Below are 137,997 nucleotides of genomic sequence, written 5' to 3'. Positions count from 1 at the left end.
ATAAAATAAATATTTTTTATGCGTCCCAATGTTCTTGTCAACTCTGTTGACTCTGTTATAAAACCGTATAAAATCCACAAAGACTTTTAATAATATGCATGACACCTGCACCGAGTGATGTCACTTCCTCTGGCGGGAAACTACAGAAAGGCAGTGAGGTATGTTCTGTTTCTTCTCTCATTAATTTGAACAAAATATTGAGGATCCACCAACAGCAGATTAATTATTCGTCAAATCTGTTATTGCGATATTGGAGTGAATCTCTTACTCATTTTTAAAAAAAACAATAATATGATTAAAATCCATAAAATTATGTTTTTATACATGCTGTGTGGTCGCTAGTTTGAGGTTAGCATGTGGAGTTAAGACACAAAATGGTGGGAAATGTCAACTCTGTTATCATCGATTCTGTTCATGGATTGCCCAGTTTAACGATAACGGAGCTGACGACAGAGTCAACACTTGAAATGTAGCTGCAATTATAGAATGGGCCATATGTTGACGTTTATAGCTTTTATTTCACCTTAAGGGCTGTATTTTCATGATGTTCGATATTACTGTATTTATAACCATTAACGCAGGCGATAACCTGGTCAAGAATGGTGTAATTGGAAAAGAGGGGCGGAGTTAGAGTATATTTTAAGATGTCGCATTGTTTAGTGATAGAATAACTGGCTGGCTCGCTGACATCCACGCCATAAGGGTTCTGTCTATTCGTGACCATCAGTACAGTGGGTCGTCTAGTCAAGAGTGGCATAATTGAAAGTGTTGGAGTTAGAATAAATCTATTAAATGGTCTGGTTCAGGGATACGCAATCAAATCAACTCCTCTCCTCTAATTCAGTGACATTTAGATTTAACATAGAGTTTGTAAAACTGGCTGGCTCGCCAAATTTCAATATCAAGCCCCTACTTTCCTGCCGATCAGTGCAGTTGAGAATCTGATTAAGAATCTGGTAATTTGTCTCATTCTCATCTCATTATCTGTAGCCGCTTTATCCTTCTACAGGGTCGCAGGCAAGCTGGAGCCTATCCCAGCTGACTACGGGCGAAAGGCGGGGTACACCCTGGACAAGTCGCCAGGTCATCACAGGGCTGACACATAGACAGACAACCATTCACACTCCCATTCACACCTACAGTCAATTTAGAGTCACCAGTTAACCTAACCTGCATGTCTTTGGACTGTGGGGGAAACCGGAGCACCCGGAGGAAACCCACGCGGACACGGGGAGAACATGCAAACTCCGCACAGAAAGGCCCTCGCCGGCCCCGGGGCTCGAACCCGGACCTTCTTGCTGTGAGGCGACAGCGCTAACCACTACACCACCGTGCCGCCCTGGTAATTTGTTATAAATAAATAAATAAAAAGTGTGCACTGAGAAGCACAAAATATAACCATGCTACACTGATGGTTTTAGTGGTAGAAATAACTGTCTGGCTCGCCAAATTAACACAGTTGGCCTTATTTTAGTGCAGACAGTAGCCTGATCAGGAACAATGTATTTGAAGGGTTGATTTCCAAATCTTGCAAAGTCCATCTGAGTACAATCTGAGAAAAATCTAAATTTAATTTAATCATACACTACCGTTCAAAAGTTTGGGGTCACTTTGAAATGTCCTTATTTTTGAAAGAAAAGCACTGTTCTTTTCAATGAAGATCACTTTAAACTAATCAGAAATCCACTCTATACATTGCTAATGTGGTAAATGACTATTCTAGCTGCAAATGTCTGGTTTTTGGTGCAATATCTCCATAGGTGTATAGAGGCCCATTTCCAGCAACTCTCACTCCAGTGTTCTAATGGTACAATGTGTTTGCTCATTGCCTCAGAAGGCTAATGGATGATTAGAAAACCCTTGTACAATCATGTTAGCACAGCTGAAAACAGTTTAGCTCTTTAGAGAAGCTATAAAACTGACCTTCCTTTGAGCAGATTGAGTTTCTGGAGCATCACATTTGTGGGGTCGATTAAATGCTCAAAATGGCCAGAAAAATGTCTCGACTATATTTTCTATTCATTTTACAACTTATGGTGGGAAATAAAAGTGTGACTTTTCATGGAAAACACAAAATTGTCTGGGTGACCCCAAACTTTTGAACGGTAGTGTAGGTCAATATTTGTTCTAAGGTGGACCTGATTAACATTCATAACACTAAAATGAGATATTTCAGAGACATTTTCAGAATGATGAGTGAGAAAATGTTATATAGTGTTCAAATATGTTTACTCAAAGTAAAGCCTGTGCATAATTTCCTTCAAATTCACCTGAATAATGGGAACGGGCAACACTGCAATGACTTTCAGTATCACTGAAGAGGCTGATATCAGTGTCCCAGGCACCAGGCTCTCTCAATCTAAGATGACTTGTGGTCTGTTAGTCAGCACTGCTTTAACATTGATGATACACCTGACTTTCAACCCCGATTCTAAAAAAGTTGGGACAAAGTACAAATTGTAAATAAAAACGGAATGCAATGATGTGGAAGTTTCAAAATTCCATATTTTATTCAGAATAGAACATAGATGACATATCAAATGTTTAAACTGAGAAAATGTATCATTCAAAAAGAAAAATTAGGAGAGTTTAAATTTCATGACAGCAACGCATCTCAAAAAAGTTGGGGCAAGGCCATGTTTCCCACTGTGAGACATCCCCTTTTCTCTTTACAACAGTCTGTAAACGTCTGGGGACTGAGGAGACAAGTTGCTCAAGTTTAGGGATAGGAATGTTAACCCATTCTTGTCTAATGTAGGATTCTAGTTGCTCAACTGTCTTAGGTCTTTTTTGTCGTATCTTCCGTTTTATGATGCGCCAAATGTTTTCTATGGGTGAAAGATCTGGACTGCAGGCTGGCCAGTTCAGTACCCGGACCCTTCTTCTACACAGCCATGATGCTGTAATTGATGCAGTATGTGGTTTGGCATTGTCATGTTGGAAAATGCAAGGTCTTCCCTGAAAGAGACGTCGTCTGGATGGGAGCATATGTTGCTCTAGAACCTGGATATACCTTTCAGCATTTGGTGTCTTTCCAGATGTGTAAGCTGCCCATGCCACACGCACTAATGCAACCCCATACCATCAGAGATGCAGGCTTCTGAACTGAGCGCTGATAACAACTCGGGTCGTCCTTCTCCTCTTTAGTCCGAATGACACGGCGTCCCTGATTTCCATAAAGAACTTCAAATTTTGATTCGTCTGACCACAGAACAGTTTTCCACTTTGCCACAGTCCATTTTAAATGAGCCTTGGCCCAGAGAAGACGTCTGCGCTTCTGGATCATGTTTAGATACGGCTTCTTCTTTGAACTGTAGAGTTTTAGCTGGCAACGGCGGATGGCACGGTGAATTGTGTTCACAGATAATGTTCTCTGGAAATATTCCTGAGCCCATTTTGTGATTTCCAATACAGAAGCATGCCTGTATGTGATGCAGTGCCGTCTAAGGGCCCGAAGATCACGGGCACCCAGTATGGTTTTCCGGCCTTGACCCTTACGCACAGAGATTCTTCCAGATTCTCTGAATCTTTTGATGATATTATGCACTGTAGATGATGATATGTTCAAACTCTTTGCAATTTTACACTGTCGAACTCCTTTCTGATATTGCTCCACTATTTGTCGGCGCAGAATTAGGGGGATTGGTGATCCTCTTCCCATCTTTACTTCTGAGAGCCGCTGCCACTCCAAGATGCTCTTTTTATACCCAGTCATGTTAATGACCTATTGCCAATTGACCTAATGAGTTGCAATTTGGTCCTCCAGCTGTTCCTTTTTTGTACCTTTAACTTTTCCAGCCTCTTATTGCCCCTGTCCCAACTTTTTTGAGATGTGTTGCTGTCATGAAATTTCAAATGAGCCAATATTTGGCATGAAATTTCAAAATGTCTCACTTTTGACGTTTGATATGTCTATGTTCTATTGTGAATACAATATCAGTTTTTGAGATTTGTAAATTATTGCATTCCGTGTTTATTTACAATTTGTACTTTGTCCCAACTTTTTTTGGAATCGGGGTTGTATTTAATATTAAAAATTGTAAAGACACATTAATTCAGTTCAATTCAATTAAATTCAAATGTCTTTATTTCAATGGATAAAAGTACATATCAGATGTTACAAATTAAGATAGATTTAAAAAGATAATACACAATAATTACAATATTTACAATTATGAAAAATACTACAAAATCTTTAAAAAAATTATGTCGCTAAATTATATTTAAATATTAACCTATGAAAAAAGTCAAGTCAAGTTTATTTCTATAGCGCTTTTAACAATAGACATTGTCGCAAAGCAGCTTTACAGAATTTGAATAACTTTAAACATGAGCTAATTTTATTCCGAATCTAACTATCCTTAAAACATTCAGTATTTATCTTGGGTCTTATACAGGCTCTATTTCTAAGGTGCTCAGATGATTCTTTATAAATAACGAGGACGCTATGTACAGGATGGTCTATATGTACAGGATGGTCTATATGTACAGGATGGTCTCTAATGATATGCTCAGTCAGTATTTTAATCTCATACCCAATATTACATAAAGAATCATTGAAAATGCATATGATCCTATGTGAAAGCAGTCCTTGTACAGTTCATTTCATTTTATAGGCCTATGTTTTAACAATTTTTAAATTAAAACATTTCAGAATCATCGTCATACATTGTGATATAGTTTTGATGTTGTTCTGCCATTTTCTGGGAATCATATATGTTTTCGAGGCTTATTTGATGGCTGAAGTACCTCGGAATAATCTTTGAACGAGCATGTAGCATGTTTTTTTACGAAACAAACCACGCAGTGGCATGTGCACGATGGCATATTAGGGCCATTGTAGGTTTAAAAAAAAAAAAGGAGATGGGGAGGGGCTAATTTTCCGAGGAAAAAAATTAGATTAGAGTCGACAATTTATGAGAAAAAAATTCAGTAATTCTCTGACATTATAAAATCATAAATTTACAAGAAAAAAATCACAAATTTATTCAGAAAAAAACCTCTCATGCTTCCCAGCTTCCTGGCTGCAGTGCATTCTGGGAAATGGAGTTGAAACTCTCTTAGCACTTTATTGTTTTATATTCATGAGATTAAGGAGGAAGGTTGCATTTCTTATAATCTGTATAATTTGTGATCTGTTTCTTTGACCAAAAAACACTATTTTCCAAGCGTTTTTCCCATTAATTTCTGGCTTTGATTTTAGAAGTTTTGAGGGGTTTTTCTTGGAATATTACCCCCTCCTTCAGCGCCGTGGATTTTTTGGTTGTTTTTTTTTTTTACCTACAATGGCCTTCAAGGAACAGTCCACCGTATTTCCATAATGAAATATGCTCTTATCTGAATTGAGACGAGCTGCTCCGTACCTCTCCGAGCTTTGCGCGACCTCCCAGTCAGTCAGACGCAGTCAGATGCGCTGTCACTCCTGTTAGCAATGTAGCTAGGCTCAGCATGGCCAGTGGTATTTTTTGGGGCTGTAGTTAGATGCGACCAAACTCTTCCGCGTTTTTCCTCTTTACATAGGTTTATATGACCAGTGATATGAAACAAGTTCAGTTACACAAATTGAAACGTAGCGATTTTCTATGCTATGGAAAGTGCGCACTATAATGACAGGCGTACTAACACCTTCTGCACGCTTCGGCAGCACATTGATACGGAGCTCAGATATCAATGCGCTGCCGAAGCGCGCAGAAGGTGTTAGTATGCCTGTCATTATAGTGCGGACTTTCCATAGCATAGAAAATCGCTACGTTTCAATTTGTGTAACTGAACTTGTTTCATATCACTGGTCATATAAACCTATGTAAACAGGAAAAACGCGGAAGAGTTTGGTCGCATCTAACTACAGCCCCAAAAAATACCATTGGCCATGCTGAGCCTAGCTACATTGCTAACAGGAGTGACAGCGCGTCTGACTGCGTCTGACTGACTGGGAGGTCGCGCAAAGCTCGGATAGGTACGGAGCAGCTCGTCTCAATTCAGATAAGAGCATATTTCATTATGGAAGTACGGTGGACTGTTCCTTTAAAGGGCTGATGACACGAACATGACTCTATGCAATTTCTTAAATAAACTATACAACATGGCAAACATGTTAGATTTCTGTTATAATTACGTGAAAAGAAGCTGTTCTTACGCGAATATCCAACTTTTAATTGCACAGCGCAAGAAAACTGGGTCTGTGGCTCGCGGCCATGCTGTGACGTCAGCGGAAGAACACGCTGCAGTTCACTGGCTGTTCTACTCAATGGAAATGGCGCATGAAAACGCCGGTGAACTTTCTAGTGCTAGCTCTTCAACAACCAAATACTGGTACTCTAAGCAGTGATCATGATGGCATGATTTTATCTGATTTTAAATAAATGAGATTGATAATAATGTGAATGTTCACAACTAGTACATACAAACTCTGCAGCTTCTGATTCAGCAGCTGCGTCATACTCCGCAAAAACATCAGCAAGAACCTACAATATAAGTGGAAATGCAATACACTAAGCTCAAATGACTTTTGGAAAGTATAATTTCAAAATTCTTTCTACATATTCTTGAAGTCGGTCATCGGGGTACTTGCTACCGTTCCCTAACAACGCATGGCAAAGGGTAAAGTGTAGTGTTGCTACGAGTACTTGCTAAAGCCTCCAGTGGAAGATCCTCGATGTGCTGATAAGACATACAGTTCTATACATACCTGTCAACTTTGAGGTTTGAAAAAAAGGGATATTTCCCAGATTTTTAACTCAAAATAAGGGAAAATTTTGGAAAGTCATACCCTTCACCAAAAGTGGGTGTGTAGTTGAATGGGGGGCAATTTTCTATCTAGTATTTGTGATTTCCTGTACTCTGGTGCATGTTGGTGATAGCCAAGACCCAAACTCAATATGCTTATGGTTTATAGAGTGCATTTGTGAGTAAACTATACATTTATTTTTATTTGCTTTCCGTGGTACCAGTTATTTCCCAAATTAAGGGCTAAAATACGTATCTTATGTTAAAATAAGAAAGGTCATTATATAACCAGTCAATAAATTCAATTCCATTGCAATTTATTATGGTTTTACCATAGTCATGGCCTCGGAACACTAGATAGATAGATAGATAGATAGATAGATAGATAGATAGATAGATAGATAGATAGATAGATAGATAGATAGATAGATAGATAGATAGATAGATAGATAGATAGATAGATAGATAGATAGATAGATAGATAGATAGATAGATAGATAGATAGAGTAATAAAGAGTAATATAAGATATTAAACTAAGAGTGATTTAAAATGGGTAAGTTTCAGATAGAAAATAAAATAGACAATGAGTGGATAAAGCAGTTAATACACCAATTAGTTGACACTAGGCTATTTATGAGGTCTTAGCCAGGACATACTTAATGTAAACATGTGTAGCTTACCTTTGATTACTTGGGAGGCTTTCGTTTTCCCCATAGAAAATTTCTTTGCGATGGAAGAGTCTGGGAACATTCCAGCCACGCACTTGTTGAAATCATCAAAGAAAGAGAGGCTAATGTTTTTCTTAGCTATTAGCATCGCCATCTTCACCTCAGACCTAATCAGTGTTGCCAGATACTGCTGACGTTTTCCAGCCCAAAATATGTTCAAAACCTGCCAAAATGCACTTGAAACCGCCCAACTTGGGTGGGAAAACGCTCAATCTGGCAACACTGGACCTAATCACTTGTTCAGCCTCGCCTCCGGACGTAGTTATGTAATTACTGATGCCTGAGAGGGCGGGGACGTGAATTGATGGCCCGACTTCCTGCTGTAAACTCCTGTCAGAGGCGCGTCATGAATTCTGGACCTACCGACTTTTTTATATTGTGAAAATACGGGACTTTTATATCATGTGAAAATACGGGATATTTTCGGGAAAATAAAAAAACGGGAAGACAGCGGGAAATAAGTCAAAATAAGGGATTTCCCGGGAAAAACGGGAGGGTTGACAGGTATGGTTCTATATAACACACAAGTGTCACGATAATCACAAAACAGATGCAAATTGTTAAAATACCTAATTTATAAGCAATCATGTGTTGATCTCTTCCGAATAGAATCTATGATAGTCTCCCCTCTTTACCCTTTGCCTCTCGTTGCTAGGCGGCAGTTACATGAAAGCCGCAAGCTTTCACAAGCAAATACATGACTGATATCACGCCGACTTTATGATTACATTTATGATTATCATGAATGTGTACTCTATGATGTGTACTCTATGAGCGCTCTGGAGCGAGTCACTTCCAAGATGGCCGCGCAGACCGCATGGTTACTATTTTTAGCATCATGTCGGAGCACTCTATAGCTCTACGTACCTTTATCTTATGTCGTTTCTCAACACATGTTCTGACAGGAGGACTGTCTTTGGAGGAGTCGGCTTGTCCCAGGCGACTGCTGGATCCAGCATAGCTACTAGTAGACCCCCTCCGGAATAGCTGATGGTAGTAACACACGTTTGTGCTGAACTGAACACCCAAGAGATTCTTTTAAGCTGGGAAGGGTGTCAAAACAATCCAAATCGAAGTGTTCAGAGCACAGGACGGATGTTGGTGAGGGCTCCCACTTGTCACGAGTGCGCCTGACTTGCTTCACCCACTTCGCATGCAGCTCGGGATCTCTGGGAAACTTGAATAAACTTACCCCATCCTTTTGGGTTTTGAAGCAAAAGTCGGCAACACAACGCGAAGGCATAACTATATATATATATATATATATATATATATATATATATATATATATATATATATATATATATATAATAATGTATAATAAAAATACTAATAATGATAAACTGAACACCTGCCGCATCAACAACAAACTGGTAAGTTAGGAGGAAGGTTCTTTCGCTGACATCATATAGCTCCTCCTCCTCTTTCGTCTCCTGGGTGCTGCAGCCCCGTCAAATTTGCCCAAATAGCCGCGTTTTTTATCATAACTTGTAAAATAGACGCCTTCGTGAATTAATATATGGATCATCGGGAATTACTTTTTATGTTATAAAACATCGCCAAAGATGTCAAAAACGTGTCATTAGCACTTTAATATGCCATCATACATGTGCATGTGACTCACTAGAACAGAATCTATGGGCTGAAGGACTTAAGACGATGGAGTTACAGGGACTTAGTATAAATTTTACATTGTTTTGATCTTAAGCGGTTTTGATCGTCACACTTTAGGATGGACAATAAGGGGTTTTTTTCATGCTTTAGCACTTTTTCAAAAATAGGCTTAGCAGTTTTTGGAAATTATTCCTTCAACTCGAAAAAGGGGTGGAGTTAGATTAAATATAAAGAATGTCCTGTGGTGGAAATAACTGGCTGGCTCACCTGATTTACATTACACGGGCCGTTTTTCTATTAGTCCTGACTTTAACCTGGTCTAGATGGGTGTAATCATAATAATGGGTGGGGTTTGAATAAAAATGTTATCAAGAGCTGATTGATATCCAATGAGATCAGTGATCTGATCCGAGTGACAACTGGATTTGATGTAGATTTTACATAAGTGCCTGGATCTCCAAATGTATATTAGAAGGGCTCAGTTTTCATGGCCATCAGTGCAAATGGCAACCTGGTCAAGAACAAAGTAACTGTGAAAAGGGATGGAGTGAGACAAAATACACTCACTGGCCACTTTAATAGGAACTTGTTGTTGATTCTAAGATTCCTGTTCTTGGCTGCAGGAGTGGAACCAAATGTGTTCTTCTGCTGTTGCATGCTGAGATGCTTTTCTGCTCGCCACGGTTGTAAAGAGTGATTATATGAGTTACTATATCCTTCCTGGCAAAAAAGCTCGAACCACCTCGAATCTGTCCATTTTCTGATCTCTGACCCTCTCTTATCAACAAGCCGTTTGTTTCCACTCACATAACTCTCACTCACTCACTCACTCACTCAATGTTTTTTGTTTTCCGCGCCATTCTGTGTAAACTCTACAGACTGTTGTGTGTGAAAAGCCCAGGAGGAGATCAGCAGCTTCTGAAACACTCAAATCAAAAATACTCATCTGGCTCAAACCAACACCCATTCCGGAGTGAAAGAAAGAAAGTCACACTTCACTTTGAGATCACAATTTTTCCCCTAGTGAACTTTAACCGAAGCTCTTGATTTGTATCTGTATGATTTGATGCATCGTGCTGCTGTCGAGGGATCGGCTGATTAGACAGCAGCATCAGACAGCAGGTGGAGGTTAGGGTGTTCCTAATAAAGTGGACGGTGAGTGTATTAAGATGTTATATTGACTGTAAAAACACTGTGGTAAAAATAAATCAATAACTGGCTGGCTGGCTTATTTTTGTCATCATCAGCACAGGCGAAGTGTGGTGTAATAAAAGGGGCAAAGTTTGAATAAATGTATTTTCAGCTCTTGGAATTCTCTTTAAAACCTACAGATTTAGTCCAATGACACTTTGATTTTACATGTTGCTGATTGGTTGAAATAACTGGCTGGCTCTCCTGATTCTTATTTCTTAGCAGTAAGTTTTAAAAAAAAAAAAAAAAAGATAAAATATCAAATAATCAAGCCAGTTTTATTTAGTTAGTGCTTGAAGAAGTGAAATAGTTTATTCATGCTGAAGTGGGTTTTAGTTTCCGAGTAGATCCCTGTACGTTGTTCTTCTGCTTTCGATTATTCCCAGTCATCCGTGTGCCTTGATTTTGGTTTCTGGTCCTGTCTCAGCCCTGCCTTGTCATTGGTTGGTTTCCTGATTGTGCCCTTCTATTCTGTGTTACTGTTTTATTCATTTAAAAAATAAAAAATCATAATGGATCCTCCTTCTTTACTGATGCCCCAAATTCTACAGAACAGCGACAGATGAAAATCTGAAACCAGGAGTATAATAAAACATGACTGGATTTGAATGGAATGTAAAAGAAAGTACAAAAATTTGCTAGATTGTACATAGATAAGCTGACTTTCCACCACTGCTACACACACACACACACACACACACACGCAACCACAGGGCATGTGCTATGATTCAGGGTGGGAAAAGGTTTCATTACCGCGCCGTCATCTACTTCATCACTGCTCTCTGAACTAGATGATGGGAATTCTGGGAAATCTCCGTATCCGTCTCAATCCTGCCCGGCTCGGGTCGATGATGTGCATTGCGTGCATGCATGTGTATGTGTGTGTATGTGTGTGTGAGTGGACGTTGGTGTGCGTTCGTGTTTGTACAGCTTGTGCATTTGTTGTTCGGTGTTTCGAACGACGCTGTGTTGGTGGAAGTGCTGTGCTGTTGCTTTGCTTTGAATTGAAGAGGAAATGGGAGTTTTCTATATTCTGGGAATGAGTGTAAAATCCGCTAAAATGTGGGTTTATGTGTGTGTGTGTTTTTTTTTTTTAATGTTTGTACACGTGCTTTAAGTCCTATAAGCCATTTCTTTCTGTTATTATCTCATTACTATATCCAGAGATTTTGCTTCTAACTCGCCGAGAACTCCAGCTCGCCACAGGGGATGTCATCTGTGGACTCTTCAGCCACAATTTGTCCAAAGTTAATGACCCTTGTATACTATGAGCTGTAATTAGGATCCCAGTTGATGACTAATCGTGCTCTGACAGAGATACATCCTTCACTCCTGTTGTCCTCATCAACCAGCATCTCCTTGTCGTTCGTGTTGCCCGTAGCTCCTATGCACAGGCTCATGTGTAATTTCCTCAATTCCTTCCATTCTCACGTATCATGTCAAAGGTTCTGATTGAGAAGAGAAAACAAATTGTTCATTCTGTTACCAAAAAAAAAACAATCATTGTCATTTCGAAATGATAAATGATATCAGTGCTGCACTTTAATTCAGACTGGGTTATGTTAGCAACACGTGCTTCTTGCTAATGTAATAGTCTGAAATCAAGCATCATTTTTTTCAATGTGTATTTTAAAAAAACTCATTCTGCTTCAGTTCAAATCAAATCACCAATTTCAACAAGTGAGTATATGCTGAGCTGAAAGCTGTGTAATACATACACACTCACTGAAACAAGGTAAACGCTCAATGCATCCTTCTTCATCCCGTGATAAACATGAATAAGTATGCGAACCATTTTCTACGCCATGCAGTCGAGTATTTTCATGCTTATGACATGTTTATCTCCTGTAATAAACACATTTATGAACTGTAGCTTTGAGATTTAAGATTGCAGTGTTGTTGATATTTACCAGCCCCTTTAACTCAGTTGTTTCCTCCCTTACTGCCAAAATCCAGACTTCACTGAAAAGGACCGAACTTGACGACACGATCACTAAACTTGTTTTATATATTAAATGAACTCCGGGTTGGGCTTCACCTGTGTAGGTAAGGATAGAGGACAAGGCCAAAAAAACAATGTTTGTATTAAAACATGTACATCACACACACACACACACACACACACACACACACACACACACACACACACACACACACACACACACACTCTCTTTCTCTCTCTCTCTGTTTTTACCAATATAGCTAATAAGGTTTACATTGATCTAATTTTTGTTGATTGACCCAGAAATGATTGTCCATGTCTAATCTATTTATGACAGATTTGTAACCCTTTCAAGGGACATGATTAGGCTTGTGCGATATCAGGATTTAATCGTCTCTGCGCAACATTGCACTGCCATGATACCCAGTGACATTTACTCTGATTATATTCGACCTGCAAATCATTACACACTTTACTTAAGAGCTTGGGCTATGGAGTAAAATGTCGGCCATATTGACTTGAGGCAACTGATTTGTAAAAGGATTATATTGAAAATGTCCTGTTATGTTTTTTTTTCTAACAATCCACCATTCAGCTGAGTTTTCCACAATTGCCACTGCCAACAAGCAGTTCCCGACTGCACAGCTGTTATTATATTATTATCTGACTTCCCCTCCGCTCCTTAAGCCTGAAGTGGTGGAAATGCTTGCTTTCTTGCCAATCATGAGCAGGGAAAAAATATATCTCACAAGCCTAGACATGATATAAAAAGTTAAAATATTACCAAGAAGAAACCCTCAAACTTTCAAGCAGTAAAAACACACAGCATCTGTCTGGTCCAAATATTAAATATGAATCTTACAAAGTTTAGTTGTAATAGTTTCCAATTTCTGTTATTCAATTTGCTCCTAAATGTTTCTCAGCATTATATATATATATATATATATATGAGCTGTATCATGGTGTGATATTGTTATGGAAAATGTTCCCCAAAGGAAATTTGGAAAGCTGCTCTAAGTGCCATTAATCTGACAGACCATGGCATTGAAACAGTACTCTCTCAATTACAGTGGTGTCCATAGGTCTGAGTCCACTACCAAGAAACCAGACTCTTTCAGAAATCCAAATATGAAATCTCATACCCTGTTTGTACATAATTTCCTTACTGTTTTTTTTAATATAGCAACACGAAATATTTCATTGAAATAGCAATGAATATTTAAGCATCATGCTCTCAATCAAAACACATTCGTACATTCATAGATCAAGTCAACTAGCAGAGGTAAAAATGAAGAGCTAGGAAATGAACCAAGAAAATGAAACTAGGAACACGACGAGAATTTGAAACACAGGTAACACAAAGAAAATGGTTTAAAACTGATGTTAGAAGTAAGACATAGACGTATAATGTGACTACTCACAAGAAACCATTGATAAGAATGACCAGGAGAAGCGGTTAGACCTGAGATGGATCAGGAGGAAACCAGACTCTTATCTAGCAACACAACAACAGTACTGTACATAAGCTACCCATATGACCAAACTCAACTCTAACTTTATTACTTATCAATTAACAAGCCAACATCACAAAATTGGCAAACATTCAACTGTAAATGTGCCAGAATTTACTCCAAAATTCCCATCTGCAACTCTTAAAATACAAATTGACCAAAGACAGGTCAAGACCTAACCTTACCTAAGTAGAGTTCTAAAATCTTTTATTGCAGCATGAAATATTCTCACTCCTGGCTGGCTCGCCAATCTACATAATCAGATTCAGCCACCCAGGAGGACCAAAGTAGCATCACTTTTCTTTTCTTTTTTTAGTTTAAATATATTTTAGTAATATTTATGGAGGCACTGTTACAACTCTTAAAGTGACAAGTGAAAAACAAAATCAAACAAAAGAGATGTTTAAACAGCAGACTGGAAGCGGTATCTTACACTTATGCTCTTCCATACTGCAGATTCCACACTCTTCCATCTGCAAACTTAGCATAATAAAACCAGTGTATAACATTAGCCGGACACTGGGAAAGCCATGGCCTAGCAGTTAGAGAAACAACTTTGGGACCAAAAGGTTGCTGGTTTGATTCCCTGAATCAGTTGGAATGGCTGAAGTGCCCTTGAGCAAGGCATCTAACCCCCACCTGCTCCCCAGGCTGCTGTACCCAGAGCGGTTGTACTCTGGATAAGAGCGTCTGCTAAATGCCATTAACATAACGTGACGTAACACTGTAACGTCAACTCAGACTTCACTGTTATAAAGATAACAGTCAAACTACAGTGGGGCAAAAAAGTATTTAGTCAGTCACAAATTGTGCAAGTTCTCCCATTTAAAAAGATGAGAGAGGCCTGTAATTTTCATCATAGGTACACTTCAACTATGAGAGACAAAATGAGAAAAAAAAATCCAGAAAATCACATTGTCTGATTTTTAAAGAATTTATTTGCAAATTATGGTGGAAAATAAGTATTTGGTCAATAACAAAAGTTCATCTCAATACTTTGTTATATACCCTTTGTTGGCAATGACAGAGGTCAAACGTTTTCTGTAAGTCTTCACAAGGTTTTCACACACTGTTGCTGGTATTTTGGCCCATTCCTCCATGCAGATCTCCTCTAGAGCAGTGATGTTTTGGGGCTGTCGCTGGGCAACACGGACTTTCAACTCCCTCCAAAGATTTTCTATGGGGTTGAGATCTGGAGACTGGCTAGGCCACTCCAGGACCTTGAAATGCTTCTTATGAAGCCACTCCTTCGTTGCCCGGGCGGTGTGTTTGGGATCATTGTCATGCTGAAAGACCCCGCCACGTTTCATCTTCAATGCCCTTGCTGATGGAAGGAGGTTTTCACTCAAAATCTCATGATACATGGCCCCATTCATTCTTTCCTTTACACGGATCAGTCGTCCTGGTCCCTTTGCAGAAAAACAGCCCCAAAGCATGATGTTTCCACCCCCATGCTTCACAGTAGGTATGGTGTTCTTTGGATGCAACTCAGCATTCTTTCTCCTCCAAACACGACAAGTTGAGTTTTTACCAAAAAGTTCTATTTTGGTTTCATCTGACCATATGACATTCTCCCAATCCTCTTCTGGATCATCCAAATGCTCTCTAGCAAACTTCAGATGGACCTGGACATGTACTGGCTTAAGCAGGGGGACACGTCTGGCACTGCAGGATCTGAGTCCCTGGCGGCGTAGTGTGTTACTGATGGTAGCCTTTGTTACTTTGGTCCCAGCTCTCTGCAGGTCATTCACTAGGTCCCCCCATGTGGTTCTGGGATTTTTGCTCACCGTTCTTGTGATTATTTTGACCCCACGGGGTGAGATCTTGCGTGGAGCCCCAGATCGAGGGAGATTATCAGTGGTCTTGTATGTCTTCCATTTTCTAATAATTGCTCCCACAGTTGATTTCTTCACACCAAGCTGCTTACCTATTGCAGATTCAGTCTTCCCAGCCTGGTGCAGGTCTACAATTTTGTTTCTGGTGTCCTTTGACAGCTCTTTGGTCTTGGCCATAGTGGAGTTTGGAGTGTGACTGTTTGAGGTTGTGGACAGGTGTCTTTTATACTGATAATGAGTTCAAACAGGTGCCATTAATACAGGTAACGAGTGGAGGACAGAGGAGCCTCTTAAAGAAGAAGTTACAGGTCTGTGAGAGCCAGAAATCTTGCTTGTTTGTAGGTGACCAAATACTTATTTTACCGAGGAATTTACCAATTAATTCATTAAAAATCCTACAATGTGATTTCCTGGATTCTTTCCCCCCGTTCTGTCTCTCATAGTTGAAGTGTACCTATGATGAAAATTACAGGCCTCTCTCATCTTTTGAAGTGCGAGAACTTGCACAATTGGTGGCTGACTAAATACTTTTTTGCCCCACTGTAAATGGCAAACCTTTACCAGTTGCATGACAGTGCCAAAATCTACCACTGAAATCCACTATCGCTGCTTTGCATAGTTGATTTACTCCAAAATATCCATCTGTAACACAAAACTTTATCAAAGTACAGGTTCCAAAATCACTCCAAGGCCACACTGATGCAAATGAGGTCAAGCTGTAATGTAACCTAATGTATTGTATAAACTAGGCTCTAACCTTTGAGTTATTTTGGTTCAAGATGATGTATTCTCTCTCCTGTCTGGCTCACCAAACTATATAATCAGATTTAGCCATCCAAGAGAGGTTAATCACTTAAATATCACATGGGTGAGTTACGAGGTAGTTGAAGGATGCATCATTGCAACTCTTGAGGTGGGCGGGCAAAATAGAAAGCAGGGCAACAAAGTGGTTCATTACACCTAACCCTGGATCACCCATCTGCAGTGTCTTCTGACAAAAACATCTTTACTACACTAGCTGTACGCTATTGCCAACCAAATGACCAGGGTATACATGAACTTAAAGTTAGATACAAAGTTAAATATAAATTTACCAGTCCAATATCCTTTTTGACAAATTACAAAGCGAATTGCTTGTTTATGTCAATTTGCAACATTTAAAACATTATCAAAATACAGGCTGGAAGGTTACTCTCTGATGCAAATTAAGTCAAGTTGTAATATAATTTAAACATGGTGGAATTTAAGATCTAACCTTTTGAGGTCAAAATAGGACATACACTACGTTCAGACTGCAACCTGAAACGACCCATATCCGGTTTGTTGTGAAATCTGATTTTTTTGTTAGGCCGTTCACATTACCAATTATATGAGACTTGTATGCAATCTCCAATATGAATGGAAAACGACCCAAAAGTGTCCCGCATCCGCAAATTGACACGTAATTAGCACATCTACGTAATATGTAAACACAAAAAAGCGCACTCTTCATGTTTAATGATTTCTTTTTTGTTTGTTTGTTTGTTTAATTATCTGGTTAGTGTTAAAGTGTGAGGTCTCGTGTGTGTTTTTGTTTCTGAACTGAAATGAAAACGTGTAGCCTGGTAACGAGGGTTGACTCCTAAATGTCTCTCTAATTTCTGTATAAGTGCACTACATGTTACTGGGAAGTAATGGATCTTTAAACTCTATATAGTGCACTCGAGCTTCAGTAGGCAGTCATTTGGGATACAGCCGCTGTATTACCAAACTCTTAATTCAGGCTTAATAATTTGCACATATTTATTTCGTCATATTAATAAACTTTTTCTACATTTTTATAAATATTTATTTAGATTGTTTATAGCCAGCTGAATTCTGCAACTTCTCTCAGCGCTGGCTCAAGGTGCAGAAACACCAGTGCAGTTTGCGATGGAGATGAGGCGAGACCTGGCGATGTGGTTTTTGTGGCGGTGGCGGAACTCGCACAATAATCTGATTAATGTGGGCAGCAGACTAATGAGACCGAAGGTGTCAAATTACTGGAAATTTCCAGAACAATCTTATAATCTTGTAATACAGGATGGTTTAAGTTATAAATCAGTTATAGAAACTGTTTTATTTAATCAGGCTAACAGATCAACATCCAGGTCCCTACCAAATCCACCATTAGCTTGATCAATTCTATAAAAGTCTATTTAAATTCTGAAAACTGTACAAATGTTGTTGTTTTCCACCAAAGAGGCGGGATTAGCCAACGCAGAATAGTGACGTTTGTCTCTTGTTGATGACGTGTAGGTCGCATGAATGCGACCTGTCTGGTCAGAATGCAGTCGCATGTGAAAATAACGGATATGCATCGGAATTAGGACCACATATCCAAGCGGCCTGGGTCGCATGTGAAAAAATCGGATCTGTGTCGTTCAGATTGTCAATAACAAATCGGATACAGGTCTCATATGGGCAAAAAAATCGGATATGGGTCGTTTCAGGGTGCAGTCTGAACGTAGTCAAAATCACTCCTGGCTGGCTCGCCAATCCATTTTAGAGGTGGTATGTAACATTATTGTGGCCAATATTGGTCTAAAACACAGGATTAGATCTAATTTGATGGGGTTTTTTTTAAATCTGTATTTCATGCCAGGAATGTGTCCCCGTATCAGCTTCAACCAAAATCTGAGATCAGTGCATCACTAATTGTATTCATTTTCCATAGTGATGGAATAAGACCAGTTCTTGTTCGTGGACTCAAAATTTTGGACCCAACTGTATATTATGCTTGAATGAATGGACTTACTTATATTTTATAGGATATAAAAACAAATATAAGATGTTAGCACATCTTTATTTTATCTAACGATTCAGTACATTGCCATTTTTTCTGTCTTTCACTAATGTTTTCTGCCACTAAAGTTCCTGCACAGCAAAATCATCAGCATTTGGGTTTTTTTGTTTTGTTTTTTTGTTTCTTGGAATTCAAACCCCATTTTCCAAAATATAGAGTTTACGATATAATATTTAGAGTTTCTCTGTGAAGCAGTGGTTTTAATTTTTTGACGTTCATCTTAGTGTAATATTTATCGCTCCACATGACGTTCCTGTCTCGTCTGCACAGTGCAGCATCGGGAGAGGAGGGGAGTGGAATCGCTCGACTGACCTTGTATATCAACCCCAGATTTTTAATCCCTCCCTCATCCCTCTCTCTCTTTCTCTTTCTCTCTCACTCTCTCTTTCTATGTGCCTTTTCATTTCTCCTTTCTGGAGCATTTTTATGGATGTTTCCCATACCTCGGCCGTGTAACTCATTCTCCTCTTTTTTCCCTTCCCACTACTTCTCCCATCCCTTGTGACCTTATCTGTCCATCCCTCCTTTTCTCCCTCTGTTTTTTTTTTATTCTGATCCGTTGTACCATCGTATCCTTACCCCCATTCCCTGTGTTATGTTTTCATTCTTCCTCCTATCCGCCTTCTGTCCTTCAAATGCTCCTTGTGTCCTTTCTTTCCTCTATTTTCTCTCCCTCCCCCCCTTCTTTCTCTTTGTCTTGCTAGGAAGAGCAGCTTCCCTCCCTGGGTTCTCCAGACCCCGGTGTGAGTGTTGGCGGAGGAGAAATGAGCGCCGCTCCTGCCTTTGGAGTCTCTCCCTCGGACATCTCCTCCGACAACCCGCCCCAGAACGGAGGCCCGCCCCCCAAAGTAGCTTCTCCCACCCACTCCCCACTTCATACGCACCTCAGCCGGAATGGAGAGATGTGCGCCAACCAAAAAGCCTCTATGGCAAATGGGACCACAACAACATCAAACATGGGAAGCGGATTAGAAGGAGGGGGAGCAGGTCTCTAACGGCGCTTCACCGATCTGAATGAAGAACGATAACAGCCCTTACTTCTGCCCTTTTTCATCGTTTATTTTTTTTCTGCATGAGGCACATCGTTATTGGGAGGCGCTCATCCTTACGCCATCCACACCAAACTACCAAAGGGCTCTCCAGTGGATGGATCTCGTGTTTCCTTTTGACAAATGTACAAATTAAAAAAAACCCCATGACTTTTCCATCGTATATTCCTCTGCAGTGACATCGTATGGTGGTGTCCAGTGAACCAAATGTGGGTAATTCTTGTGAATGATCTGAATTCCTGAATTTAGGGTTTTTGTTTGTTTGTTTGTTTGTTTGTTTGTTTTTTAAACAATCAGCTGGGTAACTGACCTCTTGAGTGCTGTGTGAAACAAAAAGACATATAAGTCTCTAAAAAAAAAAAAAAAGTGGGTCAAAGGTCTAAACCTGTTCAGAAAACGCCAGCTTTCAAGGCCTTCTGAAGCAGAAACGCTCGTATTGTCAAGTCGTCTGGCTTCCTTAGTGCCTTCTCTGCATCCTTCAACAGGGTTTTCAATCAAGCAACAGAATAACAATCTCAACAACACGTTTCCATTTCGCATCTCACATCTCGCTCATTCATGCTAATGTGACTTGGACGACATTGTGATCTGGAACAGGGAAATGTTCTCAGTCGTTTTTGTTTTTTTTTTCAAAAGCAGAAGAAGTGGCTTCTTTTTCTTTTTTTTTTAGACTTTAACATCACGCTTAACGAGAAGTGCTCTTGGTCATCGAAATTTGAAATGAAGGAAGCTGCCTCAGTAGACTTGTGGACTTGTACAATGTTTTTCTCTTCTCAATCTCAGAACCTGTGTGTGATCAACTGGTGCTATAGATGAAAGGGGAAATAAGTGATATTTCAGAATATTTCAGAAATCTGTCTCATAGCACTGCCTTCCATTAACAACCCGCCCCCCTTCCCTCCCATCTTCCCTCCCAGCCTGATTCCTTGTTGTCCATTTGTCTTGCCATGCTGTTCGTTGCTCCTCTGAACGGTCAGTGTTTCATGACTGTAACGTGAGGTGGTCTCTGTCAGGTTGTCTTCATATCCAAATACGACAATCGGCCAATAACAGAGGAACTGATCATATTGTAAACATTTCCTGTTTGCATTATTTTGCTTGCATTGCATTTTACAGTATATTTTTGACTAATACTAACTATTTCCACTGGTGTAGATGTGACACAGTGAACTAATAAGTGACATGTAGACCATAGAAACTCAATAGCAGCTCAATCTATAAGCAGTTCAGCTATAATTATACAGAGGTGCCAATACTGACTGTCCTCGCTTAATCATAGCAAGTGTATGGAATAAAACAGAACGTATGTCAATAGATGGGACGGTGGCGAGGGTTTTTTTTTCCAGATGTGTGCCAAGCAAAACAAAAGTAAGACAAAAAGTCAAACGTGTATTGAAACCACTATTTTATAAGAAGCCATGGCCAAATGATTCAAGAAACAGCTTCGGGACCAAAAGGTTGCTGGTTTGATTCCCTGAACCAGCAGGACTGGCTCAAATGCCCTTGAGCAAGGTGCCTAACCCCCAACTGCTCTGGCAAGAGTGGTGGCGTACCTTGTGTCTGATTAGCCAGAGAAAAACTGATGATGTGATTATCAGTTCAGGCAAGAACCTGGCCATAAATAACTAATTTAATAATAATAATAAGCAGCAGCTACATATTTTTGAACTGACGAGAAAGCCCAAAGCCCCGTCTTCTTGGTTTCTTGGTCAAATTTCACCAAGTTAAAGTCAGTGATGTGAAAGTAACCCCTTACAGAAGCCTATCACATCCTCCGTCCTTTCCCCTTCTGTGAATCGGCTTCATTTGCATTGCTTCTGAATGCCGATTTCGCTAAAAACCTTGTAGAAGGTCAGCAAGGATTCGGTGAGCAACCGTAAATGTTGGCACCTCTGATTATTTGTTTTTACCTTAAAAAATCTACACATACAATATGTACAATAACTCTACGTTATATTCTTCTATCCTGTCTCGAATCACGTCACGTGTCTGCTGATTTGTTTTATATTTCATGTCCGTTTTATTCATGTTTTCATGATAAACCTGTTATATTGTCGTACTCATGACAACACGTGCCAGCAGGCTTTGAAATGTCTTTTATAACCAATTTGCGAATTTGTTGTAAGCCTTACAGGACTCATGCGTGTGCTGCGAAGCATTCGAATTGAGTTGGAACTGAGTGTTGATTGTAAAAAAAAAAAGAAAAGAAAAAAGAAAAGTCGATGCACTAATATAACAGACTGAAAGGAGAATATGGGTTCAAAGATGAACTGCACAATAAGAGAAGTGTTAATGAATATCTTTAACTGTAACTCTCAAGATGAGCTTTGAGTCTAGAGAAGAGAATGGACTGATTACCTTTTGTTTCCCCGAGAGCCTTTATTTTACGGCTCTGTCCCAAGCAAGTTTTTAAAAATTTCAGTAATAATAAAAAAGGCATCCTTAAAGACAAAGTTGAAGGAACATGGTCTACAGGGTCTCTGGTCGGTGATATACCTCATCCACAGGAATAAGAGACTCAGGTAAACATTTTGCTTCATGGCTTAGCGCAGGGTAGTCGGTCCATCTCTTCTCTACGAAGTAGCAGTGATTTCTTCGCACTTCTGCATCCCTTTTCTCCACTATTTGTCTTTGTATCCCGTCTCTCTCCCACCAGCCAATCGCACAGCTTTGTGGAGGACAATCTGGAATCTAATTGGACGAATCTAGGACCGTCCTCAGGATGGCGCGGCTTTAACGCGAGGGCGCTGTCTCGCGACTCGCTCGCTTGACACAGAGGAAACTGAGGCTCTGAAAAGTAGAGCCCCAGGTGACCCAAAGAGAACATAGGTACCCTCCCTCCGTCCATGTCCTGCTCATTCAGCTTTCAGGATGTGCACGCGGGAAAGTTGTCGAGGACAAAACCTCGTCTCGTCTCTTGTTCAAACGAACGTTGGAGCAATGCTTTATAAAATTTCTCTAAAGAACTATGTGAACATCTCATCCAGAGGGTTTCCATGGGTGTTCCTAAAGGTGCTGTTCATCCACAGATTCGTTCCGATCATTACGGCTCTCTAAGTTTTTCGACGTTTTTAAATATGCATATAAACACGGATCAGTGAAACGAACCGATTGTGAGGTGCGCACGGAGAATGGAAATGCCCGATTTTTTCTTTTCAGTTTAATCATGCGACATTATCACATGCTTCAGTTAGACGTTGATGACAAGATAACTATTTGAGAAGCAGGTTTCTTTGGATTTTGTCTTTTTTTTTCCATTGTTAACCTGCTCCCCCGACTTCGACTCTTCCCACGTTGCAGTGATCCGCTTCTGAAACCAAGCAGATGGATTCGGATTTTTTTTTTTTTTATTACAAACTGTCCGATCCTGAGATCCCGGATGAGGGAATGTTGTCTCTTGTTCATCTGCACAGCAGTCGATGGTTCACTGGATTTGGAAATATCTTTAACTTTAACTTCTGGACTCTGTGGCCGAGTAGCCTGGACATTTGAAATTTTTTTCTTCCTTTTCTTTTTTTAAACAATTGCAGGTATGTATTGCAGTTGAAATAATGTTGTGTAGTGAGTGAAGGTGTGTATATACAGTGTGTGTACAGTGTTTGTGTATATACTGATGTATGGGTATATATTATATGGACATGTACATACGATTTGTTTATATATGCATTGTACAGAATGTATTTTGTCCGAGAAGAGGAATCTTTTCTTTCTTTTTTCTTTTCTTTTTTTTGGAAACGAAGTGGCAATTTCGAGGCAGGTGTCTTTGGAAGCACTTTTTTGCACAGACTTAACATACGGAGTCTGAGACGTATGATGCATCACCATTACGCTGCCACACATCTTGAGCTTGCACCCATTTTCTCATTGACTGGGGCATTTTGTAATAGTTTCTAGGTGACAAAGCAATGTTTGTATATATCTATATATTATCTATATACGGAATATAACAATATTTGAGTAATTTTCATCTTCATGGCTGTTGATTCTTACAGCTGGGTGTTTTCAGTGCTCCAGTGTATGCGTGTGTGTGTGTGTGTGCGTGTGTAGGCTCGCCTTGAGCTGCAGATGAATCCGTTTATAAGGTCAAACCCTCGAGATATTTACCATCCCATTTTATTCTGCTGACCTTTTATACGCCAAACACTCCCCCACCCCACCCTCCTTGCTTTTCTTGTTTTCTTTTGAAAATAATTTATTTACTTTATCTTTAATCCCTGGAAATGGATGGAGTTCCCATGATGTGCCTCCTTCTGCTAAATCTTCATTTGACCTTTGTCAGCCATAAGAAAATCATATCCATTCTCCTTGACAAGCCATAAGCCCCACCCCAAAAAATTATCTTCTATGAAAAGGGCAGACATTTGGGGATTTAATTCTCTTCTTCTTTTTTGTATATATAGTATATACATATAAATATATATTAATGGAAGAGTGATCAATTTGGAGTGTTGCGAACGTTTATGGATTTGTTATGAATGTTAATATTCTGGTTATTGAATTGTAATTATTATTATTATTATTATTATTATTAATGTAATAATGATTGGGATTGCTATTCTCATCCTTTAATTTATTCAATGCTGTTGAAAATAATGCGTTCATTTCCATTATTATTATTATTATTATTATTATTATTAATTTTTTTTCTTTTTTGGAATAAGCAGGTATTTATATTTTGGGGTGGGTGAATCATAGAGATGAAATTAATAAGATGAATAAAAATTAATTCTTATCATAATATGATATGGAAGTGTCTATATTTCCTTCTATCTATCACATGAGCGTGAAAATGTTCAGACAAAGTACATCTCGGCACAGTTGATCTCCAACATCCAGCAGGAGACGAAGTTTCAAATCAGTGCAACAGTATTTTAACAGATATGATGAAGAAATCATTGTAAAAATGTTGACAGTAATAGTGTTGATTCTATGGAAAATAGCATCCCTCGCATCTGCCACAAAATCCGCATCACTCAGTATTGTTGGTATACAACTTTGATATTGTCATAATATTAGAAATAATTTGTTGAATAATACTGTTTGATTATTCTGGACACCCCCCCCCCGATTGGCTACCAGCTCCAGCCTGTCACCAGAACTTCTTCTGAGCCTAAGGTTGAGGTGTGATGACTTTTGACGTATCCGAGGTGCTCTATGACCAAAATGTCCACATTTCACACCAAATTCAATTACAGGATTGACGGAGTGATGAGAAACGGCTCAGGAATATCAGATGATAGATGATTTTCTCCCTGAGTCAGTATTCTTGTTTAAAAAGATCATGCACTATGTAACTTAAATTAAGAAGAAACTTTTATTTGTCACATGCACACTTCAAGCGCAGTGAAATTCATCCTCTGCATTTAACCCATCTGAAGCAGTGAACACATGCGCACACACACACCCAGAGAGCAGTGTGTGTGTGCGCCCAAAAAAAGTGTGAAGTGCCCAAGGCCACCCCACGTTAACCTAACTGCATGTCTTTGGACTGTAGGGGAAACCCACACAGACACAACATGCAAACTCCACACAGAAAGACCCTCGCTGGCTGCTGGGTTCGAACCCAGAACCTTCTTGCCGTGAGGCGACCGTGCTAACCCCTACACCACCGTGCCGCCCTAAGATTAAGTACGATTTTAGCACAGGATTCTTTCTGTATTTTTTTATTCTCCTGTTTCTCTGACAGTCAGTTGTCTCCATAGTCACACAGTTTGGTGGGGGTAAAAATGAAAATTCACTCCTGTTCCTACATTATTTAAATCCTTCCTAGACCTCTACCCTCTTTACATTCCCTCTCTGAGCATTTTGTATCAAATTCGTTGCAATATTTCGTCAAAAAGCGATAAAAGAATGCAAACTTTTGGACTGAAATAAATGTCAATCCCAACAATGGCCATGGCTGTGAGGCGACCGTGCTAACCCCTACACCACCGTGCCGCCCTAAAATTAAGTACGATTTTAGCACAGGATTCTTTCTGTATTTTTTTATTCTCCTATTTCTCTGACAGTCAGTTGTCTCCATAGTCACACAGTTTGGTGGGGATAAAAATGAAAATTCACTCCTGTTCCTACATTATTTAAATCCTTCCTAGACCTCTACCCTCTTTACATTCCATCTCTGAGCATTTTGTATCAAATTCGTTGCAATATTTCATCAAAAAGCGATAAAAGAATGCAAACTTTTGGACTGAAATAAATGTCAATCCCAACAATGGCCATGAACATCCAGCAAATCTCGCGAGATCGAGAGAGTGGTCACTGTGTTGGAAAGAAACCATCTCAAGTCTCGCGGTAATTTAAGTGACCATTGTACTGTTTGAGGAGAAAATACGACGCAAATCTCGCGAGATTGGAGCGGCCGCTGTGGGGGGGGAAAAAATGGCCGCTCACGGAACAATTCTTCAAACGGTGAACAACATCAAATACAGTCCGGGGCGTGACAGCTGACCTACGGCGTACCCGGTTTTGTCCGTCCTTTACCCGACTCTTGAACGGATGGGTAAAGAGGCCTGCGACAAGCGGCATAAGGAACCACAGCGAGTCCGTCTAAGTCGTCGGAGGAAGCGGGGAGCTAGCTAGAAAGCTAACGTTGTTTAACGTTAGCTAGCTAGCTTGCTAGCTAACCTAAGACAAGGCGCGCGAGCCTGAATCAGCAGCGCCTTGGGTTTCGGTGTGTGCTAATCTAAAGCTAACCGAAAACGGCCGCAGGTATGAGCGGACCGGGACAGGACAGCGAGCCGGAGGCCAAAATCCTTCACATCAAGCGGCTGTACAGGTGAGCAACGGCACCGCGTTCAGGCACACGAGCTTAAATACTAAACTACTGAATCACCTTAACACTCCAGTAGCGCTAGCACTAGCTCGCTAACTACAGCCCGAGCTAACAGTAGACGCGTATTTTCTTTGACCTTAATTACTTTTATTTATCAAATTAATCAGACGTTTTGCATGTCGGCTCATAACTCAGCAGAACATGAGCTAATCTGGCTAGCAGGCAACTCCAGTGTAGACCTAGCTCCCACATAGAAGGACCTGAATATCACTCAAATGATCAAATAAATAAATATTCGAGGACGCAATATGCAAATTTCCAACTAATCAGTATTTATTTCAGACAGTAATCAACCCAAGAGTCACTTATTATCTTAGATTACACGGCAGAGATATTTTCCTGATGACAGCTGTCAAGAAATTCACCTGTATTGACTGTTTCACCTTCTATCTGACTTTAATATCTTTATAAACTTTAATTGTAGGCTGTCTGACTGGGTAATTAATTGTGCGCGCACATCCACGCGAGGATTTCGTCGTGGTGTGAATGAGTCGACTCTGAGTCGGCTCTTTAAACTGGAGAATCGACTCGCAGACCCGAGACACTTTTTTTTTTTCCCTTTAAAAAAAAAAAAGGTTTGACATTTCATGAATGTCTAAACTTGTGTGTGTGTGTGTCAGAATGACAGGGTGAAGAGTTCTCAGGATAACTTAAAGTCAGTCGTCTTAATGAAGCGCAGGCATGATAGGTGTTTAAAGCAGATACACAGAACCTTTGTTTTTCTATAAATGTCTGAGTGGATAGTATCTCCGTCCTTGACTTTTTTGTATAGGAATAAAATTTTTTTATATTTTTGAGAGTTAAAATCGACCGCAAAGTTGGCATTCGAGCTGCCCCAATGAGCCAGCCAGCCCTGAGTGCATGACTTCACAGCGGGAACCGGTTTTAAAAGGATAGTTCGGGATTTTTGACATGAATCTGTATGGCATCCCTATCAACAGTGTTGTGCAAACACACTGACTTACCCCTGACAGCATCCTGTGAGTCCAGTTCTTGTCCAGTTTTGGTCCAGACGAAAGTAGTCCGGCAAGTTTGTTGGGGTCTCATCTCATTATCTCTAGCCGCTTTATCCTGTTCTACAGGGTCGCAGGCGAGCTGGATCCTATCCCAGCTGACTACGGGCGAAAGGCGGGGTACACCCTGGACAAGTCGCCAGGTCATCACAGGGCTGACACATAGACACAGACAACCATTCACACTCACATTCACACCTACGGTCAATTTAGAGTCACCAGTTAACCTAACCTGCATGTCTTTGGACTGTGGGGAAAACCGGAGCACCCGGAGGAAACCCACGCGGACACGGGGAGAACATGCAAACTCCGCACAGAAAGGCCCTCGCCAGCCCCGGGGCTCGAACCCGGACCTTCTTGCTGTGAGGCGACAGCGCTAACCACTACACCACCGTGCCACCTTTGTTGGGGTCACGAAAGTAAAACATTTTTCGTCTCAAAACAGTATGTGTTCAAAAGAGTGATATATTTGCATCACAAGACCGTTGCCAAATAAAAAGTCAGACCTCGAAATCGCTTGGCACCATTTTCTCTCCCTTCTTATCACTGCGCGCTGCTGCCAGGTGACAGCCACGGCTGTTTCGTTCATTGTTTTAGTGATGGGAATTTCGGCTCTTTTTCGGGAGCCGGCTCTTTTGGCTCTTCTTACTATAAGGAGCCGGCTCTTTCGGCTCCCAGACGGCTCCTGAGATTTTATTTTTGATTTAATTGCTGCAATTAACTCATCTCATCTCATTATCTCTAGCCGCTTTATCCTTCTACAGGGTCGCAGGCAAGCTGGAGCCTATCCCAGCTGACTACGGGCGAAAGGCGGGGTACACCCTGGACAAGTCGCCAGGTCATCACAGGGCTGACACATAGACACAGACAACCATTCACACTCACATTCACACCTACGCTCAATTTAGAGTCACCAGTTAACCTAACCCGCATGTCTTTGGACTGTGGGGGAAACCGGAGCACCCGGAGGAAACCCACGCGGACACGGGGAGAACATGCAAACTCCACACAGAAAGGCCCTCGCCGGCCCCGGGGCTCGAACCCAGGACCTTCTTGCTGTGAGGCGACAGCGCCAACCACTACACCACCGTGCCGCCCCTGCTGCAATTAACTAGTTAATTAATTACATTATTATTTATATTTTATCAATAGGATGTTTTCCATTTTATTTTTTAGTTTTTGTAGCCATTGTAAAGCTTTGTAAAGTATAGCAGTGTAACAATGTTCTAGCTATAGAAATAAAACTTGCTTACCAATTAATAAATTATTTTCTCACAAACATAATGCAAAACTGTGTTATATTACCAATATAAAATACACAGAAGACATCAACTGTTTATCCTTTATGGCTTTATTTCACACTCGACCTTGAACAAAATGCCACAAAATAAATTATGAAGTATAAATCAGGCCTAAGAAACTATTAAGCAAAGTTGGAAATTATTTTAACAAACACAGAACAATGTGCAACAAAATATGTGGCACCTTGAGCGCATGTAAAAAGAGAAAAAAGTGCCGCACTCTGCTCCACCAGTAATGAGAAGCCACTGGAACAGCAAATATGCTCCTGTTATAATGACTGCTGTCTTGTTGTATACCGCAGATTAATCTGGCCATGCCAAGGCGGTTGCCGACCGAACCTGTCAATTTATGAGCGACAATTTATATCATGAGCTTTAGGAATTCATGGCAACAAAATAATGATCATGGTTGTCAAATAGACAATCATCCTTCAGCTGAGCTGAACTCTGTGTCTCTCTCTCTCTCTCTCTCTCTCTCTCTGAGGCACCTAAGGACAAAAAACTAATTCGGCTCCCCAACTCGGCTCCCACCGAAGAGCCGGCTCCCGTCGTTCACTTCAAAGAGAAAGCTCTTTGAACCGGATCATTCGCGACCGACACATCACTACATTGTTTACTGCTAGCAAAGTTAGCGACAACATGTCTGACTACGACGGTGAAATGTGTGCGGAGATTCAGCCACATCTTTGTTGCTACAGCCTGGATAGTCGCAAGTGCGCACCATTTTCACAAATATATTATTGTATAGGTTATAGAAGGTGATAAATTTGTCGCTGTTCTTGCTCTCAAATTAGCTTGTTAGCGCCGCTGATCTGAACTCCTAATCACTGCCAAACAATGGGAAAGGTGTCGATTCCTGCGCAGATGTCAACATGACAGCGCGCAGTGATACCGAGGGAGAGAAAATGGTGCCAAGCGATTTCGAGGTCTGACTTTTTATTTGGCAACGGTCTTGTGATGCAAATATATCACTCTTTTGAACACATACTGTTTTGAGACGAAAAACGTTTTACTTTTGAGACCCCAACAAACTTGCCGGACTACTTTCGTCTGGACCAAAACTGGACAAGAACTGGACTCACAGGATGCTGTCAGGGGTAAGTCAGTGTGTTTGCACGACACTATTGATGGGGATGCCATACAGATTCATGTCAAAAATCCCGAACTATCCCTTTAAAGTGCATATTCTGGACCAACTTCGTGGGTTTTTTTTTTTTTTTTAATATGAAAGTCTGTCCCTTTACACACTCATCCAGAAGGGTAATTTTGCACAAGGCCATCTGTCTACAGCAGAAAAAAATAAAATAAAATAAAACGCGTCTGGAAAAATCCCAACGGAGTCTGGAGCCAGATTCGTGACGTCACCTGCGGAAGCGCCAGCAGGCTGCGTGAGCTTTGCACGGTTTCAGTGCACAGCCTGTGTAGACCAAGCGCTCCCGTTTCTCTCTCATTGTCCGGTCTTTTGGAAAACGATGAGTACTAATCCCATCATGATTGGTGTTGCTACCCCCTCCTATGATACATCTGTTAACCATTTTAATAATTACGCGATAACGTTGAAGAAATTTGCAGAAAACCACCAGGTCGTTTTCTTATAAACAAACCAACGCTGATGTAGGATTCAGAGGGAGGCGTCCCGCACGCGACGTCACGAAAATCAATGTTTGCCGGGAAATCCAAATGCCAAGTTTTTTCAGAGGCGGAACAATTCGCCTCAAATGGCTCGATTTCAACTGAATTGTTCTGGTATTGCGCAAGATAAATAAAATTGCGCAAAATGTGACACATATTTGACCAAAGTTTAATATAAAATAGGAGAATTACATGGGGCGGCACGGTGGTGTAGTGGTTAGCGCTGTTGCCTCACAGCAAGAAGGTCCGGGTTCGAGCCCCGTGTCCGGCGAGGGCCTTTCTGTGCGGAGTTTGCATGTTCTCCCCGTGTCCGCGTGGGTTTCCTCCGGGTGCTCCGGTTTCCCCCACAGTCCAAAGACATGCAGGTTAGGTTAACTGGTGACTCTAAATTGAGCGTAGGTGTGAATGTGAATGGTTGTCTGTGTCTATGTGTCAGCCCTGTGATGACCTGGCGACTTGTCCAGGGTGTACCCTGCCTTTCGCCCGTAGTCCTGCGACTCTGTAGAACAGGATAAAGCGGCTAGCGATGATGAGATGAGAATGAGGAGAATTACATTGATCTTGCTCCTGAATTTACCCGTGATATGCACTTTAAGGCCGAGGCCTTTTACAGCTATAGACCAAAGTCGTATAAATAAAAATTTATGGTGAAAGTAAGAAATATCATTACCGACTTGCTCGACTAAGACTGATTGTGGGTTGACTCATTAAAACAGGATAGGTGTTATAACTTTTATGCAACATGCATGCATTTTCACTGATAAAACGTAAAAGGCTAATTAAATAATCAGATGAACTGAGACGGTCACATTCTGAAGCAAATTAAATAATCTTATATCGGTAACTTAAACACACAATACAAGTTACAGGTATTAATCTAAATGCAGGTAAACAACGTGTTGTTTTTGTTGTGGTTTTTTTTATCCAAATGAGAGTCGGAGCTTACCCGTCTGTGTTCTCGCTTTTTGAAGGCTGATATCGTGGCTGATTGTTTCAAAACAATCTGACTTTCAGTTGCTCGTTCAGTTCTCCGTTCATTCGCTTCTTACACGTAAGGGCGAGATGGCAGCAACATCCAGTGGAGAAAATCAGATGGCTGCTCCACTCATTCTCCATACTGGCTACTCCGCCATTACTGCTCAGCTCGGGCAATTACTAAAACCCGGGACTGAACAGGATGTCAACGGTTTTAGCAACAACTGCAGGGAGGTCACTGCCCGAGCGATATGTCCCGTCCCGTTCCATCCCGGGTTTTACCAACAACCCTCGGCTCACACTCCGGGAGGACTGGCGCAACTAAACTTAATTTCCTTTAAAAAATAAATAAATAAATACTTTCCTTTTCTTGCAGTTTTCTTTAATTGTTGGTACTGCACCCTCTTTCAATCCGGGCTTATAGCCATTGCTCCTCAACAGATCAGAGGTCTCGCACGAGTCTTCAGTAAAATATACAGAGCAGAGGAGAGACCACTTCGTACGCGCCCAATGTGCCCGTGAACTTCTCGCAAAACGCGTCCAAATCTTTGCAGTTTGAACATTCTTGGGCCATGAGTGCAATGTAAATCCACCTTCTGCCATGTTGCTGGCACATCTACGTGGCATGGCGATAAATTAGCTCAAAATAGAGGATTGGAGTTGCAGTCAGCTCTGTGTTTTAGTATAGCAGAAATGGCGATGAAACCGATAGACTTCCTGTTGTTGTGATGTTGCGTACGTCAAGGTCATTCACTCAGACCGCTACCTATATGAATCACTTTAATCGTAAAAATTACTATATTAGATTTATTGTTAACATTAAAACTATTCCTGTGCCATGAGGTCTCAAGGCATTTATAAACAAAAGTGAGGCCATGGCTCTGTGTATGTGCTTTAAACATTTGGAGATCATAATGATCTAAATAGATTTTTATAAAGTGCAATGCAATGAATATAATGTACCTGTTAAGATCAGTGGTTTTCAAGAGCATAATATAACACGTTCACATGTTATTGATGGTCACAGCAACACAAAATCGACCAGACACGGCTGAAATCAAAATTCTGGCAGTGTGAGAAGTTCACGATTAAGTCCTTGGGGTGTGAGCGCTGCCACGATGCTTGTGTTAAATCCACCAAAAGGATGACGCCATCACTAGTCACAGTAATGCAGGAAAAAAATTAATGGCATAGATTAATTTGGGAGCCCAGAGAATCAACTAGTATTGGTAAATTGAGCCAAATGATTGATTCACTGAATAGTAACAGAATTCCCCTCACTGGGATTTTGGGTCTGCAGTCTTTTAATAGAATTAATAAAAATACACTATATGACCAAAAGACCTCCACTCTTCTCTTCTGCGAAGGCTTTCCATTAGGTTTTGGGGCGTGGCTGTGGACATTTGTGTTCATTCCACTCAGCTAGAGGAGCATTAGTGAGATCAGGTGCTGATGTTTGGATGTTGAAGAGGCTCCAGTTCATCCCCGAAGTGTTCAGTGAGGTTGAGTTCAGTCAGGGCTCTGTGCAGGACATCACTCCAACCTGAACACACCATGTCTTCACGGAGCTTGCTTTGTGAACAGGAGCATCGTTGTCGTCGTCATGCTGGAACAGGTTTGAGGAAGAACCACATACGACTGTGATGGTCAGGGGTGCACATACTTTTGGTCTTCTCAGGGATTATCGATAACATGGTTCTAAAGTGATCTCATCATGAGCAGAACTGATCTGGCATCATGTTAACTTTAACTCTGTGATTTAACTTTTTTTTTTTTCTGAGATATTGTGAATTTTTTTTTTTTTTTTTTTTTTTAATCTAAAAATCAGACTGGAAGCAGGTGGGTGATTTGATCTTTAAACTTTCGACATAAGACATAAAAATGTAAAAAATAAAAAAAAAAACTTCTACTTTTCTGTGTTAAATTTTTTTAAGTTTATTTTATATATATATAATTTAGTAGTGCTGTCAAAAATGTCGCATTATTAACGTGTTAACTTGACTCAATTTTAACGGCGATAATTTTTTTTATCGTGAGATTAACGCTCTGTGACATGATGCCACGCCCCGCACAGCCAGAGTCCTCTGCCCTCCCCCGAAGAGCCACGGTGCTCGGCTTAGGTTTCGTTTTCCCATCGGCGGTTCCAGCCCCACTTTGCAGTGGCTGTGACAAGACGTGTTATGCTCTGCAATAAAAAAAAACATTGGTACAACCAGTGTTCGAACTATGCCGATATTTTCGGGGGTCCCTTTATTCCCTTGGGGGGGGGGGGGGTGCTTGCGCTTGTCTCAGAGCGCGGCTCTCCATCGCCCGCTCACTTCGGATATGCAAATGCTTCCCGCTACACACGATTGCTATGTCAATAAACATCATTTTGACAATATTTTAGAGACCCCCCAACATTTCCCAAGTCATATTTTCAAGGGATCTCATGTCTGTTTCAGGGGATCTCGGATCCCCCGAGTACCCCCGTAGTTCGAACGGTGAGCAAGCCCATTCACTTTTTTATGCTGATAAGAGAATTACAATGGTTTTTCATGTGACAAAAATGTGCGATTAAATTGCGATTAATCGCGAGTTAACTATGACAGTCGCGACATTAATCGCGATTAAATATTTTAATCGCTTGACAGCACTAATTTTTAGTATGATTTAAATTTGTAATGTAACACTGCTGTTTTGCTTTCAGGTTCTTCGAAAATGTAAATATCATGATTCGTTTCAGAGAAATGTCTCTGAGATTAAATAAAATGTGTTTACTTTGCGTGTCTCCGTTTAGGGCGGTGGTGGAATCCGTACACAAGCTGGATGTGATCATCAGCAGCAAGTCGTCCTACAGGGAGGTCTTCAAACCAGAGAACATCAGCCTGAGGAACAAGTAAACACTCTCGGCTCACTTCAGCAGGTTCTATATTTGTTCTGAGCTTTTCTTTTTTTTTTTTAATGAACTTCCTTCCTGCCAGGCTGCGTGAGCTGTGTGTGAAGCTGATGTTCTTGCACCCGGTGGATTACGGCCGCAAGGCAGAGGAGCTGCTCTGGAGGAAGGTCTACTATGAGGTCATTCAAGTCATCAAGACCAACAAGAAGGTATTGATGTTTACAGAAGCAGTGAGGGTGTTGATTCGTTTTCCACCACAGCAGCTCTGACAGTATAAACAGATATAAATTAAAACCTCGCTGTTGAATAAACCCACCGCAACATGAAAACTCTTCATATTGCTCAGTTGTGTACAATAACACACACTGCTTTATAGTTTACAGTAATTTCCATATTACTGAATAAATGTAAATAATTTGTTGTAGAGCCACAGTGCCGCAAGTCCCGATGACTTCTCAGATTTGCGGTGGGGAAAAAACGCTTTTTGTTACTTTCGCCTGATAGAATCAAGCATTTTTCCTTCCCATTTTGGTTTTGCTTTTAATGGTCATCTATCACACCTAACACTCCCACAGTCGCACTTAAAAAGGGGCAAAATTAGGTCTCTGAGCTACAAAAAGAGAGACTCTGTAACAGGGTTGCGAGTTTGCTGTGGTGTAAGAGGAATAAAGCACTTCAGAGACGTGCGGTTCAAGGGAAATAATCAACTCTGTACCGTGGTCGGAGTAACTCCGCTTCATCACAATCAGCACCACGTTGATTATTTTCCTGGACCAGCACCGCGTTCAGGGTTTCATTTCGAGACTGCATTGATCTGATATCCATATCGGGCCACTTGAGGTTTTTCACCCACGTGACCAAGTCATGTGATGCTGCCATTTTGGACGTCACGGCTCGAATCAGTTTGAATGCGAGGAAGGCGACAAACGAAAAACATAAAAGAAAAAGGAGCGAGATGCAGAAAACACCTTCACTATCCAGCGACGTAGGGCATTTACAGGGCGAGCAGAGAGAGAGGCATTTGCAAAAATTGAGGTTAGCAGGCTTAGAGAACGACGTTTACCTGCTTCCACCAGGATTGTTCACTGACATACGGAAGTACACCAAGCCCTCGTCTTTACCTGACTTCAGCCCACATGATCTGTATACCTATGTCGTTAAAAACCCATCGCCATACACAGGTATTGATCTGAAAGCGTATAAGAGTTTGGATGCCTACAAATATTTTGTGTCAGGCTGGGTAACATGCCTACATCAGCGGGTCGTCCCTGGAGCCGGTGGTCGCCATCTTATTACAGCTAAGGTTTGTTCACATTTTCATTTACTTTCGGTCCTCAGGATAAACAAAATGTTATTAAATGTCATTGAAATAACTTGTTAGTCTGTTGAGACATGGCCTGTTATAAATTTGCTGTTACCAGGCAATGACCAAGAACTGTATTATTAGGGTCGGTGTCTGTGTTGTAGCAGTGTACTAGCAGCTAGATGTTAGCACTAGCTAATGTCAACAACATCATAGCTAGTATGTTACTGTAGCAATGTTTACGTTCAGTCATTTGGATGACTGTTAAAACCTTTCAGTCTCAAGTTTTTCCTTTACTGTATTTACTAGTTTACTGTAATTATGATCCGGCAGCTATTTACACCGGATCCAGTGTAAATAGCTGCCGGAGCGTGCTGCTTAATTTGAGGGGGAGCAAGCTGGAGCACGCTCCGGAACCTCGGCTGGAGCACTCCGGGAGCAAGCTGGAGCGCGCTGCTTAATTTGAGGGGGAGCAAGCCGGAGCGCGCTCCGGCAGCTATTTACACTGGATCCGGTGTAAATAGCTGCCGGATCATAATTACAGTAAACTAGGAAATACAGTAAAGGAAAAACTTGAGACTGAAAGGTTTTAACAGTCATCCAAATGACTGAACGTAAACATTGCTACAGTAACATACTAGCTACTATGTTGTTGACATTAGCTAGCTTGACCTTCAAAATGGCGGACACCGGGGCGTCACGTGACCCTGTGACGTCAGGTGAAAAACCTCAATACCAGAACAAAATGGTGGATCAGATATTGAATATCAGATTCTGTAACGAAGATTGGAACTGGAGATTTATTGATATTGGATCTGAAAGTGTTTTATTTTTCTTCGTTAGAAAAATATGCTTGATTTTATTATATCATTACTTAGGTTTTTGTTAATAATATTTACTTTTTTTAATTATTTGATTTTATTATATTTATATTCACAATGCAAGTGTTTTTTTTTTTTTTTTTTTTTTTTTTTTTTTAAATTTCTGACATGGGGCACAGATATAAACCAGAAATCACCATTATATAAAAAAAGGCATATTTGCTTTGTAGGTAAATTACAAAGTGTAATGTAATTAAAAAAAATTTAAATAAATATTAAGGGTGTATTTGTCATGATTTGTGATTTTATTAAAAAAAAAATTCACCCTTTTCTTAGCGAGCTAACTTAAGTTAGTAACCGTAATCTTAAAGTGCATATTCTGGACCAATTTCGTGTGTGTGTTTTTTTTTTTTTTTTTTTTTTTTAATATATATGAAAGTTTGTCCCTTTACACGCTCATCCAGAAGGGTAATTTTGCACAAGGCCGTCTGTCTACAGCAGAAAAAATAAAATAAAACGCGTCTGGAAAAATCCCAAGGGAGTCTGGAGCCAGATTCGTGACGTCACCTGCGGAAGCGCCAGCAGGCTGCGCGAGCTTTGCACGGTTTCAGTGCACAGCCTGTGTAGACCAAGCGCTCCCGTTTCTCTCTCATTGTCCGGTCTTTTGGGAAACGATGAGTACTAATCCCATCAAGATTGGTGTTGCTACTGTACACCCTCCTACGATACATCTGTTAACCATTTTAATAATTACGTGATAACGTTGAAGAAATTTGCAGAAAACCACCAGGTCGTTTTCTCATAAACAAACCAGCGCTGACGTAGGATTCAGAAGGAGGCGTCCCGCACGCGACGTCACGAAAATCAATGTTTGCCAGGAAACCTAAATGCCAAGTTTTTTCAGAGGCGGACCAATTCACCTCAAATGGCTCGATTTCAACTGAATTGTTCTGGTATTGCGCAAGGTAAAAAAAAAATTGCAGAGAATGCAGAATGTGACAGATATTTGACCAAAGTTTAATATAAAATAGGAGAATTACATTGATCTTGCTCCTGAATTTACCCGTGATATGCACTTTAACATGAGCTACTAAATCATTTTGTGATGTTTGGAATGAGGATGTGTTTATATATGTTACAGGTCAAAAAATTCAAAAATTTTTTTTTTTTTTAAATAAACCTGGGTTAAAATTTCCAACCTAGATAAAATTTTGGATTCTCTCAGATACTTACTACTTTTGTCTCTCTTTCTTCCATCCACTTCCTCTCTGTCCACACCTGCCTAGTATTTCCTCTTGCCTGTCTACCTATTCCAATCAACCTAATTAGCATTTTTTTAAATATCTTTTTTTTCATACTTAACCAGGATTCGAACTCGGAACCTTCTGATTCTTAACCACTAGACCAGTGATGATTGTGATTAAATATTTTGAATTTATTAATGAGTCCAGTCTTATGTCCTCAAGGAGTGTAAAATACACAGTTTTCCCAAATCCTAAACCGAACCCGAGATGATGCAAGTAGCAAATGATGAACTGGGTTAAAAATTCTAACTTGGGTTGAAAAATTCCACCTGACCTGTAACACGTATATTTATAGATATTTGCATTATGAGGTAAAAGGTGTTCGTAGGCTGTTTGTGGTTTCTTCGTAACCTTCGTCCTCGTTTTCCTCGTGCAGCATATCCACAGCCGCAGCGCTCTGGAGTGCGCCTACAGGACTCACCTGATCGCTGGCGTCGGGTTCTACCAGCACCTCCTGCTCTACATCCAGTCCCACTACCAGCTCGAGCTGCAGGACTGCATCGACTGGACACACGTCACCGACCCACTCATCGGTGAGAACCTCGCCAACATGGCAGTGAACCGAAAGCGTAGGGCTGGGCGATATATCAGTGAGATACTGGGATAAATTATCTGACACCACACGGAGATCGCGGGTATATTTTAATCAGATAATTAAAAACAAAATCGAGTTTATACGATGTCATAACATGTAGTTACAGTTATTTTTTTTTTTTTTAAATCACCATGGCAACAATTATACATGCGTTTTAATCCATTTACATTGAGCCTCTGCTCCTGTGACCATCTCCTGACCAATCAGATTGGAGAATTTCACTGTGTGTTTTTTTTTATTTTTGGTGAAGTCATGTATCTTTCTTGCCTGTAGGTCGTAAGAAACCTGTATCTGCCACACCTAAGGAGATGGAATGGGCACAGATGGCATGCCATCGATGTCTCGTATACTTGGGTGACCTCGGTAAACCTGAACGACCTTTGTATTTTCTCTTTAGACTCAGCTTTCAAAGAGTGTGTGGATATCGGCGAGTGTGTAGGTCGATAGATTAGACTGTGCTGACTCAGACCTGAACCAGTTTGAGGAAATGAAAGTGAAATCTGTCGTCTTGTGTGCAGCACGGTACCAGAACGAGCTGGCAGGCGTGGAGGCCGAGCAGCTGGCTGAGCGATTTTACCACCAGGCCCTGTCTGTCTCGCCAACCATCGGTGAGAAGCACCCCACACACTCACTCTTTCACACCGCTGACTGTGTCAGGAGGCGTTTGATCACTTTATTTTAGTGCTGCGAGTTTGGTTTTGTGATCAGTTCAGTGCACGTTTTAGTAAATTTTATTCAGTAGATTTTTATTCCATCACTCTGTGGTTAAGAAAAATTAAATATGGACACACAGCTGAGTGATGTGATAAAATTAGAACACAGTGATAAATTGCCTCACGATACACTTTTCTGAGATATCGCTGGTATCGTGATCCATTTTCCAAACTTTTTCATATATATGATTTTTTTTTTTTTAATCAAAAATTGAATGTAATTTGGAAACAGCTGATATGTTGAAATTAAATATTTTTATATACAGTGGTGGGCAAAAGTTTACATACCCCAACGGAATGTTTCATTTCTTGCCTATTTCTAAGAGAAATTGAATGATAATACACAAAAACCTTTATTTCACTTGTGGTTAATGGTTGGCTGAAGCTACTTATTGCATTCATTACTGCGTTTACTCTTTTTGAAAACCATGAAAACAACAAAAACTACCTAAACGACCCTGATCAAAAGTTTACATACCCCTGTGAATTGGCCTGAAAACCTGTCCACAATTTGACATAAACAGGGCTGAATGGCAATTAAAGGCAACTACCTTCACCTGTGATCTGTTTTCTTCTAATTAGTGGGTGAAAATAAAAGTCAGTAAATTGCTGGACTTTTGAGAGAACCTTTTATCCCTCATCCAGTGCTGCGCGTCATCTTTGAGATTGAGTCATGGGAAAATCAAAGGAATTGTCAAAGGACCTGCGTGAAAAGGTAGTTGAACTTTATAAATCAGGGAAGGGATATAAGAAAATATCAAAGCAATTAAAAATGTCAGTCAGCACTGTTCAAACAATGATCAAGAAGTGGAAAGTCAGGGGCTTTGTAGACACCAAAGCCCGTTCAGGTAGACCAAGAAAAATTTCACCCACCACTGCTAGAAGAATTGTGCGTGATGTAAAGAAGAAGCCCCAAATAACATCTGGTGAACTTTGAGATTCTCTGAAACAAGTTGATGTGGATGTTTCAAAGAGTACAATTAGGAGACTCTTGAGAAGAAATGGGCTGCATGGGAGAGTTGCCAGAAGAAAGCCCCTTCTACGCAAATGCCACAAAGAAGCCCGTCTACGATATGCCAGACTGCACAGAGACACACCTCAAACCTTCTGGCAAAAAGTTGTGTGGGGTGATGAGACCAAAATTGAACTTTTTGGGCACAACACGAAACGCTACATCTGGCGAGGAATCAACAAGGCCTATGATGAAAAGTGCTCCATTCCCACAGTGAAACATGGTGGTGGATCTCTGATGTTTTGGGGATGTGTGAACTACAAAGGCACTGGAAATTTGGTAAGAGTTGATGGCAGGATGAATGCAGTCACTTATCAAAAAATACTGGAGGAAAATCTACACGCCTCAGCCCGGAAGCTGCGCATAGGACGAACTTGGACATTCCAGCACGACAATGATCCAAAACACAAGGCCAAATCAACTTGTCAGTGGCTACAACAGCATAAAGTGAAGGTCTTAGAGTGGCCATCTCAGTCTCCTGACCTCAACATTATTGCGCCACTCTGGGGAGACCTCAAACGTGCAGTCCATGTAAGACAGCCCCAGACTAGAGGTCTGCGCGGGTCGGATTTTTCAGTCCCGCTCCCGCCCGCGCCCGCATTGTGCAGTCCCACTCCCGCCCGCGCCTGCAAAGAATTATGATTTTCAGTCCCGCTCCTGCCTGTGCCTGCCATATTTTGTCCCGCTCCCGCCCGCAAATCCCGCATGATGCAGACGTTCGCGTTATTTCTCAGGAAAGTTCTTGTCTTGACACAGCGTGATGGTGCCCCGCCCCCTACTTTGAGTGGATTTGAGTATAAATATCTACAGCTCACGTTTGTTATTATTTACCTTGTTTCTGAATTCAGCATGTAGTGTCTCTAATAATAATAACTAGTGCTGTCAAACGATTAAAATATTTAATTGCAAATCGCACATTTTTATCACATGAGAAACCATTGTAATTCTCTGATCAGCATAAAAAAGTGAATGGGCTTGCTTTGTACCAATGGTGTTTTGTTTTTGTTTTTTTAATTGCAAAGCAGAACTAGTAAAAGAAGTGAATTAATTTCCTGCTTGCGTTAGTCTACAACTTTAATCAGAGAGACAGGTTACACAGTGACGGTAGGCTTGACTCAATGCTATCCCAGAAATCCTTCCTGTAATATGCAAATTTGGCCGCCTCTGATTGGACAGCCAAATTTACATATTACAGGAAGGATTTCTGGGATAGCATTGAGTCAAGCCTACCGTCACTGTGTAACCTGCCTCTCTGATTAAAGTTGTAGACTAACGCAACAAGTAAATCGATTCACTCATGGTTCTCTTGCTAGCTGGGTGTGAACTGCGAGTCATTAGAGTGATCAATGGCAAGTTTAAAATGCCATTTCTCACTCAATCTGACTTTCTCTGCAAATTTAGGCATCTTAAAATGTTTTTATTAATGCCAAATAAAATATCCAGCACAAATTATATATGATAGACATAAATTAATAATTTATAAAATTTATTTCAAGCACGTTTTTAGTTAGCGGGACTGCAGCTCATCACCGCTCCCACCCGCGCCGCATATGTGCGCTCCCGCCCGCGCGCGCATATGTGCACTTCCGGTCCCGCCCGCGCCCGCAATGAGCTTTCAAAATTTGTCCCACGCCGCACTGCTTTGCGGCGGGTCCCACGGGACTCCCGCGGGAGTGCAGGGCTCTACCCCAGACTTTACAGGAACTGGAGGCTTTTTGCCAAGAAGAATGGGCAGCTTTACCATCTGAAAAGATAAAGAGACTCATTGACAACTATCACAAAAGACTTCAAGCTGTTATTGATGTTAAAGGGGGAAATACACAGTATTAAGAATTGGGGTATGTAAACTTTTGATCAGGGTCATTTATGTAGGTTTTTTTGTTGTCATAATGGTTTAAAAAGAGTTAACATTTTCTTGACAATAAATGGCTTCAGCCAACCATTAACCACAAGTGAAATAAAGGTTTTTGTGTATTATCATTCAATTTCTCTTAGAAATAGGCAAGAAACGAAACATTCTGTTGGGGTATGTAAACTTTTGCCCACCACTGTATATTTTTACTTTTAAAAACGGATGTGTTGAATTTAAATATGCATATATATTTAAAGTATTTAATAACTGATGTTGAATTAAAATTTATTAAAATATATAAAAATGTGTGTATATGTGTGTGTGTGTGTGTGTGTGTGTGTGTGTGTGTGTGTGAGATATATAATATAAATTTTATAATAACTGATGTTGAATTTACATTTTTAATATATCCTCAGTTGAAAATTGAATGTAATTTGGAAACAGCTGATTATGCTGAATTAAAATTTTTTTTTTTCAACTTTTCAGTGCTAATATCATTTGTAGACAGGGAATATAAAAAAAAAAAAAATCATCCATAGCATGTATTTGTAAAATGTCTTTACATAAAGGCTGGACGATGTGATCAGTATCGTGATAAATTACGTTGTGATACATTTTTCGAAGATATCCTGATGTATTTTATTGCGTTTTTGTAAATATTTATAGGTATATTTTAATGACTACAAACTGGGAACGGCTAACGGGGTTTTATTTATTTATTCCCCCCCCCCCCCCCCCCCCAGTGTTTTTAATTTATTTTTCAATACTAAAGTTATCTTTTAAATTATTATATATTAAAAAAAAGCAGACATTAAGTATCATTACTTAGCTTTATTTATTTATTTATGACTATTAATATTTATTTTTCCGCTTCACTCACCTGCAGTATGTTATAAAGCAATAAATAAAGGCTCATGAATTGTTACAAAACTTTAATCTTGACTCTTTTGTCCTTATTTGCCTGACAGGAATGCCTTTTAATCAGCTAGGTACTCTGGCTGGAAGTAAATTTTATAACGTAGAAGCTACGTACTACTACCTACGCTGGTAAGTGACGTATTTTTGCATTGATTTTTTTTTTTTATCTTAGTGTGATTTTTTTTTTTTTTTTCCTTCCAGCCTCTGGAGGGCAGTGTATCCACTTTATACAGCTCTAGAAACACATACACACACCACATTCTCTGGAATAGTTCTTTATGGAAGCTAAAGTTGTGCGTTATGAATGTTGGCTTCATGTTTGCACGCCGTATACTGTGAGCTGTGTGAGAACAAAATCACGACCAACCTGCTTTTCCTGTCCACCAGCATTCAGTCTGAGACACCCTTCGAGGGAGCCTACGGAAACCTGAAGCGTCTGTTCGACAAAGCGGCCAAGATGTACCATCAGGTGAAGAAACAAGAGATGAAGAAACTCTCACCGTCACGCCAGAGGTCAGCCTTCACACCTCAGTAACGAGATTTAAAAAAAAAAAAAGTCTGAGAAAGTAAATATAATCTCTCTCAGCAGAAATCAGATCTTATGAAAAGTCGAAAAGGACAATAATATCGGACTGGTTGCTCTAACAGCTAAAGATTGAATTTTATCAAGGTTATGAAAGTTTTATTTAATTGCTGTACTGATGAACAATTTCCTGATAATTTGAGAGAGGGAGAAAAAAAGAATTTCGGTTCCCACTTCAGATCAAAGGACATCAAGCGACTCCTCGTAAGCTTCATGTACCTCCAGAGTTTACTGCAGCCCAAGAACAGGTAAGATAAACCTCTGGGGAGAAAGGGTGGGGCGATATGATGCAAATATCACATCATGATACCGTACTGTTCGATATGTTTTTCTTGAAGTGTCATGATATTTCAGTTTGCTGCTTTTAAAAGAAAAAAAGCGAGTAAAACATTGTCGAAAAACCCTGTGCTCAGTGATGTTGAGAGAAATTAATTATTAAGTTTTCGCACTGAAGATGTGGGGAAAACTATTTTAACGTAATTTGTTAAGAGTTTTAGATTTTTTTTTTTTTTTAATGCAACACTTACTGTATTATTGGCAGTTTGTGAGCAAACCTGTATAGACCCCTTCGCATGTTTGTAAACAAACCGACCGTTGCCAGGATGCGCGCGCAGCCTGGACTCAGAAACAATGGCGCTGCCCATAGACCGGCATTATGAGCTGTCAGATTATGCAAAACAATTGTCGTTACAAGATCGAGAATGCTACATAAATAAGTTAACTCTAACAAGTGGACATCGCCTACCGGATCCGCATTTAATTAAAGAGTGGACGGACGATGTTAGTAAGTTCCCTCGTCATTTTCCTCTGATACCTGAAGGCAGTCATACTATTTACAAAAAATGTCAAACTCAAAAAAAAAAACTATTTACAAAAGTAGCCTGCCATCAACATTCTGGTTACAGCGAGACTACAACTTGATTAACAATGGGACATTCATATTCATTTTGTTTTAATCAAATTATGCCAGTGATGTGATGGCAATGTGGCTTTAGCTCCAACAGCAAATACCAACACTAAACAGCAATTTGCAGGAGGTGATGGCATGAAAGGAATGATAGTGTAAAGAGTGCAGCTAAGAGAAATCAGAGCTGCGTAAAAAGCGAGAGGCAGAGAGCAGAAATGAAACTGAACGGGGCGGGAGCTAGGTTAGAGCAGTCAACGTAAGTTGGCGTTTAGAGTGAGGGCACACAATTTTACCTTTCCATCCCTGCTTTAAAATTGTGATTTTCGGCAAACACAAATAATGACGGCACAAAATCTGGACTGCTTGAGTCAAGCGAGACCTCTCCTACAAACACAATTGCATGCAAAGCTAAGTTAACATGCTAACAATATTCATTACATTGTGTAACTATGACCCAGCTAATCAGACAAACGTTACCAAAGTATTTTGCTACATCAGTAAACGAAGACTAGAAAGAATAAAAAAGAAAGATTTAATAAATAGCCTGATCTTACAGGGTTAGGTCTTAAGGTTTTTCTGCACTAGCCAGCCGGGCTAGTGGCTTGCAAATTGCACTAGCCCGCTATTTTAAGCCCAATTCCTGTGACAATTGAATTTTAAAAGAATTTTAAATACTAAACAATGAACAAGTTGAAACAACAGAAGCTCCCAATTCAGTGTAACAAAACCAGTACTTTATTCAATCCATTATGGTTCTCATATGTGACTTTGTGTTTCAAACCATAATTGTCACTTTGAAGTATAAAAGAGGTAGTCATTGCTTACAGTTAAGTAGACTAGTACATGTAGTAATCTCGCAAAATGGACTAGAACTGAAATCATTCAGTTGCCTTAGACTGGAAAAAAACATAGCAAATTCTTATAGAAATGGACTAGAACTGAAATCATAAACTTATCTTGGACTAGAAAAGAACATGACTAATTCTTGTACAAAAAATACAAAAAATATTCATTAATTGTGCACATACATGTAGCAATACTGTCAGGGTAACAAACATAAATGAGATCTAATGGCAACATAGGAAGATACAAGTACATGATGGCAGTCAACTGAGCCTCACCCTAACCCTAGTAATGTTCAGCAACAATGCATTACACCGTGTACAATAAATAGAATGAGCTAAAAGATTTTGTATCAGATTTTGCGTGATTCAAGATGGCCACACCCATGTCAAGTTATTGCACTAGCCAACACGGGCTAGTAGCAGAGATTTTGCACTAGCCCGTGGCTATCTGCACTAGCCATGGGCTAGCGGGCTAGTGTTAAGATCTAACCCTGTCTGACCTGTGATGAAGTGGGCGCTGCAAACCCGCGCATTTTTGATGGTGCTTTCATCCCAGTCTACACGTTTGATGGCTTGTAGCCATAGACGTCGGCGATTTTTTTTTTTTTTTTTTTTTTTTTTTTAAATGGGTGAGATCCCGCTGGAATTCTGTACATTTTAACCCCATCACTGCTACGATTCTGACACCAGACAACACAACTAGGCATTTCTTCCAAATATTTCTTCTCGTCTCTACCGTCGCTGAGTCTTTTTTGGGTCCAGGCTGCGCGCGCAATTTCCTCTTGCGTATGAATGACGTTTACTGCGAAGGGGTCTATATCATGACCTATCGTGTATTGTAGAACTGCATTCAAGAACCACATTATATTTTAGTCATTTATTTTTTCCCCCCTTTGTTTTTTTTTTAAACAAAAATTAAATATGTATATTACAGGCCATGAAAAAATGTAACACATCACCTGCACCCAGTTATCACCCAGATAGTTAGTGGTTTTTATCATTTATTTATTATTATTAACAATTGTTTGCAGAAGGTGAAGTGAATAATCTCCAAGACAAAGTCGAGGCGGATAATGGTTTTAGTATAAATACACAAGGGATTATTGTTGTTATTATTTATTATTTTTGTATATTTTTAAAAAATCCTTTGTTTAAATCTTCAAAAGCGGTATGTAAACGTAATAATTTTGCGGCGCAGACTTGTCACTAATCTGCATCGAGTCGCATAAAATACTTTGGCCGAATCCCATTTCACCCCTTGGACCTACCCCTTGGCCCTTCCCCTCCATTTTGCGCGTTCACGTGAAGGGGTAGGGGTATCCCAATCCCAGTTAACGCGGAGGGGTAGGGGAAGGGGTAGGGCTTCTGTACCCCTCCAAACGGAGATTTTCCTGGAGCTGACTCCGAACGAAGGGGTTTGAGTGATTTCCCACAATGCCATGCGGATTTCAGCGAGATTTCATGCGGATTTCAGAAAGATGGCGGTTCCCGCGGCGAAAGATTGTCATAAATGTATTTTCTCCATTATTTACGTGTTTTAAGTTGTTATCCAGAGGAAACACGCCGCTTGATTCGCTTTCGAGCTGAGAATGAGCAGCGATTTCTGAAATCCAAGCTGCTGCTAAAAAGCTTTGGGAGTGAGTATTGTTTTCGGTTGCTTGACTGCGTACGTTTTGTTCTGTTATTCTCGCTTTTATTGTTTACATGAGTGTTCTGACACCTCATTCTGTCGGATGTGGTGCACGAAGCGCCAAAGATATCCCATTCAGTGGTGTTAGTTAACAAATCACACCCTGCCAGCAGAGAATTCTGGTTCTGCCTCTGGCTCTGACTGTAGCGGCTGGTCGCAGCCAATGACGCATTTGGTCGCGTTTTGCTAACGTAAATGCTGACGGAGGTACGCGATGACGTATGCGATCGTTGAAGGGCTATCCCAATACGTAGGGGTTGAATTTCAAGCCCTATCCCTTGTAGCTCAGTTTCAAGGGGAAGGGCCAAGGGGGAGGGGAAGGGGGAGGGGAAGGGGTAGAAATTAGAATTGGGATTGGGCCTTTGTTTTGAAAAAATAAACTAAATCCCAGTTCCACCTTCCCTTTGAATTAGCCTGGGAAATCCCATGCTGCTTTGCACAATCGTTCCGATCTGAAAAGACAGCATGGAAACTATGGTCTAAAGGCTCGCCTGAGTTAGGGAGCCAATCAGAGAGTGGGGAGGGGTGGAAAGACGGTGACGCGTACTACTCGACAAACGGAAGCTCATAGTTTATTTGGGACTGTTTTTACGGATCACATTTAACATGGCGGCGAGCGATACGAACCAAACTTTTGATCAAGCTTTGTCTTGCACAAACGGCAGTAATCGTTCGGTGCCATTGTTTTCTTATTTTTGTTTTGCCTTCTCTTTCTCTTTTCTTCTCTTCTTCGCCGCTCTAACTACGTCACCGGGTACGACTGCCATGATTGGCCATGGGCTACGTATACGCCAAATGATAGACATTCGCAATGTCCAATAAACGGCCGTTGACAATCGTAAACCACACCTCCCCTACGAGAAATTCAATAGGCGGATTCCAGACCATATTTCACTTGTGATATGGTCTGGTGTTAACCAGACTACCTTTGAATAGTTTTAGACCAAACTTCGTAGCATCTTTAGTGCTTTTATTTTTGGAACAGTATTTTCTGCCATCATTTGTAATCCTTCCTCACTTACGGTGAGGAGGCGATCAGCCACCATTTTGCCAAGTTGCTCGAGGTGATTATCAAGGAAATAGTCCAAATCTCTCGACCAATCAGAGTGCACGATTTTCTATAATCACCTCTGACGTCAGAACTCAGAATTACGCCATTTTTGACCTTAGATTCAAGATACTGAATGGTGGAGGAAAAGAAAGCATGGACACCTCCATGTGTATCTGCTGTGCACGAAAGTCTGTCCAGCTAACAGTGATGAAGTGAAAAATATACATCGCTCATCAAAGCAGTTGCACGTTTAACAAGTGAATGCCTACATGTTGATTTGTTCTAAAGCAAATCCTCATCTATATACAGTATAACTGACTTTGTTCACTGTTGATGTGATGATCAGCCATGTTGATTTGGCATCACTTGCTGAATTTGGGATCTTCCTGACTTTCCGAGTCCACGGGGGAGTTTTCTTTTAGTCAGAAGAAAAGAGTTATGAGTTTTAGATGAATGCTGTATTGGTAGCCTACAGATGTCGTCCTGTAGTGCTTTTATGTCTCGTGTGTGTAGTGTGTTGGACACAGAGCTGACGTCACTGTGCCAGTCGGTCCTGGAGGACTTTAACCTGGTGCTGTTCTACCAGCCCACGCCGGGTCATGGCAGCCAGTCCATCAGCGAGGAGGAAGACGAGCATGATCAGGCCTGCAGCGTGCTGTCTGACAGCGTGGTCTTCAAAATGGTGGTGATCTGCCTTATGGTGGTGCACAGCTTAAAGAGAGGAGGTGAGGGATGAGGAGTGAGGGCTGGTGGTTAAATGTTGAGCCCCTTTTTTTTCTTGTTCTTAAACTGATGGTTTGGTTTCAGGTTCTAAACAGTATAGCACCTCCATCGCCTTCACGTTAGCACTTTTCTCTCATCTGGTGAACCACGTGAACATCCGGCTACAAGCCGAGCTCGAACAAGGAGAGAGCGACGTCCCGCCATTACGCACCGACGCTACGGGTAAGAGAGGGAAAAAAACAACACAAAAAAACAATGATCCCACTGAGAGCCTTATTTTCATTTTGGTTGATTTTCATCGTCTCAGTTTTGTTTTGTTTGCAGTATTTTCTAATTTTGTTTTGTGCATTTTGAATGTTAGTATATTTAATTTATTCCACGAAATCGAGTCGCGGGCCCGTCTCAGAAACCGCTCTCTCATTTGGGATGTTATGGTCAAAAAATAAATTTTCTAATTTTACTATTTTTTTTTTGCATTTCCCTAACACTCAGTTTCTTTTGTCATGTTTAATAAGAATAAAGATAGTATCTTGCTTTATCTGGCCTCCACTGTGGAAAATTTTTTTGATTACAATTCAAATGCTTTTGTAAAATTGATTTCCGTATAAAATAACTCCATCGTGAAGAATTAAAGCCCCTCCTTCACAGATGAGTGAAAATATTGAATAAATTTCCTCTTTTTGATTGCTTGGGTTAAAAATGTCAAGTTATGATGACTGAATTGATTATTCACTTAAATATGAATATTATGATATATTTTGTGTATTTGATACGGCGAAATGGGACACAGTGGAAAAATCAAGAACACGCCGGAAAGATGAGAATAACGGCGGTGGTAAAAGAACAGCGACTGTGCCGGCTGAGGGTCGCGCGGGTCTCTGCTGCAGCGCGCAAGCAACGGGACATCACTACCGCACCGGACGGAGCGGGGGTGGGGCAAAATGACTGGCCGAAGAGTCTATCAAAAGTTCGATCTAAATTGACCGTGGTTGCAAAATATTGGCCAAAAATACGCAAACACTACGAAATATGAAAGTAAGATGAAAAAGAAACATTCTGTTGCCTTATACTGCAAGACTAAAACAAAATAAAACTGTCAAAGCTCACCTTTTCAGCGATAACGTCCGAACAGATCACCCGCGTAACAGAAAGACCGCAAATGGAAGCACGATCAACTTCTAATTGCTGGAGTGGAAAATTCCATTCTACACATGCAAATTGTTAATGTGTGTCCTTCCCCGCACACAAATTACACGCTACGGTAAAAAACAGACCGCAAATCATTTTATAGCTCAGAAATTCATACAAGACCAGCTACCATCGTAACATATATTCTGTAAGAAACATATTCTATACAGGGTTCGTACGGTCATGAAAAACCTGGAAAAGTTTTGGAATTTTAAAATTAAATTTCCAGGCCCTGGAAAAGTTATGGAGAAAAAGTATTTTGTTCAGAAGTTTTGGAAAAGTCATGGAAATCTATCTAGTGTTTCATCGATTATCTTTATAAAATTGATGCGCCGTAATAAAATGTAAATCGCCACGAGTTGTCTTGGAAATGTTGTCTAGAGCAGTCTGCGTAGCCTACTGGCTATGCCTGTTGACTGCCACACCCAGTGTTGCCAGATTGGGCGGTTTTCAAATTAGGCAGGTTTTAGTGCCTCCAGGCGGTTTGTGAGCATTTTTTGGGCTGGAAATCATCAGTCACATCTGGCAACCCTGGCCACACCCTCCTCGTAAGGTGCGATGTGCTAGTAGTTGTAGCGTGCTAGGCGTGGTGCGTCAAGTTTGGGGATGCTGGGACCTCCCCTGCTCGAGCTACGAGCGTCCAAAGTCGGGCTGGAGCCCGGGATAGAAACGAAACCTAAGCGGAGCGCTGCGGCGAATTACGATGCTGGAGCCCTGGAGCTCTCGTTTGATTTTTGTTTTTTTTGCGTGTACAGATGGTAAATAAGATATTGGATTTGAATAATATCCTCAGTTTTATGACACTTGAGAGTTTTGCGTTTTAAAGGATAAAAAGACTTAATTTGTAATAGGTGAAGCCATATTAGCCTAGCCATTTCTTAATCTTGTGTATTCTCTGAATTTGGATGTCACAATTGATTTTATTTTGCTTAAATTTATAGGAAAGGGATGGAAAGACATTCCACTTTTTCAGATTTTCACCCTCTGTTTTCATTTTTTTATGATGCCATTTAGGCGATGCTTAATATTCAGTGTAGGGCCCTGAGGACCTTGCTGGATTTGGATGTAAATGTTGTTGATTAAACTGATTGAACACAGAAATAAATAGACATTCAATGTTGTCTTCAAATTGTAACTCTCCATTTTAAATTACAATATAGGCCTATTGTGAAAGCACCTGTAAATTTCAGTAGTCTGCCTGTGTGCATGTGTGTGTGTGTGTGGGGGGGGGGTCATAGTGCCAAAGTACCAAAATGCTTGTAGTGCACAAATTACAAAGTTATGGGCTTGGGCCTGGGCAGGGGGTGGGTTGCTGAGAGCATGGGCTATGGGTTTGGGACAGATGGACTGGATATTTGGGGAAACATGGACTGTGGGTGTGTACTTGCATATGTGATGTGAAGGGGCATGAGGTACAGTACTGTAGTTGTCTCTGTGTGTGTGTGAGAAGAAAGGGGGCAACAGTGTTGTGAATGGTGACGTGAAATAGGTATGTGTATGATGCGATTGTGCATGAGGGGGGCTGCTATGTAAACTAGTGTTGGGGGCTGTGCTATAAATGCGATGAGCAGTGATGAACCAGCGATGGTCATGGAAATTCAGTAAAAGGTTTAGGAAAAGTCATGGAAAAAAACTGATGAAAGTGTAAGAACCCTGTCTATACCTAACTTTCAGCTTTCGTTTTGAAAAACAAAATCGCAGATTTATAACTAAATGTTTATATGGCGTAGTGATTTTAAGTTACTACTTTTGGTGAGGTCGTGACCTCGACCCTGAGGCTTTCCGTTTAGATCAAAACACACGATCGTATTGGTTTGCGGAAAACGGAGTTACAACGGTGATCATATATTTTGCATGATGTTTTATTACGGTTATGATTATTCTGTGAGCGCACCAATCCTTAGGTGGATAAAGTTACAACTCAAAATACAATCAGTGATAACTGTAGACTTTTCAGTGGACTACAACCTTTTTAAGGGAATGCGATGTAGTCGACCGTTTATCATGTCCCAGATCAAGCCGCCATTTTTCCACAAATTTGCAGAATTTTTGCCAAATTCTGAATAGAGTATTCACATCAAAGATTTAGTTTTATCTGTATTATTTCTTTCATCATTTTATTTCAAATTAAAACCAACATCACCATTCAAAACCGTATAGTTTATTGACTGTGAGTATATTTAGTGGGGGACCCCCACAGTACCCAGTTTCTGAGACAGACCCTCGTACATGAGCCGATAGCGCTATAATCCCATGCGCGACCAGATTGAGTGGAATAACGGTTTTATTCTCTCCGCAGTCACTGGATTTTAAGAAACTGAGCATTTTTATTTTTTGTAAATTCGATAAATAAAAACTTTATACAAAACGTCAGACAAAACCATTTCCATTTAGAATGTAAACAAACCGGCGAAATAACAGGAGCAATTTGTGAAAAATTCAATAATTTTTGAAAAATAAAAAGATGCGTTCTTACCCTCAAATACTTTTATTCCATGTTTTGTTGCATTTCTTTTGAGGGGTTTTGTTTTCGAGTAGTTTTTATTTCGTCCTCGATTGGTTCAGCAACGCGCATTTTGTTTTTCTCTACTCATGGTATATGAGCTGATATCCTAGTAGTAGAGTAGCCAATCAGAGCGCGCGATTGCTCATATCCAGTGAATGTGGATAGAATAATATTTTCAGTGTCCACTCTATTACATGTTTATTTAACTGTGTAGAAACAAACTATTTGAAAATGCCTAATATAGACAGTTTGATTCAAAATATAATTTTATATGAAGTCGTGTCCATCGCAGGTGCACTTTGGACAGGGTTTGTTTCCTCCCGTCTCTGTGGTTTGAACATGTTTCACAGAAACGGACTGTAAAATAGTCGTGCTGATCTTTAATCATGTTCCAGAAAAGGTAAATCTCATAAATTTCCCCTCTCTTTCTCTGCGACTCCTGTTTTTAGACGATGCTGATCCTAAAGAGCAAACGAACACGCTTCCTTCAGAGGACAGACCGCTGCAGAACGGCTCGATAGAAGATGATGACGAGAACGACGAAGACGGGACGTCGGTTTCTAAGAAAGGCTCGGCGAAGAAGAGCGGCGAGGAGAAGCTGAAACAGAAGAGGAAATACTCGCGCCTGTCCATGCTGCGGCGACGGCGCTGCGCTCGCAACGAGGACGAGAGCGACCTGAGCGAAGGCTTTGAGAGCGACGAAGAGGAGGACGAAGAGCCTCAGAGAGCAGACAGTTCAGGAGTCCCGGCGAACTCTTCTCTGGGTAAAGAGGGACGGAGGGACATGGCAGGAGAGCAGGGTGTCTGGGAAAGTGAATCAGAGGAAGAGGAGGAGGAGGAGGAAGAGGGCGGCACTGCATTCGACGTCGAGACGGACTCTGATATGAACAGCCAGGAGTCACGCTCCGATCTGGAGGATATGGAGGACGCGGCGAGTCCGGCGCAGGAGCAGCGACACGAGGAGGAAGAGGAGGAGGAGGAGGAGAAGGCGCGTCCGTCCCGTGACGAAGGCTCCACCCCTCCCACCACCAACGGTCCGCTGCTGTCCAGCGACCCCAGCATCAGCAGCAACCTGCAGGCCATGTCTTCGCAACTCTTCCAAGCCAAACGCTGCTTCCGTCTGGCTCCAACCTTCAGCAATGTTCTACTGAGACCCTCACACACCTCCAGCACCGCCTCCGATTCCGTCCCCTCGCATGAAGCCACGCCCTCTTCCAGAGACACACCGAGTAACACGGCTCCAGAGATTGCGAATGGAACCAATGATGATGGTCCTTGTCTTTCTGGATGTTGTTGTTGTTGTTGTTGTTGTTGTTGTTGTTTATCTCTTACTGTCTTTTTATTCTGTCTGCACTGACTTTTTTTTTTTTTTCTTCCCCCCCCCTCCAGATGTTGACACAGATGACAGCGAGCACAGCAACCAATCATATCACAGTGAGAAATCGCTTTCAGATAGACTCGAGATTCTGACCAACCAGGGACTCATTCAGGTGGTGAAGGTCTTCGTGGATTGGCTGAGGACAAATACTGACATCATTCTCATGTGTGCGCAGGTAGAACAACCTTACAGTACAGCGCTGACATTCTGCTTTCTGATTGGTCAGAAGGTACGAGTCGAAACCGCAGCTCTGACAGCAGTGCAGCTGCGAGTCATAGGTTTATATTAATGCCCTCGTTCTTATACGTTATCGTTTCCGTAGTAACAGCTGGTGTGGGAGAGGAATTAAACACTTCGAGGTGTGCGTTTTAGGAAAATAATTAGCTTTGGGGCTTTTTGTGGTTGTTTTTTTTATTCCTTATATATGATTTCAAAATAAATAAGTTAAATAAACTTTCAGTAAAAAATTGTTGCTTTATTCATTAAATTCTTTGATGAGAAATCTTATGATTATTAAAGTTATTTTTTTTTTTTAATCACGCGTTTCCCAGATATGTGATTTTCTTACAGGAGAAAATCTGAGCTCAATCCAAAATAGCCTCATTGTACAGTATTATTTTTTTTGAATACATAGATAATTAAAAAAAAAAAAGTGAAAAGTGTGCTGTAAAGGCTTGCAGTTTTTTTTTTTTTTTTTTTCAAGCTCCTTTTCCTTTTTATTGAAAAACATGAAGCTCAGTTCAGCTGAAATATTTCAGGAGATGTACCATAGCTTGGTTAGTCAGTAAGTCGTTTTTTCTGCTTCCTGTCCTTTTCCCAGAGTTCTCAGAGTTTGTGGAACCGCCTCTCAGTGCTGCTAAACTTGCTGCCTGATGGGAGCAAGGTGCTGGAAGCAGGTGGGTGGGACACGCAGTATCAATCCCCTTCGTTAAAGGATATGGGACATGGATTTTTTTCTGGGTATAATTATGTATAAAGGACATAAGAAATGCCATCTAAATCACTGCAGAGCGTCAAAAATGTGAAAATCATCACATTATTCAACTTTTTTATACATCAGCGTAAAACAACGATTTGTTAATGAGCTAGGTGGTCACGTGACCCGTGACGTCACAAAAACTTTCCAAGGAGCCAGCGCTTGGGTATCTAATGTAAACAGGTTACCGAAATGGACACCATCGACAGTGACATTCCCGATGTTTCACAGAGATGTGAAGTTAGACCCTGTCAATTCGAACCGATAGCTGGAAATTCACATGAACATGGATTTTGTCTTTACTCTGACGGGTCAGATGATTCTGAGAGTGAGAGTTCATTCAATCCCCATGAAACTGAAAGCGGTCGGCTCCATAACACTTCCTGGTAAGTTAAAAACAATTCTGCTCAAAGGCTAAGGCCAAATTAAAAAAATAGTGTGCTTCCGGTAACCCGACCGATCGAGAATTTCCGCGTCGAAATTGCCGACCGTAAAGTTTTTATTACAAATTTCCCTCGATCTTTTAGTGTAAGCGGCGTTAGTTTGTCATAATTTTTTGTTTCAACGCATTCAAGTTGTGAAAGAAACGATAAAAAGTAAAATGTTTCGCCACTTCTATCAGCCCTCCTGCATAAACATGGAAGCGCACTTGTATACTGAAGGAGGAAGGGAAAACTGAGCCGAGGCGCCATTTTGAATCCTCATTCAAGGCTGTAATGCAAATTGCTTCCTGTTCAGTATACAAGTGCACTTCCATGGCAGGGAAAAACACTACGTTTTGCTGCCTATGTAGTCCCCTATTTATACAAATAGGAGTCATTCAGGATTCAGCCATGTTTGTGCTCGGTGTTTTTGCTCGACCCAAGTTCTACAGTAGGCGAGGCCGTCTGCTTTTAATGGAAGTAGCCTAGCCTAAGACGTTATTTTCACGTTATTTCTTGATAAGGTGTTTTCACATTATTACATGAAAATATCATGGAATATCGCTTCCGTAGATCATAACTCGAACTCTCGTGATATTTTTTTTTTTAATTCGTTTAAAGATTTAAAACACTTTTATTTTGTTATGATGTGTGGTATAAAGGATTCTGTGACAAAATACTATTTTGTAAGATGTTTACTTGTGTTAATTTTTTCGAACAAAATAAAAAAAAAAAAATTAAGAAAAAAAAACTTTTTTTCCTACCTACCGACCTTATTTTAGTATTTCATGTTACCGGAAACACGCTTTTTTTTTTTTGGCCTAATGATGTTGAAAGAAGTATTATTTTTGTATCATACACTGAAAGTTCATCATAGATCTAGCTAAAGTCCGTTGCAAGCTAGTTTTTTTTGCTGATATTTTTCGAGATCGAGATACAATGCTTCCAGAGTCCAAGATGAAAATATTCAAAATGGCGAAACGCCATCACACAGCCAACAACACTACGCCATTTGGTGAAAGAGATGAAAATTAAGAAAAGTTAAACAAACTTGCCAACATAACTTAACATTTATTTAAATGTCCATTAATGTTACAGGATTTCTTGACTGTCTCTACAGTTGTAGGAATGTTAGGCCCTGTATATTATGGCGCTATCACTGCCTCCATGAACCCGGCTATACGGCCTCTTAAATTTGGTTTGGCAATTAATATCGCTCAGTACCTGAGTATTAATGTTGAAAGAATCCTCTGTGAAATGGTCCGAACACAGTTTGTGGGAAACAGTAGGTGCAGAGTTTTTTCTACAGCAGTAGTGAGCCCACACTTTCCTCAGCTTCGGGTCCTTGGGGAATGCAAAAAAACTTACTCCAGGGCATTTCCCATTGGAATTATTGCAACCATAAGCAGCACAATACACCATGATGTCCAATGTGCGTTAAAGACTATAAAAACAATTTTCTTGTCATTCACTTCTCCATTCATCTACCCGCTTGTGCTGTGCCCGAAAGTTTTTGTGACGTATGATCACGTGACAGCGGCTCTTCCAGTTGTAAAATATGCATATCGGAGCTCGAGCAGAAATGCCATATAATCATCACGAATATAACGATTTTGCTGAATTTAATAGATGATTTTGTATTTGTTGATGCAATTAATTCATATTTTTAATGGAAAGAAACTGATATAGCGTGCTTTTATGTTTCATGTCCCATGTCCTTTAAATAAAAGATGAACCTGTAACTGTGGCAGAGGCGTGAGTGGTGGCTGAGCGTGATTATTGCTGTTTCAGATCTGGGTCTGAAGAGCGAGGTGAGGGATCTGCTGGCTGTTAGCGAGCAGCCGGACCTGGTGCAGACGGTGCTGCTGCCGGAGGATCAGGCGCTACGCCACCTCCCCGCCCTGAACCTGGCACACCGCCGCCTCGACTTCACTCACCCCCGAGCGAGCCTGAGCACACTGCAGGAGGTACGCCGTCACGTCCAGGGCACGCCGTTTCCACAGACCGTTAAAATACACACAGCTCATGAGTGTGTGTCGATTCTGATTTTGACGTTAAACAGCGCTGTTAAAAACGGAGGTGTTATCGTGTGATTAACAGGAACTTGCAGCTTTTAGTTATTACTGAGGAAATACACCACATTACATCACTGCCCTGCAGAGTAAAACTTCACACCACACACGTTTTGCTGCTTTTTTTTCTTTCATTTAATATATTTTTAATATATGTTTTTAATTATTGTAGTTTTTAAAATTTTTATCTCAACCTTTACCCTTTTTTTTTAAAACATTTTTAATTTTATTTATTTCAAGAAAAATGTGCTTTTTTTTTTTTTCCCCTTTTTCTTTGTCATTTTTCCAAACTGTTAAATCTCCACAGAGAGACAGCAAGCGAGAGCCAGACAGGGACAGACAGAGAGAGGGGAAACAGAGAGCCAGAGACAGCAAGCGAGGGACAGGGAGACAGGGACAGACAGACAGAGAGAGGGAGACGGAGCAAGAGAGAGCCAGAGACAGCAAACGTGAGCCGGACAGGGACAAAGGGAGACGGACACAGATGGGGCGGAGGAGAGAGGGAGACAGAGTGACCGAGAGCCAGAGACAGCAAGCAAGAGCCGGACAGGGGCACAGACGGGGCGGAAGAAGGAGGGACAGAGAGACAGACAGACGGCAAGAGGGAGGGACTGACTGGGAGAGAGAGGGGGACAGCGAGAAGGAGAGAGAGGGAGAGAGATGGAATTTTGTAAAGGGAGAGGAAATCGAAAGAAACGGTCAGAGAGGGAAATATTTTTTGAAAAAAACAAGCAGAAAACACTACTTTAAAAAAAAAAGTACAGAATTTATTTGTTGATTTGATCGTTAAGGACATCAGTCGCTACTGTTATGAAGTACATATTGTTTTTATTTCTCCTTTTCCACCAGTGTGTGGTACGTTTGTGCTGCATCCGCAGCTTCGGCCACTTCCTCACTGGTCTCCAAGGCAACGTCCTGCACTACAACCCGGAGGCGGGAATTTTCACCAGCATCAGCCAATCAGAGCAGGAGAACATGGTTCAACAGGCGAAGGCACAGTTTCGCATGGTGAGAGCCCGGAACGATCAGAGTTCATGAGTCTTCAAATCGGAGTGTCAGTGTGTCTGTCTGTTGCTCTGCACAAAGTATTAGCGCCCCTCCGCGTCATCCGTTAGCTAGACCATGAGATTCTCTTACACGCACACACAGGTTTATATTAATGTGCATGTTCTAATGTTATTGTTTCTGTAGTAACAGTGCTTTCAGCTTTTCTGTGATATGAGCTAGAACTGTTTTCCGACATCTTGGGGACAGACGTGTTCTCTACATTCATTCATCCCCCCCCCCCGCAGTTAAATCATTTAGTGCCACATCATACGCTCTGGAAAATCTGCTTTAAAATCATTGATGCCTGCAGACACCCTACTTGTATAATTAAATAGTAAATTATAGAATATTTCTGACCGTTTTAAGTTTTTTTTTATTCTAATTAAGTTATAATCTACGTACATGTATACACGTTTGTTTAAAGTCTTAGAGTCTTATTAACATCTTAATGTTAATAATGGATCAGAAAATCAAAAAAGGAGGCTTTTCAGCCAATTCAGGGTTCCCGCGGGGTTTTAAAAGGTAGTAAAAGGTAGTTAATTAAAATAGGCTAAATTATGGCCAGTAAAAAGTAGTAAAAGGTAGTAAATGTAATCTGAGTGGTAGTACATTTTTTTTGACCCCCATCCAACTGGGCCTATGTGTTTTCTAATTCGTTTAATTAACCTGCATGCCATAATATCCATAAATTACTACATTTGGGCGAATTTATTTTTATGTATCGAGGAGGACTGCAGTGAGGAGTTGGTGGCGCATGCGCATTGAATTCCAATAACGGTCGACTCCAGTATAAATTTATACCAGAGATTGTTTAGTACGAGACTGACTGACTGTTTATACGGCTCTAGTCGACTCTATCTGTTGACCCGACTGGCGACATCTGCACGAGAATTAAACAATGGGGAAATGCACATTTTCAGACCTCTGGCTGGAGGAACCTGATTTTAAAGACTGGCTAAAGGCGGTAGATGGCAATCGGCGAGAGGCGTTCATTGAAAAGTTGATCGAAGAAAAGGTCAAACAACTGAGGCACATGTAATGCGTTGTGTGCGCGCCTGGTGCGCTTTGTGTGTGTGTGGGTTCGTGTTTGCCATTTGACCTGATCTAAATGTAATGAGTTGATGTACCTAAGCACATCAGATTTTTTGTGCAAATCTGTTCACCTGTTCAAAAGATTATTCCACAAACAAAAGGTTGGCCATCTTGAAAGTGTTGGCCGACAAAATGTAATCAGATCTTGTACCTAATGTGAAGTGTTGACACACAAGGTTTAGTGCAAATCTGTGTACCCGTTAAGAGGTTATGGGCCACAGTTTCACAGTTCAATAAAATTATAAATTATATGTGGAAGTTTGCTTTCTTTTATGCAAATATGCATTACTCCATGTGTAGCCCTAGCAATGGGAGGTTCTATTATGCGTCCAAAGGGAAAGACTTACACTACCGGTACGTTCAGATTTTCTTTCTATCTTGTCTCATCAGTCCAACTCTTTGGGTAGAGTTGTCACTAACTTGTATGTAGCACATTCACTTGGACTAACGCATACACTCAAAGATTACCTTGTCAAATTGTGAGAAAATGTCCAAATCCAAATTGTCGCTGTGGTAGTAAAAAAAATTGTGAAGGTAGTAAAAAGGTAGTATATTCAACATAAAATATCTGTAGGAACCCTGCAATTTATGCCACTAGTTCTGCCAGACATTTTAATTTGCAGCTCAACTTTGTCTCCAGCATGTATAGACCAGTTATATAAATGTAAAAAAATAAAAATGTAAAAGTACCAGCCATAAAAAAAGACCCCTTCAGTGTAGCAGTGCCACTCACTCAAGGTAGGAATAAATGATAGGGTACGCAGGCCTGTGGAGAGCAGAGCACATTCCCTTTTGCACCGCGTTGTCATATTAGCGAGGCGTTCTTGAGAGTCTGATGTTGCTAGGCAACCACACTGCCCTCACAGCGTAGAACAAACACTGATTAAAGTGCCACCGTGCTGTTCTGGAGCACTGTCAAGCTGACAAGGCTTTAGAAACTCAAGATGTGGCGTTCTGAGAAAATTGGGGGGAGGCTTTAGCAAAGTACAAAAAAAAAAAATCTGAAGAAAGAAAAAGTTTAAAAAGCCGAACTTCTGTGATCGGGTCAGGTTTTGAAGTTCGTCATCGCTGTGATGTTTAACTGTGGTGTGTTTCCTGCAGGCTGAAGAGGAAGCACGCAGGAACAGGCTCATGAGGGACATGGCCCAACTCCGCCTCCAGGTTTGAGTCCTCACATCACCTTTTACACTTTGTTTTAGAAACCCTGTCTGATATTGGAGTTGGATTCTGATTGGTCAGAACATGTTGTTGATTAATTTCCTGGAGCAGCTGCAAATTACAGGTTTGTATAAATGCATGCATTAATATATTATTGTTTCTATAGTAACAGTGCTGTTAAAGTGCCATTCCACCATTGGATGTATTCTTTGGCCTAAAATACAATATATTTTATGACAACATGACTAGACAGAGAAATCTTTTAGCTTCAAAATGATATATCAAACATAATTTTTTGACAACGACAAGTATATTAATTTTGCGACCAAAGTCACCTACCCTTTTAATTTCCGCGCGGTAGTGAAACGTGATGTCATCGGCAGGTTCCCCTTCTTGTGTACCACGTGTCGGTCTATTTTTAGACCAGGAAACCCCCAAAGTGAGAGAGTCATTTCTCCTCGTATATGGGGGCCAAAAAAATTGTGAAAAATTGAGTTAATCTTTCAGTTAGCTAGATTTATTGGTATTAGCTAGATTTATTGGTATTAGCTAGATTTATTGGTATTATTTTTATCGCGTTCTATCCGCCATTGCTGATAATATGTGTCACGTCACACGTCACGTGGTACACAAGAAGGGGAACCTGCCGATGACATCACGCGCGGAAATTAAAAGGGTAGGTGACTTTGGTCGCAAAATTAATATACTTGTCGTTGTCAAAAAATTATGTTTGATATATCATTTTGAAGCTAAAAGATTTCTCTATCTAGTGATACCATTTATATATGTTGTCAAAATATATTGTATTTTATGCCAAAGAATACATCCAATGGTGGAATGGCACTTTAAGGTCACTGTCAGTATTTGACATGTATGGAAGGAGTCTCCAGTGTCGGCAGTAAAGCTGGGAATGTTGATTTATAATGTAAAAATGGTGTTCTTAATTAGTAAATTGCTCTGGTGTCAGAGGAATAGAACACTTGAGGACATGCTGTTGGAGGAAAATAATCACTGGTAGCAATGACGCCACATTTCACGTTGATTATTTTACTATAACAGCATAACTTTTGTTTATTTATTTAGGTTCATTGTGCACATTTTAAAGTTTTTTTTACTAAATTGTAATTAGCCATTTCCAGCTTGTCTTTATTTTTCAAAACGTGATTGTTTTTATTAATTTAAAAGTGATGGGTCAGAAAACTGTATCATGAAATAATTTATTACAATATCAAGATGATATTGTCATATCACCAAGCTCTGGAATTATGAGGAAGTTTTGCAGGTAAAGTGTTTTGTCGTATTACAAGCTGGAATTAAAATGGATTTTTGGGGGGGGGTTAGCACCTTTTGATTTACACACTACCGCTTTAAAGGTGCACATTGTTGTTTTATTGTGACACAAACAATAGTTAAGATGAAAAAACAGAAATCTCGAGTGTGCATAGGTATTCACACCCCCGTGTCGATACTTTGTAGATCTACCTTTTGCTGCCATTACAGCTTGGCACATCTAGCCACTGGGATTGTTGCCCATTCCTCAAGGCAAAACTGCTCCAACTCCTTCAAGTTAGATGGGTTGCGTTGGTGGACAGCAATCTTCAAGTTATGCCACAGATTCTCAATTGGATTGAGGTCTGGGCTTTGATTAGGCCATTCCAAGACATTTAAATGTTTCCCTTTAAACCACTCCAGTGTAGCTTTAGCAGTATGTTCAGGGTCATTGTCCTGCTGGAACATGAACTTTCGTCCCAGTCTCAAACCTCTGGCCGATTCAAACAGGTTTTCCTCCAGAATTGCCCTGTATTTAGTGCCATCCATCTTTCCTTCAGTCCTGACCAGCTTTCCTGTCCCTGCAGATGAAAAACATCCCCACAGCATGATGCTGCCACCACCATGCTTCACTGTAGGAATGGTGTTCTCAGGGTGTTGGGTTTGTGCCACACGTGGTGTTTCCCATGATGGCCAAAAAGATCAATTTTAGTCTCATTTGACCAGAGAATTTTCTTCCATGTGTTTGGGGAGTCTGCCACATGCTGTTGGGCAAACTCCAAACGTGTTTTTTAATCATTGACTTTTTCTGGCCACTCTTCCATAAAGCCCCGCTCTGTGGAATGTACGGCTTAAAGTGGTCCGATAGACAGATACTCTCATCTCCACTGTGGATCTTTGCAGCTCCTTCAGTGTTATCTTTGGTGTCTTTGTTGCATCTCTGATTAATGCCCTCTTTGCCCGGTCTGAGAGTTTTGGTGGGCGGGGCCTTCTCTTGTCAGGTTTGTAGTGGTGCCATGTTTTCCATTTTGCTATAATGGATTTAATAGTGCTCCGTGGGATATTTTTTTATAACCCAACCCTGATCTATACTTCTCCACGACTTTGTGTCTGACCTGACCTTGGTTTTCATGTTGCTTGCTTAGTCGTGTTGCAGAGTCAGGGTCCTTCAGAACAGGTTGATTTTAGACAGACATCATCTGACAGATCACGTGACACTTTGATTGCACACAGGTGGATCTTAATCAACTAATTATGTGACTTATAAAGTGAATTGGTTGGAGCAGCTCTTATTTAGGGGTTTCATACGAAAGGGGGTGAATACTTATGCACAGTCCAGTCCGGATTTGTTTGTTTTTTTCATCTTATTGTTTGTGCCACAATAAAACAATGTGCACCTTTAAAGTGGTCGGCATGTTGTGTAAATCAAATGGTGCTAACCCTCCAAAAATCCATTTCAACTCCAGCTTGTAATGCGACAAAACAGGACAAACACCAAGGGGGGGTGAATACTTTTGCAAGACACTGTACATAAAATGTAAATGTGCTCAGGTGTTATTTGCTTATTTCACTCAGTTTACTCCAGTGCCTTTAGAGAGGCTCATTTTCGTGTGTGTGTGTGTGTGTGTGCAGTTAGAGGTGTCCCAGCTGGAGGGCAGTCTTCAGCAGCCCAAGGCCCAGTCGTCCATGTCGCCGTACCTGGTACCCGACACAGCAGCTCTGTGCCAACACCTGAACCTGCTGCGACAGCTGGCAGCAAGCGGCTGCTTCATCATCATCATTCCACGCACAGGTCAGAGCACACGCCCTTCAGCGTTTACGAGCAGGACCACAGGCTGCTTGAGGAACGCTGTGCAGTCAGGTGGTGTGAATCAGAGTTCAGCTCATGACCCGCCAGAGTTCTAGTGCTTCTGTGAATCAGCGAAGCGGAGACGAGTCATTTTATAAATGCATTTTAATGCAGCATGGTGCATCATGAGCACTACTCCCACTTCCACCAGCCAATCAGATTCCAGAAAAAGATTGTTGTGGATTTTTATTTATTTTAAATAATATTGTGGTTTTTATACAACAGAAGTAATCTTTCTTTTTGGTAAAAGTATGAGCTTATCATCTGGAATGACACTCCTGGAAGCCCCGCCCCCTCCCTCTATCGTCTTAACTCGTCCCTTTTGTTGAGAGGACTAGAGAATCAGAAATATGTGTCAGAAAACAGAATCCAGGGACACATGTCGGCCCGGGGGCATTTTGAGTTATTGACAGATTCAGAAAGTCCAGTTTCTAAGCTTTCCAATGATGCCTTCCATGTGGAGATCTGACAATATTTGAAGAATGTGTGGCCTTTTGAAAGTGTATACTTCTTAAAACAGAAAAGGGAGAAAATCGCCCTCAAAGTTTTCCATCTCAGTTACTCTGGGTGTAGGGCGGGCACATAATGGTGCTCATCTGCATGACATTAAGGAAAGCCCTACCCCCTACGAGCTAGCACAATACTACTTTCATGTAAACAAAGATCACCACGTCAATTTTCCTTCCATGCAAAGTATGCCCAACACAATTATGAAGTACAAAAATAAGTCCTAAAGTATACTTTAACGTTTTGTGGTTGAAAAATTACACTGTAAGAAAGAAAGATAGCACGATGATGACACAACTAACACAACGCTAGTTTCATGTAAAGCCTCGGTCACAACCGGCCGTACAGTACGCGCTCCTACGGCCGGTCTACACGCAAAAAACGCACGAGAGCGTGCGTGTGATGTGCTGATTTTCGAGCCGCAGACCGGCCACAGAGGTTCTTTGTCATGTCAAACAAACTCTACGGTCGCTTACGTTTTTTTCAGGTTGCAAGACAAACTTATGGCCAACGTGCGTCTTTCTCCATGAACAAAAAAAAAAAAAACGCAGCGATTTGGGAAACGCCAAAAATCGCACGACCAAAAAATCATACGTCCGGTTGTGACCTAGGCTTAACCAAACCACAACACTCTCCGTTACATGCAAAAATAACCACACAGCCTTAGATTAATAAACTCACCCCATCAGAAAGAGAAACGTCACCTTGCACACACCAATGCCTCCGATGGAATGTAATCCTAGAACGGTCCGTGTATCATCCGATCATTCAAGTATTCCATTCAATCTGGAAAACGAGGTTGCGTTTGTTTTGCTAGAAATGGTTATCTCCGATGTAAATACCGTGTGTCTGTTTGCTTCGCGGTGTTTGCTCCTCTGCGCTCTGTTTAACTTCCTCATTCCATAGTGGAATCACACGCCTGTATGCAGGTTAAGTAGCCACGAGCTCAGCCCACATCATACAGCTGATTCGCGAAAAAAAACAACAAAAGACTTGAATCATCACGTGAATGGCACATATGGTAATTTACCCACACCCCCCAGCAGGCTACAGTCCTGACAAAAACGAGACAATTTGCAACAAAAAATGTATGCTTTTCCAACAAAACAATCTATTATCTGAAATACTGATTGCATTCTTCAAGATCTCAACTTGCACATGATGGAAAAAAACAAAAATCACAAATTTCGAAAAAAAATGCTTCTTTTGCAATTATCTCGGATTCGTTTCGGCCGACATGTGTCCCTGGATTCGGTGAGGGGTCACATATCATCCCTCAGGCTACATCCACACGACAACGGCAACGAGATGTTATTTAAAAATATATTGCGTCCAAATGGGCAACGATCAGTAAAATATCAGGTCCATATGGCAACACAACGCTTGCTGAAAACGATGCAATACACATGCCACACCTCTAGGGGCGCTGTAAGACGGTCCCTTCAGAGACACCAGAACAATAGAAGAAGTAAGGACGCATGTGCATAAACTATTATGCGCGAGACTTCATATTAGCCACAAAGTCAGGAAAATCTGTTCGTAAAATTACATTATAATGACCAAATACAATGAAAAGTATTTTTCCAGTCTCACCTGTGAAAGGTAATCCCATGTGATCTCGTTTGGACGGTAAACCTGTTGGTACAGTTAAACGCAGCTAATCTTTATTCTCCGCTTTGACCTATCCAATATGGCGGCGAGGATGACGTATGATTCTACGCGGAAGGCGGCGTCCGGAATAAATTGAATGCTACACGTTGATGGATTAATTTGTTGTTCTACGCCCTTTTTGAGGAATGTATTGTCGGACTTAAACCAACATCTGAAGAGGTGAGATCGCTCCTTTTTTTTTCCCTATTTTTGCTGGCGGGATTGACTCTGCCCTAAGGGCTATTCTCTCTCTCTCTCTCTCTCTCTCTCTCTCTCTCACTTTGCACCATTACACAATAAATATTCACAGTGAAAATATTTTGTAAGCGCGTTTCATGAACCAAGTTATAGGATTTGTTGACAACTCGCATCGAGTTCGTTACACTTCTACCCGGCGTAAAGCACTCACAGTCATGTGGTTGTGACATCATCGTAAACAAATCCGTTCTACTCATCCAGACGACTTCACAACGGCAACGTTGCCAGATCTTTCCACTCTGGAACCCGTTCTCAAAAAGATTGCGTTTTGGGCACCCAAAACGCCAGTGCCGTGTGGACGCCAGGCCTAAACGATAAGCAATTGTATCGGAGTCACCTGAATCCGTTGCCATGTGGACAGGGCCTCAGTGTGTGTTTGACTTGGCTAACATTTAGACGAGTGTGCATATATTTAGCATCAACTCACTAATATGAAGTGCTACTTTTACAAATAATTTCAATAAATTATTATTTTTTTTAATTTTCTCTCCTCAGTCATTGATGGCCTCGATGTCCTGAAGAAGGAGAATCCTGGCGCGAGGGACGGCATCAGGTTTTTGGAGTCCGAGTTTAGGAAAGGGAATCGGTAAGAGTGCAGCCGGGGGGTCTTCAGTTTTGTGTGTTAAGGGTTCTGCTTTAAATGTAAATTATTTTTGTTTGGAAAATGATGAATCCTGTGTTACGTCTTCCGTGCTCACACACGTGTTTTATCATATGTCAGAGATGCCATGGAGCATTTTCATTTATCTCTGCTTATATTCCTCCGATTACACAGCGGCCATGGTCTCTGTGTCTGTCTGTCTCTCTCCCTGTCTGTCTGTATTGCGCTCTCTCTCGGTCTGTCTGGCTCTCGGTCTGTGTCACACTCTCTCGCTCTCTGTGTCTGTCTGTGTGTGTGTCAGTCTCTCTCTCTCTGTCTGCCTGTCAGTCTCTCTCTTGGTCTCTGTGTGTGTCTCTGTGTGTGTCTGTCTCTCGCTCGGTCTCTGTGTGTGTGTCTCTCTCTCTCTCGGTCTCTGTGTGCGTCACTCTCTCTCAGACTCACAGATTCCGAACGTCCCGGAGTTCCTCTGCTGCTGCACGTCTACAGTTTTTATTTTCTGTGTCTTGTTGCTCTGGTGAAATTTGGGTAAAGAGGAAACCTCGTGTCTGCGGAATAATGATGTAATTTGGTTCACTGGGGTTCAGTGGGAAACGGGAGAGACTCGCTTTATTCAAAACACTGCACAGTCACATGATTACCGACTAGGCCAGTCACAGTAACACATTTTCTTGGACGATACGGTATATTGTCTCAAAGTATCGCAATAAACGATAATATCATTGATGTCTTTTCAAGACAATTTTATGCCACTAGTAAAATAATCATCATGCAAATACACCCTTTCAAAGAACAGTAAACTTTTTACTTAAGTCAACTTATTCAATTCAGCAGTGGAAGGTAAAAAATATATAACCTAAAGAAATAAAACAATCAAACAAAACCACTCACAACAAAAACAATAAATAAAATACAATCTATGGCTCTAAAAATTGCACTTAAGTGAATATTAACTTGGCACAGGGTAATAAAAAGACATTCTTTTCTTCACAGGCAACATTCTGCCAATCCAGTTTCTCAAAGATTAGCACCCAGATCAACAAAAAGTGCAAAGTAACATCGTATTGCCAGCTGTCGTTTGGATAAAAGTAACAACAATTAGAACGAGATAACATGTAGGCAAGGGCGTAGGTTTGGTATTAACATTGGTGGGGACAAAAACCCAGTGCCAACCCACAGTAGTGCCAACTTCAGGTAGGGCTGGGCGATATGAGAAAAAATTATATCACGATATATTTTTTCAAAATTTTTGATAACGATATATATCACGATATAAATCAAATCACCATTTTTGTATTTTCTTTAATTTTCTGCTCAAAATATGAACATTACAAATTAGTAGTTCCTTCCTAATTAAGAAAAATAGCTTAACAAGCCTTCAAGTTTCACAGAACCAAAACAAGCTGGATGCACATTCTTTTGTTCTTTTTATTCAAATGAATAAACTGAAACCGAAAAATAAAAACTATATACCATTGTTAATCATTTGTGCAAATTCTAGCAGCTTTCAAATAAACAAAGACATATTGACGTGTAAACCTTATGCTGCAAGGAGAAAAAAAAAAGTGCAATCCTGTACGTCAGTGTGTTTAAGGTTTTGTGTAACACTTTGTTGCATGTCCGATTTTAAATATCCAAAATACCTCCACACAACCGAAGATCTCTGGCCCTTCTTTTCAACGATGTCCTCCAGGGCAGTGCTCTGACTTTCCTGTTCAGAACTCCGGTCAGTCGGCTTCTCGCTCATTTTTATAATCGCTTTGTTTCACGCTTTGTTGGAGAAATGCCGCGCTCCTGCAAACTTCACCACAGCCATGCTGTGCGTTGCTGCTACACGTGTGTGTGTTTGTGTGTGCACGCAACCTAACTTGACGTGGCTCTCTTCCAACTGATTGGTTACGTGCGGTACTGTTTAGTTATGATTGGCTATTCGCGTGTCTGTCAAAACTTCGGATGAAGTAATTTTATTGAAGGCGTAGGCTTATCGTAGGCATATCGTACGTGTCTAATTTCTAATCGTAGAGATTTTATATCGTGAATAACATCGTAATCGTAAAATCGCCCAGCCCTAACTTCAGGGTCACAATATTGTGTTCCACCAAAAGAGTCTCCATCATCTCTCCAAAGGCCAGACTTTTAACATTTAAAGTTCAGAACTGTAGTAATTCATGAATAATAATAATAATAATCAGGCTTTCGTCTAAACGGGGGAACAGGGGCGCTGCGCCCTCTTACTCTCGGCGTGCGCCCCCTTACCGACTCCGTGAAAACATCCCAGCAACACTACATGACAATGTGTCTGATCATCAAATACGTTATAATTGCTCCAAAAATATTCCAATCATAGTAGATACACCGCCAGACGGTGCAAAAACAATCCGAATTGGCGTTTTCCAGACCGAGGCGCCATGTTGTGTAGTTGTTTACTTGTCGCGGCTGCTCTCGCGAGATTTGACATGGGTTACATACAAGGTCAGCTGACTTGTAGAGCGAGATTTCTCGACACTGAATGACCTTTCACCCACTGGCGCGGGAGCTTTTGACAGAAGTAGTTCGCGAGTTGTTTTTGTTGACACTTGGGCATTTAAAGACGTCATCCAGCAGCACGAAACGGAAGAAAGCCAAAGACTGTCCGGGGCAGAAGAAGATTACTTCTTTCTTTTTCAATGTTGACAGACAATTTGTTACAATTTCCCTCTCAGATAGCCTCAATGTCCCATTGTAGCATTTTTCAAAGGCTTTGCACGGCGGGGGACAACCGGCACCATCTCCCCCGCTTCGCTCCCTCGCCATGGTGAGCGCCCTCATACTAAATTTTTCTAGAAAAAACGCTGATAATAATATGCTCTTCATTTGATTAATTGCAAATCTTGCATGTGGTGATTAACTCATTCTACCAGTTTGCAAATGTGTTTTACAAGCGAATACCGCACTGACTGTCGGGAGGGTGTATGTTCCTTTCCCTCAGAAATGGAAGTAAAACCCATCCGGAGCCTTAAACACTGCGTTCCATGAGGCTGCAGGGCGAGTCGGCTCTTCTGTGGGATCTGTAACTGGTTTTAGAATGCTAGTTTAAACTGATGTGTGATTGATCTAACGGTAAAACAGCACGAGGGCTCGAGAACTTTGACAGGTTACAATTTTACTTGGCAACAGAATGTATCTGAATTCTGATTGGTTGTTGTATCTGAATTCTGATTGGTTGTTATATTCTTGCCCTTTTGTTGTCTTCTTGAGCCCGGAGGGGGAGGGGGGAGTGACAGGGTTCTACAGAGACGTTTTTAGCCTCCGCTTTCAAATGAACCGCCTCGAAAACGCATCAGTTCAGCAGATGTGTGGACTCGGTATGTGATGTTTTCAAAAGAGAGGCGGAGTCACCAAACATTTCTGATCAAGAAGGCGGAGGCTGTTCTGCTTATTATGTGAAGATGTTTTATTTGATTGTTCATGGCCCAGACACCTTTTAATGTCCACATCACCATCGGGTTGTTGTTGTTTACACGTGTCATGTTACCCGAACTCGGTCAGGGCTCTGCAGGTCGTAACTGAAGCGCTTCAGATTAAGGGTTAGCGGGCTGCTAAAGTTTGCAGGCACTTCACAAGCAAGACTCGGTGCAATATTAGCACCGTTTGATATGATTTAATAATGTCTTTGTGACTGTAATGAACACCAGTTGTTGTCAGTATCAAGTCGGATTATTTACGCGCCACACAAACTTAGAAAACCGTGATATTCGTATGTTGTCGTTTTTGCACACTGAATCCGAACTGCTGTTAACTGATTCATTTTACAAACTAGTCTAACGTTACGTTCCTCAAGGACAGTTTGCGAGCTAGCAGCCGCTCACTGCACTGCAACCGCACTTGCTAATTGACATGGTAGTCAAACACTTGTGCTGTTTTCGTAACCACGCCCCCAGAGCGAATATTCATGAGTGAATTTTGCATGGTGTTTCACCCAGTGGAAACCTACAGGAACCATTTGTGTACCGCTCACGGAGCGGGATTGATTCCCCCCCCAATCAGAAATATTGGTAGGGACACGTCCACACCCAGTTCTACGCCTGTGGTCTGTACAATGGAGCAATGTGTTGTCTTTTCCCCATTCAGTGGATCCCCTGGCTGGATAACTGTTGCATGCTGGGAAGCCCCGCCTCTGACCGAGAGCTGCGTGAGAAAACAGTGCAGTGTTTTATTCAGTCAATGGGTCAAGCTAATACTCTGGCGACTTCCCTATGGAGATGTACAGTGTGTAAATGCCAAAATGGCAGTAAAAAAAAATTACCGAGTTCATTTTCATTTACTGTAGGATAAGTCGGTGTATCGAATAGTGAGACAGGCCTGTTACCGCCTAACTATGGGTCACATGCAAATCTCTCTCTCTGTTTCTCTGTTTTGTTTGTCTGTCTCTCTCTCTCTCTCTGTTTTGTTTGTGTGCATCTCTCTCTCTCTCTGTTTCTGTTTTGTTTGTCTCTCTCTGTCTGTCTGTTTCTCTGTTTTGTTTGTCTCTCTCTTTCTCTTTGTGTGTCTCTGTTTTGTTTTTCTGTTTTGTTTGTTTTTTGTTTCTCTGTTTTGTTTGTCTGTTTTGTTTTCTCTGTTTTTTGTTTCTGTTTGTTTGTTTTGTTTGTCTGTTTTGCTTGTTTCTCTGTTTTTTGTTTCTCTGTTTTGTCGCTTTTCTTTGTCTCTTTTGTTTGTTTCTCTGTTTTGTTTCTCTCTGTTTTTGTTTGTTTCTCTGTTTTGTTTGTCTCTGTTTCCTTTGTCTGTTTTCTTTGTCTCTGTTTTGTTTGTCTCTCTGTTTCCTTTGTCTGTTTTGTTTCTCTGTTTTGTTTGTGTGTGTCTCTCTCTGTGTTTTGTGTGTGTGTTTGTGTGTGTGTGTGTCTCTCTCTCTCTCTCTCTCTCTCTCTCTCTGTCTGTGTCTCTACGTTTGTCACCCAGTAGTGATGTTGGTCCCTGTTGATTGAAGCTGGTGAACTGTGAGCTTTGCGTCACTTTTGCTTTCCAAAAAATGTGAAGGACTGTTTTAGTTCTCATCGTGTCGGAATCCCTCGCTGTTTCCGACTGACAGCAGCTGATCGTCACGAACAGCGTTCTGTCCGAGGCCTGTTATTTTCACTCGCCTTACATTTTCTGTAGACCTTTCTTCTTCTTCTTCCCTTCTCTCCTGTCCTGTTTGCTGTGAGTGATGAACGATCACTGCTGAGTTTTCTGCTGAAGATCTGAGAGACCGTGTGGCTGCAGGTTTCATTCCTGCTGAATATTTAACTTTCATGATAGTAGCTCGAAGACTGTTAAACAGTAAGCACTGGGAGAGGAAGATCATTGGGAGAGGAGTACCTACTTACTGACCTCACACCAAGGGCCGTCCTCTTTGGTTTGCCAGAAAGTGAAGGGTGTATACAGGTTGCCATGGTTACACTGAGGGCTAAAAAAATACTTTCCATAAGCATGTGTGCCGCAGGACAGAAATCAACATGTCTATTTCATTTGTTCCGTTGTAACACACTCGAGCTCAAATGTACACATTAAAAACACTGATAACATTGTTTTAACCCGCGAGCTAACTGTGCGTCCTGCTGCTTTTCTGATTAAAATCCGTTTCTGGCGAAGTCGCGTGGGGTGGATGGAGTCGCTGTGACTCTGATGACCCGCAGTGAAACTGTGGTCGTACAGGCGTCTGGATCGTGCTGACTGGAAGGAAGGAAAAGCCCAAGTTAATGATGCTAAAAATAATTGCTAAAATGTATAAAACGTTGTTCCACTGACACTGGCGACTCCTCTTAAACGTTAGATAAATGTTTGTGCTCTTTACAGAAATCTTCCCCATATGAACGATTGTGCACGTTTTCTGTTATCAGTCCTGGTGTTTTATTGTTTCTGAGAAACACCCTTCGAGAAAGGTCGACTCGCTCGCCCGGTTAGAGCAGAGATCATTTTTGTCCACATAAAAATTACAGCCGTGTGTCATCATCATCATCATCATCATGATGTCCGTGTTACAGATATATCCGCTGTCAGAAAGAGTCCGGGAGGAGTTTCGAGAGGGATAAGCTGAAAAGACAGGACATTGAAGCCTGGTGAGTACCTGTTATTGTTGTGATTTATTCCATCGCTTTGTGTTTTATGTCAGACACACAGTGTGGTGATTATCCAGTGTGGCGTATCATATCATACATCATATGTGGTAACGCCCCTCCCCCAAAAGGCACCTTTACAAAATGGTGGACAGCTGTCGGCAGCTGACGGGCTCTCAGAGCGGAGGGGACGAGGACACGGCCGGCATGGTGACCATCCTGACAGGGTCCGCAGTGGAGGAACTCGCTGATCGCTCCGCCCCCATGAAGGTTTGTGGAACGCCATCGCGACTCGCCGATTGATTTGTACTCACTAAATCGGGTGGAATGTGCAGCTGTCCGATACGCCGGCTCTCTGTCCACCTGCCTATTTTTAGAGGCTCTCGAGGTTTCGTTTGTAATCAGTGCCCCAGCGCAGACCTGATGCTCACAGAGGTTTAGCGCGCACAGCGAAATCCCCCTTAAACCCAGTGCTGAGGTTATTAACACGATCAGTGCGACAGAAAGTACAGACGAAATGTCTAGACGGCTAAATGTCAACACGCTAATTGCTGAAGTAAATCACTAATTTACTTTTTTTTTTTTTTCGTCAGTTACCAAGATTCTATCAGGATTAGTCCTGATCTGACTTCTGGAAATTTCACTAAAGCTTTGTTTAAACACTGCGTTAGAAGATATAATCACATCCAAAACACATCAGGGCAGATGTTCTGCGCCGACTCGTCTTGACTTCACTTTACTTGTCTCTTCCAGGTTCATTACACAAATTAAATTTGGTCGTCTTTTTTTCTCCTTATAAAAAGATTAACACTTTTTTTTTTTTTTGGTTAACATTTTCCCCCTTTTTTCACATTAAAAAAAAAATAATAAAATAAATCAAGTAACTACCATGAATTTGTTTAAAAAAAATTTTTTTTTTGATAAATTATCATCTTGGTTTAAAAAAAAACAAACAAACGAGCATAAAAAAAACTACCATGTAAATATAATTACTGTATAACCAAATTAAACAAACAAAAAAGTCATGAAAGTCACATGCTTTTAAATGGGGGGGGGGAATCTCACAAGAAATAAATCTTTCCTTTTTCTTTTGTTACGTTCCATTTTTTTTTTTTTTTTTTTTTTTTTTGTTAAATTAAAATAAATTGGAAAAGCTTCCTGTGAGATTTTATTTTTCCCCCTTATTTAAAAGCATGTACGGAGCCGTAGAGGGGACATGGTGAATTAAAAAATAACAAAGCGTGGGAACGACTTATAAGGCGTGTGGACGAGATATTAATGCGCGCGCACGAGTTATAACCCGTGCGCACGCTTTGCATTAAGGCGCGCGCTCGGGTAGTTAAAAGTGAGGGGACGAGTTACAAATCGTTCCCTCGCTTTCATTAAAGCGTGTGCACGAGATATTAATACGTGCGCCTGAGTTATAAAGGCGTGCGCACGGGTTATTAAAAAGTGAGGGAACGTCTTAAAACGCGTTCCCTCGGTTTATACCCAAGGCTTGCATATGCACTTGCATCCCAACATGGCTTTATTATAAGTCTGAGACACCTCCCGGCGAAGCCCATTCTCTCTCAGAACTCTCTTGAGGTGTCTCAGACTTGTAATAAAGCCATGTTGGGATGCAAGTGCATCGAGGATTTCTGTGTATCTGAGTCCAATATTAAAATAGAATAAAATAGCATCTAGTATTTCCGGAGCTACCATGGTGAGCTACAGCCTGTGTGTGTGTGTGTGTGTGTGTGTGTGTGTGTGTGTGTGTGTGTGTAGGCAACGAGATCAATGAAAACAAGGATATTGTGGGAATATTTTAATAAGTCGAGGGAACGACATAGGATATCATTCCCACGCCTTGGATATAAACCGAGGGAACGCATTTTAAGACGTTCCCTCACTTTTTAATAACCCATGCGCACGCCTTTTATAACTCGAGCGCACGTATTAATATCTCGTGCACACGCCTTAATGAAAGCGAGGGAACGATTTGTAACTCGTCCCCTCACTTTTAACTACCCGAGCGTGCGTCTTAACGCAAAGCGTGCGCACGGGTTATAACTCGTGCGTGCGCATTAATATCTCGTCCACACGCCTTATAAGTCGTTCCCACGCTTTATTTTTTTATTCACCATGTCCCCTCTACGGCTCCGTAAGCATGCGAGTTTCATGTAGGTTTCATGATGTAGGTTTGTTTTAATTTGGTTAATTTTCCAAAAGTAAAAAGAACCTAGCTGTAACAGTCAGGACTTTTATTTGTTAAATTTGGATGCACTGAAGAAAATTCTGCGCATATATAAATAAAAATGGGTTTAAATTATTTGTATTACTTCAAAAAAAAAAAAAAACCCTGACTATTTTTATTTATTTGCACCTTTTTGCACCTATTTAACTCTTTTACCCCTTAAAGCAGTTGCTCCAGCCACCCTTGTGTATGTATAACATATTTACAAGAAAAAAAGTCTGAAGACAAGGTTTTAGACACGGCATCATATGTCGTCATTATGGGATATACACGGGGTTGTCCTATGTCGTCATTAAGGGGTAAAGATTAAACTATCGTAATTGTTGGGACATGCATTATATTTTATTTTTTTTTAAATAAATATAATTGGGGGGTGGAGCAAATAACGGCAGATACACAGAATGTCAGATTCATCCTGCTTTTTATCTGAATTAGTGCAGGTGTTTGGTTTTCCTCAGCGGTTCTAACATTCTCCTCTCGTCCCTCTGACAGTCGGCGATCCAGGTCGTGGTGGCGGCAGGAATGGAGCTTAAGAACATCGTGGAATTTTACCGGCAGTGGAAGGAAATGGGCTGAAGGAGACGGAGGGACAGGGGACTCAGCCCGGCACTCAGCTAATCACACATCGTCCCTCTCTCTCTCTTTCTCTCTCTCTCTCTCCCTCTCTCTGTCTCTCTCTCTCATTTTGCTGCTCTGTCTGTGCCGCATCTCCAGGGTTTAATACAGAAAGACGGAGGACGATACAGAAGAGTTTGGAAAAGCACTGAAATGGGGTGCCAAAAAAAAACCTTCAGAGGGTCGGAGTGAGGGAGAGATGAAGCAGCGCTGAAAGTGTGCCTGGTTTTGTCGTGACCAGATGAAACGAGTATGTGACACAAAGACGGGAAAAGAATTAGTATACATATATAGATCAAGAGTTTAGACATTATTATTATTATTATTATTATTATTATGGTCCTTTTTCCTCTTCTTGTTGAGGAGGGAGTCGCGTCTGTGTCGAACTAATGATGCGACGGTAACCAACCGAGCAAATGATCCCGCTCCTCCACACACACAGACACACCCCCTCCCTCCCCCCTGAGCAGAACTGCATGAGCGTCCCGTCGCACCGCCCGGTCCTCTGCGAAGCGACTCCTGACTCCTCGGCTCAGGAGGGACTCGGATCGTTTGGATGTACACTTTCTTTCGGATGGTCGTCTTTTCTATCCTACATCATGGCTGCTTTTTTTTGGCTTGTTTGTGATTGTGTTTCTGTTGACGTTCATGAAGACAGACTGTATAAAGATGTACAAGCAGATGGTTGGTTTTATTTGATTTTATTTTTCTATGTCCTTCACACATTATCATTGCTTTTTGTATGATTCACTGTAGTGACAGGGATGACGCGGACGTGTGGGCGGGGCTTCAGCGCCTTTTAAGGGAGTACAGAACAGGTTTCCGTGCCGATCTGACGTCACCGCCCTGATCGTTTTCTCATGAACATGCGTGAAAGTAGTTCTGTTCAAAACCTCTGTGCTCTTCACCGTCGCTGCCCCTTCATCATCATCCCACAACACAGTGAAAAGGAAACTGGTGTTTTTGTTTGAGGCATTAAACAATAAAATAAAATGAAAAAATCATGAATGAAGAATCAGACTTTTGTCGTTTTTGTTTTTAAAGGCATCAGAAGAGCTGTGGCTGGTTCTGTCAGATGCTCAGTCAAACCTGCAGCTCATTTCCTTATAAAACTGCACTCATTGTACCTCAGACTACTATCTTCATTTCTAAAACGGTGTCATCTCATCAACTTTGTTTGACTTAATAGTATTTTTTTTATTTAATTTCATTAGTTTTGAAGGTATCTTTGTGCTATAACTTTTTTTTTTTTGCATGTCCTGAAGACTTTCTGCATTGTACTGTCGATATCTAATCATTTAACCAAAAAAAAAAAATCTAAACTATCAGGTTAGAGGATTGCATCATTCTTTTTTTGAATGTGATGCTTTTATCACGTCCCCCCCCCCCCCCCGTCAATTCCTAGAGATCTTAAACTGTTTCTCTTGACATTTTGTATTTCTAACTTTTTTTTTTAATGCAAAAATGGGGTGTGCAAACTTTTACACTTGCCTGTTGATTTAATAATTCAATTCTCTGCTTTCTTTACTAACATGGAAAAAAAATTGCTAGCTGCTAGAAATGTTCCTTTAATCCCAGGGAACCAGGCTTTTAGGCAGGATTTTTTTTTAGGGAGTCTAACTTTTTTGCAGGTGTCACTGTATGTGGCGAGGTGTAGCGGCGCGTTGAGCGCCGCTGGCACGAGTGTTTTAGGGGGTTCCGGGGGTACTCCCCCGGAAAATTTTGAAATTTCTAATGCTCTCAAATGCTCTCAAATGCAAGCTGGAGTTGCATATTAAGCATGACAAATTAGCTATAAAGCTTTCTGATCGCAGAATACTACATAAATAAAGCTTGTTGTAGCTGTGTTTGTCTCAGTCAGTAGTGCACCTATTGCAATTGCATTACATGTGACAACCAACCCCGAACACAGTGTGACAACCAACCCCGGCTGACCAGTTTTGCTTTCAAAGCCGCTAGCGTCCAAAGATTTAGTATAACAAAGAAAAAAACACACAGGAAATATGGCTAAGTCTTCAAACATTATAATGGTATTCGTTTTTTCAATAGAAACCCATTAATTACAAAGCTAGAAGGTAAAAACCAAGGTACTAAAAATTTACATTTAGGTATGAAAAACCTTCAAATTGTTCTCACCTTTGAAATGCATGCAACACACAATAACTTTTCAGGTAGAATGACCCCAGTACTAATTCTAAACATTTCTATCTTGGTGGAATTGAGCAGCGCCCTATGGTGGCTGAGATATGACGAATGTGACAACCATAACTTGTGACAACCAACCCCGGTCATCCCTATTTATTCATGCAAGAAACCTGGCTGTCTAGTTATGGGATTGTGATAGTTTTTTGACATTCCAAGCCTATCAACAGTGACAGAAGAAAAAAAAAACTTACATGAGTTCTCTTCTGAAAGAAGTTGGAAATCGTTGTTTGCCTTCCTCTTTTCTTCATTTTCTTCCTGTCATGCCCAAAAAACTCAGAAAAATCTATCTTCTATCTTCCTTACCAAATATCCCACGTGTTCGTCCTTTTCACGTGCGTTCTTTGGAATCCCAGCATCCTTTAGAACGTGTCGTATTTGATTATTGTTTAGCCTACTAGAAATACTACCCGCCGGCTCGACTACCACACTCTCCACTACGTAGCCTGTAATGTTGGGAAAATCTGCATGAAAATGTGTTATTTACTGTTAAAAGGATTTATTCGGGATAAATAACATGTCAGGTAAGGCCGGTTTTCTATAGACTACATTCCACATTTAGCTGCGGCAATATAGTCTACGGCTATATTGTCTGGATATTTATGCCAGTGTCTCCTAGGCATACATCTTTTCCCCCTCTGCTCTGGGAACGCATATTACAAGTGCTTTGTACACCAAATTTATTTAATAACCCATTTATTTATAACGAGGGCTCTCACAACTTTGAAATTAGTGCAGCCATAGAAACGCGTGTTTCTGTAGCTCTGCGGCGGGTGCCTATATTTTGTACTCTGGGCTCGTGCTGTTGCTATGGTAACCCTGGGCGTCTTCGGGAAAGACAGCTGTCAAAGCGAGACTTCTGAAATTTCCAAAATGGCGGTGTCAACAAAGCTTGTAGATCCTCGGAAAGCTCAGACTCGGCGATTTTTTAACATATTCAGCTAAGTTACCGGACATAACACGGGCGGAAATATTAGGGCGTCTTTAGGGCGTCGTACTAAAAAGTAGGGCGTCCAATTTCTTGTTTTTTTCAGTACAGGGCGTCGAAAAGACGCCCAGACGCCCCTCTATCTAAAAGCCTGCAGGGAACAAATCGCTGTCCCACACGGTCACGTTATTGAGAGTTTAAGCAGCTCTCTGCCTCCACGCACCGTCTCTGAACACGGTTCGGGTCTCGTGCAGCCCCCTTCCGGTGCCCCATCAGGCCACTCTATAGTCAGTGCTTCTTGGCTGAGGCTGTGGTACCACCCAGTCGAAAGATAACCAGACGCTGACCTCCTTTCAGGGGCAAACGACTCTCGAGTCCTGAATCATGGCTCTGTTCCAACTGCCACTGAAATGGAAAGTGCTGCTGACGCATTTCCTAATGAAGCCTTTTTTCTTTCTTTGCCATAAATTTAGACACACATCCCATGAGAACTCAACACTGGGAATCATGTACTACTTTCCGTTTCTTTGTTTATTTCCCCCCCCAAAGGATCTTTGATCAATTCTTTGTAATTGATCTTTAATTCAGAACCAGGACAAGTTCTTATGGAGTGAGCTGCTTCTTTATAGTCATCATTGTGGGTTTGTTTGTTTGTTTGTTAAATAATTTTCTTGATGAAAGATTTTTTTCTTTGAATAAATTTTTCAATTCAAGTTTGGATTTTTTTTTTCAGTGTTTGATGAAGTGACTTCACAAAAAGGTGGACTTTTTTTTTTCCCCAAACCCTTTTTACTAATATTTACAAGGGGTGCCAATAATTGTGGAGGGCACTTATTAAAACCAGCCGCTGTGTCCAGGGATCAGGTCGTCGAGGCCCCTGCCTTCGACTGCCACCCAATCCACACTGCACCAAACCCCTACTGCTACCTCTGTGGGTGGTGAACCCACAGGAGGTCGGGCCCATGTCACCTCTTCGGGCTGAGCCCGGCCGGGCCCCATGGGCAAAGGCCCGGCCACCAAGCGCTCGCATACGAGCCCCAACCCCGGGCCTGGCTCCAGGGTGGGGCCCCGGCTGCGTCCTACCGGGTGACGTCACGGTCCTGGATTTTTTCTCCATAGGAGGTTTTTGGTGAACTGCTCTTGGTCTGGCCTGTCACCTAGGACCTGTCTGCCTTGGGAAACCCTAACAGGGGCATAAAGCCCCCGACAACATAGCTCCTAGGATCATTCAAGCACACAAACCCCTCCACCACAATAAGGTGGCAGTTCTAGGAGGGGGAGGTGTTCCAGGCATGTCCCCCCGGGAGGAGGCCCCGGGGAAGACCCAGGACACGCTGGAGGGACTATGTCTCTCGGCTGTCCTGGGAACGCCTCGGTGTTCTTCCCGAGGAGCTGGCCAAGGTGTCTGGGGAAAGGGAAGTTTGGGCTTCCATGCTTAGACTGCTGCCTCCGCGACCCGGTCCCGGATAAGCGGAAGAAGACGAGACGAGAGACGAGACTTATTAAAACGAGCAGTAGGTTCTGTATGTAACAGGTTCTGCCTTAAGTACACCACGGAGGTATTTGACAACTTGTTGCAGGTTGATATGTTTCCACTTGTCCAGGTTTTTACCTCCAACAGCTGTGTTGGAGAAGGTTGTTTCCTCGCCTCGGTTTGTTGGTTTGTTTTTGTTCCCAATGTAACTCAAAAAGTAGTAAACGGATTTGGATGAAATTTGGTGGAAAGGTGAGCCATGGGCCAAGGAACAATTGATTAGATTTTGATACAAATCCGGATATGTATGTGAATCCAGGGTTTGTTTGTCCCAAATACAACTCAAAAACCCATGAATGGATTTGGATGAAATTTGGTGGACAGCTTTAGTTTTATCCCCGGCTCCACTGGTTTGATTTTGATGTCATGTGGCTTGGTGGAGATATACACTCTACCATGTACCCGTCCTGTTTTTTTTTTTTTAAATCTTGAAAATATTTTTAGATCCAGATCCACCAAGAACTTCAAGAGGAACTTCTAAGTCCATGCCATGGAGTGTTTTTATTACTTGCATCATCACAGTAGCTTATAGTTCACTCCGAGTGTTCCGTTTGATGCTGGGGTTCGATTACACCCCAAATTTAACGAATTTTTTGTGGCTGACAAATTTCCAACATCAAGCCTGAATATGTCGTCAGGATCGATGATGAAGAATGTGAAGGCGACGTGGCATCTGGGACGCTGTACAACATCTAGTTGAGCACATCAGAACTTTTTTTTTTTTTTTCCTCTGAGTTTGACAAACTCCAACATGTTCTTTGACAGTTTGTTGGCCCTCCTCCCAGACCACATGCAAGGCCATGAATGATGATTGGGCGGAGTCAAACTTGGAGTGGTTCCAGTCTTGGTGACACAGTGAGACACACAAATATCATGTGGGTGGTGTAGTGGTTAGCACTGTCGCCTGACAGCAAGAAGGTTCTGGGTTTGAGCCCAGTGGCCGGCGAGCGCCTTTCTGTGTGGAGTTTGCATGTTCTCCTCATGTCTGCGTGGGTTTCCCCTACAGTCCAAAGACATGCAGTAGGTTAACATGGGGCAGCCTTGGGCTGAAGTGCCCTTGAGCGAGGTACCGAACCCCTGACTGCTCTCTGGGTGTGTGTGTGCGTGTGTTCACTGCTTCAGATGGGTTAAATGCAGAGGATGAATCTCACTGTGCTTGAAGTGTGCATGTGATAAATAAAGGTTTCTTCTTCTGGTCTAATCCCAGCATGAGAAGCCTAATGCCTTTTTAATGAGTAGCGTCACTATTAAACTGTCCCACAAGGGTGTGTGTTCTATCCCAGGTGTTTCTCTTATCTGGGAAATCGAGAGCTTTGGGTGCACCCAGAGCATTGGTCTCCTAGTCAATGCCAAACCAGCTTCACTGGGAGACCAAATTTTAAACCAAGTCATGTCTTATCGGGCGGCACGGTGGTGTAGTGGTTAGCGCTGTTGCCTCACAGCAAGAAGGTCCTGGGTTCGAGCCCCGTGGCCGGCGAGGGCCTTTCTGTGTGGAGTTTGCATGTTCTCCCCGTGTCCGCGTGGGTTTCCTCCGGGTGCTCCGGTTTCCCCCACAGTCCAAAGACATGCAGGTTAGGTTAACTGGTGACTCTAAATTGAGCGTAGGTGTGAATGTGAGTGTGAATGGTTGTCTGTGTCTATGTGTCAGCCCTGTGATGACCTGGCGACTTGTCCAGGGTGTACCCCGCCTCTCGCCCGTAGTCAGCTGGGATAGGCTCCAGCTTGCCTGCGACCCTGTAGAAGGATAAAGCGGCTAGAGATAATGAGATGAGATGAGATGAGATGAGATGTCTTATTTGGTTCAATCAGTTGCAATTAATTAACCAAATACCATGTAAGTATACATTTAACAAGGAAAACGAAGATCTATGTTATAAGATATACACACAAGATCATGTTGGTTAAGAAAAATAAAACTAAAATTTGGTTACTGAGATTGCTGATGTCAGAATCCGATGTCATTACTGTGTAACTTTGAGTGTCTTTGACATAACATTTGTGCTTGGTAATTGCTCTTGATAGCTGTGTAGTCACTGTAGTGTGTTTGTCTGTATGGTGATTGGTGAACCATTTTGCATCACAGAATATGGTGCAGCCGCATGGACTCTGGGGCCTGTGATTGTATTGCCCAGACCAGTTGGTCTCCTAGTGGAAAATCCTTAAAAAATGCTCTGGATGCACCTCATTGAAGATGCATGATTGTACACGAAATGGACAAAAACTAAAGTGTAAGGTGTTCAGGGGCGTATCACCCGCGGGGGATGCGTACGTTTCATCCCCCCCACTTTTGTTGAAACACAATTTCATCCCCCGCACTTTTGTCAGATTAAAATGACATCATTATGAAAATTATACAGCTACTATAAAATGTGTAACTGTTAGGACTAGGACTGTTTTGGCCTCTAGAGGCCGCTGTTATTTCCTTTTCATGTCGTGTTTATTTTGGCCTCTAGAGGCCGCCACTGTTCCTGTGTTTTGTGTTTGTGTTAATTGCCTAATTATCTTCACCTGTGTCCTTAATTAGTTTGTCTATTTATACCCCTGAGTTCAGTCCTCTTGTCACGGAGTCTTTGTGCTGTTATGTTTATCTCCAGTTTCCTTTGTACTGTGTTTTTTGATCTTCTTAGCTTTTGTATTTTTGCACTTTGCTTTTCTTTTGGATTTTACTCTTTGGTTTTTTTTTGTCTTTTGTTTTGCCCTGTATATAGTGTATATAGTTTAAATAAACCTTTTGATTCTTTTTCTACTTCCGCCTCACGCCTCTGCATTTGAGTCATCCCCCTGGTGGCCTAGTGGGGGTTTGCTGGATTATCACACCAACGAACCAGGTTCGAATCCCAGCAAAACCCTAACAGAAAGACTCCGTCATGACCGACTCAGCAGAGGCTGCTTCAACTGTCTACCCGGCCAACCTTCAGGGAATTATGGCAGCTTTGACACGCTTCGGAGCGACCATGGACGCTCATGGACGTACGCTCACCAGCCAACGTGAGGCCCTCGCTCGCCACGAGGAACTGCTTCAGCAAATTGGGAAAACCCTGGCACAGCTGACATCTCTGCCTGCATCTCCTGCTCCTGATCCAGCTCCCACTCCTGCTCCAGTGCCTCTTGCAATGCTGCCTTCTTCACCTCGCGAACCCAGCCTTCCTGCACCACAGAGGTATGACGGCAAGCACAGTGAGTGCCGAGAGTTCCTTACCCAGTGTCAACTCACCTTTGAGCTTCAGCCTACCACCTACACTACGGATCGCCGCAAGATTGCCTTTGTGATCACCTTATTAGCTGGTAAGGCGCGAGCCTGGGCTACTGCTATCTGGCAAAGACAGGGACCTGAGTGCTTTGATTTCCAGCTGTTTTCTGAAGAGATGCTTCGGGTCTTCGATCAGGCAGACATCAGTACCGACGCAGCCCGAAAGCTCATGTCCATCCGGCAAGGAGGAAGCGTCGCAGATTACGCCATCTCGTTCCGAACACTCGCAGCAGTAAGTGGATGGAACGAGACTGCCCTGGTGTCAGCCTTCCACCATGGTCTGTCTGACCCCATCAAGGACGGTCTGGCCTCTATTGGATGCCCAAGTGACCTCGAAACCCTCATCTCACATGCTATTCGTCTGGACAACAGGATGAGAGAACGCCACCAAGCCTTGAGCCCCCCCAGCCTCCCTACCTCTACCTGGAGACCGTCTACCTCCTTCAGTGACTGTCCAGAACCCATGCAAGTGGGTCGTACTTGCCTCTCCGCATCTGAGAGGGAGCGCAGAAGGAGGGACAAGTGCTGCATCTACTGTGGCAAGCCTGGTCACTTCCGAGCATCATGTCCCGAACTCTTGGGAAAAGGACCGCCCCGTCCAGCCGAGGGAGGGTTGTGACGGGGCCTACCCTCTCTCCCGGACTCCCTGGCCAAGGAATCTACATCCCGGTCTCCATCTCCTGGGGTGAGTCTGTCCACTCTTGTCAAGCTTTGATAGACTCAGGGGCGGCTGGGAACTTTATGGATATTCACTTCGCCCAAAGCATCAATATTCCGACTGCACCTCTTGAAGTCCCACTGTCTGTGTCTGCCCTCGATGGCCAAGCGTTAGGTGATGGAAGAGTCACCCAAGTTACTTCTCCAGTCTTCCTCCAGTCTCAAGGTCACAAGGAAGAAATATCCCTGCACCTGATTCCTTCACCTGAGTTCCCAGTTATTCTAGGCCTTCCTTGGCTTACTCGCCACAACCCTCGCATAGACTGGGTAACAAGCCAGGTTGTGGAATGGGGCCCTGCATGCCATGCCTCTTGTCTGCTCTCTAGCTCTCCTGTGTCTCCTGCCGAGCCCCCTGATCTCACCGAGTTATCTCAAGTTCCCACAGAGTACTGGGATCTCAAGGAGGTATTCAGCAAGAGCAGGGCCGCCGTTCTTCCTCCGCACCGGGCCTACGACTGTGCCATCGACTTGCTCCCTGGGACTACCCCTCCTCGTGGCAGACTGTTTTCACTCTCTCAGCCAGAACGCAAGGCCATGGAGGAATACCTCAAAGATGCCCTGGTCTCTGGGTTTATTCGACCCTCCACTTCACCTGCTGGAGCCGGCTTCTTCTTTGTCGGCAAGAAGGATGGGGGGCTCCGACCATGTATTGATTACAGGGGCCTGAATAAGATCACTGTGCGCAACCGATATCCCCTTCCGCTGATGTCCACAGCTTTCGACCTGCTCCAAGGCGCCACCGTCTTCACCAAGTTGGACCTACGGAACGCATACCACCTCATCCGTATCCGACAGGGAGACGAGTGGAAGACTGCCTTTAACACCCCGTCTGGGCACTACGAATACCAGGTGATGCCCTTCGGACTCACCAACGCACCAGCTGTTTTTCAGGCCCTAATCAACGACGTCTTAAGGGACATGATTAACCTATACGTTTTTGTCTACCTCGACGACATCCTTATCTTTTCCAAGACCGTGCAGGAGCACCGCCACCATGTCCGCCAGGTTCTCCAGAGGCTGCTACAGAACAATCTGTTCGCCAAGGCCCAGAAATGCGAATTTCATGTTCCCGAGGTCTCCTTTCTGGGATTTATTGTACGGACAGGCCAACTCCAAATGGACCCTGCCAAGACCCTGGCCGTCCGGGACTGGCCTACTCCCAAGTCCGTTAAGGAGGTTCAGCGGTTCTTAGGATTCGCTAACTTCTACCGCAAGTTCATCAGGAACTTCAGTTCTGTGGCAGCACCCATGTCAGACCTCACCAAAGGGACAGGTGGATCTTATGGCTGGTCTCCTCAGGCAGAAAAGGCGTTCAAAGACCTCAAGGACCGCTTCTGCACGGCACCCATTCTGGTTCTCCCGGACACCTCCCAACCATTCATCGTGGAAGTGGACGCCTCGGACAGTGGTGTCGGCGCGGTGCTCTCTCAACGTTCGGAAGGAAAGCTGCACCCCTGCGCTTACTTCTCCCACCGCCTGAGTCCTGCTGAGTCCCGGTACGATGTGGGGGATCGAGAACTGCTAGCGGTCAAACTGGCCCTTGAGGAGTGGAGGCACTGGCTGGAGGGAGCACAACATCCATTCCTGGTTTGGACTGACCACAAGAACCTGGAGTACCTCCAGCAAGCCAAGAGACTGAACCCTCGACAGGCTAGGTGGGCCCTGTTTTTCAGTCGGTTTGACTTCACCCTCTCATACCGCCCTGGCTCCAAGAACACCAAGCCTGACGCACTGTCCAGACTGTTCTCTGCCACTAACAGGGAGAATGAAGTCGGGCCTATTATCCCTGTGTCCCGGATTGTGGCCCCTGTCCGCTGGGGTATTGAGGAGGCTGTCCGACGAGCCCAACGCCAGGACCCCGGTCCTGGGACGGGGCCACCAGGCCTCTTGTACGTCCCACATCAAGCCCGGGCCAAGGTTCTCCAGTGGGGTCACTCTTCCCCTCTCACCGCCCACCCGGGAGCTCGGAGGACCCTGGACTTCCTGAAAAGACGCTTCTGGTGGCCTAACATGGAGAAGGAAGTAAGGTCATTTGTCCTGTCCTGTGAGGTTTGCACCAGAACCAAGAACCCACGACAGCGTCCCCAGGGTCTCCTGCATCCTCTGACCATTCCCCGGCGTCCCTGGTCCCACGTGGCAGTCGACTTTATCACGGGTCTCCCTGAGTCACAAGGTAACACGGTCATTTTGGTCTTAGTTGACAGATTCTCCAAGGCCTGCCGCTTCATACCACTGTGCAAACTCCCCTCTGCTCTTGAAACTGCAAAACTTTTGTTTAATCATGTCTTCCGAGTCTTTGGTCTTCCACAGGACATCGTCTCAGACCGAGGGCCCCAGTTCTCCTCCCGAGTGTGGCACGGGTTCTGCAAGGTCATTGGAGCCACTGCCAGCCTCTCCTCTGGGTTTCACCCACAGTCCAATGGTCAGACGGAGAGGCTCAACCAGGACCTGGAAACCACCCTGCGAGGCCTGGCTATGGATAACCCGACATCGTGGAGCACCTGGCTGCCATGGGCGGAGTACGCCCACAACACCCTGCAGTCATCGGCCACCAAGCTGTCGCCATTCCAGTGCCAATTCGGGTTCCAGCCACCTCTGTTCCCGGACCAGGAGGAGGACGCGGGGGTGCCCTCGGTCAACCAATATGTGAGACGGTGTCGCAAGACCTGGAGCAAGGTCAGGAAGACCCTCATACAGACCTCCAGAACCAACCAGACTCAGGCCAACCGCCATAGAAGACCTGCACACGCTTTCCGCCCTGGGCAGCGTGTTTGGCTGTCCACTAAGGACCTTCCACTGCGGGTGGAGAACCGCAAGCTTGCTCCTCGCTACATTGGCCCCTTCAAGGTGGTGCGCAGGGTGAACCCTGTCTCCTACCGGCTCCAGTTGCCCCGGACTCTGAGGATCAACCCCACTTTCCATGTTTCCCTGTTACGGCCCGTACTGACATCTACGTATGCCCCTGCCCCTAGGAATCCCCCACCCCCCCGCATCTTCCAGGGGCAGACTGTGTTCACTGTGAATCGCCTGCTTGACTCCCGCCGGGTCCGCGGCGGGTTGCAATATCTGGTGGACTGGGAGGGCTATGGTCCTGAGGAGCGCTGCTGGGTTCCTGCTCGGGATGTCCTTGATAAAGAACTATGTCGGGACTTCCATTCGGCCCATCCGGATCGCCCTGGGAACGTCAGGAGACGCTCCTAGAGGGGGGGGTCCTGTTAGGACTAGGACTGTTTTGGCCTCTAGAGGCCGCTGTTATTTCCTTTTCATGTCGTGTTTATTTTGGCCTCTAGAGGCCGCCACTGTTCCTGTGTTTTGTGTTTGTGTTAATTGCCTAATTATCTTCACCTGTGTCCTTAATTAGTTTGTCTATTTATACCCCTGAGTTCAGTCCTCTTGTCACGGAGTCTTTGTGCTGTTATGTTTATCTCCAGTTTCCTTTGTACTGTGTTTTTTGATCTTCTTAGCTTTTGTATTTTTGCACTTTGCTTTTCTTTTGGATTTTACTCTTTGGTTTTTTTTTGTCTTTTGTTTTGCCCTGTATATAGTGTATATAGTTTAAATAAACCTTTTGATTCTTTTTCTACTTCCGCCTCACGCCTCTGCATTTGAGTCATCCCCCTGGTGGCCTAGTGGGGGTTTGCTGGATTATCACACCAACGAACCAGGTTCGAATCCCAGCAAAACCCTAACAGTAACAAGGAAGTAAACTATTGCCATAACGTTAGACAAAAAAACAGCCACGCAACGGACTCAAAACAGTTTTTCTCACCCGACCAATCAGCAGTTGCGTGAATATAATAGCCAGTTTGCGTAGCGTGCCGAAAGCGCTCAATAATACAGTATCTGTCTGCAGAGCCAACACCAGTTTTACCGGTCCTGATTCACCGTTCCAGGTTTGACGTCGCATGCGGTGCTTACTGTGTCTGGCTCTGCAGCTCTGCACACAGACCCTTCTCAAAGCGCTTGCGATGCCGTCGTTCAAACAGTTGTCCCAGGCGCCATGCCCTAAAAGATTGTGTTAATAGTAGTGCTGTCAAAAATGTCGCGTTATTAACACGTTAACTTGGCTCAATTTTAACGGCGATAATTTTTTTATCGCGAGATTAACGCTCTGTGACATGATGCCACGCCCCGCACAGCCAGAGTCCTCTGCCCTCCCCCGAAGAGCCACGGTGCTCGGCTTAGGTTTTGTTTTCCCATCGGCGGCTCCAGCCCCACTTTGCAGTGGCTGTGACAAGACGTGTTATGCTCTGCAATAAAAAAAAAAACATTGGTACAACCAGTGTTCGAACTATGCCGATATTTTCGGGGGGGGGGTCCCTTATTTTCCCTTTGGGGGGGGGCTTGCGCTTGTCTCAGAGCGCGGCTCTCCATCGCGCGCTCACTTCGGATATGCAAATGCTTCCCGTTACACACGATTGCTATGTCAATGAACATCATTTTGCCAATATTTTAGAGACACCCCCCCCCCCCCCCCCAACATTTCCCAAATCATGTTTTCAAGGGATCTCATGTCTGTTTCAGGGGATCTCGGATCCCCCGTGTACCCCCGTAGTTCGAACGGTGAGCAAGCCCATTCACTTTTTTTATGCTGATAAGAGAATTACAATGGTTTTTCATGTGACAAAAATGTGCGATTAATCGCGAGTTAACTATGACAGTCGCGACATTAATCACGATTAAATATTTTAATCGCTTGACAGCACTAGTTAATAGTAGTTACTAGTTGTAAAGTCAGTTGAGGCAAGTTTTTGATTACGAGTGTGTGTGTTTGCAGGGGCGCCGCCAGAAATTTTGGGCCCCATGAAAGATTAGAATTTTGGGCCCCCCAACTTTGCCCACCCTCGTCACAATTGCACTATTGTCATTATTTGACTTTTGATAGCCCATGGACCTTGAGTTTCTGACTTTATTACATGTTATGTATTAACCTACCAGGGACTAGATGAAAACTGGTCAGTGACTAATTCTGGTGCATTTACAATCACAAATGAAAATTCAAGATTTTGCCACATGCCTTCTTGTGCTAGGACAATTGGTAGTGAAATGTGTGATGTGACTGCTAATAAATCATAGAAAAAGTTTTCTCCAGCTCCTCAATTTGAAACCAATGGTTTAGAACGTGTGAACATTCCACACACGTAACCATGTCAAACACTTGACTGGTGTCCGTTATTAGCAACACTTTAATCTAGCAAACTGTATATGGCGTTCGCTCATTAAAAACTTCAATCCTAAAGCATTATGGGTTGTATTGCTGCTTACCTCCTTCTCCAAAGGGGGGTTCAGTGGTTTGGTAGGGCGGAGGTCCCCCTGAGGCTGAATCTGTGCTTACAACCCCGATTCCAAAAAAGTTGGGACAAAGTACAAATTGTAAATAAAAACGGAATGCAATGATGTGGAAGTTTCAAAATTCCATATTTTATTCAGAATAGAACATAGATGACATATCAAATGTTTAAACTGAGAAAATGTATCATTTAAAGAGAAAAATTAGGTGATTTTAAATTTCATGACAACAACACATCTCAAAGTTGGGACAAGGCCATGTTTCCCACTGTGAGACATCCCCTTTTCTCTTTACAACAGTCTGTAAACGTCTGGGGACTGAGGAGACAAGTTGCTCAAGTTTAGGGATAGGAATGTTAACCCATTCTTGTCTAATGTAGGATTCTATTTGCTCAACTGTCTTAGGTCTTTTTTGTCGTATCTTCTGTTTTATGATGCGCCAAATGTTTTCTATGGGTGAAAAGTCTGGACTGCAGGCTGGCCAGTTCAGTACCCGGACCCTTCTACGCAGCCATGATGCTGTAATTGATGCAGTATGTGGTTTGTTGGAAAATGCAAGGTCTTCCCTGAAAGAGACGTCGTCTGGATGGGAGCATATGTTGCTCTAGAACCTGGATATACCTTTCAGCATTGATGGTCTTTCCAGATGTGTAAGCTGCCCATGCCACATGCACTAATGCAACCCCATACCATCAGAGATGCAGGCTTCTGAACTGAGTGCTGATAACAACTCGGGTCGTCCTTCTCCTCTTTAGTCTGAATGACACGGCGTCCCTGATTTCCATAAAGAACTTCACATTTTGATTCATCTGACCACAGAACAGTTTTCCACTTTGCCACAGTCCATTTTAAATGAACCTTGGCCCAGAGAGGACGTCTGCGCTTCTGGATCATGTTTAGATACGGCTTCTTCTTTGAACTATAGAGTTTTAGCTGGCAACAGCGGATGGCACGGTGAATTGTGTTCACAGATAATGTTCTCTGGAAATATTCCTGAGCCCATTTTGTGATTTCCAATACAGAAGCATGCCTGTATGTGATGCAGTGCCGTCTAAGGGCCCAAAGATCAGGGGCACCCAGTATGGTTTTCCGGCCTTGACCCTTACGCACAGAGATTCTTCCAGATTCTCTGAATCTTTTGATGATATTATGCACTGTAGATGATGATATGTTCAAACTCTTTGCAATTTTACACTGTCGAACTCCTTTCTGATATTGCTCCACTATTTGTCAGCGCAGAATAAGGGGGATTGGTGATCCTCTTCCCATCTTTACTTCTGAGAGCCGCTGCCACTCCAAGATGCTCTTTTTATACCCAGTCATGTTAATGACCTATTGCCAGTTGACCTAATGAGTTGCAATTTGGTCCTCCAGCTGTTCCTTTTTTGTACCTTTAACTTTTCCAGCCTCTTATTGCCCCTGTCCCAACTTTTTTGAGATGTGTTGCTGTCATGAAATTTCAAATGAGCCAATATTTGGCATGAAATTTCAAAATGTCTCACTTTCGACATGTGGTATGTTGTCTATGTTCTACTGTGAATACAATATCAGTTTTTGAGATTTGTAAATTATTGCATTCCGTTTTTATTTACAATTTGTACTTTGTCCCAACTTTTTTGGAATCGGGGTTGTATTTAGGGCACCCCATTAGTTATGAAACTGGTTATTAGCACTAGTTATTAGCACCAGCATAACGTAATATTTCATCTTGTTTATCACACAAGTCAGTTCAGTTATTAAAATGGAAAAAATGTCACTGTACAAACTGTAAAAGTGTTCTCTTGATAGGCTAATCCAACCACGTTCATACTGTTCATTTACCATTCGCTAATATTTTGAACACGTGAGCGATAGCTACCTTTCTTTGGGAAAAACTGAGTGACCAGTTGCCTGCCTCTCCGGTCCCTCTCAGCTTTCAGCTGCCTTTCTTTACGTTTTTGACAGCCACTCTTCATATTTAGCGATCATAGACTGTACGCACTCCACTGCTGGCTGGCTGGCTGCTGCACCGCGACACAGCAGCAAGTAGCGTTGCACTGATCAGCACACAGATTTAACGCATCGCGCTTCTACCAGAACTGGACCGTACCATTTCGCAAAAGGGGGAGGGTTAAATGACAATATGTTGAAGAACTCAACAAATAGACAACCTTGTTCAATTAGCTCATTTTACCAGATGGAATATTGCATTGTTGTTATTTCAAAAGTCTTATTAAAAGCATATTATCAGCCCCTTAAAGGGCCCCATGGCAGTGCTGGCCCCTTAGAATTGTTCTAACCTTCCCCCCCTGGCGGCGCCCATGTGTGTTTGTACCAAGTCTACTTTTCATGCATTATAACTGCTTATCACTTTTTAGACGAGTTTTTCAATTGAGATTTAAAGGCATTTCAAATCGAATGAATGTTCAATAATTGTTGTACAGTAATGTTATTTGGCCATTGTGTTTGTTATATGTGTAGTCTATTGCATCATTTTCAAATTTTATGCATTAAACCTGATGTAATGCATGATGCAAACAAGTTTTGTACACGAGTTTGAATAATTAAAGACATTAAAAGCAGGAACTGCCCCGTCTTATTTGAATGCTATACTAAAGAGGTTCTTCCAGGATGCTGCGCTTCTCCAACATGAACTGATCAGCCATGCCTCCTGCTCAGAGCGCGAATTATCCCACCATAATTGGGGGGTACCATCATGGTCCACTATCCTATCAATCGCCCCCCGTCCCGTCTCCTCTATGGAAGTCGGTGTCAGTAACTCAACACAATAACTCTGAACAATAATTTTTAATGTCATTAAGAAGCATGACAAACCATACAGTACTACTGTACCACAGAAGAAAAACAGCAGTACAACCTGATAACCTTCTTTGTTAGAACAAACTGGGTATCAACACTACAAATGAGTCACATACACATGCAGAACAGTCCTGCTGAATGTCTTGCTCTCTTTCGTCCTGCTGTGCCTCTCCTGTCTGCTGGGAACCCATTTTCTTTATTCACATGAACAGTGTATAAAACCGAACTACACCTACACTTGTACTGTAATTGTCTGTAGATCTTAGTGCTAATGTTTACTACTTACTCTTTTAGCACCAAAAAAAAAAAAATGCCTGATGTCTGGCCCGTTTCTTTTCCTCATGTTTGGCCTACTGTCTCTGTGAATAAACTCAAACAGGGTACTCATTTGAAACTATGAATATCTTAAAAATAATACAAAAGGAATGTAATTAAAAACAATAGAAAACAAATTCAAATACTAGCATATGCACTAGGCTATTTTGCCTAGGCTCGCCTACTACCTGGCTCTTTTTATGTTGCCCCAGTCCCCAGAGGTTCTGATTGTAATTTTCCATAGGCTTAGCTAGGCCTACATAAGAACTCATCTCATCTCATCTCATTATCTCTAGCTGCTTTATCCTGTTCTACAGGGTCGCAGGCAAGCTGGAGCCTATCCCAGCTGACTACGGGCGAAAGGCGGGGTACACCCTGGACAAGTCGCCAGGTCATCACAGGGCTGACACATAGACACAGACAACCATTCACACTCACATTCACACCTACGCTCAATTTAGAGTCACCAGTTAACCTAACCTGCATGTCTTTGGACTGTGGGGGAAACCGGAGCACCCGGAGGAAACCCACGCGGACACGGGGAGAACATGCAAACTCCACACAGAAAGGCCCTCGCCGGCCACGGGGCTCGAACCCAGGACCTTCTTGCTGTGAGGCGACAGCGCTAACCACTACACCACCGTGCCACCCTACATAAGAACTTCTTGTGCCTAATCACACACACACACACAGGATGGGCCTATGTGCCAAATTAATTTCAGAAGGGCACAATTTATTCATGATAAAAATGAGAATGGAAACATATGGAGTTCTTCTCCTTTGAAATGAGAATCGTTTCTATACCACACTGTAATAAGCTTGATTTAAATAGAGACTTGGCTTATCTTGTTAACTAACATTGGTAACTAACGTTAACGTCCGTCCACTGTAGCCTTCTGGCCTCAGTGGGTAAGTAATTCAACGTATAAAGACGTGACGTGCTGAAAGAAGAGCAAATCACTTTAATACACTGAACAAAAATATAAACGCAGCGGTCCATATTTTCATCTCATCTCATTATCTCTAGCCGCTTTATCCTTCTACAGGGTCGCAGGCAAGCTGGAGCCTATCCCAGCTGACTACGGGCGAAAGGCGGGGTACACCCTGGACAAGTCGCCAGGTCATCACAGGGCTGACACATAGACACAGACAACCATTCACACTCACATTCACACCTACGCTCAATTTAGAGTCACCAGTTAACCTAACCTGCATGTCTTTGGACTGTGGGGGAAACCGGAGCACCCGGAGGAAACCCACGCGGACACGGGGAGAACATGCAAACTCCGCACAGAAAGGCCCTCGCCGGCCACGGGGCTCGAACCCAGGACCTTCTTGCTGTGAGGCGACAGCGCTAACCACTACACCACCGTGCCGCCCGGTCCATATTTTATGAAATACAAATGTTCAGATAGAAATTCATTTTCATTTTTATTTTCTATGTGCCCGAGCCCAGTCCAGACGAGAACGTCGTCGCCCAGCAGTCAGGTCCAATCCTCGATGAGGTCTACGTGCATGGAGGCCAGCTTCTCTGAGTCGGTTTCTCACAGTTTGACTGCTGACCCTGCGATTGTGTCTCCCCACGGTCTCATCTGCGGTCCGTGTTGCAGTCCGGCACCGATCACGCAGGTGGGTCAGACGGATATGCCGGTCTTGTGCTGGAGTGGTGACACGTGGCCTGCGTGCATGTGGCATGTTGTCTGTGGTGCCATGCTGCTGAAATCGTCGTCGGAGGCGGACTATCGTGGAATTATGCACCCCCAATTGACGCCCTACAGCTCTGATGGACATTCCAGCCTGCAGCATGCCAATGGCTCGTTCCCGGTTGATTCTGGTCATCTGTGGCATCTTGACATTTGAACATTTTTGTCATTTTAGGGTGGCCTTTTATTGGCCCCACATAAAGGATGGTCATGACATGCATTACTCGGTGAAATTTTTGTCTGCAGTGGTCACACCCGACTGGATCATGGATTATTTTAAGTCTGGGCACTGCTCAGAACTTGAGTAGAGGGACTTTTTTTTTTTCAAAAAATGTTTACTGGTATGCTATACTATCATTTGATGTGGACAGAAAAAAAATCAGTATCGGATGTACAAAATAAATAAAATCTTTAGGTGCTGCGTTTATATTTTTGTTCAGTGTAAATGAAAGTTGTAAAATAACACACTTTCAACAAGCTAAAAGTTGGTTAGCAACTAACATTACCAATGCACGTCTTCTGCTGCAAACCCATGGACTGTATCTGATGAATCCGCTGAATACGGTGTGGACTAGAAGCTGGTGACTAAAAACGGTACGGTCCACAATAGGGGTGTCTGAAATCGATTTACATTAAAATGTTCCTACAATAAGAATGCCGAATGGGAGTTGGTTTGAATTATATATTCCTTTTCACAATATCAGAAAAAATATCGGACCCCCCAAAACTTATATTTTTGTCTCTTTGGGGGGGTCTTCATTGGGGGGTATAGTACCCCTCAGTACCCCCTGTAATTCGAACTATGCTCCTGCTCACACAAAGCGATCCCAGTCCAAACTGTTATGCATGATGGTGTATGATCTATACACTGTGTATGACTTCTTGGGCTATGTGAAGTTTTTGGTTTTGTTTATATCAGTGTAGGCAGCAATACTGACATCTCTGTAATATAGAACAGTATCCTGTTACCTAGAATTATCACTCAATACTTTTTGCCTTCACTTACTGAATAATTACACAGCCCTGGCAGTAACAACACCAAAACCCGATATGATAGATCTCTGCATGAAATGCAGAACTTGGCAACTGGATTTATAGGCTTTCTGCTGTCCTCCCTTTCATTTGCATCCATGGACCATGGGGATGAAAAAGTTCCATATCAGTCATTGACACTACATCACAGTGTACACGCCAGGCGTCTATATAGCCATGGGCGCAGATAGAGGGGGGGACGGGGGAATTCGTCCCACCCAGATTTAAATTCACCTCGTTCGGTCCCCCCACTTATAGGGAGGAAAAAACGTCTATGCTGTCTTTCTTTACATAAGGCAAACCTCACGGAAAAATCAAAAGACTAATTACCATTCGGTTTATTGAGGTGCACAGCAGTACATACATAGTTGCAACTGCGCAGACTGCACGGGTTGCGAGCTCGAGCTTGGTTGCTATGGTTACAAGTTTGACAGGCATATCCGGGACAGCTCCTCCTAGTTCAGGACCCCAACACGGCATAATGAAGGGTGCCAAAAGGCAGAAAACGATTGCATCGTTTTTTCAAAAAAAAAAAAAAAGACTATAAGTAAACTGTGCCTTACTTTATCATATCACCTTGCAATTTTTTGATAGTCTGTTCAAAGTAATGTCGTAGTGAAATCATACGGAGTAGAGATGCCTTTCTGGTAGCCTCCTTCTTTCGGTGGTAGCCTGTAGATACAGTGCTCAGAAGGCAGTTTTAATGTTTAATCTGGCGTTCCCTGCCATAATTTCAGCGAGCATAGTGTTTCATAAGGAAACTTTGCGAAGAGTTGTTGACTGACTGCCGCTCACGCAACACACAGGCATAGTTAGAAAGTCAGGATGCACTGGTTTACACTTTACACACACACACCTCTCGCCCAGCCTCTCGCCATGTTTAACAGTTGGAACTTAGCGGTTTTAAAACTAGTTTTGCAGTTTTGCAATTTCTGTGCATGATGATAATGTGCAAACTTTGGATTTCCATAGGCTATGTTAAAATGTTATCATTGTCCTGGCCTGCAGGTAGTTCCTGGTGATGGCAGTGAGGGAGGTGAAATAACATGTATACACACTACCGTTCAAAAGTTTGGGGTCACCCAGACAATTTTGTGTTTTCCATGAAAAGTCACACTTTTATTTACCACCATAAGTTGTAAAATGAATAGAAAATATAGTCGAGACATTTTTCTGGCCATTTTGAGCATTTAATTGACCCCACAAATATGTGATGCTCCAGAAACTCAATCTGCTCAAAGGAAGGTCAGTTTTATAGCTTCTCTAAAGAGCTCAACTGTTTTCAGCTGTGCTAACATGATTGTACGTTTACATGCACATCCAAATCGAGCTGCTGTTGGTAATCGAGCAAAGGGTCCCAGCAGGGGTGCCAGAGAAATCCAATCCTACATGCACAAGTGAAATCGGGCTATTGTGCAAGGTGCATTGTGCACCCGAGCCACACGTGGCGCTACACGCCCCATCGTGTTGATACACTTCCGGTTGTCGTCATGAAGAAGAGCTATAGTGTTGCCAGATACTGCTGACGTTTTCCAGCCCAAAACATGTTCAAATCCGCTAAAATGCACTTAAAACCCCCAATCTGGCAACACTAGCAGTTCCGTGTTCAAGCTGTTAGGCTTGCTCTAACAGACTGTCCGGCGCAGACCACTGTTTTGTAAGACAACTTATTTTGCACAATAATGTTTTTCTAAAGTCCATTTTTTGCTTACAATTTAACTTATGTCTGAATAAACACACAAAAAGTTCAATTGTTTTGTTTTTATTGACATTCTTCAGATGTTGGACATATATATATATATATATATATATATATATATATATATATATATATATATACACAAATACAATGACTTGTTTATGTACACAATTCACAGCTATGCAACAGCTGTACAGATGTATTTGGTGATACAGTAAGTGAGCTAAATTTTAACAGTGCAAACAATGCCACAAAAAGAAAAGATTCATGCCGTTGTCATGATTCGTTGTCATGCCGACCGAGGCTGTTGTGTTTCCCGCTTGTAGTCTCGTCACTCGTCACTTCCGGAAGTAGCTCGATAGGGTATACATGCACAAAGTAGCTCGGCAGAAATCGCATAAACTAGGTTGTGTAGCTCGATTCCGAGAAATCAAGTTCGGTTCAATTTCAGCTGAATTAAGGTGTATACATGGCATTTTGAACTTCGATTTCAGTCGAGCAACGGCAGAAATTCGATTCTCTCTATGTGCATGTAAACGTAGTGACAGGAGTGAGAGTTGCTGGAAATGGGCCTCTATACACCTATGGAGATATTGCACCAAAAACCAGACATTTGCAGCTAGAATAGTCATTTACCACATTAGCAATGTATAGAGTGGATTTCTGATTAGTTTAAAGTGATCTTCATTGAAAAGAACAGTGCTTTTCTTTCAAAAATAAGGACATTTCAAAGTGACCCCAAACTTTTGAACGGTATATATATATATATATATATATCACATCACACACATCACATTATCTCTAGCCGCTTTATCCTTCTACAGGGTCGCAGGCAAGCTGGAGCCTATCCCAGCTGACTATGGGCGAAAGGCGGGGTACACCCTGGACAAGTCGCCAGGTCATCACAGGGCTGACACATAGACACAGACAGCCATTCACACTCACATTCACACCTACGCTCAATTTAGAGTCACCAGTTAACCTAACCTGCATGTCTTTGGACTGTGGGGGAAACCGGAGCACCCGGAGGAAACCCACGCGGACACGGGGAGAACATGCAAACTCCGCACAGAAAGGCCCTCGCCGGCCCCGGGGCTCGAACCCAGGACCTTCTTGCTGTGAGGCGACAGCGCTAACCACTACACCACCGTGCCGCCCCTATATATATATATATATATATATATATATACACACACACAAAATGGAATCATTTGCTGACAGCTCAGTCCCCCCCCAGTTCAAAAATCCTACACTCTAAAAAATAATGGGGCCAGTACCGGTTCTTCAGGGCGATGCCATAGAAGAACCTTTTTCAGGGCTTCAAAGAACCGTTCATGCAACAGTTCTTTAAAGAACCATTTAAACCATTTGTTTGAGCAGTGAAGACAGATTTGTGTAAACATAGCCTATGTGCATTGACCAGCAAATGGTAAGAGAATGCCAGGCTCTGAAGAACCATTTCCAATGAAGAACCTTTCGCATAATGTAATGGTTCATCACAGAGTTTTGACTCTCCATGGAACCATCCAGAGATTTGAAGAACCACTGAAGCACCTTTATTTTTTAGAGTGTATCTGCGCCCCTGCATGGACCATGGGGATGAAAAAGTTCCATATCGGTCATTCACAGTGTCCAGGCCGGGCGTGTATCTAGCCATAAACCGATTTCTACTGATATGGCTTCCCCATTCCAGAACATCCCCACTTTTGGAAAGCTTGATGCGCCCCTGAAGGAGGTGTGGAATGGAGGGAGATCCGTGTGTGCGTTTCTCTCTCAATGAGCTGTGTGTGTGGAGCTGGAGGCCTGGTGTCATGCAGCCTGGTGTGTGTGTGTGTGTGCAGCTTTGTTCTCCTCACTGTCTCCTGATTCCGCAAAACAAAGCGGCTTTTCTGCGCGCTGTCCAATGAGCGCACCGCGCGCGCGCGCACGCAGAGGAGGGATTTGATCTCAGCTCAGTTCGGCGATGTGAAGAGCTGAGATGATCCTCTACTCCCCCGGGTCGCTCTACTTTCCCTTCATGGAGCTTTAATCACACTTCACTTTCACAGAGAGAGAGAGAGAGAGAGAGAGGGGACTCGACCCGACCCGACCCGACCCGACCCTGGAGTTCAAGCTGGCGGCTCCATCCCTCCACCCGAGACGCGCTCATGAACTTATAGACCAAATAAAGTGCAAAGGTTTGGGATTTATTCTCTTTATTCTCTTTATTTCATCTTTCTGCACTCTGTGGATGTGTTGGTAAAGTTGTAGTGCTTATTAACCCCCAGGCTTTAGTTGTTGTTTGGATGTTTTTCGTACTAAACCCATGTTTACCAACCACAATAAAACCTTTTAAGCAACTTATTATTTACTCTTAGACTCTCATGAGTCCATGAAGATTGGGTTCGAGCTCATGATAAACTTCTTCTGGAGGCGTTTTGGCCACGCCTACTTTAGGGACGCGTCCCAAATCAGACAGGCGACTTGCTGGTGCTCATGGACTCGGGACTTCGGGAAAGAAGTGTTGGCCTTTTCCCTGAGCAAACTCAACCCTCCTCACTTGGAGTGTAACACCATGTAGGGTGCGAGGGCGGATTGGGACACGAACACTATGGTGGTGGTGGTGTTTTTGTTTTTAAATTTTTTTTTTTTGGGGGGGGGTGTTTTTTTTTTTTTCTCCACTCACTGTTCGTGTGTAAGAGTTTCACTTGCAGAGATGAACAACATTCCACAGAACTGTATGTATCCCCCTCCTCCTGTTTGTTTGTTTGGAGATTTAGTTTTAGTTTGGGTTCTGATCTGATCCCCTTGTGGATGCTGCTATGGAGGATCAGGAAATTGCATGCATGTTTGGTTTTTGGTTTGAGTATTGTGTGTGTGTGTGTGTGTGTGTGTTTGTTTGTAGATTAGTTTTAGTTTGGGTTCTGATCTGATGCCCTTGTGGATGCTGCTATGGAGGGTCAGGAAATTGCATGCCTGTGTGGTTTTTGGTTTGAGTATTATGTATGTTTGTTTGGGTTTTTTTGGATTGATTTAGTTTGGGTTCTGATTTGATCCCCTTGTATGTGGGATTGTTTGTTTTGTTTGTTTTTTACCAGCACACACACACACACACACACACACACACACACACAGGCTGTACAATATAACAAAACAATAGACAAGATCCGATCCCCTTGTGGATGCTGCCATGGAGGGTCAGGAAATTGCATGCATGTGTGATTTTTGGTTTGAGTATTTTGTTTGTTTGTTTGTTTGTTTGGAGATTAGTTTTGGTTTGGGTTCTGATCTGATGCCCTTGCGGATGCTGCTATGGAGGGTCAGGAAATTGCATGCCTGTGTGGTTTTTGGTTTGAGTATTATGTATGTTTGTTTGGGTTTTTTTTGGATTGATTTAGTTTGGGTTCTGATCTGATCCCCTTGTATGTGGGATTGTTTGTTTTGTTTGTTTTTTACCAGCGCACGCACACAGGCTGTACAATATAACAAAACAATAGACAAGATCTGATCCCCTTGTGGATGCTGCTATGGAGGATCAGGAAATTGCATGCATTTTTGGTTTGAGTATTGTGTGTGTGTGTGTGTGTGTGTGTGTGTGTTTTTGTTTGTAGATTAGTTTTAGTTTGGGTTCTGATCTGATCCCCTTGTATGTGGGATTGTTTGTTTGTTTTGTTTGTTTTTTTACCAGCACACACACACAAACTGTACAATATAACAAAACAATAGACAAGATCTGATCCCCTTGTGGATGCTGCCATGGAGGGTCAGGAAATTGCATGCATGTGTGATTTTTGGTTTGAGTATTTTGTTTGTTTGTTTGTAGATTAGTTTTGGTTTGGGTTCTGATCTGATCCCCTTGTGGATGCTGCCATGGAGGGTCAGGAAATTGCATGCATGTTTGGTTTTTGGTTTGAGTATTATGTATGTTTGCTTGGGTTTTTTTTTTTTTTTGATTGATTGATTTAGTTTGGGTTCTGATCTGATCCCCTTGTATGTGGGATTTTTTTGTTTGTTTTTTACCAACACATACACAGGCTGTACAATATAACAAAACAATAGACAAGATCTGATCCCCTTGTGGATGCTGCCATGGAGGGTCAGGAAATTGCATGTATGTGTGGTTTTGTTTGTTTGTTTGTTTGTGGCTTGATTTAATTTGGGTTCTGATATGATCCCCTTGTGGATGTTGCCGTGGAGGGTCCGCAAATTGCATGCATATGTGTTTTTTGGTTTGAGTGTTTTTGTTTATGGATTGATTTAGGCCAAGTTTACATTAGACCGTATCTGTCTCGTTTTCTTCGCGGATGCACTGTCCGTTTACATTAAAACGCCTGGAAACGCCGGGAAACGGGAATCCGCCAGGGTTCACGTATTCAATCCAGATCGTGTCAGCTCCGGTGCTGTGTAAACATTGAGAATACGCGGATACGCTGTGCTGAGCTCTAGCTGGCGTCGTCATTGGACAACGTCACTGTGACATCCACCTTCCTGATTCGCTGGCGTTGGTCATGTGACGCGACTGCTGAAAAACGGCGCGGACTTCCGCCTTGTATCACCTTTCATTAAAGAGTATAAAAGTATGAAAATACTGCAAATACTGATGCAAATACTGCCCATTGTGTAGTTATGATTGTCTTTAGGCTTGCCATCCTTCCACTTGCAAGTGGTAAGTGATATGCGCTGGGATCACACACACAGCGGCTCAGTCCCGAATCACTGCTCGTGCGCTTCACTCGCGTGCTCTGTGAGCTGCGCAGGGCCGGAGTGCGCACCCTCCAGAGGGCACTCGCTGTTCAGGGCGGAGTGATTTGGAGCGCAGGATGCCTGTGGAGCCGAGTGTATCCGTGTATTGGCGTTGCTGTGTGCACGCGAATCGTGTATTGGCGTTGCTGTGTGCACGCTAATCGTTTTAAAAACGTTAATCTGATGATCCGCTGATACGGTCTAATGTAAACCCCACCTTAGTTTTGGTTCTGATCTGATCCCCTTGTGTGGGTCCCCCCCCCCCCACCCACCCCCACACACACAGGCTGTACAACAAAACAAAAGACTGTAGATAAGATCTGGTTGATTCCCTCAGCATGGGCTGGAACCCTGTTTGCGCTGCAGGACAAAAACTTTCTCCTGATCTGACTTGTAGCTCGTCTACTGATTTGCGCTGAGTGTTTAGTGGAAGCTTCCGGCCGTCACACACACGTTTGCATTTGGTTGATCATTAACACACTCTGCTGTAAATGTCCTTGAGTGTCCTTGTCCCACATGTGAAGGTCCCTTTCCTGGCCTTTCAGAGGGACGTCAGCGATCTTTCATGTTTTAATAAAGCTGGAAGGTAAACACTAAAGCTCCAGATCCTGCGCAGAGAGGAAAACTCCGGTGTACAGAGACGTCTCGTTGTCTTCAGAAGCTGAAGATTTTGGTTTTTTTGAGGGCGTGAAGTGACCACAAACTTCCACCAATTCATTTTTGTTTTTTTAGAAGTTAGATGATTTTTCACAGCCGTTTTAGGCCACAGGATTTCTCGCCCGTGTGCTGTTGCTTCACCGTGGACAGCTCTGACGTTTCCAAGGAACAGATTCACTTTGCATTTCTCTTCAACTTTCCACTTCCTAAAAATATAAATTGAGCAAGTTGGGTTTTTCTGCAGCTTTCTGAGAAACGGCTTCATCGCCTACGAGCTGGACTGAAACAGAAAATAAATGGATTGAGGAGAGACATGTCTTTCTGTCGCTGATTAAACCTGGGTGAAGAATGAACGATTAAATAATGTCTGTTTAGGAGGCGGAGTTCGAGGATTTAACCAAAATATCACATCATATGATACTTAAAGACGTTTCTACGACACTCTATATGGATCATGATGATAAACTCCTGGTGAAACAAAAATGCTTTCAATTTTGGGCGGCACAGTGGTGTAGTGGTTAGCGCTGTCGCCTCACAGCAAGAAGGTTCCGGGTTTGAGCCCCGGGGCCGGCGAGGGCCTTTCTGTGTGGAGTTTGCATGTTCTCCCCGTGTCCGCGTGGGTTTCCTCCGGGTGCTCCGGTTTCCCCCACAGTCCAAAGACATGCAGGTTAGGTTAACTGGTGACTCTAAATTGAGCGTAGGTGTGAATGTGAGTGTGAATGGTTGTCTGTGTCTATGTGTCAGCCCTGTGATGACCTGGCGACTTGTCCAGGGTGTACCCCGCCTTTCGCCCGTAGTCAGCTGGGATAGGATCCAGCTTGCCTGCGACCCTGTAGAACAGGATAAAGCGGCTACAGATAATGAGATGAGATGAGATTTTTTTTCCCCAAAGCACTGATTGTGTGGAGAATTCATATCACAAAGAGATATTTTCAAAAATTGTTATGGATGACGATATTTTCAAAATACACTGTTCATGTGAAAAGAGAGAGTTTTTTTTTTTTTTGTAAAACTTTCCATGGATGAAAATCCTTTTCAAAAAAAAAAAAAAAACCTTGAGTGTGTATGGAGAAAATTTTTTTGAAAATGTTGTTCATGTAGATGGAGATTTTTAAACTTTCTCAATCTTGCAACATGTAATTTATTTTTTTACAGGACCGTCTTGAAAATCACTTTGGTGAAGAAGCATGCCGTTAAAATATCGTGAAATAAATAGCATCAGAAATGGACGGCGATTATTTTTGAGAATGTAAACAGAGACTTGTTCCAAAATGTTGATTTTTGTGGCTGAGCGAATTACCGAAAATAAATAAATAAAAGCCGTTTGTGTGGATGGGAATGTTTTCAAAATGCACTGTACTTTTTTTTAAAGAGAGTTCATTTCAAAAAACACTGTGTGGAAAGAAATAATTGCGAAATGATGTTTTGTGTGAAAGGAGATACTTTACAAAAACTTTATGTTGTCAGATTTTCAAAAACAGCGACGACGACAACAAAAACACTGTGTGTGTGTGTGTGTGTGTGTGTGTGTGTGTGTGTGTGTGTGTGTGTGTGTGTGAATAGAAATGTTTTCAAAAGCCTGGAAACAGCAAAAAAAAAAAAAACCTGTTTGAGTGGATGGAGAATTTTCTTTCAAGTTGTCCATGAAGGGGGAGAATTTAAGAAATTGTCAAATTTAATTTTGAAAATTGTTCACGTGGACGAACATATCTTAAAGAAACGTCTCTCGGTTTGGACGGAGAAATTTTCAGAAACTCGTCGCTCGCTGTCAGCAGTCAGTGTGTGAGCTTCAGGAAGGACCTGCTCTTTGTGTTTTGAGCTCATCGTTGATGCGTTTTGGTTTATTAATGTGTCGCAGCTCTTGTGTAGTTGATATAGCTGCAGTCGGCCTCCTGACTGCGTCGCCTGCGCAGACGGTTCCTGTGTGCAGAGTCAGAACAGGACACAGGAAGCTCTGCAGCAGCAGCGACGGACTCGATCCCGAGGACTGAGACTCATAAAGACGTCTATTGAGGATGATCATGTGACCGAGTCACGAGCTGAGGGGAAGAATGTACACACACACACACACACACAGACGAGATGGGTATAGGATGTCATGCTGTTAGGAAAACCTGCAAACACACAAGTGTGAATGAATATTTATTTTATTTTGCACAGTAACACGGTGTTACTTTAATTTAACTTTAACATTTGTATTTTGATTTAATTCTAGTCATATTGTTTACAGTTTGACATTTTGCACACATTTGAGCAGCACGAAAAAAATTCTGCACAATATCCTTCAGGTCTGTTTTACACACAGAATAAACGCTAACAAATAAATTTGCTCGTTAATAAATTTAAAATCAGGGACATGTCTATATTTATACATGTGCCAGGCTTGTAGTACTCGAGTCCGACTCGTGCCCTAATTTTAAGGCCTCGTGATTCGACTTGGACTTGAGCACTGATTACTCGGACTTGGACTCGGACTCGTGCATTAACTGCACTCGGACTCGTCAATTGGAGCCGAGGACTCTCTGATTTTTTTTTTCTTTATTTTTTGTAACATGCCATAATAATTTTGCCATAAGATATTTATATCTACATTAATTTTTGTACTGATTTCGTGTAAGAGTGTCACACCTGTGCGCCTTGGTGCGCGCATCAGATAGACTCTCGGGGGCGCTCTGGACAGCGCACATGCTAAGCGGACTCTCATGCACGCCGTAAACAACTCGCACCTGCACAGGATTAAGGCCCAATCAGTGCTCCGATGTAAAAACACACTTACTTTGCGAAGTATTGAGTTGCGTTGCTGACACATTACTGAGCCTTATTTCCTTGTTTGGTTTCCTGATCCCTGATTTCCTGTTTCTTGTCTTTGATCCTGCCGAGTCTACGATAGCCTGTTTGTGTCTCGCTCGACCTATCGCCTGTTTCACCGTTTTACGATTTTTCCTGCCGTTCTGGATTTACTGTCTTCACTTGTATAAATAACCACACCTTCTGCACTTCCATCCGTCTCCGACAGAATACTTCACACTCCCTGATAAAGAGAAGCACATTCACCTGTTCATACGCCATGTTCAAGAACAAGCTAAGGTTAATGGCGTTGAAACAGACACCGTCACATGGTGCGGTTGGAGTCTTGGACTTGAACACTGGGGACTGAAGATTGGACTCAGACTCGAGGTTTAGTGACTTGATATGTGCATTTATTTTTAACATTTTTTTAAAATAAAATGTCCACTAAGATTATAAAAAGAAATATTCGCTAGCAGTTCATATAGCTAGCTCACAATACCTAAATTAGCAAGTTGTTACATAAATTAACCAACTGCCTCACTAACAGATAATAGCAGCTTAGCAGTTGATGTACGTAAGTTAGTTAGCAAGCTAGTGTTTAATCTCAGTTAGCTGGCTAACCTTGTTTAATGTTAGTTTAACAGTTAGTGCAAGTCAGCTAGCTATTTACAGATAAATCACCTCCTGATCGCCTCATTGATACACGTTCTCTTTGTTAATCTTAACTAGCTGGTTAAGCTAGTGAGTGTCCGCTCAGTGGCTTCTGTACGGTGGCTAGTTTACTAATGAGGGAGATTATTTAGTGTATCGTGCTAGCTTAGCAGCTGGTGTTAGCTGTTAGCTAATTAACGTTGATATAAACTGAAATACCAACTTGTATTTAAAAGTTTTATCATTGAGCTAGCATGCTAAGGCTGGAAAGTAGCTAATATGACAGAAGCTGATATAAACGCCATGAGTTTGATATAATAACTTTTGACGATATTGTGATATTCAGTGCACATGCTGATTTATCGTGGCTAATATTTGCTTGAAAAAAAAGCCAAGAGGACAGCAGGGGCTTGTGGGTAAAGAAATGTCTCGTATAATAAAGTGAATAAGATGCTGTAGGGGTTCGTGTTGAGTTTAAAATCTCGAGTGATCTTCTGTAATTCAGGATGATACTGATGTCAAACACCATTCTTCTTCAACAGAGGTGTGCGCGCGTGTGTGTCCGCACTAATCTGTTGCTAATAATGCAGTGTGTTTATCAGCAGTTGAGTTGGAGGAAGTCTTGCTCATCATCGTGTGAAATATTTTATCCTGGTGGTTATTGCTGAGCGAGTCGAGCTTCTGTTTCAAACTGCTGCCAGATAAACTGGTGTGTCCTCAGGCTGGAGACGTGGAACATTCTGGAACATCGTGAAAGAAATTGTAGCAGGGGTTCCAAAACTTCTGAGAAAAAAAAATTCTGTCTTGAACATTTCTTCCCGCCAATTCCAGATTTATCATTTAAGAATGACTGGAACATTTTGGACTTTTTTTTTTATAAATTAGAACGACAAAACAGTGAAGTGAACACACAGGTGTATCTGTTTATAGGCGTATCAGACGCTCGCTGGCCGTGCTGTGAAAATTGTCCATGCAGACGCTCATCTAAGTTTCCAAATCTGTCATTGCTTAACTCTTGAATATTTTCTATCGTGAATACTATCATTAAAAAGCTTATAATCTCTGCTTTCCAAAGAAATGTATCCGGTTAAGATCTGTTCAGTACTTTGGGAGTAACGGCAGGTTGAAGTCGGTACAACAGAGTAAAAACTCTGCTCGCGGGACGTCGGGAAACTGCCGCTGCTTTTCTTTTTGAGTCACGGGAAAGCGGTCAGGCTCTCTCTCTCTCTCTCTTCTGATCAGTTTCCCACTGGATTACTCGTCAGTATCAATCAGATCACTTTTATTTATAGGGATGTTCTCTCGCTCTCACTGTTTCTGATGAAGGATTCAGCAAAATTTTCCGTCTGCTAGTTTTGATGTTATTGTTCACGGGAGACTTTGAAGTGAGTTTTCATAGCTTTACCCACTTATTTTATCAAATCAAACTGATTCCTGTAAATAAATAACTATTTTGGAATATAACTGGAGTTGTTTTGATGAAAAATATTGCAATCTTAGTGGTCAGAATGAGATTTTAAAAAAGCGGGAGTCAGAAACGCGAGTGTCAATTTCAGTTCAGTTAATGTGAATTGTTTATTGGATGTGGATCAGACAGTTTTTTCGAGGTTCACCTTGAAAGCTGTGAATATTAATGAAAATAATCATTTTTATTTTTTTCGCAGTCCAAATCCTGCACTCTGATTGGCTGGCGAGCAGGTCCGTATCCTACTAAACAGACCCCGGTTACGGACCTCTGGCGACTCGCTCGTTCACAACAACAACAGACATAGTAGCAATTTTTGTCAACATTTATCTTTTTTATAACATTTATTTATAAGATTATCAAAAATCTTATAAATGTTTGCCAGCATTTCTCAGGAGAATAGCATTAATTTTACAGCATGGATAGCGATAACGACAGTGTTCACAGCGAAAGCGAGTTTTACTACCCTGAGGAAGAAGAAATAAAAGAAAACATTTCAGGAGAAAGCTAAAAACCTGTAACTGTTCCTAACGCCGAGCAAAAACATGGCTTAATCCTGAATGACTCCTATTTGTATAAATAGGGGACGACATAGGCGGCAAATTGTAGTTTTTTTCCTGCCATGGAAGTGCACTTGTATACCGAGGAGGAAGCAATTTGCATTTACAGCCGTGAATGAGGATTCAAAATGGCGTCTCGGCTCGGTTTTCCCTTTCGGGCGCTCTCGTTTTCTGTTAGAATTTGGTAAAGAAAAAAATAAATATATTATTTACCAGCTTAAGGTCGGTCTGTATGGTGAAATACCGTGACCTCGGCCTTGAATACTGACCTCGGCCCAGAGGGCCTCGCTCAGTACTTTCAAGACCTCGGTCACGGTATTTCACCATACGGACCTCCCAGCTGGTAAATAACATGTATACTCTCTTCATATAAACACTAGTCGGCCCTACTGAGAAATACAAAGGCCTACAGAGCACAAAGAGGGGATTAGAAATAATCTTTTATTACTTTTTTATTGAGTGTATCGATGTAACGTTTTTACCTCATTGCCATAATTAATACTAATTTGCATAATTTGATTTTTTTTTTTTACAAATTTTTCAAACTTTGTATTCAGTATACAACCATTCATGTTCCTGCCAATTTCTATGTAAATATCTTGAAAAAATAGAAAAGCTATTAAGAAAAAACATTTGATCTCATTGGTTAATGAGGCCATTTTGGATCACGTGACCCTCAGATAGAATATTACGGCCGTTTTCTAAAAATGCAGTCGTTTCTTCAATCTTTAATTTGTCATAATTCAAGAACGGATAAACATATCTTAATTCTATAAAAAGTAAGTTGTTCTGAATTCAGTGAGACCAGTTTCAAGTGATTTGGATTGAATTTTCATCTGATATGCCTACTGTGTATGCTGGGTTTTGTTTTTTGTTTTTTTTGGCTCCTCAGTGTTTAGAGTCACGTTTGTAAATCCATATTTGTGAAATTTTCCATTGTTCCACTGAATCAGTCACTCAGTGTTTGTGGAGATTGCGGAGACGTTTGCTCAGAGATTGCTGGAGAAATCCATTCGCCCACTTTATTGCTGAATGGCTACATGATGGTGAAAATATTCTGTACTCTCAAAATAGTAACAGGCAGAACCTGTCTTCATGACGAGAGTGAAAACGGAGCATAAATCAGTGTGATGGAGAAATGATCAGGATGTTAAATCGACATGGTGTCCCGTCCTTATGTTTTCTCTCAAAGCAGGAAATCGTAGATTACGTTCTTGAACCTGTTCCTCATGGAGCAGGGTTTAAACCAGAGGAACCTCCTCGAATGAACTTTTTCCTCCAGCTCTCTTCATCAGCAGAAAAAGCTCCCCGAGCCTCCCTCATGAGTTCCCCGAGTTCTTTCCCTCCCACATTTCCACGAATTTGTTGTTGTTGGGTTTTTTTTCTCAGGACTTGGAATCGTTCAGAGGAACAGAAGGACAGACTCTGGTGTGGGATCTCAGGCTGCTCTTGTTTTGGGTGGACGATGTGTTCTTTACGAGGTGAAATGATTCTCTTGACTTGTTTTTCGTGTCTCTGCTTGTCTGGTGTGTTCCTTTGAAGCAGACGTGGTGTAAAGTTCAGGTTTTCACAGACGCTTCACTTTTATAGATTAGTGTACAATTCCAGACTGGGAAAATGACAGGAAGGGTGTGTGAGTGTGTTGCCACTTTATTAGGAACACCCAGCCACCTACTGTTCTGTTTTCTGCAGGTCTCTAATCAGCCGATCCCTTGATGCATCAAATCACGCAGATACAAATCAAGAGCTTGAGCTAATTAATATTCATGATGTTCAAACATCAGAACGGGAAAAACTGTGATCTCACAGTGAAGTGTGACTTTCTTTCTTTCACTGTGGTATGGGTGTTGGTTCGAGCCAGATGAGTATTTTTGGTTTGAGTATTTCAGAAACTGCTGATCTCCTCCTGGGGTTTTCACACACAACAGTCTGTAGAGTTTACACAGAATGGTGCGGAAAACAAAAAACAGTGAGTGAGTGAGCGAGCGACAGTTCTGTGGGTGGAAACAAATGCCTTGTTGATAAGAGAGGGTCAGAGATCAGAAAATGGACAGATTTGAGGTGGTTCGAGCTTTTATTTATTTATTTGCCAGGAAGGATATTGTAAAGCCAGTATCTCACTGGGCTGCGGCAAATTGTGAACGTCATTCGCGAGAGTGTTTCAAAAGTGTCTTGAAACATTTACGGGGCTTCTCAATTTCCTCGCATGGGTCGCAAAATGTCGCGCCTTCACCGCTGAAATTTTGAGCATGTTCAAAAAATTCGTGCGACAAAATTTATCTCAAAATAGCCGCAAATGCGTCGCCGGTGTCACAAAGCCGTCACGAACCCTTTTCAAGTCAGTTTCCGTGAGGCTTCCTCTACTTCCCTGCCTGCCGAGTAGGGCTGTAACGATACACCCAACTCACGATTCGATTCGTATCGCGATTTTTGACCCACGATTCGATACGCCCACGATTTTTTAAAAATGTTTTTTTAAAGTAGTAATTTGACTTATTAACATTTACTTACTTACATTAACTATTTAATAACAAATAATTCAGACCACTGCAGAGAATGAGTAATATGTATGCAAAAATGAACAAATGTATATCCAAAGATTGTTTTATTTCTCAAAATAATACTGTTGAGCCGGAAGCTCTGGTTTTTTCGGTTCTGAAAAAGTCATTTTTCCAAATCGTGTAAATCCGTTAAGATTTTTTTTTAAGCTCTCTCACTGTCTCACTCTCATAGGGCCAATGATTTTCTGTGATCGCGGAAAACAGATGGAAATTACGGAATTTTTATGGTGAAACGTTGCTCGCGTGTCAAAATGTAACTGCCGCAGAAGGCTTCCGCACAAGCAGACATGCCTTCAGTGTTGCCAGATATTGCTAACGTTTTCCACCCCAAAATATGTTCAAAACCAGCCAAAAAGCACCTAAACCCGCCCAATCTGGCAACACTGCATGCCTTTCCGGTCAAGTGATTGTGATTGGCTTGTGGCACACCTAGCCAGCCAATGAGCTGCTTGTTTACAGATTCGCTCCCCGCGTCGCAACCAGAATGGCGACCGCTTAAAAGAAATGAATGCTCTGCCAGTGGCGAGTGTGGACGTTGAGTGACTCGCAGAAGATTGTCGCAGGTCAGCGAAAAAACGACTTACTAATAGATATTAAAAAAAAAAGTAATTTAAGTAAGTTTAAAATGTAATTTAAATAAAAAGTAAAGTATTCATAAATTGAAGTTTGGAAGCGCCTCTGTTTTTGGGCTGAGGAGAAGTTTGAAAGGGTGTACCGCGATTCTGCCTTCTTGTATCACGATACGGATCGTGGCTCGGCATATCGCGATTTCGATTTGCATATCGTTACAGCCCTACTGCCGAGCGAAAGCCGGGCTGCGACAGCCTGCAACTAGTTGGAGACACAACAACTGCGGTAAAATATGCAAATATCAATTCAGTGTGATTCCAAGTGAAAATTTTCGATAATTCGCATATTTTATCGCAATTGTTGTGTCTCCAACTAGTCGCGGGCTGTCACAGCCCAGTGAGATACTACCCTAACTCATAATCACTCTGTACAACCGTGGTGAGCAGAAAAGCATCTCAGCATGCAACAGCAGAACAGAAGAACACATTGGGTTCCACTCCTGCAGCCAAGAACAGGGATCTTAGAATCAACAACAAGAAGTTCCTATTAAAGTGGCCGGTGTGTGTATTTATTTCACTGTCTTAATAGTTACTAGTTTTTGAAATATCACTGGATTCAGTGCTGGGTATAAATAAAAGTCATGATTCTTAGCAAAGTGTATCATGTCGTAATTGATCATGATATTAATTTTTTTTTTTTATTAATTAAAGAACTTCCTTGGAGAACTTCACCATATCTATAAAACTGTTATGTTGTTTTTTAAATAAGTTTTAGTCAACCGTACGAATCTCTCTGAATGAGCTGTTACTATAGAAGCGACAACACATTACAAGTAAAATGAGTGGATTAATATTAGAATTAATAATAAATATAAACCTGTGATGTGCGACTGCACGACTCTCAGAGCTGCTGTTCTAGAAAATTAATCAATACCTCCTCTCTCTCCTGACCAATCACAATCCAGGATTTAACATCCAGCTAAAATATATTATATAATGCTTTCAGACAATTTCAGCATTTTGGATTTGCAGAAAGAACAAAATAATACTGTCAGTGGTCAGTGTTACAGATGTTTTCCCGCAATATCCAGGAAAAGTATCGTGATTGTCCTGATGATGGTATCGTATTGTATCGTATCGTCCAGCTGTAAATGTGAGAGGTGAAGTGATGAATGCAAGACTGTGGAAGGTTTACACTACCGTTCAAAAGTTCGGGGTCACCCAGACAATTTTGTGTTTTCCATGAAAAGTCACACTTTTATTTCCCACCATAAGTTGTAAAATGAATAGAAAATATAGTCGAGACATTTTTCTGGCCATTTTGAGCATTTAATCGACCCCACAAATGTGATGCTCCAGAAACTCAATCTGCTCAAAGGAAGGTCAGTTTTATAGCTTCTCTAAAGAGCTCAACTGTTTTCAGCTGTGCTAACATGATTGTACAAGGGTTTTCTAATCATCCATTAGCCTTCTGAGGCAATGAGCAAACACATTGTACCATTAGAACACTGGACTGAGAGTTGCTGGAAATGGGCCTCTATACACCTATGGAGATATTGCACCAAAAACCACACATTTGCAGCTAGAATAGTCATTTACCACATTAGCAATGTATAGAGTGGATTTCTGATTAGTTTAAAGTGATCATCATTGAAAAGAACAGAGCTTTTCTTTCAAAAATAAGCACATTTCAAAGTGACCCCAAACTTTTGAACGGTAGTGTATATGGTGGACTGGCCTCGGCTCACGGCTCCCTGCACACTAAACACACACTGTTTCACAGAGTGATATAAATGTGTCCGGAATGTCGAGTGTGTTTCCAGAAAAAGAATAAATCACTTTCATAAATAACATCATCAGCTGCACAGAAGACACTGCTGTGTGTGAAATGGCACGAGTGGTGTTTCAGGTCTCACAGCAAAGCTGATGTGTGTGTGTGTGTTTTACAAATGTGACCAGGGACAAGATCCCCCCCCGCAAAAAAAAAAAGAAGCTGCTAAAATGAGTCAGTGAGTCACTTCTCATGGGAAAAAAATCTCACAATCAATCAGGAAGCAGAGTGAGATGTTTTCTGGTTCATTAGCAGGTGAATGTTAGCTTGGCAGGTGAACATCATCACATCGTGCTACTGAGCTTCACCTCAGGTTTCAGCCTGCTGCAAACCTGTTCCACTGCTTTATTATTATTATTATTATTATTTATTTTTTATTTTTTTTAGGCGGCACGGTGGTGTAGTGGTTAGCGCTGTCGCCTCACAGCAAGAAGGTCCGGGTTCGAGCCCCGTGGCCGGCGAGGGCCTTTCTATGTGGAGTTTGCATGTTCTCCCCGTGTCCACGTGGGTTTCCTCCGGGTGCTCCGGTTTCCCCCACAGTCCAAAGACATGCAGGTTAGGTTAACTGGTGACTCTAAATTGAGTGTAGGTGTGAATGTGAGTGTGAATGGTTGTCTGTGTCTATGTGTCAGCCCTGTGATGACCTGGTGACTTGTCCAGGGTGTACCCCGCCTTTCGCCCGTAGTCAGCTGGGATAGGATCCAGCTCGCCTGCGACCCTGTAGAAGGATAAAGCAGCTAGAGATAATGAGATGAGATGAGATTTTTTTTTTTTTTAATTTTTTTTAAATAAAAATTTTATATGACAAATTAATGGAAAAAAAAAAAGAAAAAACGATTAAAAATTAGCCAGGCAAGGTTTGTTTGCTGTTTCAGGTAAATGTTTTAGCGGCTAGATTTACACTAACGTTAGTGATGCTGTGTGTGTGGTTTTTAAAAAAATTTTCTTTTTATTTTTTTACTGTCCTATTAATTGACGTATCGGGCTGGAATGTTGTACAACTCACAGATTCCGAATGTCCCGGAGTTCCTCTGCTGCTGCGCGTCTACAGTTTTTATTTTCTGTGTCTTGTTGCTCTGGTGAAATTTGGGTAAAGAGGAAACCTCGTGTCTGCGGAATAATGATGTAATTTGGTTCACTGGGGTTCAGTGGGAAACGGGAGAGACTTGCTTTATTCAAAACACTGCACAGTCACATGATTACCGACTAACTGTATATGGGTCACATGCAAATCTCTCTCTCTCTCTCTTCTTCCCTCCCCTGTCTGTCTGTCTGCCTGTCTCTCTCTCTCTCTCTCTCTCTCTCTCTCTCTCTCTGTCTCCCTGTCTGTCTGTCTCTTTCTCTGTTTCTCTCTCACACGCACACACTCTGTCTCTCTCATACTCACTCTCCACCCCCACCCCTCTCTTGCAGTGTTTCCTGTGTGGGCGGAGCCTGGAGGGGCCCGAGGCTGGTCCTGGCCTCTCTGTATAAAATGGGAGGCCGGTGAAGGGCTCCACTCGTGGGCTTTGGACTCTCCGGTGTGGTGCATGCTGTGCCGCGGAGGCCGAGAGAAGCTCGAGCGGGCCTGTCGGAGAGGCAGGGGGGCGCTGCGGCTCCCCACAGCCATGCTTCAGCTCAAACTGCCCCGCCTCTTCAACATCCACCAAGTCCCAAAGGTGGGCTTCACTTCCTGTGACCTCAGTGTCGTCTCGTGCACGTTACACCTTTTACACCTTTTAGTAATAAATATCACAAGACAGAAGGCCACCGTTCCCTACAGACGTCCCACTGGCCAGACGATTCTGTGTGAAATATTACATGTTCCTGTTCCCAATGTCAACTTCATTATTTTACTGTAACAGTACACACACACACACACACACACACACACACACACACACACAAAATGCTTTCTACTTCTTTTAAACCACAGTAATATTTCTGTTCATATTAAAAAGAACCAGACGCATCACATTTTAGAATTCATTTATAGTCAGTTAATTTTGAGAAATATCTCTGAGACGGGTTACTTCCTCTCTCACTTGCGTTATAGCAGCTATAAACACTTGTTCCCTCTTTTTTCCCCTCTGTCTATCAGTTAAAGACAAACATATCTCAGCTTTTCACATTCCTGAGAAACCATGAAACCTTCCATAAACGTTAAATAAAAGCCTCCTGACAGAAAACTTCAGATCAGTTACGTTGATTCTGACTTTTTTTTTGTTAAATAATAAATATGATTTTGTCGCACGTCTGTTGTACAAGTCCCCATGAATTCACTGTTACTATAGAAACGATAACATATTCAAACGAACGTGTTTAATATAATTTATTAATGTGGTGTAAATTTAAAATGCTCTCAATTAATAAGCGTAAATGCAATGCACCGAGAAATAAGATGGTTATTAATTAATTTATCTCTCTTACAAAGACTTTTATTCCGAGCATCTTGAGCGTAATCTCCACTCGAAAGGGAACGATCTGTTCTTCGGTTCTGTGTAGAACTTTTAAAGTTCCTTCCAGAAAGAAATCAGCAGAGTTTAATCTCAGATCTGTTTGTTTCAGCAGCGTGTGTATAAAGTTTCATGATGAAAATTTTAGCTCGTTTTCACTGTACAGATTTCAAAGCTGAATTTTACAGTGTGGACGTCTGCATGGTCATACCCAGGTGTTTTGGGAGGACGGCATCATATCTGGTTACCGGCATCCTCAAAGCTCCGCCCTGGACTGCATCCTCAGCAGCTTTCAGATGACCAATGAGACGGTGAATATCTGGACCCACTTCCTGCCAACATGGTGAGAGAGACTCCTGTAGTATGGGACACATTGTTCATCGGTCTTGGAAGCATCTCGCTTATTAGTCCTGTTTGATCATGATGGGGAATTTTTTTTTTAAGTGAATCAGATCATTTGATTCAATGAGTCGACTCCTCAACGGCTCCCATATGACTCGTTGTCATTTTGTTCCAACCTTCACAAACTATGCAAAGTTTTGGCATTTTGGACTGAAAAAAAGAATGAACGTTTTATCTGATTTAATTCATGAAAAGTGACCGATAAAGATAATTGAAATCGCGGCAATAAACGGATCAGATGTTGGAAAGAGGTTTCCGTGGAGGCGTTTGGATTAATTTACACTGCAAAAGTGACATTGTTTACATCTTCAGGGGAAAAAATGAAGAAGAAAAAATGATTTGTATACATATGAGTTAACTTTACTTATCCCAATAGTCCAAATAATAATGTGTCATTTGAGAATGAATCGACTCTCATTGTTCAGCTAAAAGAGCTGATTAAAAAAAAATTGACTCGTCACCAAAATTTGAACCGTCACTCTGACAATATTTGGATGATTTACTGACTCCAACAGTTCAACTCGCAGTGACGCATCAGTGTCAAATGAGTCGACTCTCATGATTCACCTAAAAGAGCTGATTCAAAGAGTCGACTCATTCACATCGTCCAAATAGAAGTAGTGTGTTCATTTGAGAATGAGTCGACTCTTTGAATCAGCTCTTTTAAGTGAATAGTCAGCTCATTCATGTAGTGTTGCCATTTGAGGATGAGTCGACGACTTCTTTTTGTTCAACTAAAAGAGCTGATTCACGTCGTCCAAATAGAAGTAGCGTGTTCATTTGAGAATGACTTGATTCCCGTTGTTCACCTAAAAGAGCTGATTCAAAGAGTCAACAATGAATGGTTACTATTTGTCAGATTATTTCTCAGTCATCCAACTAATTGTGATGTTTCATTTGAAAAAGAGTCGACTCTTCTCATTTATTTGAAAGAATTGATTCAAAGAATTGACTATTTTATGAACACATCACTGCTGTTTGGATGATTACTTATCCAAATAATAATGTCATCACAGTACTGATGTGTCATTTTCAAAATGAATCCGTTCTCAATGTTCACCTAAAAGAGCTGATTCAAAGAGTCGACTCATTCACGTCGTCCAAATAGAAGTAGTGTGTTCATTTGAGAATGAGTCGACTCTTTGAATCAGTTATTTTAAGTGAATAGTCAGCTCATTCATGTAGTGTTGTCATTTGAGGATGAGTCGACTCCTTTTTGTTCAACTAAAAGAACTGATTCAAAGAGTCGACTCATTCACGTCGTCCAAATAGTAGGGTGTTCATTTGAGAATGAGTCGACTCTTTGAATCAGCTCTTTTAAGTGAATAGTCAGCTCATTCATGTAGTGTTGTCATTTGAGAATGAGTCGACTTCTTTTTGTTCAACTAAAAGAGCTGATTCAAAGAGTCGACTCATTCACGTCGTCCAAATAGAAGTAGCGTGTTCATTTGAGAATGAGTCGATTCCCATTGTTCACCTAAAAGAGCTGATTCAAAGAGTCAATAATGAATGGTTACTATTTGCCAGATTATTTCTCAGTCATCCAACTAATTGTGATGTTTCATTTGAAAAAGAGTCGACTCTTCTCATTTATTTGAAAGAATTGATTCAAAGTATCGACTATTTTATGAACACATCACTGCTGTTTGGATGATTATTTATCCAAATAATAATGTCATCACAGTACTGATGTCATTTTCAAAATGAATCCGCTCCCAATGTTCACCTAAAAGAGCTGATTCAAAGAGTCGACTCATTCACGTGGTCCAAATAGAAGTAGTGTGTCCATTTGAGAATGAGTCGACTCTTTGAATCAGCTCTTTTAGGTGAACAATGAGAGTTGACTCATTCTCAAATGACACATGATGATTTGGATGATGTGAATGAGTTGACTCTTTGTTCACCTAAAAGAGCCGATTCAAAGAGTTCACGTCGTCCAAATAGAAGTAGTGTGTTCATTTGAGAATGACTCTACTCTCACTGTTCACCTAAAAGAACAGATTCAACGAGTCAACAACGAATGGTTACTATTTGTCAGATTACTTCTCAGTCGTCCAAATAATAGTGATGTTTCATTTGAGAAAGAGTCGACTCTTCTCATTTACCGAAAAGAATCGATTCAAAGAATCGACTCTCTTTTTTTTAAACGAACAGCACATCACTACTGTTCGGATGATTACTTACTCAAATAGTAATGATAGAACAGTACTCGTGTGTCATTTTGAAAATGAATTAGCGCTCAATGTTCACCTGAAAGAGCTGATTCAAAGAGTCGACTCATTTGTGAACGACACATAATTTCTATTTAGATGATTAACATAAAACAAGAAAAGTAAACAAGACACCTCCTCGTGTGAATAGTACTTCTAGAGTACAGTTGGTAATGAGAGGCTGCTTCTGCTTTGTTCCCACTATCGTTCGACTCTTCAGGTACTTCCTGTGGCGCTTCTGTGCGCTCTGTTCGACGGTGGACTTCCTGTCTGAGAGCTACTCGTGGCCGCTGCTGGTGTACATGCTGCTGATCTGCGTGTATCCCTTCACTTCCAGCTGTGCTCACACCTTCAGTACAATGTCACTCGAAGCCCGGCACATCTGCTATTTCTTCGACTATGGAGCGCTCAGCCTTTACAGCCTGGGTACACACACACACACACACACACACACACACACACACACACACACACACACACACACAAAAGATCTCTGAAACATTCCATTAACTCATACTGGTGTTTTCTTTGGACTTTGCCTGCGCTCGGTGCCTGGTTTCCCAGCACTAATAGAGTCGGGTGATATCGGGCAGCGTTATAAGCCTCTTGATGTATTCACTGGACCTCGTGAACAAGGGAAGACAAAAAAAAAAGATCGTTTATCATTCAAAGTTGTGAGAATAGCAACCACGGACCTTCATCACTGAACCGAATGACTTAACTCGCTAGCATATAGCTGTTTAGGCATGACGTAAAAAAAATAACTTTTTTCAGACATGTTGATTTAAAGGGATCCTCCAGTGGATTTATTCTCAAACTTGTTTTCAGTAAAAGTAGTCACAGATTTCAAAAATCAAACTTTCATTTTCGGAGACCAAATAGTTTTCGAGAGAAATGAATTTTCTTTAAAATGCCAGATGAGCTTGACGTATGCGATGATGTCATGTAGTGGTCATTTGGAGCAATTCAGCTGTTTATGTTCTCTGTTAACATCGTAGTTTTGTTAGTTTTACAAGTATTTTTACTGAATTTATCAGTTTTTAAACAAGTTTGCCTTGTTGTGTAGCATATAAATGCCACAATAATGCTAAAAAGAAAGTACAAGCTGAATAGACTGCATTTCCACAGAGAAAATGCAGTGTGCTTGATCAGCTGAAAAACTGATAAATTCGGTAAAATACTTGCAAAACTACGACGCAAACAGAGAATATAAACAGCTGAGTTGCTCCAAGTGACCACGACATGATGTCATCGCATACGTCAAGCCCATCTGGTATTTTAAAGAAAAATTAATCTTTCTCGAACACTATTTGATCTCCAAAAATGAAAGTTTGATTTTTGAAATCCCTGACTACTTTTTGCTAAAAATAAGTTTGAGAATAAATCCACTGGAGGATCCCTTTGATAAAAAATAAATAGTTGTGACGACAATTACGCTGTAATTCCACTGAGCAACGACGGGGAACCAAACGTGTTCCGCCATATTGAGAAAGGTCGCAATTTATGACGGTCACAAAAGGAAAAAAATAAAATGCTCATAATTGGAAGAAAATATCTCGTAATTATAATGAGCTCAGGTTTTCGTTACTGTGAGAAAAGTTGAGGTAGGAGACTTATCACTCTCCACTAATCATGGCTACAGGATAATCGCGTAGGTGTAGGCCATGATGGCGCCGTCGTAGTTAATCTGCTTTTATTTCCTTCTCTGTATGAGACACTGGGAAGAATTGTGGACGGCTTTAATATTAAAGGAACAGTCCACCGTACTTCCATAATGAAATATGCTCTTATCTGAATTGAGACGAGCTGCTCCGTACCTCTCCGAGCTTTGCGCGACCTCCCAGTCAGTCAGACGCAGTCAGACGCGCTGTCACTCCTGTTAGCAATGTAGCTAGGCTCAGCATGGCCAATGGTATTTTTTGGGGCTGTAGTTAGATGCGACCAAACTCTTCCGCATTTTTCCTGTTTACATAGGTTTATATGACCAGTGACATGAAACAAGTTCAGTTACACAAATTGAAACGTAGCGATTTTCTATGCTATGGAAAGTGCGCACTATAATGACAGGTGTACTAACACCTTCTGCGCGCTTCGGCAGTGCATTGATATCTGAACTCCGTATCAATGTGCTGCCGAAGCGCGCAGAAGGTGTTAGTACGCCTGTCATTATAGTGCGCACTTTCCATAGCATAGAAAATCGCTACGTTTCAATTTGTGTAACTGAACTTGTTTCATGTCACTGGTCATATAAACCTATGTAAACAGGAAAAATGCGGAAGAGTTTGGTCGCATCTAACTACAGCCCCAAAAAATACCATTGGCCATGCTGAGCCTAGCTACATTGCTAACAGGAGTGACAGCGCGTCTGACTGCGTCTGACTGACTGGGAGGTCGCGCAAAGCTCGGAGAGGTACGGAGCAGCTCGTCTCAATTCAGATAAGAGCATATTTCATTATGGAAGTACAGTGGACTGTTCCTTTAACATGCCGAGCTGAACCCAAACAGGAAATGCACAGCTAACCTCGCGAAAAGTGGCCAATTTTGCAAACCTAAAAAGAAAACTCCTTTCTTTAAAATGATTGAATGAACATTTCTCATCTTTGCAGGTCATTAAGTGTTTACATACCCAGTGCTGACAGTTTTGCTCAAAAATAAACCTTTTTTTTCATAATTATGAGATAATGTACCTTCTTTTTATCTTTTGTGTATGCAGTGCACTTCCACAGCATCAACACTCGTATGTTGATCTCCCTTTGCTCATGCCCACTCCTGCTGATTCAGGATAAAAAAATTTTTATAGCAAAATGTTTGAGTGCATCATAACTCCTTCGGACACGAGGAGAAATGCTGTGGAACTTCACGTGTGCAATTGTACACGTTATTTCCGAAGGGGATAAAAAGAAAATCCTTGAATTATGTGTTCATCAATGAAACTGACTAATTCCAGGTTCACACTGTTTGATATTCGACCCGATTTTGCTGTCGTAAACCTCGGGGTTGAGATTCGTGGGGCGGCTACAAATACAAATAGGATGAAACGTAAAACCAAACATGAATATATGCGTTTCCTCGAGCCTGTTTTCTCTCCGAGCTGATTCCTGGGTCTCACTGACCTGATAACATAAAGCAAATCTATCATTAGAGGATCTTCATCATATAATCTGTCACAGGGAACAACACGCTGTCTTAGAATAGAATATATATCATGCGACAATAAATCACAAAACAAATTTGACAAAATCAAAATGAATCCTGATTATTAACAGGTTGTCATCTCCTCTTATTGTTTTTCCAAACTGTAATTACGTTGTTTAGGCAGCAGAGGGCGCAATAACACAGCGGGAATACGTGTGACTTCACTGTAGGCGGAAGTAACACAGCACTAATGCTGCAAAAACACACAAAATAAACAGCTCTAAAATGAGAGAGAGCTGCTGTGTGATTCTGTACAAATCGATTTAAGAAGTTGGAGCACGCGCTCGCTCGCTCTCTTTTTACAGACCGCTGAAAGATAAAGAAAAGAGAAGCAAATGGAGGAAGAACAAATGTTCATAAGTTTTTATTAAGAAAGAATATTTGTTCATAACTTGTTCATTTTTAATAAAGAAATATTTTAGTTCAGTCCATTATATTTTAACCCACATTTGTAAATGTTGGAGTTTCATATCAAGATGTTTTCATGTTTTTAAAAACATCTTGATTCACGCAAATGACGTTTCCGAACAAATGTGCACACAAACAGCTTTTTTTAAATTTAATTAAATTTTTTTTAATCTCGGACAACAAAATCAGCATTTTTGTAAAATATCTCCTTTTGCACAAACATTGTTTTGAAGTTCTGTCTTTCCACACAGTGTTTTCAAAATTAATTTCCCATCCACGTGAATGGCCCCCCCACACACACACACTTTTTTTTTTTTTTTGTATTAATTCTCTTCATTCACAAAATCAGCATTTTGGAAAAAAAATCTGTTTACTTTCTCGAAAAATATCTCTGTCTGCACAACCATCGTTTTTGACGTCCACATGAACAGCGTCTTCAAAAAAAAAAAAAAATTCTCCATGCACGCTGAGCGTGGAGCACACGAAGGAAAAGTAAATAAAATGTTCGTTTAATATTTCTCAGTTAATTTTTTTTTCAAAAGTATTGTGGGCAAATTGAATCATGAACCCAATATTGTGAATTGGGAGAATTGTTACATGCCAATACTTTATAGAATCTGATTTATTATTATTAATAATAATAATAATAATAATATATAAAGAGAGTGCTAAAGTTAGCGAGTCTCCAGTGGTTCTGATCCGGTTTATTACTCTGAATTGTTTGATTTTCAGAACCGGAGTGCAGAAGTTTTGATTGTCAACGAAATGGTTTTATTTTGCAGGTTGTGCGATCGCGTACGGCTCCTATGTGATGCCTGAATGTTGGGTGAACAGTCGGCTCCATCGCCTCTTCGTGCCAATTGCCATCGCTAACACCATCTTCTGCACCAGCACGTCCTGCTACTCCCGGTAAAAAAAAAAGCACGCACGCACGCACACCCTGTTCACTCGAGTCGTGTTGATTGATTGAACTCTAACAGAGCAGCGGCTGTGACTGCAGTGTAGCCGCCAATCATAGGTTTGTTTATAACACCTGATCGTTTCTATAGTAACGACTCATTCGCAGGGGTTTGTTTCTAGTGCGCAGACGCTCCAAATGAACGGAAGTAAAAATGTGTATAAACACTGATGCGGGTGAAGCAGTAACTTCAGACATCTTCAGGACAGGACTGAGGAGTTTCCGCTTGTTTCTCAGTAACGCAACGAGCTGCAACGTTTTTTGTCTTATTACCGTCAAAGAATAGTTTCTTTCACAGAACGTTAAATAAGCGGATAACAATCAATCAGTGGTCTTTGAAAGATGGTCAACCTTTAATTCGACTTTTTTCAAGTGTAGGTCATAAAAGAATTTTCCCGACACCCAGTTATTTTTGTTAAGTGACCGAAAGCTACTGAATTCGAATCACAGACCTCCAATTTATTAGTTTTTTTTTTTTTTTTTAATAGAACAATTAATGACTTTAGCGCCCCGTGGCCCTAAATTCTCCGCTGTTTTTTCCTGCTTCACCATGACCCATCTCATCTCATCTCATTCTCTCTAGCCGCTTTATCCTGTTCTACAGGGTCGCAGGCAAGCTGGATCCTATCCCAGCTGACTACGGGCGAAAGGCGGGGTTCACCCTGGACAAGTCGCCAGGTCATCACAGGGCTGACACATAGACACAGACAACCATTCACACTCACATTCACACCTACGCTCAATTTAGAGCCACCAGTTAACCTAACCTGCATGTCTTTGGACTGTGGGGGAAACCGGAGCACCCGGAGGAAACCCACGCGGACACGGGGAGAACATGCAAACTCCACACAGAAAGGCCCTCGCCGGCCACGGGGCTCGAACCCGGACCTTCTTGCTGTGAGGCGACAGCGCTAACCACTACACCACCGTGCCGCCCAGATCTGAATGTTCTTTTTAAAAATAAAGTATGATGTCTCATTCTTTAATAAAGGACAAATTGTAATGTAGAAGAGGAATATATTTAAAAAAAAAAAAACACTTTGAGGGTGTGCGGTTATCGGAAAATCATCAACTTCAGGGTGTTGATGGGTTTTATAGCTCCGCTTCATCACACCACCCTGTTGATTTATTTTTCTATAACGGTGTAACACGGAGGGGTTTAATCTGATTCATAATCCAATTATAAACACAGTTATCGTGATTTTATAAATCAGTTTCATTTTTTTTTTCCCTTCCAGGTTTTTAGAGCTGCAGTTCCCACACAGGAGTAAAATGTTGCGCACCGGCGCCTTCGTGATTCCCTTCATGTTCGATAACATCCCGCTTTTCTACAGAGTGAGTGACGATGAGTGAGATCTTCACCAGATGTTCAGATCTTTGTGAACGTGCTCGCTGAGAAACAGTTTGCGTGTTTGTGTTGTAGCTCCTGCTGTGTTTTGGTGGAAGCTGCGCTCACACGGACGCTCTGCCCAGTCACTGTTATCACCTGCTGTTTGCTTTCCTCACCTGCTTCCTGTTCGCATCTCACCTGCCTGAGAGACTCGCGCCGGGACGCTTCGACTACATCGGTACGGATTGGAGAGAGTTTCTGTGATGGATGATGTCACTGAAGCATTTTATTCCTGAGCCGTCTTTTTATCCCCCGCTGGCGGAAAGGCCCGAAGGGGGATTATGTCGTGGTGATTTCCATCCATCCGTCCCGGGAAGGGCGCTCACCTTCTGAAATCAACTCCTCTCACAGTTTTTGGAGGAATTTCACGAAACTTGGCAGGATTCTTTGTTATATGTCGGTCATACGCATTTTGTAATTTTGTTAAATTTTACCAGAGTTACAGCCCTTGATTAACAAAATTATAATTTGCCAATTTCATGAGAGTGTGTTTTCCTTCTGAAATCAACTCCGCTCACAATTTTTAGACGAATTTCACAAAACTTGGCAAAAGGCATTGTTATATGTCAGTAAAACTCGTATTGTAATTTCGTTCAATTCGGTCACATTTTACCAGAGTTCCAGCCCTTGATTAACAATCTTGTACTTTGACACTTTCCTGAAGGTGTGCTCGCCTTCTGACATCAACTCCTCTCACAATTTTTGGATGAATTTCTCGAAGCTTGGCAAAAGGCCTTGTTATATGACGGTAATACGCAGATTGCGATTTAATTTCGTTTGTGAAAATTTTCCCAGAGTTTTGACCCTTGATTAAATAACTTGTACTTTGACAATTTCATGAGGGTGTACGTTCTTCTGAAATCAACTCCTCTCACAATTTGTGGAGGAATTTCACCAAACTTGGCAAAAAGCTTTGTTATATGACAGTTATACGCAGATTGAAATTTCATTGAATTTGGGCAAATTTTCCCAGAGTTATGCCCTTGATTATTAGCGAACTTGTACTTTGGCAATTTCATCAAGGTGTGCTTGCTTTCTGAAATCAACTTCCCTCACAATTTTTATCCCCCGCTGGCCGAAAGGCCTGAAGGGGGATTATGTCGCGACAATGTCTGTCCGTCCCGCAAAGGGTACTCACCTTCTGAAATCAACTCCTCTCACAGTTTTTGGAGGAATTTCACGAAACTTGACAAGATTCTTTGTTATGTCAGTAATGCGCAGATTGCAATTTCGTTCAATTCAGTCGCATTTTACCAGAGTTATGGCCGAGTTGCCAGCGGGGGATATTGTGCTCTCAGAGCACTCTTGTTGAAAAAACACAGTGCTGTTGATTTAATTGTCTGGAAGTGCAGCTCAGAGACCCGTGCTGCTCCAATCATCATAATCATCTTGGATCTTGGCTCGGAATTTTATCGTGTTGTAAAATTTCATATCCAAGTGTATAATGTTCTTTCCTCTCCCAGGACACAGTCACCAGCTGTTCCACATCTGCGCCGTAATCGGTACACACTTCCAGATGGAGGCTGTTCTGACGGATATGACATCACGTCGAAGCTGGCTCATGGCTCACTCAGCCACACCGTGCTTCCTGGGAACGCTGGGAGCGCTGGCACTTGGCGTCCTGCTCAACCTGGGCATCATCGCGCTGTTCAGCGCCAGTCTGCTGCGTGCTCCAACCCTCAGCTCCGACAAAGGGGTTGCTCCGAACCGCACACTGCATACAAACATCGCCGCCGTTGCCACGAAAGACCAGTAAAACTCTCAAGCACTTCAGAAAAAACAACTCCAAACATGGCCCAGGGAGAATAGGGTCCTCGAGAAATAGAGATGCACTGAAATTGCATTTCATTTCAAAATAATTCTGCCACAAAAATAATTTTCATTATTTAAGATTAATTTTAATTCAGATTTCTAAGAAGCCGATGTATGAACTCAGAACGAGTCACCAGGTTTTTTTTTTTTTTTTAAATCTGTGCCAAAAAAATCATATGAGGGGGAAAAAGTTATTTTAATGGTTTTAAATCAATTTCAGTGAAATAAAATCACCAAAATAATCAAACAGTTTTATTATATAAAATATAAAATGATAAATTAAAAATAATCAAATTGGTTTGTTGTCTTTAAAAAAAGGGGGGGAACAAAAACAAACGGGGCAAAAATATTGAGTGGGGAAAAAGCTCTTTTTAAATCAGATACATAAAATTGTGAATAACTTACACATCTCTTCAAAATTATAAATATAAAAAAATTAATATATTTAAAATAGATTTTTGAAAATCTGTGTTCTTGCACTGTTGCACTGTTCTGTGTTGCAGGATGTGAAGGAATCCGACATGAGAGGTTTATTTTTAATCATTTTTAAGCCAAAAACAATAATAAAAAAACACTTGGCTTTGGGATGATTTATTATTATTTTATTTAAAAAATAATTTCTGACATAAACCATTGAACAGCGCACATACATAAAGGTTTTACGGTGAGTACAGGTTCTACATATATTACCATTTTGTCTATATTTGCATTTTAGGGGTGGAGTTTGGCGTGTAATCTTGTTAACCTTACAAAATAAAAAAAGAAAAAAGTAAAAAAAAAATCTTATAGATTTATATTCAAACTTAACAGCACTTCTTAAAAACATGATTGTTCTCTGTTCCATGAGGTGTGTGTGTGTGTGTGTGTGTGTGTTAGTCCACTTTGTTTCAGGACCCCCATAAAAAGTATAAAAATCAGAATTTTTGCGCTTTTTTTTTAAACCTTATTAATGCCTTGAATGACCTTCACAGGAAGTACGTAAAGATGACCACGCCCAGGATCTCAGCTTCACCCGCTGACCAAAATCTGTTCAAATCACTAAGAGAGCTGGACGATGGGACCAAAAAAAATAAAAAATCACGATTTTCAAAAAAACACTGCACTTAAAAATGCTTCAAGATTCTTCCTTTAATGTCGATAAATGTAACTCGTATAAAGGATTAAATCTGTCACAGAGTTTACATTTAAAGACTAAATTTTAGCTTCAGTATCAGCTGCTTGTCCTGTTTATAATAAAAAAAAATCATGATATCTGTGATGTCCAAGAAGTGCATTTTATACCTTTATAATTTTATCACGATATTGTACAGTACCATCATATCGCCGAGCCCAAACCTACTCTTTATTCAAAAGCTTCATTGAAAAAAAAAAAAAAGATGAAACGGTACGAGAAAAACTGATTACTTAAAAAAAAAATCAGCCTTGAAATGTCTTGAATTTTTGCATTTTCTGTTTTTCGGTGCATCGCTATTAAAAAATAAATAAATAAATAAATATTTCCAAACTGTTCAGCGCTTCTGCAGTGTCACTGCGTCACATTTGATTGACTTTATAGTCGTTTTAGTTCTTTCTAGTTCTCTAGTTTGGTATTTCAGCTGATGATCCTGATGTTACGACCTGTCTGTTCGAGAATTATTCTGTGGTATGAAACGAGCTCAGTCCTGCGCAAAAGTCTGAGGCACACGTAATGTAAAGAAACACTGTCGACCAAAAACGGCTTAAAAAATAATGACATGAAGTGTTCCAACACTAATAAACAGTAATCAGTAAACCAGAATAAATGAAACAAAGTCAGTATTTGGTGTGAGAGGAAATTCCCTTTGCAATAAATAAATTAGTCTGAGGTCCAGTGAGTGCAGTTTTATGCGGAAATGAGCTGTAGGTTTTACTGAATGTCTCACAGAACCAGCCGCAGTTCTTCTGGACACTTTGACCGTCACACTTGGTCCTTAATTTTGCACCCAAAATTTTCCAGCCCTCTTCTGGAATACCCTGCTCAGATATTTGCAAACATTTTATTTTTCCTGTAACATTTTAATTTTGTGCTGGGGGAAAAATGAACACTTGGAACTCTAAAATATTTTTGTAATGTTGTGACTTGATAATGTCCAAGTCATAAAATAGAAATCGAGAAAGTTTGTTTGACGGGGGAATAAAATGGGGGGCTAAGACTTTTGCACAGGACTCTGTGTGTGTGTGTGTGTGTATATATATATTTTCTTCTCTTCAGGAAGGTCAGGGCTTAAATGAAGCGAATACTGAACTTTTTTTAAATGTTGCATTTTGACCCGAGTGCCTTGTAGAGATTTTTATTATGTACCAGATATTATGATGTCACTAATTTATGCTAATGTTATTCATAACAGCAGCCAACCAACTGGAAGACGTTCCTGTGGAATCAGGGATCTCATTCAGATTAAATTCCTCAATTTACTTTCTACAATCGGCTGTTTGTTTGCCGTTTCTGTTTCCTGGTCGTTTTACAGCCACGGATTTATAACCACAGTGTAAAATATTTATTATCTCTGATTATTTTGAGCATTATGTCATTAAATAACCTCATCAGAGTGAAATGTTTTTAGGCTAATATTGTTTAAGAATATTGATGACTGATTGTGTAATAACGTCACGATACGTCTACGTGCACGTTCACTTTATCGCAACACGGAAATCCTTCTGGTGAATTCCGTTCACTCGGCGGCCATCTTGTTGGATTTTTTTTTTCCTTTTTCAGAAGCCATCCAGGCAGATCATATTTACTTGAACAAACCAGAAACTCATCAGATGACGCTTCAAAGACCGATTTCAAACGGCTGTTAAAATCCAACGTAAACGACGATTTACGCAAAAATCTCACCTGATAATTTGTCCGATTGGATGTTGTGGTTTTTTTTTTGAATGTTATGTCGTGAGCCTTCTGTCATAACATTTTTACTCAAAGCTGGTGTTCATAAAGCTCTATAAATCTTTCCTGACAGCTGACATAACCCGACATAACCGTTTATAAAGTCTTATTCCAGCAGACATCACATACAGGACTGAATTTGTCAGTTTAAACGTCGTAAATGAACGACACAACATCAGAACGACTGTAATGACACATGAACGTCATGACAACTTGCTGTACAATCTTTGGTAACATTTTCATTAAAGGTCATATCTTTTTTTTTTTTTGTATAATAAACTATGACCACTCGTAAGGTGTTCATAAGCATTACAGACCTTGTTGTTATAATCCTTTATGAAAATGTTGCGCTTTATTATGCAGAATGAATTGTTAACTTTATTAGAAAGTCATGTTTATAACACGTGACATCGCCAAACCCTGCTTTACATAGTGCATTATGAAACGGTATAACAGTGCTATAATGTTTTATAATGCGTTCTTGAGAAGAACTTTTTATAAATGTGTTATAAACGTCGCTCCTTTTTATAAATGCGTTATAGATGCCGCTCCAGACTGTAACGCCTTTCCATAAACAACGATGTGTAGTGTTGTGCTTTATGAACACTTTATAACATGGTGTGAATGGATTTGTCAGGTCTTCAGAGATGCATAGAAAGATAGGATTTATAATATAGGATGTAAAATTTTGTGTCACAGCGTCGTGATAACGTTTTATAACCATTTTAATGAATCAATGAATCGTAAAATAAAAACCTGCTTTGATTTATGAGCTTTAATATAGCAGTCAGTTGTCATGACGTTCTAATGTCAAGTGTTATAACATGACAAAAAGGAATCGAACATCCATCACTCCACTCGAGTGTGATGTCGTGATGGGGGTGTCGGTTGCTTATTATTTATTTATTTATTGATAGCTGGTGCCTGCTGGAACAATCCTTGACGCTCGTGTCGGCTTGTGAAGGTTTATGTCGGTGTTATGTCGCGCTATGAGCACCGTCCTGATGTAAAATGTTCCTGACCGACTCATAAGAATAGAAATAGTGAAGTGTTGAGATAAAATGAACCAATATACTGTAAAATAAACGATCATCGCTGATTGTCGGCTTTTTCTCAGTTTATCCAAAACGTCTTGTTTAAGATGAAAGACTGAGATGGAAAGGTCAAAGCTCAAGCAGCGATGTTTGTTTTTGTTTGTTTGCAGCATCGTGTTGCGAGTTTTTCATTTATCGTCAGACATTTTGTTTCTGGTCCTCAGAGCTGTAAAGGCGCTAATCACCTCTTCTCTTCTGGGTGAAAACGACGAGCAAACTCGTTTATATAAATATAACATCACAGGTTGTATACACTCACCGGACACTTTATTAGAAACAACTTTTTGATTTTCTAAGATCCCTGTTCTTGGCTGCAGGAGTGGAACCCAATGTGTTGCTCTGTTGTGCTGTTGCTGAGATGCTTTTCTGCTCACCACGGTTGTAAAGAGTGATTGAGTTACTATATCCTTCCATTCTGTCCATTTTCTGATCTCTGACCCTCTCTCATCAACAAGGCGTTTGTTTCCACCCACAGAGCTGTCGCTCACTCACTCGATGTATGCTTGTTTTTTGTTTTTCTCACCATTTTTTTTTCTGGATAAACTCGACAGAAAACCCCAGGAGATCAGCAGCTTCAAACATGCTCAAATGGGTGTTGGTTCAAACCAACACTCATGCCACAGTGAAAGAAAGTCGCACTTCACTGTGAGATCATGTTTTTTCCCGTTCTGATGTTTGAACATCGTGAACGTTAACTGAAGCACAGGTGGATGGGTGTTTCTAATAAAGTGGCCGGTGTATGAAAGTTTTTAAACCCCTGGGGAATTAAATGATTGTCCAGTCATGCAGCGTCTTGTTGAAGCTTCATCCTCATGAGTTTTTGTGCATCGTGAAAACAACATTCCGCTTCATTTGTATCACGAACTTTCGTCTTTCTCATCGGCGCAAACGCTGTCGCTGCAGGACCGAGGCTCAGACGCAGGTTCTGAAGCGTCGTCCAGTCAAACATTGCGAAGTCCAGGTCAGGGGTAAAGTTTCAAAGTTTAACTAAAGATTCGGATTTCGATCACACGACTGTTTCGTTTATTTATTTCTGTGATTAGGTTGGTTAACGGTGTGTGTGTGTGTGTGTGTGTGCTGCTGGAACCTTGTGGAGCTGCAAATTTCTGGAGATGGACAGAGATTCTGGGATCATGAAGGAAAGTAATAGTAAGTGCTGAGATGGTGATGTGGCATCGTGTTGTTGTTGTTGTTTGGAGCAGAGACCCTGTGCAGTGATATTTGTGTTTAAATTTGATTTAAATCGGAATTAAAATTAAATCAGACTGAATTTCCATTCTTCTTGAGATAGTAACGTCATAAAATGATTAATTGTGCAAAAAGTTTTTTTTTTAAATCACAACTCATTTCAAATTCTTTTTATGACAATTTTCATATTTGTATTTATAAATATAATTTATCTTTAATGTTACTGTCTTAAAAGCATCATGCAATGTATAAAACAATTTGTACAAATAAAAATATAAAAATAATTGAAAGTATTACATATTATACTGTACATTACATCATTAAATTAAATGCAGTTAAATTAATTGTTGCATCCAAAAAAATCCAGAAAAGCATCAAACACAGATTCAGGGTTTTGTTTTTTCATCACTCCATAAACGACTCGGTGTGAATTTGAAATGCTTTTTCACCAAAATTACATTTTTGTTCGTCTGATTTATTTTAAAAGTAAATTTAAATACATTTACATGCACGTGCACATGATGATGATGGTTATTTTTGGTCATGTTTCTGCTGAAGTGTGTGTGTGTGTCGCAGGTGTGGAAGGTCGTTATAAAACTTGAGGTTTCAGTTTGTACATCTGATTCCACCGTCTGCCTTCAAACCATTAAATCAGACAAACTTGTGTTAAAAAAAAAAAAAGTGTTTGAATATTTATTGAATAAAAAAGCAGACTTTTCTTTCCAGGCCTCATGTTGTAGATGGAGAGCAGAAGGTTAAAGGTCAAAGGCAGGTTTTTTTCCAAAATGTATTTATTTATTTTTTATTAATTTCTAACTCGTTATTAAAATGAGGTTCAGCTGTGTGTCGTCTCGCCCCAGAGTCCTGTGCTGCTTTCCTCTGAGATCTTGTTGTTCCAATATCACAGCACTTTGTAATCAGCTTTAACACTGATTAATTTCCTGTTTTTACAGTTGTCTATGAAGTATTTTTCTACCTTGTGTGTGAGAAATTCAGACTGTGAGTGAAATTAAAAAATAAAATGCACTAATCTCTGAACTGTGCTCTCGTCTGAGTTTGTCCTGCATTCAGAGAATCAGAATCTGATGAAATACTTTACTTTCAATCGAAAACGCAACAAACAAACAAACAAACAAACAAACAAAAAACCCTGATTGTGGATGTGTGCAGGTTTTGAAAATGAAATGATGTGGTCAGAAGGGGGAGTGAGTGGACTGAACACACATTTTCAAAAATGAATGAACAAATAAATAAATAATTCCCAGCTCTACAAATGCTAAGAGTGATGGAGGATTAAAATGCATTAAAACTGATTCTTTTATTATTTGTATTATTTTTTTCAGTGTTGTATAAACTAGAGTTCTTATTTATTTTTTCCCTCATTCTGTATATTTTAGTTAAACTTCTTTACAAACGTGTGAACATGTGCAAATATCAGTTGTGCAACAAAAAGTGAAAACCTGGGTGTGAAAAAATCCTGAATGTGGAATTGAGCTATAAAGAGACGTAAAAGAGGAAGAAGATTATGAAGAAGGATTGAACTGACTTCTATAAAGGTGGGTATAAAATTTATTATTATACTATTTTTATTATAATACACATTCTTATTATTGTGTATTAATAATAAAAAGCATAATAATAATAATAAGAAGGATTAAGTATCATCACTCCACAGCATTTTATAAAATAATGCATCACAAATTTTCTACACACTTCCATCTCATCTTATGTGAAATTTATTTATCAGTGAAATATTTTCCTCTTTTTCTTTTGATAAAATGAACTGAATTTTAATCATCAGGGTTTTTATTTATTCATTCATCCATCCATCCATCCCCATGCAGCTGCTTCAGGAAACTGTTTTTGGGCTTTTGTTATTTTTGTTTGTTTTTATTTTTTTTAAATATAAAATATTACATCAATATTGTAAAACATTCGACGCAAAAATATTTGACTATTAATAATTTATCATGAATTTAAAAAGCGATGTGTTTATTATGTGCAGGAAAAACTATTTCAGAAAGGATTAATCGAGCTGCTCGACTCTGTGGAAGAACGTTTGTTTCAGAGTTCCTCCAGAAGGACTGCTGAAGAACGTTCTGGATTATTGTCTGAAGTGTGTGTGTGTGTGTGTGTGTGTGTGTAGGAAATTGAAACCGAGTATGAAATGTTGGACGAGTTGTTTCTCAAGGCAAAGTTTTCCAAAAACACTCCTGAGGAGAAATGTCTAGATCTTCACTGTTTATAAAATGTAAAGTTACTAAGAAATAATAAATGATGAAGAGAAAATAAGTTTAGAGTTTCATGTTTTTTTAAAGGGTGAGTTAAAAACTGATGGGTTCAGTCTTGAAAATAATCTTGAAATAGTTTTCTCTGAAATAGAGCTGAAAATACCACAAAGATCAACACACAGCTTTTAATTTGTGTGTGTGTGTGTGTGTGTGTGTGTGTGTGTGTGTGTGTGTGTGTGTGTGTGTGTGTGTGTAAGAAAATGCTTGATGTGGAGATGAATTGAACAGGATTCTCACTCAGCATCAGCAGCTTTATTCAGACTGTAATATTTATTTGTGTAATAATTACAGACGCTGATTGTCACTGAAACTGACAGTCTGCAGATTGATGAGCAGTGATTTCACTCCTTTATTCACAGAAAAACTGCAGGCTGCGTTTAATGCTGCTTTAAAAGAAAAAGCCTCACGATGCTGCGGAATGAATAAAGGTCTGATTTTGCATGAAGCTCACGGCCCAGGGAGCTGCTGGGATAAAGTGACACTGTGATATTGTGACAGTGATAATGTGACGCTGTTACTGTGATGCTGTGATGTTGCGATTGTGATGATGTTTTAATGTGATGCTGTGATGAAGTGGTGTCATGATGCTGTGACAGTGATGATATTGCGATGGTTTTAATGTGATGAAGTGGTGCCATGATGCTGTGACAGTGATGATATTGTGATGATGTTTTAATGTGATGAAGTGGTGCCATGATGCTGTGACAGTGACGATATTGTGATGTTTTAATGTGATGAAGTGGTGTCATGATGCTGTGACAGTGATGATATTGCGATGGTTTTAATGTGATGAAGTGGTGCCATGATGCTGTGACAGTGATGTTTTAATGTGATGAAGTGGTGCCATGATGCTGTGACAGTGATGTTTTAATGTGATGAAGTGGTGCCATGATGCTGTGACAGTGATGATATTGTGATGTTTTAATGTGATGAAGTGGTGCCATGATGCTGTGACAGTGATGATATTGTGATGATGTTTTAATGTGATGAAGTGGTGCCATGATGCTGTGACAGTGACGATATTGTGATGTTTTAATGTGATGAAGTGGTGTCATGATGCTGTGACAGTGATGATATTGCGATGGTTTTAATGTGATGAAGTGGTGCCATGATGCTGTGACAGTGATGTTTTAATGTGATGAAGTGGTGCCATGATGCTGTGACAGTGATGTTTTAATGTGATGAAGTGGTGCCATGATGCTGTGACAGTGATGATATTGTGATGATGATGTTTTAATGTGATGAAGTGGTGCCATGATGCTGTGACAGTGATGATATTGCGATGGTTTTAATGTGATGAAGTGGTGCCATGATGCTGTGACAGTGATGATATTGTGAGATTTTAATGTGATGCTGTGATGAAGTAGTGCCATGATGCTGTGACAGTGATGATGTTTTAATGTGATGAAGTGGTGCCATGATGCTGTGACAGTGATGATATTGTGATGGTTTTAATGTGATGAAGTGGTGCCATGATGCTGTGACAGTGATGATATTGTGAGGTTTTAATGTGATGCTGTGATGAAGTGGTGCCATGATGCTGTGACAGTGATGTTTTAATGTGATGAAGTGGTGCCATGATGCTGTGACAGTGATGATGTTTTAATGTGATGAAGTGGTGCCATGATGCTGTGACAGTGATGATATTGTGATGTTTTAATGTGATGAAGTGGTGTCATGATGCTGTGACAGTGATGATATTGCGATGGTTTTAATGTGATGAAGTGGTGCCATGATGCTGTGACAGTGATGTTTTAATGTGATGAAGTGGTGCCATGATGCTGTGACAGTGATGATGTTTTAATGTGATGAAGTGGTGCCATGATGCTGTGACAGTGATGATATTGTGATGTTTTAATGTGATGAAGTGGTGCCATGATGCTGTGACAGTGATGATATTGTGATGGTTTTAATGTGATGAAGTGGTGCCATGATGCTGTGACAGTGATGATATTGCGATGGTTTTAATGTGATGAAGTGGTGCCATGATGCTGTGACAGTGATGATATTGTGAGATTTTAATGTGATGCTGTGATGAAGTAGTGCCATGATGCTGTGACAGTGATGATGTTTTAATGTGATGAAGTGGTGCCATGATGCTGTGACAGTGATGATATTGTGATGGTTTTAATGTGATGAAGTGGTGCCATGATGCTGTGACAGTGATGATATTGTGAGGTTTTAATGTGATGCTGTGATGAAGTGGTGCCATGATGCTGTGACAGTGATGTTTTAATGTGATGAAGTGGTGCCATGATGCTGTGACAGTGATGATGTTTTAATGTGATGAAGTGGTGCCATGATGCTGTGACAGTGATGATATTGTGATGTTTTAATGTGATGAAGTGGTGCCATGATGCTGTGACAGTGATGATATTGTGATGGTTTTAATGTGATGAAGTGGTGCCATGATGCTGTGACAGTGATGATATTGCGATGGTTTTAATGTGATGAAGTGGTGCCATGATGCTGTGACAGTGATGATATTGTGAGATTTTAATGTGATGCTGTGATGAAGTGGTGCCATGATGCTGTGACAGTGATGATGTTTTAATGTGATGAAGTGGTGCCATGATGCTGTGACAGTGATGATATTGTGATGGTTTTAATGTGATGAAGTGGTGCCATGATGCTGTGACAGTGATGATATTGCGATGGTTTTAATGTGATGAAGTGGTGCCATGATGCTGTGACAGTGATGATATTGTGAGATTTTAATGTGATGCTGTGATGAAGTGGTGCCATGATGCTGTGACAGTGATGATGTTTTAATGTGATGAAGTGGTGCCATGATGCTGTGACAGTGATGATATTGTGATGGTTTTAATGTGATGAAGTGGTGCCATGATGCTGTGACAGTGATGATATTGTGATGGTTTTAATGTGATGAAGTGGTGCCACGATGCTGTGACAGTGATGATATTGTGATGATGATGTTTTAATGTGATGAAGTGGTGCCATGATGCTGTGACAGTGACGATATTGTGATGATGATGTTTTAATGTGATGAAGTGGTGCCATGATGCTGTGACAGTGATGATATTGTGATGGTTTTAATGTGATGAAGTGGTGCCATGATGCTGTGACAGTGATGATGTTTTAATGTGATGAAGTGGTGCCATGATGCTGTGGCAGTGATGATATTGTGATGTTTTAATGTGATGAAGTGGTGCCATGATGCTGTGACAGTGATGATATTGTGATGATGTTTTAATGTGATGAAGTGGTGCCATGATGCTGTGACAGTGATGATATTGTGATGTTTTAATGTGATGAAGTGGTGCCATGATGCTGTGACAGTGACGATATTGTGATGTTTTAATGTGATGAAGTGGTGCCATGATGCTGTGACAGTGACGATATTGTGATGTTTTAATGTGATGAAGTGGTGCCATGATGCTGTGACAGTGATGATATTGTGATGTTTTAATGTGATGAAGTGGTGCCATGATGCTGTGACAGTGATGATATTGTGATGTTTTAATGTGATGAAGTGGTGCCATGATGCTGTGACAGTGATGATATTGTGATGATGATGTTTTAATGTGATGAAGTGGTGCCATGATGCTGTGACAGTAACGATATTGTGATGATGTTTTAATGTGATGAAGTGGTGCCATGATGCTGTGACAGTGACGATATTGTGATGTTTTAATGTGATGAAGTGGTGCCATGATGCTGTGACAGTGATGATATTGTGATGATGATGTTTTAATGTGATGAAGTGGTGCCATGATGCTGTGACAGTAACGATATTGTGATGATGTTTTAATGTGATGAAGTGGTGCCATGATGCTGTGACAGTGATGATATTGTGATGATGTTTTAATGTGATGAAGTGGTGCCATGATGCTGTGACAGTGACGATATTGTGATGTTTTAATGTGATGAAGTGGTGCCATGATGCTGTGACAGTGATGATATTGTGATGATGATGTTTTAATGTGATGAAGTGGTGCCATGATGCTGTGACAGTGATGATATTGTGATGATGTTTTAATGTGATGAAGTGGTGCCATGATGCTGTGACAGTGATGATATTGTGATGATGATGTTTTAATGTGATGAAGTGGTGCCATGATGCTGTGACAGTGATGATATTGTGATGATGATGTTTTAATGTGATGAAGTGGTGCCATGATGCTGTGACAGTGACGATATTGTGATGGTTTTAATGTGATGAAGTGGTGCCACGATGCTGTGACAGTGATGATATTGTGATGATGATGTTTTAATGTGATGAAGTGGTGCCATGATGCTGTGACAGTGATATTGTGATGATGATGTTTTAATGTGATGAAGTGGTGCCATGATGCTGTGACAGTGATGATATTGTGATGATGTTTTAATGTGATGAAGTGGTGCCATGATGCTGTGACAGTGATGATATTGTGATGATGATGTTTTAATGTGATGAAGTGGTGCCATGATGCTGTGACAGTGATGATATTGTGATGATGATGTTTTAATGTGATGAAGTGGTGCCATGATGCTGTGACAGTGATGATATTGTGATGATGTTTTAATGTGATGAAGTGGTGCCATGATGCTGTGACAGTGACGATATTGTGATGTTTTAATGTGATGAAGTGGTGCCATGATGCTGTGACAGTGATGATATTGTGATGATGATGTTTTAATGTGATGAAGTGGTGCCATGATGCTGTGACAGTGATGATATTGTGATGTTTTAATGTGATGAAGTGGTGCCATGATGCTGTGACAGTGATGATATTGTGATGATGATGTTTTAATGTGATGAAGTGGTGCCATGATGCTGTGACAGTGATGATATTGTGATGATGATGTTTTAATGTGATGAAGTGGTGCCATGATGCTGTGACAGTGACGATATTGTGATGGTTTTAATGTGATGAAGTGGTGCCACGATGCTGTGACAGTGATGATATTGTGATGATGATGTTTTAATGTGATGAAGTGGTGCCATGATGCTGTGACAGTGATGATATTGTGATGATGATGTTTTAATGTGATGAAGTGGTGCCATGATGCTGTGACAGTGATGATATTGTGATGATGTTTTAATGTGATGAAGTGGTGCCATGATGCTGTGACAGTGATGATATTGTGATGATGATGTTTTAATGTGATGAAGTGGTGCCATGATGCTGTGACAGTGATGATATTGTGATGATGATGTTTTAATGTGATGA

At 41.4% G+C, this 137,997-nt stretch overlaps 2 protein-coding genes across 2 annotated transcripts; both read left to right on the top strand.

Moving 5' to 3' along the window:
• Positions 1–25,779: 25,779 nt before the first annotated feature.
• On the top strand, positions 25,780–76,276 carry smg5 (SMG5 nonsense mediated mRNA decay factor). The gene is made up of 22 exons (XM_060900421.1): positions 25,780–26,196; positions 33,954–34,052; positions 34,138–34,261; positions 37,857–38,013; positions 38,349–38,438; positions 38,594–38,683; positions 42,621–42,699; positions 42,958–43,083; positions 43,333–43,401; positions 48,160–48,371; positions 48,454–48,591; positions 52,513–53,334; positions 53,453–53,616; positions 54,262–54,337; positions 56,631–56,806; positions 57,761–57,919; positions 60,152–60,211; positions 63,110–63,269; positions 66,237–66,327; positions 72,339–72,413; positions 72,542–72,680; positions 75,139–76,276. The coding sequence occupies exons 1-22, from the start codon at positions 26,132–26,134 to the stop codon at positions 75,220–75,222; spliced, it is 3,255 nt and encodes a 1,084-aa protein (XP_060756404.1). The 5' UTR covers positions 25,780–26,131; the 3' UTR covers positions 75,223–76,276.
• Positions 76,277–98,767: 22,491 nt separating this feature from the next.
• On the top strand, positions 98,768–125,451 carry paqr6 (progestin and adipoQ receptor family member VI). Its single transcript, XM_060900420.1, has 8 exons — positions 98,768–98,906; positions 113,949–114,193; positions 115,186–115,313; positions 117,803–118,008; positions 121,968–122,094; positions 123,382–123,478; positions 123,567–123,711; positions 124,997–125,451. Exons 2-8 carry the CDS (start codon positions 114,065–114,067, stop codon positions 125,287–125,289), a joined length of 1,125 nt encoding a protein of 374 aa, XP_060756403.1. The 5' UTR covers positions 98,768–98,906; positions 113,949–114,064; the 3' UTR covers positions 125,290–125,451.
• The last annotated feature ends 12,546 nt before the right edge of the window (positions 125,452–137,997 follow it).

The sequence above is a fragment of the Neoarius graeffei genome, chromosome 19 (genome assembly GCF_027579695.1).
Source record: "Neoarius graeffei isolate fNeoGra1 chromosome 19, fNeoGra1.pri, whole genome shotgun sequence".
NCBI lineage: Eukaryota > Metazoa > Chordata > Actinopteri > Siluriformes > Ariidae > Neoarius > Neoarius graeffei.
This window is presented reverse-complemented; position numbering and strand designations above follow the sequence as displayed.

Bases quoted from the DNA above. Each gene is read 5' to 3' on its own strand.
- smg5 (XM_060900421.1), top strand. From the start codon at position 26,132: ATGAGCGGACCGGGACAGGACAGCGAGCCGGAGGCCAAAATCCTTCAC. The intron at 38,439-38,593 runs GTAAACCTGAAC...TCTTGTGTGCAG, and splicing joins CGTATACTTGGGTGACCTCG to CACGGTACCAGAACGAGCTG. The intron at 43,402-48,159 runs GTAAGATAAACC...TCGTGTGTGTAG, and splicing joins TTACTGCAGCCCAAGAACAG to TGTGTTGGACACAGAGCTGA.
- paqr6 (XM_060900420.1), top strand. From the start codon at position 114,065: ATGCTGTGCCGCGGAGGCCGAGAGAAGCTCGAGCGGGCCTGTCGGAGA. The intron at 114,194-115,185 runs GTGGGCTTCACT...GGTCATACCCAG, and splicing joins ACATCCACCAAGTCCCAAAG to GTGTTTTGGGAGGACGGCAT. The intron at 123,712-124,996 runs GTACGGATTGGA...TTCCTCTCCCAG, and splicing joins GGGACGCTTCGACTACATCG to GACACAGTCACCAGCTGTTC.